Source organism: Anopheles arabiensis, chromosome 2, assembly GCF_016920715.1.
Source record: "Anopheles arabiensis isolate DONGOLA chromosome 2, AaraD3, whole genome shotgun sequence".
NCBI classification, from domain to species: domain Eukaryota; kingdom Metazoa; phylum Arthropoda; class Insecta; order Diptera; family Culicidae; genus Anopheles; species Anopheles arabiensis.
In genome coordinates, this window is record NC_053517.1 from 71,426,201 (window position 1) to 71,568,656 (window position 142,456).

The 142,456-nt window shown below is 42.6% G+C and overlaps 12 protein-coding genes across 27 annotated transcripts; 6 read left to right on the forward strand and 6 right to left on the reverse strand.

The window, feature by feature from the left end:
• Positions 1 to 464: 464 nt before the first annotated feature.
• LOC120897195 (N-acetylgalactosamine kinase-like) lies at positions 465 to 2,926 on the forward strand. The gene is made up of 7 exons (XM_040301868.1): positions 465 to 945; positions 1,055 to 1,222; positions 1,282 to 1,489; positions 1,557 to 1,822; positions 1,882 to 2,138; positions 2,200 to 2,392; positions 2,466 to 2,926. The coding sequence occupies exons 1-7, from the start codon at positions 809 to 811 to the stop codon at positions 2,668 to 2,670; spliced, it is 1,434 nt and encodes a 477-aa protein (XP_040157802.1). The 5' UTR covers positions 465 to 808; the 3' UTR covers positions 2,671 to 2,926.
• Positions 2,927 to 4,914: 1,988 nt separating this feature from the next.
• LOC120896951 (N-acetylgalactosamine kinase-like) lies at positions 4,915 to 7,382 on the reverse strand. The gene is made up of 7 exons (XM_040301490.1): positions 6,882 to 7,382; positions 6,604 to 6,771; positions 6,337 to 6,544; positions 6,004 to 6,269; positions 5,688 to 5,944; positions 5,434 to 5,626; positions 4,915 to 5,360 (listed from the first exon to the last, which is right to left on the reverse strand). Exons 1-7 carry the CDS (start codon positions 7,016 to 7,018, stop codon positions 5,156 to 5,158), a joined length of 1,434 nt encoding a protein of 477 aa, XP_040157424.1. The 5' UTR covers positions 7,019 to 7,382; the 3' UTR covers positions 4,915 to 5,155.
• Positions 7,383 to 8,854: 1,472 nt separating this feature from the next.
• Positions 8,855 to 11,730, forward strand: LOC120902110 (RNA polymerase II-associated protein 3). Of its 2 annotated transcripts, none has more exons than XM_040310621.1 (6): positions 8,855 to 9,070; positions 9,196 to 9,295; positions 9,371 to 10,770; positions 10,834 to 10,995; positions 11,083 to 11,275; positions 11,364 to 11,730. In XM_040310621.1, the coding sequence occupies exons 1-6, from the start codon at positions 8,933 to 8,935 to the stop codon at positions 11,450 to 11,452; spliced, it is 2,082 nt and encodes a 693-aa protein (XP_040166555.1). In that variant the 5' UTR covers positions 8,855 to 8,932; the 3' UTR covers positions 11,453 to 11,730. The 2 variants fall into 2 exon arrangements, with proteins under 2 accessions (XP_040166555.1, XP_040166562.1); XM_040310628.1 differs by having other exon boundaries at positions 9,199 to 9,295.
• A 537-nt stretch (positions 11,731 to 12,267) lies between these two features.
• LOC120902124 (heterogeneous nuclear ribonucleoprotein K homolog) lies at positions 12,268 to 35,928 on the reverse strand. 5 transcript variants are annotated; one of them, XM_040310661.1, is made up of 10 exons: positions 35,775 to 35,928; positions 28,724 to 28,925; positions 28,524 to 28,580; positions 25,940 to 25,983; positions 23,555 to 23,627; positions 22,657 to 22,755; positions 15,617 to 16,050; positions 15,299 to 15,518; positions 15,049 to 15,218; positions 12,268 to 14,444 (listed from the first exon to the last, which is right to left on the reverse strand). In XM_040310661.1, the coding sequence occupies exons 2-10, from the start codon at positions 28,916 to 28,918 to the stop codon at positions 14,393 to 14,395; spliced, it is 1,344 nt and encodes a 447-aa protein (XP_040166595.1). In that variant the 5' UTR covers positions 28,919 to 28,925; positions 35,775 to 35,928; the 3' UTR covers positions 12,268 to 14,392. The 5 variants fall into 5 exon arrangements, with proteins under 5 accessions (XP_040166595.1, XP_040166602.1, XP_040166608.1 ...); XM_040310668.1 differs by lacking the exon at positions 35,775 to 35,928 and adding an exon at positions 30,631 to 30,770; XM_040310674.1 differs by lacking the exon at positions 35,775 to 35,928 and adding an exon at positions 30,614 to 30,770 and having other exon boundaries at positions 15,299 to 15,458.
• Positions 35,929 to 36,309: 381 nt separating this feature from the next.
• On the forward strand, positions 36,310 to 39,052 carry LOC120900839 (protein inturned). The gene has a single exon (XM_040308348.1). The coding sequence runs from the start codon at positions 36,469 to 36,471 to the stop codon at positions 38,848 to 38,850; it is 2,382 nt and encodes a 793-aa protein (XP_040164282.1). The 5' UTR covers positions 36,310 to 36,468; the 3' UTR covers positions 38,851 to 39,052.
• Positions 39,053 to 39,069: 17 nt separating this feature from the next.
• LOC120900847 (lysM and putative peptidoglycan-binding domain-containing protein 3) lies at positions 39,070 to 40,911 on the reverse strand. The gene is made up of 4 exons (XM_040308359.1): positions 40,835 to 40,911; positions 40,219 to 40,484; positions 39,976 to 40,147; positions 39,070 to 39,905 (listed from the first exon to the last, which is right to left on the reverse strand). Exons 2-4 carry the CDS (start codon positions 40,230 to 40,232, stop codon positions 39,294 to 39,296), a joined length of 798 nt encoding a protein of 265 aa, XP_040164293.1. The 5' UTR covers positions 40,233 to 40,484; positions 40,835 to 40,911; the 3' UTR covers positions 39,070 to 39,293.
• On the forward strand, positions 40,660 to 41,456 carry LOC120900857. Its single transcript, XM_040308373.1, has 3 exons — positions 40,660 to 40,781; positions 40,845 to 41,160; positions 41,234 to 41,456. Exons 1-3 carry the CDS (start codon positions 40,708 to 40,710, stop codon positions 41,411 to 41,413), a joined length of 570 nt encoding a protein of 189 aa, XP_040164307.1. The 5' UTR covers positions 40,660 to 40,707; the 3' UTR covers positions 41,414 to 41,456.
• On the reverse strand, positions 41,434 to 68,227 carry LOC120900800 (hillarin). 8 transcript variants are annotated; one of them, XM_040308326.1, is made up of 11 exons: positions 68,133 to 68,227; positions 53,355 to 53,894; positions 45,316 to 45,460; positions 44,312 to 44,505; positions 44,107 to 44,223; positions 43,287 to 44,032; positions 42,769 to 43,127; positions 42,421 to 42,695; positions 42,228 to 42,341; positions 41,989 to 42,152; positions 41,434 to 41,898 (listed from the first exon to the last, which is right to left on the reverse strand). In XM_040308326.1, exons 2-11 carry the CDS (start codon positions 53,541 to 53,543, stop codon positions 41,757 to 41,759), a joined length of 2,445 nt encoding a protein of 814 aa, XP_040164260.1. In that variant the 5' UTR covers positions 53,544 to 53,894; positions 68,133 to 68,227; the 3' UTR covers positions 41,434 to 41,756. The 8 variants fall into 8 exon arrangements, with proteins under 8 accessions (XP_040164260.1, XP_040164269.1, XP_040164212.1 ...); XM_040308335.1 differs by having other exon boundaries at positions 42,769 to 43,109; positions 68,051 to 68,151; XM_040308278.1 differs by having other exon boundaries at positions 68,051 to 68,151.
• Positions 46,108 to 49,821, reverse strand: LOC120900793 (transcription elongation factor SPT5). Its single transcript, XM_040308264.1, has one exon. The coding sequence runs from the start codon at positions 49,630 to 49,632 to the stop codon at positions 46,360 to 46,362; it is 3,273 nt and encodes a 1,090-aa protein (XP_040164198.1). The 5' UTR covers positions 49,633 to 49,821; the 3' UTR covers positions 46,108 to 46,359.
• A 3,545-nt stretch (positions 68,228 to 71,772) lies between the features above and the next one.
• Positions 71,773 to 74,045, forward strand: LOC120896097. Of its 4 annotated transcripts, XM_040299952.1 has the most exons (4): positions 71,773 to 71,973; positions 72,145 to 72,274; positions 72,354 to 73,309; positions 73,346 to 74,045. In XM_040299952.1, the coding sequence occupies exon 3, from the start codon at positions 72,359 to 72,361 to the stop codon at positions 73,268 to 73,270; it is 912 nt and encodes a 303-aa protein (XP_040155886.1). In that variant the 5' UTR covers positions 71,773 to 71,973; positions 72,145 to 72,274; positions 72,354 to 72,358; the 3' UTR covers positions 73,271 to 73,309; positions 73,346 to 74,045. The 4 variants fall into 4 exon arrangements, with proteins under 4 accessions (XP_040155886.1, XP_040155885.1, XP_040155888.1 ...); XM_040299951.1 differs by having other exon boundaries at positions 72,354 to 74,045; XM_040299954.1 differs by having other exon boundaries at positions 72,145 to 72,270; positions 72,354 to 74,045.
• Positions 74,046 to 76,647: 2,602 nt separating this feature from the next.
• LOC120896098 (histone H4) lies at positions 76,648 to 77,128 on the reverse strand. The gene has a single exon (XM_040299955.1). The coding sequence runs from the start codon at positions 77,067 to 77,069 to the stop codon at positions 76,758 to 76,760; it is 312 nt and encodes a 103-aa protein (XP_040155889.1). The 5' UTR covers positions 77,070 to 77,128; the 3' UTR covers positions 76,648 to 76,757.
• A 2,641-nt stretch (positions 77,129 to 79,769) lies between these two features.
• LOC120896310 (histone H3) lies at positions 79,770 to 80,394 on the forward strand. Its single transcript, XM_040300317.1, has one exon. The coding sequence runs from the start codon at positions 79,938 to 79,940 to the stop codon at positions 80,346 to 80,348; it is 411 nt and encodes a 136-aa protein (XP_040156251.1). The 5' UTR covers positions 79,770 to 79,937; the 3' UTR covers positions 80,349 to 80,394.
• The last annotated feature ends 62,062 nt before the right edge of the window (positions 80,395 to 142,456 follow it).

The following is a 142,456-nucleotide window of genomic DNA, read 5'->3' on the forward strand; positions in this document are numbered from 1 at the left end:
TGATTATGAAGAGCCCGTCGGAAGTAATATTATCTAGTTAAAGGGGAGGGTATGTAAATCATGACTCAATACGACATTTATCAAGCAAAAATATATAAAAAGTAAAATTTATCGATTATTCCACTTTTTACATAAGCCATTTAAATCGACCGATTGGTACCTTAAACTGGCAAGTGACCAGCAATATCTTCGACAGACGTCTGTTAACTGCAAACCATTATCAAATTGCCATGCAATTTTTTAAATTACGTGCGATTTCCGTTGATAAGTTGTATCACAACCCAATAAAAATAACAACGCACAATCTCCCTGTGCTCATACCACGCTTCAATTGTGCTCTAATTCTTTGGCTTGATCACTCCCTTCGCACACACACACCCATAATCGCGTACAGCTGGCAGGCATACCATATGATAACGCTCTCATAACTACGTGTCAGTTCAGCTTGCTTTGGCCCTACTCCAGAGCACAGTCGTACGCATCCGAGGCAGCAGCAAGGTACAACTCCTACCGGAGCTCCCGAGCGTCGGTCATTGTGCGGGTAAACAAGCCGAGAAACAGCTGACGTGATACAGTGAGGTGCAGTGAGCCGCTTCCGCCGACGCAGCTTACATTTACACCGGCCGGTACTTTACGCAAAACCCGTTTGCACTTGTCGCGCGTTTGCGGAAAGTGCGAGCATTGTTTTGTTTACATCTCGCAGCGCCCTCGATTGCTTGGCCCTGTGCGTGCGTGTTGAAGTGGTGTTAGTGAGCTCGAACAGCGCGCTGTGTGGTTGATTGCTTGGTGGTTCGTGCACGTGCTAGCAATGGCCAACGATCGAAGCGACCTCTGCGTGCAAGTACTCGAAGCGGCGCCCGACTGCAGGCGGCTGTCCCGGGTGTTGGAATGTTTTTCCACCGAATTTGCTCGCCGCCCTAGCTTCGTTGTGCGGTGCAGTGGAAGGTAGTGAAAATGGCCACAATTTCTCGATGTAGAATCTTAATTTTTTGCAGGATTCTTTTGTGCAACAGGATAGTATTCATAAGAAATACTTTGATCTTTGTATCCACAGGGTGAATATTATCGGTGAGCATGTCGACTACTGTGGGTATCCCGTGTTTCCGATGGCGATCGAGCAGACGATCTTGCTGGCAGTTGCTCCATCGGACGACAACCTCCTGCATATTAAAAATGCTGACAACAGCTTCAAGTCGTACAAGTGCAATGTGCTCACCTTTAGGTAATCGCTAACCCACCCATCCAATAACAGACAAATTAAACGTGTACTTCCTTTCCCAGCATCGATGTTCCGAGCGTTGGCGGGCCTAACTGGTATCAGTACGTACTGTGTGGCGTGAAAGGCATACTAGACAACAGCACCATACAGCACGACCCAGCCCGTGGCATGATGATCATGCTTTCCGGCAACATTCCACCAGCGTCCGGTCTATCCAGCTCGAGTGCGATCGTGAGTGCTACGGTTCTAGCCACAGCATACATGCACAATGTAAGACAAAGCGCAGTATCGAGTAACGAACTTTTAACCAACTAAAAGCCACTTAACTTTTTCGCAGGCCACATTGAACAAGCAAACACTTGCCACCATTTCGGCCGAGTGTGAAAAGTTCATCGGTACGCAAGGAGGTGGCATGGACCAGGCCATTGCATACCTAGCGCAGGAAGGATGCGCCCAGTTGATCGAGTGGAATCCGTTGCGAGCCACACCGATTCAGCTGCCAGCGAATGCGGTGTTTGTAATTGCCAATAGTCTATCCGAGGCAAACAAGGCGGCCACGTCCGACTTTAACCAGCGGGTTGTGGAGTGTAGACTTGCCAGCAGGTACTGTGGAACCATTTCTGACCGCAAGGTATCGCTTTCTAACTAGTGCGGTCTTACAGATTGTTGGCGAAGCAGATGAAGCTGAACTGGCGTGAGCTAAATCGTTTCGCTGATCTGCAGAAGGCGCTTGCCTATTCGCTAGAGCAGATGGATGCGCTGGTGCAGGCCAACTTGAGCCTGAATGTGTACACCAGGACCGATCTGCTAAAGCTGCTGGAAGTAACCGAAGAGGACTTTACGGACAATCTGTTAACGCCAAACACGCGCAACTCGCAAACTTTCAAGCTAAAGCAGCGAGCGTTACATGTGTTCCAAGGTAATTACCAACCCCAGTACTTTGCAATATTGCAGAAATAACATATGAATTGTGCTTACAGAGGCTCTACGCGTGCAGCAATTTATAGAAACGGCAAAGTCCACGCCGGAGGACTGCATTTCGCGTATGAAAGCTCTGATGAAGCAGTCGCACGAATCGTTGCGCACGCTGTACGAATGCTCTCACGAAAATCTGGATCAGATCGTTACCATTTCCGATCGGCTGGGCGTCGGAACACGTCTCACTGGAGCTGGGTCAGTTTGGGCATGCATTCAGTATTGAGGAAATGTCATACTCTAACGCTATACTTTCCGCTTTCTTTTGTAGGTGGGGTGGATGCACTGTGGCACTGTGCGACGGTGTAGAGGAAAGCAAGCGATTTGTCGAAACGCTAAAAGTGGAGTTTTACGCCAACATTCCTAAGGCACAGGCAAGCGATATTGGCAGTCTGTGCTTTACCACCAGCCCGCAAAGAGGAGCGGAAATATATTTGATCGAAAAGCAACTAAACAACATTCTTCCTACGCCATAGTTGTTGTCAGAGGTTCTTGTAATATTCGACACACCTTCGGATTTCGTTTTGGTTGGTGAACAGGTTTAGTATGGAGAATGTTTTTTAAGTGCCTTTTTAAACAATTTAGTTCACAAATTTTTATTCCTAATTACAAACACATTGTTTAATTAGTATGATTTACATGATAGAAACCTAGTAGATGTAGTAGCTATTTTTAATAAGTGAAACAATTACAAAACTAACATATATCAAAATGTTAAGGTAAATGAATGAATAATAAATAAATTACGAAAAGGTGAATTAAATATGTTTATTTAAATTTTCAACCACCTACAAGAAGTGAAAAATACGGAAGAATTTACCTGAACATACTTTTGTTATTTCTCTGTCAAATCTTATTTGCAACATAATAACCTTGTTTGAAACATAATTCCTGTTTTTATTTACAATCAATGCTTCATATTTGTTGCCCCTCTTTCTTTCGGCGCAGCGTTTGGCAAACTGATATCGATCTGAAATACACGTGTACAAATCAGATATCTTTCCAATAGATACAGATTTCTGTCCAAGTCAATACAGTGGAAACTCACATAGCCAATTTAATCCGTTTCAGTGACTAACTTGTTGTGCGAAAAGCCACTATTTTTTACAACTTGAAAGACATACAAAATATTTATTTTTACAGCTAAAAGATGATTTTATTATCAATTTAAAAATGCAGTGGAATCTTACTAAATCCATCAAACAATTAAACATATCTCAAGAAAGCATTTTTAGTTAGTCGTTGTAAATTTAAATATTTGAAAGGAATATTTGTAGAGCTATTAGATTTGCTCATTATACAAATAACATTCAAAGATTATGAGAGTGACAGCTGTATTGTTGTTCAACTGTTTTTTTTATATGTATATAACAAAAATATTACATAAAATATTGACTAAATTATTTGATTGTTCAATTTTCAAGTCAGGGTTTCCAAGTCACTTCCTAATGTGCACACAATTGTTCACCGTCTCCAAGATGTTTTTCAACAGCTGTCAAAAGGTGTATTTGTTTCATAATGAAATTTCAGTTTTTACACATGATTCCAACTCAATCCAGCTTGAGACGTGTTGAAAATTATGTGAAATAATTGAAATATTATTGTGATGCAAATGGAAATTTTGACAGCTGTTGAAAAACTTCTCACAAACAATGGAAAAAAATTGTTGACATTGGAAATTGACTCGGAAAACCCTGTGTAACCCAGAGTTAACGAACAATGTGGGTCATTGAACTCTCTTGATTGTCGACACATAAATCCTAGCGTTTTGTTTGCTTTGTCTAAAAAATCAATATATCAACATTAAACCTGCTAGGAATCTAGTTTGCGGTCCAGGGTCCCTAAATCCCTAACCGTATTGCACCTTGGTGTCCCTGATACGCTATAATGATAGCTTATCGGACTAGCTATTCTAACTAGATCAGTTTGGGATGGTGGTAGTTGCGCAAAGTACAGTAGCGCATCCTACATGGCTCTAAACACTTAGTACCCGAGCGTACTAAGTAGTGCAAACGGCAGACATGTGGAACGCAGTAGTATAGGATCTTGTTTGATCCTCAATTCAATTTTTGTTTCGATTAGGATTACGTAATTAAACTTAGTATGCACCACACAGAAACTAAGACGATAATTAGTGTCAGGGATAGGTTGACCGACCTGAACGCGGTAGTAGAGGATCGCATTCGATCCAAGTAAAATTTAATTTTTGACTCGCCCTGTTAAGAATATTTTTTATATGTGTAATTGTTTGATGGATAAAGTACACGTTGCCAAATCACCCCTTTCCTAACCGAAATTATATAATCTTCGAAAGTTCACTGATCAGCCAATGGATCTCCCCAGCAGCTGACACCAGTAAGCAAAAAGGCATAGTCAAACCTAGCTGTCGCTGTGAAGCGCAAATGTTTGCTAAAGGGATCTGGAGTATGCGAGGTCCCACTGTATTATTGGAGAGATTATCGATTACTGCTCGTCTATACTGTGGATCCTGCCACCAGCTACCTTCACGGCTGGTCGGCGCGACGGAGAAGAGTGCCAAATAAAAATTGCAGCAAGTGATTTATCTATTATGCCTTTAATGACCCTTCATTAAAATACAGGAAATTGTTTTACTCGGTAAGAAAAGACACAATCGTCTTCAATGCGACTTTTCCCAAATGAAACGCTTACGATTGTATTTTTTCGTTAACACGAATAATAAACCAAAATAATTAGGTTGCAAACGTTAATTTTTATTGCATTCGTTTTTTGTAGCTGTTTATGAACAATAGCTATTACATCTACTAGGTTTCTATCATGTAAATCATACTAATTAAACAATGTGTTTGTAATTAGGAATAAAAATTTGTGAACTAAATTGTTTAAAAAGCCACTTAAAAAACGTTCTCCATTCTAAACCTGTTCACTAATCAAAACGAAATCCGAAAATGCGTCGAACATTACAAGAACCGCTGACAACAACTATGGCGTAGGAAGAATGTTGTTTTGTTGCTTTTCGATCAAATATATCTCCGCTCCTCTTTGCGGGCTGGTGGTGAAGCACAGACTGCCAATATCGCTTGCCTGTGCCTTAGGAATGTTGGCGTAAAACTCCGCTTTTAGCGTTTCGACAAATCGCTTGCTTTCCTCTACACCGTCGCACAGTGCCACAGTGCATCCACCCCACCTACAAATGAAAGCGGAAAGTATAGCGTTAGAGTATGACATTTCCTCAATACTGAATGCATGCCCAAACTGACCCAGCTCCAGTGAGACGTGTTCCGACGCCCAGCCGATCGGAAATGGTAACGATCTGATCCAGATTTTCGTGAGAGCATTCGTACAGCGTGCGCAACGATTCGTGCGACTGCTTCATCAGAGCTTTCATACGCGAAATGCAGTCCTCCGGCGTGGACTTTGCCGTTTCTATAAATTGCTGCACGCGTAGAGCCTCTGTAAGCACAATTCATATGTTATTTCTGCAATATTGCAATGTACTGGGGTTGGTAATTACCTTGGAACACATGTAACGCTCGCTGCTTTAGCTTGAAAGTTTGCGAGTTGCGCGTGTTTGGCGTTAACAGATTGTCCGTAAAGTCCTCTTCGGTTACTTCCAGCAGCTTTAGCAGATCGGTCCTGGTGTACACATTCAGGCTCAAGTTGGCCTGCACCAGCGCATCCATCTGCTCTAGCGAATAGGCAAGCGCCTTCTGCAGATCAGCGAAACGATTTAGCTCACGCCAGTTCAGCTTCATCTGCTTCGCCAACAATCTGTAAGACCGCACTAGTTAGAAAGCGATACCTTGCGGTCAGAAATGGTTCCACAGTACCTGCTGGCAAGTCTACACTCCACAACCCGCTGGTTAAAGTCGGACGTGGCCGCCTTGTTTGCCTCGGATAGACTATTGGCAATTACAAACACCGCATTCGCTGGCAGCTGAATCGGTGTGGCTCGCAGCGGATTCCACTCGATCAACTGGGCGCATCCTTCCTGCGCTAGGTATGCAATGGCCTGGTCCATGCCACCTCCTTGCGTACCGATGAACTTTTCACACTCGGCCGAAATGGTGGCAAGTGTTTGCTTGTTCAATGTGGCCTGCGAAAAAGTTAAGTGGCTTTTAGTTGGTTAAAAGTTCGTTACTCGATACTGCGCTTTGTCTTACATTGTGCATGTATGCTGTGGCTAGAACCGTAGCACTCACGATCGCACTCGAGCTGGATAGACCGGACGCTGGTGGAATGTTGCCGGAAAGCATGATCATCATGCCACGGGCTGGGTCGTGCTGTATGGTGCTGTTGTCTAGTATGCCTTTCACGCCACACAGTACGTACTGATACCAGTTAGGCCCGCCAACGCTCGGAACATCGATGCTGGGAAAGGAAGTACACGTTTAATTTGTCTGTTATTGGATGGGTGGGTTAGCGATTACCTAAAGGTGAGCACATTGCACTTGTACGACTTGAAGCTGTTGTCAGCATTTTTAATATGCAGGAGGTTGTCGTCCGATGGAGCAACTGCCAGCAAGATCGTCTGCTCAATCGCCATCGGAAACACGGGATACCCACAGTAGTCGACATGCTCACCGATAATATTCACCCTGTGGATACAAAGATCAAAGTATTTCTTATGAATACTATCCTGTTGCACAAAAAGAATCCTGCAAAAAATTAAGATTCTACATCGAGAAATTGTGGCCATTTTCACTACCTTCCACTGCACCGCACAACGAAGCTAGGGCGGCGAGCAAATTCGGTGGAAAAACATTCCAACACCCGGGACAGCCGCCTGCAGTCGGTCGCCGCTTCGAGTACTTGCACGCAGAGGTCGCTCCGATCGTTGGCCATTGCTAGCACGTGCACGAACCACCAAGCAATCAACCACACAGCGCGCTGTTCGAGCTCACTAACACCACTTCAACACGCACGCACAGGGCCAAGCAATCGAGGGCGCTGCGAGATGTAAACAAAACAATGCTCGCACTTTCCGCAAACGCGCGACAAGTGCAAACGGGTTTTGCGTAAAGTACCGGCCGGCGTAAATGTAAGCTGCGTCGGCGGAAGCGGCTCACTGCACCTCACTGTATCACGTCAGCTGTTTCTCGGCTTGTTTACCCGCACAATGACCGACGCTCGGGAGCTCCGGGAGGAGTTGTACCTTGCTGCTGCCTCGGATGCGTACGACTGTGCTCTGGAGTACGGCCAAAGCAAGCTGAACTGACACGTAGTTATGAGAGCGTTATCATATGGTATACTTGCCAGCTGTACGCGATTATGGGTGTATTGGTGTATGCGAACTGTAGAATTGGGACCCCCTTTAGCATGTTATTTGCAGATTAGTTTAACGTTTGAATTGCAAGATAAAGTGAATTGCAATCAAATCACGATAACAGCAAATGGAGTAATTTTGCACAAGCGCATTACTTAATACAGTGGCCCCTATTTGGTTGAACTTCTATTGTCTGGCAACTATTGCTTTGTGCTTTGTAGTTGTCACGATTTTCCATACAAAAAATCCAATATGTTCCTTAATTTTTCTTGAACCGGGTTATCCACACAAACGTATGATTTTTAATTGAAGTGTCAGTCCACTATTGAGCGTCCAATTAAAAAGCATGTCAACTTAAAATTGTTCAACTGATGAATTCCGATATATTCCGATAATTGGGGATAAAATTCGATAAAATAGGTACTAAAAAAGTTATGTTAAGCATTTCACATAAATCGTAAAAAATACGCATTCGTGAAGCGCGTTGTCGTTGGCTCCTTACCCAAGCGCCACAGAATAAGCTTAAACGACTGGAAAATTGAATATCCATAGAAAAAATTAAAGCTCCACAGCTTCATTGGTTTGATCAATAGATGGCGTATTAAAACTGATTATTATTTGCTATCCTTTTCTTGCAATGTGTTTCGGCAAGTTTCATCTTATCATGACCTATATAGCCTTCTAACTTTCCGAGCAAAATCTATATGAATGGTCGTGTGGTCAGATACGTGGGTATCAACACCAACCACCATTACTCAAATCTCACTTGCTTCAGTGCTGGTGATTATCGTTGGAGTTTAGTATTTAAATAATCGTATCGCCGTTTTAGTTCTAGCGATGCATAACTTCAATGCGAAACCATACAACAGTACAGAGGGAATGAGAAAGCTCTCCAAGCGAGGAAGCTCCCACTGGTTGGGTATCCCACAAACAGAAGTCAGCTTCAGCGTTTTTTGCTATTTTAGAATGCATGAGTCGTTTGCCGTCTGCTAAACGAAGTCTTTCTATATTCCGTTTAGGTTGAGAGCATGAGTCATTTAGAACCCGTTTAGTGGTCGTTTAGTGGATTTGTGGCACTTGGGAGTCCGGCAATCTTCATGAGAATGGATTTTTTACAAGTAATTTTTGAATTTTTGCGTTTATCGATACGTATTATGATTGGATCCAAACGCCTATTTTTATAGCGATGCTGAAACTGGCCGAAATCGATTCCGACAAAATCCTCATTTTTACCATCACTACTCTGCACAGCAAAGTTATTTTCGAGTAATTGTTACTCTGCCTGGTTTTCTGTTGAAAAAATAACGACCAGTTCATAATTCAAAAGAATGCTGGCAAAACGTCTATCCCGTTTATACCAGCACGAATCGCTTGACAACCCAACCCGCCCGGACTCTACTGTGTTTGATGTCTCCATAAACAAAGATTGCAAAAGTGTACATCGTTTCCAGCAACCAGGCGCAGTGCGATTTTTGTGAAATTCTGCTGCTAAAATGGACACCATAGAATCCCAACTGGCGGTGCGAAACAAATGCGAACAGATGCAGAAATCTATTAAAGAGCTGTACGAATGGGAAGAGCAAATGAAAAGCGCCAACACCGCTAAAGTGCAGCCAGCTGATAATAGTGAGGTTAGTTAATGGAACTGCAAGCAGGTTTTTTTGTTGTTGTTAAGTCATATTTATCAATTAAAATGTTAGTACACAGTTTGTCAGCGTCGCTTTAATGATTTTTCTGTTGTATTTCTTTCGCACAGAAGAAAGCTCTACCCCCGGTGCGAAGCGACGTGAAGGCAATGAGCAAATTTTCCGAGGACGTTGCGTCGCTGGAAAAACAAGATGAAGCGGAGAGCGAATGTATGTAATTAGGGATGAATATGTAATTCATTTTAAGCGTGTGTTTTAAACCATCTCTTGAATGTGACTTTACAGCAGCGAAGAAAAAAATGATGGCCGATGCGGAAATTCTGAAGGAGAGGGGTAATAAGCAGTGCAAGCTTGGCAACTACCAGGAAGCCATTGAGCTCTACACGCAGGCCATCGACACGTACGGCGATAATGCGGCCTACTACAGCAACCGTGCGCTGTGTTATATGAATATGGATCTTTTTGACGAGTGTCTGGCCGACTGTAGCACCTCGATCGAAAAGGATCCCAAATACGTTAAGGCGTACTACCGCCGGATGCAGGCTTACGAGCGGTTGGGTGAGAGCGAAAAGGCGGCTGCCGAATGCCGACAAATACTGCAATTGTCGCAGGATGAAAGTGAGCTGAACGCGACCAAGCGAGATTTAGCCAGAATAGAGAAGCGCCTCAGCGATGCCAACAGTCAGAAGGGAGCTTCCTCGCCGGGCAAGGAAAAGCCACCAAAGGGGGCCAAGATGGATCCAATGCTGGCATTGGTGAAGCAGGAAGCGGACAAGTACAAGGAGCTGGGCAACAAGCATCTCGCTCGCAAAGACTTTGAAAAGGCGGAACGAAGCTACAGCAAAGCAATCTCCCTGTTTGGCGACGAGGCCATTTACTATACGAATCGCAGTCTCTGCTACTGGAATCTGAAAGATTACGACAAATGTTTGGCCGACTGCAACAAGGCAATACAGCTGGACGAAAGCTACTTCCGGCCGTACTACCGCCGCATGCAGGTGCGTGAACTTCGCGGCGCTTACCAGAGTGCGGTCGAAGACTGTCGTAAGTTTATCGAGCTCACCAAGGACGATAAACAGAAGCAGACGGCCGAGAAGGACCTGCAGCGGCTGGAGAGGCTGGTCAAGAGCGAGCAACCCGCCAAACAGGCGTTCGTTTGGAGTGAAATCAAGAAAAATGCCAAACTGATCAAGTTCATTCAGAAGCCACCGCACCTTCGATCGAAAAAGCCACTCACCCGGATACCCATCAAGGACGTCATTCCGTGTCCGATTGCGATTGATAGTCGGGTTCTTCCTCCCCCTTCGCAGCGCAAAAGCATCCCGGATGCTGCGATCGATAAAATGTTCAACAACAACACGGGCGAACGGTTGGTCGAACCAAAAGAGGAGATCAACCTCGAGCATCTGTTTCCGGCACATTCGAACAAACTGCGCAACCTGTTCTCTCCCCCAACCACACCGACCGAACAGAGAAAACCAATTACTGCACCAGCAGCACCGGCAGCAGCGGTCGTATCACCTCCAAACAAAACCACCCCTCCCGTGCCCGTAGCAACAGCGGTAACAAAGGAGGCTACAAATGCGAACTCGAAAGCAAAAGAGGGCAAATCGGCAAGCACAGCTCAACCGGCACAGTCAACGCAAAATAAAATAGAAAAGAATAAGATCAACCAAGGAAATCAGGTGAGTATTGAACTATCCTAATACCATTACAAACGCAACGTTTGACCTTCTAAATATTTGCAGGATACAAACGAAAAACGCCCCAAAAAGGTTGCTACTTCTGATGATGCTGCACAACCATCACCGATGCGCCCCACAACCATTCCCGGAGCTCCCAAGTCAAGCGCACAGTTTTACACCACATGGAGCGGGCTGGACGAGGATCTGCGATATCAGTACTTAAAGGTAACGGAATGCAACGTGTGAAATGCGTAGCGGTGAGAGAACGTCTTACCACGGTCCAATGTGTCCTTCCCCTTTTCCCTCTTACAGTCACTGAGTGGCAAGCCGATGAACACACTGCTCGGTGCTAGCTTGTCCAACGAAATGCTTAGCGAACTGTTACACATCCTACATAAACGCTTCATTCCTGATCGCGCAGAGGTGAGCCACGTGTTGAAGGAGATCGTGCAAAATGAATCGATCGGCATACTGTCGCTGATGATGAACAAAACGGATCGAGACGGTAAGCGTAGCGCCGCACTGGGCTTTGGGCATTCGAGCCTCTGTCGTTCTGGTGTATTCTAGTTTCCTTTTTTTCTTTTATCATGCAGCTGTGGCAGCATTGCTCAAGTATATGGAAGCAAATAATAGTGCAACGAAGGAGGACTTGGACCGCATCCGGCACAAACTGATCTCATGAAATAGAACGTAAACGATACCACAGTAAAGCTAATACCAGGTACAATGAAGGATGTTTAATGGAATTATAATGGAATATTGAATTAAATTCAACTGAATTGAGAAAGAAACACAATATCGTCGTCTAGTTTGCTATTATCCTACCCGCAAGCTGGTGGCCTGCGTGCGTGTTCACCAAAATCCATTTCAAATATATAACCACATACATCATGTAATTAGTCGGCATTAAGGTTACTACTAAAGCAAATAAATTGATTTTAATGTTGAAGTATTAGCACACTCTTATCAGCGTAATAAAAAAGTACGGAAAAGAACTATAATCTGGATACGATTGTTGTTTGAGAAAAAAAATCTAGCGATGTTAAGCATCAACGGAATACATGGGTTTTCAGATGCTCTGTACTATATGAATGGTCGTGTGGTCAGATACATTCAGATGTTCTAATGTGACATTTTCCTGACTCACCCTTTTGAACAAGCAAATTTTAAATTCCAATTAGACTCCCAATAAGCCTGTACAAAAAGGGTGCTAATACGAAAGAAGTCAAGAAAGTGTCACAAAATTACGAGAAACTCTTTAAGCTTCTGTTTAAGTTGTTATTTTTAAATACACACACTTCATTAACTAATACACATTCACACTTCATCAAACAATATATCGTGTTTTATTCACTTTAGTTCCACTGTATTTTTACTAGAAAGTACATTTCTAGCAGTTTGAAGGAACCTTTTCTATATTTGAGATTCAAATTTAGTCATTATTCTCACATTATCCTTTCGAATCATGCACCCATACAAGAAAACAGATAAAAAAGATTGAACAACAAGATGATCTCCTCTATTTATATATTTTTAATACTACACAATTCGTGTTTTTGCGTCCACACTTCTTAGTCTGTCGGTTTCAAAACAATGGTTCATGTATGTAGATGACTTGGCGCAATGTAAAGCGCGCGCGCACACACACACGCTCTCTTTTCGCGAGTTTGTGTGTTCTTCCTTTTCTCATGCTCTCATTTCTCATTTCAAACTTTTCAATAATACACCATTCTCCTGTGTCCAGAACCTCATAAAAGACCACGTTTGCTTCTTATTACCCCGTCTAATATATATATTTTCTTGCATTACGGTTTTGTTTTTGTTCTATCGCTAATAACAGCGCATAGAGTTTTAGAGCACTTTCAATACATTTGGTATGCTTGGTTGGGTGAGAGAGAGAGAGTGAGAGTTGTATGTATTCAACTACAATTGAATGTAACTGTGTAATGGCGCGATTTTTTATTTTATTTTATTTTCGCTGTATTGCCTATGCTTTCCTAATCTCACACACTGACTGACACGCGGCGACACATACACTCACACGCACACACAAAGACGTTGTTTTAAGAGATGAAATCGTACTGGTTATTATTAAAAGAACACACACACATACTCTTCCCAAGCCCCCGAGAACGGAGCCTGGAAAATAGGTAAATGTGTGTAATATTTTGTGAGTAGTTAAGTGTGCATTTGTCGAGTGTGTGAGAGCCGCTGTTTTGGTTCATTGGATGGCTGGTTGGATGGTTGATTATACGGTTAAGTTCATCATCTCTTATCGTAAATGGAAGTAGAACATACTGTGGTCAAAAAATGCACTCGGGGATTGGGGTCGTAACTGCCCCCCCTTCACTTCATCTCGTTACATCTATTCTACACACTGGACATATGATGCACGTACTATATTTGGGAGCAGAAAGAGGGAGCAAATCGGTAGAAAATGCGGTTTTGGCTTCCTACTAACTCTTGTTAGCGAGTTGTTGTTTAGATGTATTGAATAGGGTCGGAGGATTAGCGTAATCTTGAAGGCCTACACGACTTAATTGCAGCGATTGCGCTTTTTATTTCGATTTTATTTAATTCATGAGATTACTGGGAATTTCGCTGGTTCAAAAAAGACACTTGGCGTACCTGTGTGTATGTGTGTTTAGTTTTTGTATGTTTCAGAGGACAAAAATGTTTCCTTTTCATGGATTCACAAATATCCATCATCCAGCGCGCTCGCTGAGCATTACTGGGAGGAATAGTAAGTAACAGTAAAATTCTCTCCTTCTCTCTCTTTCTCTCTATTCCATTCTGACTGCAAAAGACGACGCTGAAACTAAGGATGAACGTAAAGACTAAACTATATTACCCTGCCGGTTTTTAAACTGCCGATGCGATGCACTAATCTGTAAGAAAATGCCCGTATTATCAATAATGCGCGGAACCAGTGTAATGGTTCGCTAGTGATGCACTAGGTAAAATCATATTTCCTATGGTCGTCCCACTCCCCACACAACCTACAAGCACATCAGCATCCTAGCAAAAGCGCGACATATAATAGCATTGTCACGATAGGGACATGATTAAGAAATAGTGAAATAGTGAAGCCGAATGGTGGCTGACTGTAGTTATTGAAAAGAACTGTTTTTTGCCATGATAACAGTGATCTTCTCTGCTTTCCGTTAAGTAAAAAGTGTAGCGGAAGGACATCAAAGGCAAATGAAATGCTTATACTACACCGTAGAATGACCGTACCGTACCGTACACAGTTATCAAATGTAAAAATGCTCTTATTTAGGGGATTTTCGCGCCTGTTTGCCGCTGCTACTGCTGCTATTGAGATAAAATCTATTGTAGTTAAACAGTAAAAGCATACACTTCTTGTAGTAGTTCTACCCTCCATGCTGTTTTCTTTCTGTTGCTGACAAAACACGCGCGCCCCCGCTTAGGAGAAGAAGACTAGGCTTGCTTAATGTTCTTTTCCAACCTCTGTCCTAAACCATGTCTAAAAGTTCGCAATATTTCTTACGTACTTAAAACAATGTTACATTCTTCAACATGCTGGCGGGAACGCGGACGAGCGCTCGAGCTGGATTACGCGCGCACATGCACACACTGTTCAGATTGCACCACCATTTATTTAGTTGCGATTGAAACCACCTGATCCAGCGCCACTCAAGTTTTCGCGAACGCTACAAAAAGAGAAAAACAAAGAAAAAGGAAAGGGTTGTTATACTAAAATTCTCTCTTTCTGAACAAAGCATGCACATTAAGACAATTTGGTAATGATTTAAGTATATATGGCACAGCGCGTCACACAACACACATTCAGTCAAACAAGCACAACCCGTGCGAATGAGACCAATCCATGAGAGTGGTGTTAGTAATAAGAGTCAGATGAACGGTTATATTCGGTAGCGAGGGGCAAACTTTGTAGAAAGACGAGAGATTTATTGTTAGTATCATAAGCCAAACAACAAAATCACTAGTCTTCCATACAATGTTTTGCCATGGCAGCAGAGGATGTTCGAGATGCGGTCCCAGTTGACGATGGCGCGATGGGGTTAAAACAAGCGATAACACACACATAGGAGGCTAATGAAGATGATGTTTTTTGGTTATAACTGATGTGTGATAGCTATCTCCGTTGTCTTGGGGTTTCATGTCTTAATCGTTTTTTTTTTTCATATTAAAAGCACCAACTTAACATTATTCGTGCAAAAACACCGATACACACCCTTAAAAATACATGTACGAATGAGCGAGTAGTAGAAGGCGATTGTGTTCTCTATTTACCTTTGCTGTAGCATATATTGCGCCGCCTGAATTTCCTTCGGTGTGCCGGTAATCGTGATGATCCGATCGTTCGACCCGGGCAAGGCTTCGTCGATCTGGATGAAAGCGTTCGACTCATTCCGAATGCGACGTATTCGGCCACCTCCCTTGCCGATAATGGCACCAGCAAGCTGCGAATGTACACAGGAGATAATAATGACATTAAAGCTTGTCCTAATACCAACCCCATCTCCCATCCTGCCTCACTTACATCTTTGGGTATTGTGACCTGCGTTGAGGTTTTGTTATCCATAGCACCGTTGTTGCCGCCGCCGAAGCTTCCCAGGCTGCCGTTGCCGAGGTTGCCGCCCGCGCCGCCCAGATTCAAGCTGCCGAGATTGCTGAGCGCTAGACTGTTGCCACCGCCAAAGCTGCCACCCATATTATTGCCGTTGATGGGATTAGCCCACGGGTTAATGTAATCCCTGTCCCTAGGGAAGGGAAAGAAAGGGCAGAGGGCAAAACATAAACCAGCTGCACTCTCACGCACACACCCCCACCGCACCGCGCGCCACTAGCAACACCCTACCTCATCCCGCCGCCGCCGCCTCCGCCCACACCGGCCCCGGCACCACGGTTCGCCCGATCGTTGCCGCGATCGTAGCCGCCACCGCGGTTGGCGCGGCCACGATCTTCGTACCGATCGCCCCCACCGCCGCCGCGCCGATCGTAACCGCTGCCGGGTGCCGCACCGCCAGCATTGCGGCCACCGTTACGGAAGGCACCGCTGCCACCGCCGCCGCCCCCACCGACACCGTAGCCGCCGTACTCGTCCGCGTACATGTCGTCGTAGTTGTGCGGATCATAGTTATGCACCGGGCCCTTGATCGGTGTGCCCTTGATCAGTTTGATGATCTCGTTCAGCGTTTTCAGACACTGCTCCTCGCTGCCTATCACCTGGGCAATGCGGTCTGTGCTTTGCGGTGGTATGTTAGAGAAGATTTTCAACCGGCAGCCGATTTCCTGTAAAGAAATGAAATAAAAGAAATAAACAAACATATAATTAGCGAGGAAGTTTTAAACTGAAGATGGATGGAAATGGTTTGTTTTCCTCATACAATATGATAAGAATGCAAAATAATGCTTAAACGATAATTCATTTTAATTGTTCAATAGAAAATTGTACGGGAAATTGTTGTTTACGTTCGCCACAAGTTCATTTAGCTCAACGATGCGTTGTTCGTAAACGATAGAACACACCAAACTTCTATTGAGAAAGCCAATTAGCTGACCAAAGAAGATATTGAACATCTGTTTCTTCATGGAACAAAGAACATGCCCATTCTACCCTCATTTCCCCCTGACAGTTGTAAACTCCCCCCCCCCCTTTTTTTGGTTGGTTTTCTTGTCTATTTGGTGTATTTGGCACAAGGATACGTAATAAGAAAACACCTTCAGGGCGAAGAAGCAGCAACGCGAAAAAGACGCAAATACACCACGATGAATAATTTCCAACTGGTTCCCCTGATCACACGACACGATCAGGATCCATTCCCTCTACCCATTTGCATTTCCCCTTCCAACGCATGCTGCCAGGCAGCATTGTGTTTTGGACTTTGGGCTTACAAAGGACGAATTGCGCGCGCAAATTGCCACGGTTTTCGCACTTATGCCAAATGCGCTTCCTCCTCTCATGCAACCGGTCTGTTCATCAGCGCACCAGCTTCAACGAATGCAAATCCATTTTTAATTCCTTTTTCCCCCAATAATGAGAGAGCGATGGCACCATTACAGCCAGTCGTAGAGCACCATGCTTCTCCTTTCTACCGTTGTTTCGAACTATTTCCTGTGTGCGTATCGTGTCGACGACGTCGTCGTCGTCGTCGTGTGGTGAACGGCATCGTCAGGAAACGCGTTTGCACCATCTGCGCGCCTATGTGGCGCGCAGCAGCAATTTAGCTCTCCGAATTAACAACTGAACACGAAGCAGAAGGAAGAATGATTTAAAAAAAACAGAAATGGTTCGCTGCCGTTCCCGTACAGGAAGTGCAAGAATGCGATGAAGAAAAGAGTCAGACGTAAAACTAACGGATGTGGCATAGCAGAGACACGGAACAGAGAAGAAAGGGAAAGAAGCAAAAAGGATAACAGAAACAACAAAAAACCGAGCGCGCTCAGCAGCTGTACCGGGATGTAACGTTAAGAAAACAACATGCTAGCAAAAATGGAAAGAAAAGAACAAAATAATAATTATTTCAGACACACACACCTTGGTCGGCTATTCGAGCCACGAACCCTGGGGATCGAACCCTAGGCTTCTATTTGACTGACAGATCAAACACATTCATGGGCAACAAGCAAGGGAACGAAATGGCAGACATTAAATTCATTAGAATTTTCACCACTTTACACACCTTCGTTTCGGCATTTCTTGTGCCGTGTCGTAGTGCGAACTGAAGATTCTTACACATTCTCCGTACGAATCTGTTGTAGTTCCCTTGCATCATTGATAGAAGGAAAGGAAAAAGATGCGGGCGAACTAGATATTAAATGATGTGTTGTACTACGTGGGAAAGGAAGGGAAGAAAAGAACGGAAAAAGGTGACATTACACGCAACAGGGGACAACCGAAACACACTAAAATTACGATCCCGCTGCTGAAAACACCGTGACGATGACGAGGCAGATGTGAACCTGAGAAGGATGAACAAAATTTAATGCTCCACATAGCCACACAAACACACACACACATACAAAGGTGCTACCGAGTCCGTAAGAAAAAGGAGAAAGAACACACACATAAAAAACCCGTGTTCATTGCTTACTCCAAAAAAGACAGCTGGTAACCAAAACCGACAGTATCAGCCGCTCGCAGAGAAAAAGGTTTCATCAGCCCTTCTTTTTTGTGGATGCTTTTCTTTTCCAATACTCTATTTTTCCTGTATTATCTTTATCCTTCCATTTTGGCCTATTCTCGCCTAATACAGGCACCCAAAAGGCGCCCTCAGCAGTATGAGAAATGCCGATAGCTTAAACCGTAACAGAGCCTTTCGAAAGCCAGTTAAAATGATTTTAAAATTCTTCCCAAACGAGATCTCGATCGAACCCCCTCGCGGAGTGATTTAAATGTCATCAAACAATCGTTTTGTAATTTACCATCCTCGTCCCCACCGGAGAGCCGAGAAATAAATCGACCACCGAGAGCCTCCCCACCCCCCGGTTGTGAGCATCATTACAAGTGCCGCTCGTACACGTTTTGTGTTGTGAGTGGGATAGTGGACGATTTGAAGCCCCCTCCCCACTACGACCACCCAAATTTGGTGCACCGTGCACAGAGCCGGAAACACAACTAAGGATTCGGGCGGATTTAACACTTTTTATCGATCTAATGTCTCTTCTTCTGCTGCTTTCCATACACACACGCACACACCACATACACACCAGAGACAATGTGGGGTAGAGTGTGTGTGTGAAAATATTTGTATGTGTTTGTGTGCGTTGCAGAAGGGCCGGAGCCGTGAGGGTTTGCTAAGGGGGGAGGAATTAATACAAATCCTCTTCTAATCCTTCTTCGGACAAGGATCGAGGTTTAAGCAGAAACATCCTGGTCACACCGTTCGCGTACCATACGTTGTACCAAAGGGCGGTAAAGTGAAAAGCAGCTACTGTAGGTATTTCAATTGTTTGACCATTACCATTAGATAAGATTTGTATTGAAAATCGGGCTTACCACCATCGTGTTGAGCTGTTACTACTGACGGACAGCAGTACAGGCCGAAGAAGTGAGTGTTTCCTGCTCGCCTTTTTCCTTCTGTGCGGCGCATCGCTTCCCTTCGGCACAGTGAAACACGACGGTGCTGCTACTGCCGACTCTCCAACGGGGAACATCATTTGCTTGCTCTCCGACGAGACAAATTGAAATATTTCTTTGTTCAATACACCGCAACAGGAAGTACCGAAAACAAAGCACCACCTAGGTGACCCACAACCGAGGCAGTCACAGTCAGACAGGACAATCCAGCGAAGGGAAAGCGCGCGCGCACTCACACATACACACGCACAACGCACTCTAGGAACCTTCCGCCGCAGTTTAGTGTGGACGGTCGCGAATTACTCTTCATCAAATTTAGTTAACAAACTTAAATTGGATAGAACAACCATCCTGTGCAGCTTGTCAAACCGTTCATTTGCTTTCTATGCGGCACAGTTTAATATTCTCGCTCGTGCGATTGCTACCGATTACTTGCCGAGCACCACGAGGAAGTGAGCACCACGGGGACTTCTTTTCCACGAAATGTCAACTAAAACTTTTGCCCTATCGCTGGCTAGCCACTGCACACACACAGTACGACTAAGGATATTTTGACGAAACAGAAAAAAAGAACTTCACCACCATCAACGGAGGGAGGAGGGAAGGCAGAAGCGGTATGCAGGACGAGAAATCAATCGGGAGAAGCCGGGCCAAACTTCGTAGTTCCTCGAACGGCAACTGTTCGGTGCCAACTGAATGACGAGAAACGTGTCCACTGAGCAGAAAGCTGTTGCGCATGCCTTAACACTCCTCTCGTTTGCGTCTCCCAATCATCCCTATCCGTGCGTAGTAGGCCACTCTCTCTCTCTAACACTCACACACTCTCTTTATCTACCTTTGCTTGTTCCTCGCGAGCATCTGGTTCCAAAAGCAGGGAATGCAGTGTCCTTTTCCAATCTACTTTTCGTCTTCACCCGTCAGAGCACTCCAGCTGCCACGCACCGTAGCGCATATGCACACACACACGCCTGCACACATACAAAGATTCTCTTTTTTCTATCGATGTTGGTTGCGCTCTTCTCTGACTGACTGTATATCTTGCCAAAGATTGCCGCTCTCGCGCGCTCCCAAAAAACGTGGTTTTTCATCCACGTACACGTGCACGCATACAGAGGCAGGCACGTGACAGCGTACATCATCATCCTACCCGCCGCCGTCTTGGTAGATGCTTTCTGCCCCTTTCTCAGAAGATCCTTTTTGCCTTCTTCTTTGTGTAGAAATACTGCCTCACCCCGCGGCCCGGTCGTCTCTCCCCCGTCATACCTTCCCAAAAACCTCGTCACTCTCGCTGACAATGAACCCATGGTGGTACAACGAACAACTGCCGCTGCGACGACCTCGGCCGTGTCCGCGTTCAAAAACCAACATACGCTTCTTCCCGCCGTTCTTCTCGGTGCGGTCTGTAACGCTTCCTTACAGTACGATTCCTCCCGGTGTACCTGGTGCGATGATGGTGCAGCTGGCACACCCGTAACTTCTTCCCGCTGCTGCTGTTGCTGTTGCTTTTGCCGGACCTTAGGGCTCATTTTCTACAATCAATCAATAGACGACCTCTCACTCTCTTTCACTTGCGTTCGCTCTCTTTCTCTCGCTGTTCAGGAGGATTGTATTTTTGTACACGTTTGTGGCTAGCACCTGCCTGCAGCACATACCCTGCTACAACCGTGCGCTTCCATATGGTAGCAAGAAATTAATACAAAAAGATCCTTTGCCAGCCGTCTTTGCATGCCTTGCCTGCTTGCTTTCCAGAGAACGGACCAACTGCTCAGATATTCAGTACCAAAGTGTAAAAATTTCACAAATTTTGTTGAATCAAACAGAAAAAAATGAAATAAACCATTCTTCTAAATCATCATACCAAATAAAATGCACTCCATCGCCTTTGGAACGGTGCTTTAAACATATTTGACGATTTGCTACCACATACGTACACGTGGATATTTCTCCGCACACGTTACAATTTACCTAAACGAATGTAATACAAGTTAAAATAGAAAATGGAAAACAGTTTGCCGCCACGCAGACCACATACAATCGTTCATTACTCCCCACATCAACTCCACATGACATCGGGAAAACCGCAAGACAAGGACATACGGACAAGCAGTGTGTGCGGCGAGTAGTATATGTCGCCTGAAAACGGTACAATAATTACCCTACATTTCAGATCTACAGGCCCCTTTTCCCATTTGGTTGCTCCCCCGATGTGGACACCAAAAGAACTTGAAACACACACACACAGCATGGGAGTGAAGCAAATGTGCACTGCTCTCATTATAACCAGTGGTTAGGAGTCATAATTATTTCCATGAAACGCTCAAAATAGTTTCCAGCTTGCATGCGTGCGCGAGGAGCAAAGGGGTAAAGAAGGCAACGAACGAAGGTAATGGAGGAGTGACGCACAGCTAAAGCAGGTCATAGCCCAACCACTAGTAGGCGCCTTCTGGTAGCCGTGGTTAACCGAGTCTGCAACTTCCCTACGATCTCCAGTTGCGTGCCCGCGCGCAAGGATATGTCGGGCGCGGTTATGAGTACCACATACACAAACACACACACGCAAGGCCGGGAAAAGGGTCCCGGTACGTGAAGAGAGTGTGCGTGTGCGTGGCGGTGCAACGTTTACTACTACATGCAATCGCCGATTACGCCCCGCACAACACATCCCAACAATGCTGCCCGCCCGCCTGCGTCACGGTTCCGTGCGTATCTTAATAACGATTTGCTTTTGTCATCTGTTCTGCCACAGGATTACACGTACCGACCCCGTCGCCTGGGCACGCTACGAAACGGCGAACCGACCGAACCCTCCCCTCCGGGCCTCTGCTGCCGCTGCTGCTGCTGCTAGTTTGTGGCCAAAGCAGCATTACGCAGCTAACCAACACATACTGCTGGCGCCATTAAATGCGCTCACTGCAGACAGAAATATCTCCCCGCTCCTTCACCATCGCACCACCGGTCGGTCCAACCGCTGCTCGCTGTCGATCATTTCGAGCGCTCTCGCCAGGCGAACGCTTTTCCGACCAGCGATTTCTTTTCCCCGGTGTAAAATCTTACCACCGTGGCACCTCGGTGGCGCGCATAACCCTGCATCGAACACGCGACGTACGGTGGTGTGCCGACGATGACGCGGATGTGATGATGGCTACAATTTCCCAATTCCTAGAGATATATTTTCGCCAAACTGTGCGCATTGGAAGGACTTCTCTTTCCTTGTGTGCGTGTGTTTTTTTTTCTTGCTCATGTGTGTTCAACGTTTTAGCGCAATGAATGCGAGCACTGCGATGCACTGACGTCATATTGGTATGGAAATTGGCTTACACGCAACTATAGCGACACCCCATACATTTGCTTCCCAAAGCAAAAGATGCAGCGAAGTTAAACCTAGGTGTAGTGTACCAAAAGGATTCCGAGCTGAGTACACACACACACAAACAATTATGCAAACATGGAACCCATTTTAGCATCACCGAATAAACGGCAAGAAAAAGAAGAAGAAAAAAACAGATCACGGTTGGCAAACTACCGCAACTAAGACACTGGCGTAACAAAGCAATGATAACTGTCACCACTGTGGCACAGGGGCACACAGGAGAGCGCGAGGAGTAAACACAGCACACATTCGACGGTGCTTAAACTGTTGACTTAGAATTCATAATTTATCCTACGCTGGATGATAAATTATGCAGGCGGTTCGCGACATGCGCCACATTTTAAGAGGCGGTAAAGTGCGCCCAGGATGAACGTACTGCACGAGCGGGCGCGTACGAGTTCGACATTTAATTTTGCTTTAATTTTTAATGCTGGTGTGGTGTACTTACATCCTTGATCTCCTTTATTTTGCTTCCACCGCGGCCGATGACGCATCCTGCCAGGCTGAGATGAATCAGTATTCTCAACTCGTACTCATTATCGCCGGCCTAGTTCGATCGGGGTGCGATCGAGGACATGGAAAATGGGACAAGAAAAAGGATAACACGAATTAGAAAAATATTAAGAAGAAATGTAAAAAATCATTCTTAGACTACATCGAGGAAAAAAAAACCTATTCGTTGTGCTGTATTTGTAAAAAACAAGACTGATATGCTTTGGTGCATACACAATGTTAACCTATTATCAACGACTGGCGCCGATTAACCAGCCAATGTCCGGCACGAGTACTCTAAAAGGACTTCACAACTCGCCACATCGTGGTAAGAGAAACCAAAGGCTGAAAAACACACCAGCTCTTCTGCGCCAGCTTCTGGCGTGAAAAACGTAGACATCAGTATCAAAAGCGTACAGTCAAAACGTACAACAAAAAAAACGCACTACTTGCCACAAACAAATCAACAACACGAACCAAATGAGTGTAAATACAGGGTACGGCTGGACCCGTCTACCACGTATAGACAATCCGACGCCATGCACTTTATGAAAATTTAAACTTGTAATTACGGACAACACGCGATACCAATTGGACGAACCGCACGTTGGTATATATACTCGGGGCGGCTGTGGTTTAGTTAAAACGATAAAGTTGAATTCGAAAAAAAGGTTATACATTTCCTTTCACTCTAGAATGTGACACGAATAGAAGGCGCATTATACAGTTACACTCTTGTCACAACTATACAATGCATTAACGACCAAACCCGTTTTCTCCTGTTCTCGGACTTTCTAATAGGAATACGTATGTTTTATTCTTATAGGAGTTCTTATACAGGTAGGTTTACTCACCCGATCAAGATGCTTCATCACATCCTTCACTACTTTCGTCACCGTCTCCATATCGCCACCAATGGTAAGCACACTGTAAATACAACGACCGAGAAAGATAAAAAGCCACAATTCATTAAACATAAATGCATTCACATTGCAGCTGGTATGGATAGGAGAGTATACAAGTACAATAGGTTTGCGTTAGCAACATGTACAACAACAATAATCACGATCACAATATGTCGCAAAGGTACATTAGTGTATAGTTGTATGGAAACAAACAAATTATGCTGCGTCTTGACCGGCAAGAAGGTTCATGTGTAGCATCATTGCGCATTTCATAAGAAAACATGTTACAAATTTTACGAAAAAAACTATCCTGACATCATGTCATTTTTTTAAGTATGCAAAAAAAAGAAAAAGATTTTATAATTGTGTGTATTTCATTTTTAAATTGTATCCCACCTTGCTAAGGCTACAATGTTTTCAATCATTTAAGGAAGCTTACTTGGCTCAAACTTTACAACATGAGTGTGTGTGTGTGATAGGGAACTCTTGCGGGAATTTGCGTTCCTCGAACGGATTTCAAGGCAACAGAAAAGTGGGGATAGTGATGATGAGAGATATTTTTTTTTAATAAACGTCAGTTAATTTTAATACATTAAACACATATCACCTATACGCGCAACCAAACAATTATGATTGGTGGTTTTAGAAAGGAATTCGGACACGTGATGTCTGTTACTTTTGTGTATGCAAATTTGGGAAGGTCTTTGGATAGTATAAGCTATAAATTTGTTAATATGAAGATGTTGGCATTTAACTGGGAATTAGTACATGAAGTGTGGGAGGAGTCTTTCTTTTAATTACTGACCAAGAAAAAACAATCATTACGATTTAATGTATCCACAAAAACAAGCAATAATTATATTATTTTCAAAAACAACGTAAGCCGCTGTGGTAGAGGTGGTAACATAACAACGATACACTCATACTAAGATGTGACTCTCTTTATTAACTCTCATTAACAATTAACAGGATATGGATTCGAAGGTTATTGTCTTCCAGCAGCGATCGAGAGGATACATAAGATAAAACGAAAGTAGCAAACACAGAAAGGGAAACAAAAGGAAAAACAAACGAACACTCACACACACACACACGTAAGATATTGCAGGTACGATATATGTTCAACAAGGATGGGTGTGTTTAGAACGTATGATCAACAGAACGCTAGAAACAGGTGAAAGAATCGTGATCCAAGAATCGGTTTCTATAGTGGGAGGTAGTTTTAAGCTATTTCACGATAATCGATTCGGGAAACCTTTTTGAGCGGGAGACACAATTCGAAACGGGTACGAAGAAGGATTGTGGAATAATAGTTGTTACTTCTTATTTTGAGAAGGATTTCTACCAGAGCGTTGATGGTGAATCTTCAAACACGTAGAACACAAACAGATTAAAATTTTGGGTATTAGATACTGGGCGGGGAGGAAGGGAGGAACACATACATTCTAGGGTCTCTTCTCTCTCTACCATCCACATTGCAACAGTCGATTAGAGGAGATACGTTTATCTTACAAAAAGGGACACATATGCTGAGCAGAATAATATCTACAATTTTTTGTTATCAAGTTCCGATTGCAAGCACTACCATTTGAAGGTCGGAGAAAGGAATCAAAATGTAGTCCAGTGATCGACAACATAAGCTCCCTTACAAATCGTACTCGATCGTAGGCGACTGCACACCATGTCTTTGTGTACACAGCACTCTCATTCCATAAGACGGCAGATGCATGGTGTGGCAGGTGCATTTATTCCTAATTAATGGTGACGGAGGAATACTTCCCCTCTATATGGAAAAAGAGTAACTAATGCTTTCATCTTTCCTTTTTACCGTTATCAACAGATGCAGAGTTGTTGTAGTTACTGTAACACGTAACACACCCGGTGCATCAATTAGGAATGGTCGGAGAGCTGTTCATCTTCTTTTTTTTTTGAAATTCTTGTCACCTTTCCAAATGGGAGTGCTTTTCTCGAAGGTGGCGTTTGAAAATTGTATTACATTTGATTACCATTTTAGTACAACAATTACAAACAGAACATATTATCTCGACAGATGTACAAAAGGATGATGCTAATTTGTAAAACCAAAAGGTGGATGGTGGAGAGGCGGATGAGAGATTTACACATTTACAAACGATTGCAAACGAAAAGGGATACCAGATACTGATACAACAACAACACTCTTCGGCATGGGCGGGTGGTGGTATGGGGTATGGGTAAAAAAAGATGTCTGTGGATCATGTTGTTGATTTTCTTGGATAGTTATTTGTAATAGATCAGTGGTTCAGTTTGCTTAGAGAATATATAAAGAGAAAAATAAAAGAAAGAGGTCTTTACCGTTCGGGGCCAGTACAGTCGCCTACATTCACTTGGGCTTGATACTGCGCATTTGGGGGGATGATGTGCGCACAAAGGACACGCAGCCGCACAGAAGAAGATTGTGTATGTGTGTGCGTGTATTTTTTTTAATTGGTTTGTTTGATTTAAGTGACACAGGCACATATACACACGACAGACACGAGTTTGTAGAGTCGTAGAGTGTTTATGGTTTGGCACACATTAGTTTTGGCAATATGCACACACACACACGATTGGTGTTTTTTTGTTTGTTTTTGGTTTCGATTCGATTTGTTTTGGGGGTTTGATCGATCAAACGATGTTGGGAATGCGGTGCGCCGTTCGTGAAACACACACATGGCCAGCGATGCATGTGTGTAAAGAAACACCATTGGAAAAGAGAGAAAGAGAGAGAGAGAGAGAGAGAGAGAGAGAGAGAGAGAGAGTAGAAATTTATATTATTTTCCAGAAGAGATGATCCGAGTCAGGTCAGGCACGAACGGATGAACGAGTAAGCGGGCGGGCAGGCGGGCAATCAGACGAGTAAGTCAGGCGCACATCGGGTGAGCGATCATCACGGGGGCAGGACATATGGAACAACAGGGTCGGTTTTATCGTGACGTTGTTTGGTGGTGGTAGCAGTAGCAGATGGTAATGGTAGTAGTGGTAGCAGAAATGGTAATAATAGCAATAACATTCGGTCGGTAGCGAAGGTGCACATTTTCCGCAACAAAGCCAGAGTGTGAGGACGTTGATGATCCAACAGTGAAGTTGTCAAGACGGTGGATGATCGTCACCATCATCGACATCGTACGATCGGGAGTTATTACATTGGGGTTCCACATTTCGTTGATTACCACGCGCAATCATGGTTACGATCCATAGCGATCGTTGACCATTTCACCAAACCGTGGGCAATGATCGTGAATTCGTTAACGTTGGCGGGGTTAGAATGGGAGATTCGATCGTTTTGGTTGGTGGTTGCCATATTGATTATGGAGTCACGATTTGAGTCCCATGCGTTTGACATGCCGGGCGATCGGGAATACCAAGAGGGCAGTTGGTGGTAGGCGAGGCAAGTAAGTGAGCATATCGAGTTCGATTTTGGGATCAGTTCGTTTAGTTGCCAGCATAGAGTTTTGTACAGACACACGCCAGAGAGACCGGAGACACCCCGTGGTGATTGTGATTAGCAATGTTGGCACAAGGTAATCGGGCAGGCGCAGTCAGCAAGGGTTGAGCCATGACGGTACAGATGATATACGTAATATAGTGGTGGAACCGACGGGTTATAAACGAATACATTGCCAAGTGTTATCCAGAAGCGAATTTATGTAGCACCACATTACACAAGCCGTCCACCATCGAGATAGGGTATATCATTGTTCACGCCATTAGACGGTGCGCGCGTGTTTGGTGTGAGGAACGTTATTGTCGATTGGTACCCGACAAAAAAGTAGTGTTCGTGTGTTTTTTTTTTTTTGTGTGTAATGTGCACAACGGATATTTCACCAGGAGACAGAAGACACCACCGTAATCGCCATCGGTTGGGACATCAATTTCGGGTTTCCGGGCATCGCAGGTTGGCAGGGGTATGGTTTTTAGAGCGTTTCGATTTGTTAATATCAGCGGGCGTTCAAATGTATTGATGTTTTTTCCCCCAAGATATAGTAGTGGTGGTAGTAGTAGTAGGGCCAGTGTGTGGTATTTGGTTGGTGGCGGTAATATAGCAGTAGATGAACATGGGTAGTCATTTTTTAATTCAATTACACGGTACCAACGGTTTAACACACCCGAGAATCGATAGATTACGGAATACATATGAGAAGGGGGGAAAGGAGAAAGAAGAAAAAATCATATTTAGATACAGGCTTACGTTGCAAACCAACCATTCATTATTAACATCAATAAAGGACACGAAACGAATCAGAAGAATGTCGATCGAGGCAAACTAATAACGGTATAAAACACAATCGTCCAAACCAAAGCTGATGGATCGTTTACAGAAGACGATTGAACTAACCAAACGTTACTCGACACTAACACGAGAAGCGTCCTGCACCCAACTGAACTGCATACTGACAATTTATCGAGGACTTGGACTATCAAAAACGACAAGAGACCAGAATGAAATAGTTACAGTTCTTATAATCCCTGGTGGTAGATATGCTGACAGAACCGGAAAATAGTATAATACTCGGTTAGTATGTAATGTGTACAATAGATCATCTACAGTGGGATTTACGCAGCTAATACAAAAGACCTGCAGAGAATTTTGCTATTTATATTCTGTTAACACTAGATTCGCTCATTCTGTCATGGAAATAGTGCATCATCATTTCGTTTGTCCCATACAAGAAATAACGTTTTAGTACCGAAAATTTTACGTAATTATTACATTCTGCAACAGACAATTGAGATGGGGAGTAAGATTTGGTTAACTAATAATCGCACCGTTGTCGAAAGCAGTGTAACAAGAGGAAAACAAAATGAAGTTCAACGAGTAAACAAAACTAAACAAATTAGATATACGCATTAGTTTTTAGAAAATATATAAAACAAACATAATCGTCAGTAACTATACCTCTGTCCGTAGCTTTTGGATGTTGTGGCCTCCTTTTCCTATGATAGCTCCAGCCATCTTGATTATCAGGACAACGGTTCGATGGCAAGGCACAGAGATGCAAGCGGACAAAACAAGAAAAATAGAGATGAGAAGTGAATTAATTTGCTTGTCAGTCTTAAAAACACAAAACTTTGTCTACAATACTTCAGATCACTTACCTTGCTCGGAATCAGCAACCGAACCTCCTGCTCCTCGGAGCGCATCCGCTTCACAGACGACTTGCTGCTCGAATCAGACGAATCTTCAGCGTGAGCATTGTTTTTGGAACTCTGTTCATCGTTGGATCCGTCCTGTTCTGTGGACACTTGCTCCTCATTTGCGCCGTCGCAGGCATCTTCGTTTCCACGCTTCATTTTATGGCTGCAATAAAATGGAATAAAACAAAACCACGCACGCAGACGCAACTTTAGTTACACTCTTTGCTTTGATTATGGTAATTAGCGCTCTGCCGCCTTGTTTGTTGTTGCTCAAGACCTAGCAATCAAAACCTAGAGTACGCGTTAACAATCACAACTAGCTTCAGGGCTGTGAGTGGGATTGTTGAAAATTTAAATCTAAACCAGATTTCACTGCGACTCGCACCCTACACCAGTGGGGCTGTGGGGGTTAAGTTTGTGTGGGCCACGTGTGGATTACATCAGGACAATCAATGTTTAGAGGCATCAACTTATAAGGAAACGTGATCAACCCCAACAGCAGTCAGCTTCTGCGTTATACTTGTTACGAGCGAAATGGGGATTTATCACCAACACCTTTAAATAATTCTTGGTAACTGCTTATAAATTTGTTCAACATGTTTGAAACTAAGATTGGTGAGATCAATATCCCCACCACCGGCAGACTTATAAGCAATCCAGCATCTTAGATCCTCTCTAATTCTTAAAAATTATCAAATGCTACGGACAATTCGTAACGTTTTCGAAGATCATATATAACTCATGGATTATAACTTTATAGGTGGCAAAAACAATAACAATTCAATCAGCCACACAGACGATGATTGTAAAGGAGATGGATTTTCAGCATATATGTACCTCATTCGTATTTTCCATAACCGTGACCGATCTATAGAACTGATTCAGATGGATCATGTGATCATCTGATACTAAAACAACATTTCCTCACAAACAACCTTACACAGTGCCATCACACTAGCAACACAGGAGTTCACTGTACACCTGCACTGATACGGTATCTGCTATTTGTGCTCACTGAGAGCTACACAAAAGGACAACTAACACAGAACCTTTCACATTGTGAGGATCCCAGACCCCAGGAACCATTTAGATGCACCGGAAATGTAAGACTGACCATGCTGCTAGCAATGGACCCATATTTATTGATAAAAATTTCTAAGCCCGCGGAAGATATGCTGCAAACGGCTAATATCATCCCGTACACCAGCCACGGAGGGGAAGTTCGTTCACCATTTACTAGGACTATCAAATCGAAGGGACATATTTACTAGGTAGACATCGCACTGGCCACATCATTGGTACACGTAAGTGTCTATATCTATTTTCTCCACCTCTCATCCATCCATCTCATCTCCATCCGTTCCACGCGGTTCTACCCCTTTTACATGGACAAATGAGACGGGGGAGAGGGCAGCCCTAGAATACTACGGCGATTTTCCCCCTTGCGGACAGAACTTAATCATTACACATGCCACGAAACTATTACCACATAGAGCCGCGCCACCACGATGTCCATCGTCGATCCGCCGCGCAGACACAACTTCGAAACTGGTAATTTATTTTTCTTTTTCTTTTTTCACTACACCATATCGCCGTACGTCGCCTAATAGCGTTGCGCGGGTGCTAGTGGTGGTGCTTGTGCATGGAATATTATTTTTCAATACCAATGCTCACGACATCGGCAATAAATAGGGCACAATGCAAACACATGGCGCGCCTTAGGAGTGGGTTAATGTTTAAAATTTCTTTTAAACAACAGTTTTTCCGTTATACTTTTTTTCCTTCAAAACAAACATCACACACCTCGGACAACAATTATGAAAATAAAATGAAGAGCTTAACGTTACATACTTCCTATAAATCATTACCGAATACACCTTGTGTGCCGGGGCAACCTGCTCCAATTGTTGCTGGTGTGCGCTTTAGCGAAAAGACGATACACGAACGAAATTCTAACTTCCGCACGATCGAGAGTGATCTTACGTACTACTTGACCCACTGAAACTGACTGAAAAATCCATCGTCGCCTTCAGAGACGTGTGTCTGCGTATTCCGGCGACAAACAAACAAAACAACCAAACAAGATCGTAAAACCGCTGCCCACGCCAATCTCGTTGAGATCAGCGTGCGTTTCACTGTACCACCACGTCCACCACGAGACGGTGGTCGGAGCGCTCAGCAGAGCGCAAGGGGTAACACAGTGGGAAGGCCGGAAGAGTGGGGCATTCGTTTACTTTCCACTTCTATACGGGATCACAAATTCCAACGGTACAGGTGTAGGTCGCAGCAGCCGCAAGATAGGTGTGCTTACGCAGCACTTTACGAACACGGCCGCGATTTGTCGACCCACCACCGCAGCCGCCGCCGCTGCCGACGACACAGCTGATGCGATGCTTTAATGGAATGGTGCTTTTGGTGGTGGTGTTGGTGGTAATGTTCGCCAACCACAAGGATCGTAGTAATACCCCTTAGTAAAGCGTGGTGACGATCATTCGACAATCAAGCCGGTCGACTGTAAACCTCGCCATAGCGCGCGCGGAAGAAGAATGTAGATCTCCTTCAGTTAATAAGTTTGATGTTAAATTGTGACTGTGAGTATGCATTCTGAATCTCGCATAACACGTTTCGTTGCATAACTCATGCGCAATGGATTTATCTTTAATTTAAATAAAATCATATACAGTCACTGATATACAGTCCATGTGCGTTACAAAACCATGTGCAATACATTTCAGAGCCAATTCAGGCCGAATTCCAGTGACCAGATAACAAATAACTTGCGTAATTCAACGAATTTGATATATTAAACTATATTCTATTTTATATTCATCATTTAAATCTGTAATAGACTTCTATTTTTAGCTCATTACATACATTACAGGTATTCCCCGATACACCCCATACTCGATAAACGCGATTTTCTAAATTTTACATTTCTTTGAGCAAATTGCACTAACTAGACACATCATATGTCTCATCATCAGATCAAAAACTAATTTAGTGGTTAAAACCTACAACCTACAAAAAAAATTACACAAAAAAAGCTATAATTTGAGTGAAAACTTCGCAATTCGACATACGTATCAAAATCGTACATCGGGGATACATGTATTACGTTTATTGGGGATACATGTGCTATTTTTTAATAAACTTTCGCAGTAATATTTCATACATAATCCCTAGCATAGCTCGAATAGATTTTACTATTTCCTAAGAAAGTAGATGTACTGCAAAACACCATTACAACGAGCAAATCAATAACCAAACGGTATGTGGTTGTCTGTTTAGGTTTTGCAAAGTAGGAAGGTTTTAAAATATGCATTGCCAGCTGCAAAGTTTCATCGTTATTCTCAATGCAAATCGTGGGTGAATAATGTATGCTATAGGAGCAGCGGAAATTCGCAACGTTCTTCATTCAGCGCGTGCAAAGAAAAAGGGCTTTTAAAGAATGGACACAAAAGGCAAAGGAAATTTACACAAAAAAAGTAGAACATCACGCTATTAGACAATGTTCTAAAAAAAAGGTTTTTACATTAAATTTTCATAATTACTAGGATACTAACAGACATCGTAATGGCCAGATAATTTGGATCTTAGGCATTGGCACAGAACATTAGTTACTTCTAACAGTATAATGAATAATACGAGCATGATAAATTGTATTATTTTACTTTCTTGCTGATGATGATGATATTTGCACCAACAAAATTGGAAAGCAATCAAAATGCGTGATAAAGAAAGCATTCTATCTTGCTCTTGATAAAAATCCAAGAAATTTGTACATTTGTGAAATTGTGTAATAATCATTATTTAATATCCCTCGATTGCCTGTTGTCCTACCGTACAGTTCCACCCTTCGGACGAATGCACAGCACACAATTAGCGTAATATGTGCCTCTTTCGGAATGATTTGCATCGATAAAGCAAAAGCAATACTATCTCCTCCTTCTCCGCAGGCCTATGTAGCCACGAACATCAATCGAAGACAAATGATAGAATACCCTCCCCCCTCACCCTGGTCACCACCCCTCACTCCTTCCATCTTTCCCCTTTCCCTCTCACCATTCCATAATGATCTTCTCCAGTCTGGCTGACCCAACACTTTACTTCCTTCCCTGACATTATGTTCTAATACATAGAAAGAAAGTTACCATCCACGGCCCTGCCGCCATGATACCCGGTGGATCGAACCACCGAACCAGAGCATCTCACACGGTCTCCCCCCCACACACCGCCACCGAGGAGTGGTGCGCGTGTGGAGTGGGTGATGGTGGTGCTTTCATCAAACTATTGCAAGCGCCAACCCAACCCATTCACGCTGGTGTCTATTATGTATGTAATAGCCTAAATTGATGGGACATATGCCGCCAGCCTGTCCGAGCGCGCCGCAACAGTCTTTGGCAGCAAAAGCGCCGCACAACGCGCCACCAGGGGGTAGTTATCTTTTTTACACGCCGGCTAATGTTTGATATTTCTCCTCCGATGTCAAAACAAATCGGTTTCCATGGTGCCCAGCGACAATGCTTTCGCTGCAGCTTTTCGTCATTTTTCCGTTCACCCACCCCTCACCACCCCAGCAAGCTCAATTCCCATCCAAGCCCCGATTAAGGGGAATCGAAAACCGATGTTCTCCGCGTGTGGGTAATGGGCCTTTTCAGTTTGGCCGCAAGCAGAACTCTACCCCCTCCAAGCCATGCTTGTAGCTAGTTATCTCTGTGTTTTTTTTTCCGGTAGTGGGCATATTAGAGGTGGTCTTGGCCGTAACAAAAAAAACACACAGTATGTACCATTGGTGGACACACTCATTGCCGTCAGTTTTTCTTTTCCTTTTTTCACACGCTTCATGTAACTGTCATGTAAAACGTCTACCCATACATCCTCGCTTTTTAATCGGTTATTGATTTGTATCTGGCCAAAGATTTTATTTTCGTCACCGTTAAGAACCGATCTCATGGGTTAGGAGGATCCATCATCTCAAGATACCGATGGCCGTTTTGAAGTCCAGATTTTTTAGCGACGACTGAGACGTTTGCTTTTGTAATACAGAAAACGCGAGCAGTCATGAACATGTAAAGAACACGTTAAAAAATGTGTTAAAGAGGCCACTTAAAGACCCCATATCCCGAACATTTCAATTCTTACTTTTAAAATTTATATATTTTTATAGAAATAAATAAAAAATATAATTCTATTAACGTCCTCAACAGCGCCGTTTTAATACACGTTCGTTACTACTTCTTGCAAAACAGACGCCACAATCCATTCTATCGATAACATTCACAAATGGCTTTCAGACGTACATAGAAAAAAGGCATCGCTACCCATTCGTAGAAGGCCGTGAGGGCATTTTCTTATCAGCCGTTCTTACACAAGCAACAACGAAATGGAATGGCATCCTCCCAACTGAATTGGTTCGTCTAATTCGCTTGCAAACAAAAAAATCCCCAATAAAACCATAAACAAATCAAGTATTTCTACGTTCACAACGAACGATTTTCTTTGCATATCGTGCACTGGAGAGAAAATCGATTCGTAATAATTCCTTGCCTGTCGTGGTCTTTTCTACGCGTTACTGAAATACGGCTGGCCGCTCTCGCGCTCTTACCATCTCTGTTTGCCCACATACACGCACATATTTTTCCGGAAGTCGGCTCTATAAAACTCCGCAAAGTGTGTGAGTCATTGCCTCGACACGCATCTTTGCACATTTTGTGCCTTTTTTGGGTGAAGGGGCACCTCCAAAATTTTGACACTTATTTCTATTCGTCCGCACGCTGTTTCCTCAATTGACTCGGGATATTCGGGTGCCATTTCTCACCGTCGCACTCTTAAAGCGGCATAATGAACAAAGGAGCAGGAACTTGCCGCCCCATCCCCATAGGCAGCATTGTTGTTGTTCGACAAGAAACAGCGACGACACGCGTAAATATTTGATCGTCATTTACATATTCGCTCGGGACGGGGGCCAAGAGCGATGAGGGATCGTGACCAATTTTACCAAAAGGCGAAATTTGACCCACTAAAAAGCTGAAAAAATAAACAACGTACGCTCACACGCACGCACGGCAGTCTCTGGAAGAGAGTACGTACGCTCGGTACCGTTATAAGCCGGTAGATTCTGATGATCCGAGCGATTTTTAAGCAACGTACTACCCGATCATTATTGACCACATTCCCACTTGCTGTCAATCCCACAGTTCCTGTTTTTTTCGTAATGCCTCTCTGCTCCCGAACCATCAGCACGCGCTTGGTCCAAATTCTAGCACGGAGCGTTACATAACCTTTTTTCGGGAGCATCGAAATCGAGAAGAGTCCGCATAATGGCCATTCACATCGTTCTTCCCGCAGACAAATTTTTTCATCGAGAAAATAGATGAATCGGCTACAAGTTCTGCGTTCCGTCCGGATGGGCGTGCGTGGCTTGTAGAATAGTCGCGCACATTTCGCCATTTTCCTTCGGCCTGGGGGCTGACCGTTTCGTCGCGAGAAAGCACCGTGGTGTCCGGAAGAAAACTTTCTCCGTATTACCACGGAGCACGCCCGGTTTGAAGGAATAACAACAAGAGCATAATGTTCTCTTTCCACCCGGGAGGCACGTCGTTGCATAACGTGGACAAATTCGGCCGACAAACCCCGACCCCGACACTGCCTGTTTTCGATTCGTCCCGACAGACCTTGACGCCGTTCATGGACCACCCCATGGTGCCCGCTCCGGCTTAAGAAACCGGTTCCCAGTGACCTTCAAGTGCACGTTTTCCTTCACGCTTGGGGAAAGGACATTGGTGCGGCGCCAGCAAAGAAACGGTCCGTGGAGCACCTCTTGCGCGTTATTCGCAGTGCCATTGCTACGGCGTGCACAACCCGGTAGACAACCACACACATATGCACACATGCACGAACACATACACACCCGCACACTTTCCCGGTCCCGGTTGGAACATTTTCCGCTTATCATTTAGTGGCACGGCGGCGGCAAGGCACACACCCTTTCTATTCGTGAATTGACACTTACCCTTGTTGAGAATCGAATCACACCAACGATTGCACGGCTATTTTGTTTATGGCTGTTACTTTTCTCCAAAAAATTACTTTCCCGCAAAGCTTGGCGTGGCTTGCAAACACAATGAACTGCCTGCCTATTTCGAGGAAGAAAATGGAGCAAGCACAGCAGCACAGTCGAACCCACAGCAGTGCTCTGTACCGCTTTATGACGTCATCGTAGCAGCACCGTTCGGAGCCGCTTTCGAGAACGAGATGCCTAGAGCGGCAACGAATGAAGCTTTGCTTGACAGTATGGGGTTGGACTATGCACACTGTACGGTTGCTAGAGAATGGTTTCATTTTCCCTTTTTTATAGCATAAATCTCAGTAAAAATGACGAAAATACATTTTTTTGCAATGAAAAACCAAGATGAAAAATCTCTGATTTAGTAGTTGTATCTTAACAACTATTTATATTCATATTTGATACCAATTAGTTCCGTTTCAGCTTTGCTTGTAAGAACCTTGACACGCTGCTACTTTTTTGTCAACAATTACGATGTCAACAAATTTGTTAACTCAAACTGTGCTCGCAAGATCGGACTTCCGATTAGTTTTGTTTTATTTTTTATGTGTTTATCAACAATTGTGTTCAATGCACCGATAAATGCATTATCTTTTTTTTTTGGTAATTCGCAGTATACGAAAACTGTCCACTCAGTGCAATGAACGAAGATCCGCAAGTTTGGACGGACGATCAGTCGAACGCATCGTCCGACTGTAGCGACAGTAGCTGCGATTCGCGATCGCACGAATGGGGTCAGTACATCGTAAACAACTCCCTGTTTTTCGTCAAATTTGATCTCGTTTGCCACGCGAAGCCCGCCGCCTTCGACGATGATCTGTTCTTCCGCAACGAGTATCGGCGCCTGTCGATCCGCAAGAAGGAGAGCATTCTGTCCCGGTTCGGGCAAAAGGATAAGGGCAAACACAAGCTCTTCCGGGTGAGCGTCATCGATACGTCGAAAAAGGAGCAAATCAATGGCATCCAGAAGGACGTCATCATCAGTATTGCGCCGAAGAAAAATGTTCCGCTGAAGGAAGTGTTGCCGCTGACCGAAACCATACTTGGGCTGACGACGAGCCTGTTCCCGGACGGCCGGAAGCTGATGGTGGATAAGATCAAAGACTATTCGGTGTTTGCCAAAGGCAAGCTGGTCAAGTCGAAGGACTGGATAAAGTCCATCGATGCCGAGCAGGTTACGGTGGACAACTTCGAATCGCTGCTGGAAGGTTCGACCAAGATACCGACGATTATTAAAATTAGCTTTTTTGAAATGATCGAGCCAGACATTAGCAACGCGATCGAGATCAAGATTACGAACTTTATGGATTTGATCCAGAGCCAGGAGACGCTGTTCGACAAGGAGGACATCCAGTCGATGAGCAACAACGATCTGATCTTCAGCATGATCTTCATCTCGAAGGAGTACACGCAGAACGATGAGCTAGATGTGAAGTTTTGCTATCCCACGCGCGAGAACAACTACCTGTTCAACTCCCGGGGCAGCTTCGTGACGCTGCATTCGATTTTCAACCAATCGTTTAATCAACAGTCCATAATGACGAATTTGAAGATCAAAAACGTCCTGTACTACACGACGTACACCGTGCTCGAGGACGGGATTTTGCTGCTCGGCTTCAGCTCCAAGTACTCGTCGGTGTTTGCGGTGAAGCAGAAGAGTGAACAGATCTGTCGCTTCTTAAACGCACTGTATCGCTGCGGTACAGCCGTGTTTAATAGACCGATTGAGCAGCAAACCGAGCTGATGCAGCTGTGCGAAATGATACGCCACTCGATCAAGGCTAACCGGAACTGGGACAAGTTCGAGAAAACGTTCCCCCAGGCACACTTTGTCCCACTTCCCAAGGAGATACAGCTGCGCATCGACGATGCACTAGGCGAGCTGGAAGCGATGGACTATCGCAACTGGAATGACGATTTTGTCGATCTGTTCTGTCTGCTGACCGTCATCGGTTGTGCGCTGTACTACAAGCAGCATCTGGTCTGTACGCATCTGAACGGCGAGTACATGATGGACATTGAGACGGTGTTGAAAAATTTGGGCGTGTTCGAAATTCTTACCACCACCGACGTGAAGAACATGGCCATCTGGCGCAAGTTTTACCCGAAGCAGTACTGTGCGGACGGGTTCCACGAGAAGAACGACGCCTACCTGATGCTCGTGTCGATCGGCAACCTGCTGATGGTGGTGGTGCTGGAAGTGCCGATCGACACGACGCACAGCAAATCGTTTTCCCGCTACGTCGACGAGATACAGGACATGCTGAGCTACTTCAAATCGACCGGCATCGAAAATCTCATCCGCATCTGGATCGACTCGAACCGGCGCCCGCAGTGCATACCGACGAACGTGGGCAAACAGCAGCCGGGCGACCAAGCGCCGCACGAGGACCGTGCGCAGGTGCGCAGCCATGACGAGGAATCGAACGCTTCCAGCTCGATAAAAAATCAAGCGATTCGCGAGGATCAAAATCCTGAACCGGACGATGACGACAATTCCGACTGGGGCCAAAGCATGGACAGCAGCCAGCGGAGCAGCAGCTTCGACATTACGGATCTGTCCGAGAACCGGTGCAAGGAATTTTCGGAGCTCATCCCGACGCAGCTAACGACCGGGCTGGAAAATCTGCTATTTTACTACGTCCAGCTCGAGGTGGGCGATGGATACTTTCTGGCACCGACGGTTAGCGGCGCCAACGTGAAAAATGATATCATCATGAATCTGTTCCGCAAAACGTGCACCTTGATACACGCGACGTTTGAAAACACGAAAAAGTTTCGCAACCTTCTGTCGCGCGAGTCGAGCAAATTGAACACGCAACGATCGCTGGTAGCCATCAAGGAGCAGGGCATGCTGCTGTCCGTTCCGAAAGATCATGGATCGGGCGAACGGGTCGAGTTTTGGGTCGTCGGACGCCTGTTTCACAGCCCCGCCAAGGAGCTGTACGTTTGTCATCGAGCGGATGCGCCTCAAAATATGGTAGAGTTAGCGTTCCGTATCTGTCTAACTTGTGCTGGATAGACGGGAATTAGGTATTTATAGAGAGACACGCAGCAAAACACTCAACAATCCGAGCCCTTCCATCTCATGCAACGAAAATGGAGACTGATTTTTGCATTTAAAAACTTTTACAAGACCTAGTTTGTAAGGCATAAAATGTCCAATGTTGTACTAATTTATTGTGTATGATCATGACAAAGCTAATAAAACGCAACAGGAAGTATTTGAACGGGTATCAGATTGGTTTGCCGGAGAAAATATCATTTTATTTAAAGAGCTAATCAACAGATGTAAAAGGCACTCTTTTTACAGATGTTTGACACCGCTCGCCGCTCATAATCCTTCAGTTAGTCGCCGTACCTCCACGAAAAACGTAATACAGAATACAGTTTACGGAAAAGGACACTAACATAACAAGTGTATGTAAATATATATATAATCGTTACACAATGCCTTCCCCGTGGTCACAGTTTCGCGCTGTGGTTAACATTAAAACTATCGTGATGATATTTTTCTATGTGTTCCGCCACATACACTACATAAATAAGTGGAATTGCGAAGCAAAGCGCCAGGATAAAGACGAGCAAACAAATCCAGGATATATCACAATCGCTCCCATTGCATGAAAAGTCATTTGCCGGCAGCCGCAGTGGCCGCGGCTGCGGAAAGCTATCGTCATACTCGCCGCTCAGCAGCAGCGGCTCGCTTAATCCCGCATCCTCGTCGCCGTGCAGATCGTCGAGCGCGATTTCACTCGACCGGTCGGCACGGTCCCTGTGTTTTCCGGAAGACTTTCTAGGAAACTGTGTGGCAGCGCTGCTGCTCGGCTGAATCGAGGCGTTGCTTACAGCGGCAAGAATCAGCTTCTCGTCCAGGGAGGCTTTCGCTTCCACCGCAACATGGCTTACACTCGGCGGTGTGGTTGTGATGTTTTTGGGGCTGCTGTTCCCGCTCGTGTGCACGCGCGGTAGGGTTTCCAGCAGGATTGAGTGTTGGGTCACCGGAACGCGAATCACGTTACGTGCATAGATTTCGTTGTCCTTGTCTATTTTGTTCAACTTCTTCAATTGAGGTATCTACAAAGATTTGAAAGAAAAAAAACATATCAATACATTTGCCCACCTCAGTAGAGACAAGGAAGCCTACCGAACAGTTGAATCTCAGCGCGATCGCTTGCAGCGTATCACCCGGAAGGATTTGCGCCTCCAGCCATCGCTCTATGGGTGCCGCTTTGTGTTGAGCCAGTGGGAATTCATATCCCTCACTCATGTACGGTTCCTCCACGTAAACATGACTGCTGCTCGGTTCAGCTTTGACCCTGAAATTGTTTGAGTTGAAACCGAATGAGTAACGAGGCAGCCGCACGATCACACACTGCGCCCTCCTTACCGCTGTCGTTTCATTTTGCGAATATTGGTGCGGCCTGATGCTGGGGCAGGACTTTCATTTTCGCCTTATTTCCGATTCCGGGAGGATCGCGGACGTGTTACAGCTGCGATAATACAAACAAACTTTCCAAAAGCAAATTTCTTTTTCTTTTCGTGCGGTATCAACAATACTCGTCAGCGCGCAAATGTCAACATGGGCTGCTCTGCCCAAGGTGTAGAAAGCCTGTACCAAATTTTATTGCTCGAAGGCAGAACGTAAAATGATAGCTAAACGAATGATACGATAAAAATGAGGAAAGATATTGTAATACATATTCCAATAAATAGAATTAGTTTAATTTTTAATTTTGTAAAAATCAGAAAATGTTGTAACCGTTGTTTATATTACGCTTTTCAACCCGCGAGCGTAAACTATCGTTACTTTGACAGCACGGCTGGCCTTTGACAGCCGTTAAATGCGCGGATCGCATTCAAACGGTTTTGTGTAGAAATGGCTGAGGCAAACAAAATAACCGCAAGGCAACAATTTCTCGATTCGTACACTGCTTTAGTAAATGGAATTAGGTAAGTTGTCGTTTGTTCCACACCTACAATACAATAAAATGAACGTAACTTACTTTATTGCAGTACCGCACGGTTCGACGAGTTTAAGGATTTCTTTGCCAACGAAAATGATTTTGAGGTGGCGGTGCAGGAATTCCGCGACGGATTGCAGCAAGAACTGGTGGCGAAAGTGAACAGATTGTGGAATGAATGCGACATCGATACCAATGTGGAGATTTTGGAAAGCTTAAAGAGCAAAGCGGCAGGCAGCTCGAACAAAATGTGGCGCCCCACGGGCAAAAGTGTCAGCGAGCAGGTTCGTCCGCTGGTGGTGAACAAACTGAAGACGTCGCTGAAGTTTTACCAATTGCAGCTTGGATTTCAAAAGGAGCGTACCGAGGTAAGTGTTCCATGGTCCATGAAGTCTGCCGTTTGTGCTACGATGAACGACCGATGTGATGAAATCGTTGCAGGAACTAATCTACTCCATTGAAACAATGCGAGCGAAATATCGAGCAATGCAGACCAGACGAAACCATTTGCTGCAACAGATCACCAACGAACAGAAGACGTTTGACTCCATCCGGGCCCATCACAAAGAGCTCGAACAGAAGGTGAACGTTGACCTGCTAAATGGCCCAAATCGAAAATAAATATCCCACGTGTGATTCAGTTTCAGGTAGGATGAATTTGTAACAAGTTTATTATTTAAAAGAAAACACATTTTTTAAACTAAAAGTACACTTCTCGTTCATGTTACGGTAAACATACAACAGATTCTTCTTCGTTAGCACGTTCGGATCATTTGCGCTTTGTTTCTCGACTCCGGGAGGGGTTAGGGAGTGGAAGTTAATGAGGGGTTCTGTGACTGATGTTGTCCATATGTACAGCGTGTTTAGAGGATAAAAAAGGCCACTAGTATTAAACGGTGCACATTTTTTTCGAAGCTGCTTGTTAGTGTCGCGGTTGCGTTGTTTCTCCGTATCGTAAAAACCTTTAGTTCCGCTTGGATGAATTGATCAGATATTTGCAGCAGTGAGTGAGTAGGTGCTTTTCGGTTGAGGAATTATTGTTGTGCGAAACTGATCCCACCTCGCGGGTGTAAATGTCTAGCCCGTACTGTCCTTCCTCTGGAAAGCTGCGAACGAAGATGGGAGGCAAATTAATTTCCCCACGCTCAAGCCTCACTGCATTTCGGGTCGGGCGCAAATGCCTCGCCGCAACCTACCTTATGTTGAATGTGATCATATCCTCAAGGATCGCCTGCTGCACATACTTCGAGAGTTTCTTCTCCTCGATGCCATTCTTGTGCAGTGTGGCCATAAAGTCCGTCAGCGGTCTTGACATACGGAATTGCAGTTCGATCGCTCGTCCGGCAAAGATGAGTGGTTCCTGAAACAATATGCACCGTGAAACCGGAAAAAGATGGTCAGATCGGTGTCGTAGATGAGAAGAAGCGCTTTTTACCGGATGTGTAATTGGTATGAGTCCGAACAGACGCGTCGCTTTTGTGGGACCCCATTCGCCGCTGGCACAATCCGGCAAAGGCACCATCACGGTCTGCAACTCTTCACAGCAAATCTGAAAACCAGAAGCAAAGCATGGTGATACATTCTGGACCACCCAGACCATCCCAGTGTGTTGAAGGAAAGCTACGCACCTTAAATTTGCATACACTTTTGAACTTCATCGGTTCCCCCGTAAGGTACTCCTGCGGTGTGACGGCGTTGGCAAAGATATCGAGCAAGAACGCACCGGAACAGGGTGCATGTACCCGGAAGGCGACCACGTTGCTGATGACCGACTGCATGACGAACCGCTTGAGCGAGACACCATCGAACGAATCTTCGTCACTGTCATAGAACTTGAGGTTGTAGTGGAAGATCAAACAACCCTGCATGTCGGATGGCATCGCTATCCGCACCGTAGCAGCGCCTGCGTCGAAACAAAAGGTTCGTAAAATTTAAATATTTTCCCACACTAACGTCCCATCCTCTGACGGCTTTACCTGTGTCGTCCGTGTAGACAACGGCCCCGTAACCATCGTCGGCAAAGTGCAGTCCGTAGCGGAAGAACAGCGATCGCACGAAGGGCAAGTTTTCAAACTCCGTCAGCGTAATCGGTCGCTTCAGCAGCTGCCACTCCTCTTGCAGCGGGAAGAACTCGTAGATAAACTCGCGCGGATCGGTCAGGAAGTAGTGATCGTCGTACTCGTATCGCAAGCTGTCGTTCTTACCCTTGCCCGTCTTGGGCGCCTCCTTCGCGTTGACCAAATGTCGGGCGCCCCAATTGCACTGCACGAATCGCCACGCTCCCGCCACGTAGACCGCGTTCCACGAGTTGCGGAATCTGGAATTTTTCGGATGACTGAAGAGCGCAAAAACGAAAAGGGTAACGAGTTAAAACCGAAGAGTGTCATATCAACTCCGTTTTTGTGTGAGGGCACCCGGCTTCATCACCACATCATCACCACCACCACCTACCACCACAAGAGCACAAGGTCGACATATCTGGTGCATATCTTACCTTGAGTCCTGGAACTTCACGCCCGGCTGGTAACCAGCGCTCTTGGAGTAACCCTTAATCACCACGCAGTGCAGGCCGGCGTAGCTGCACAGCCGCTTGAACAGCACGTGGTAGCTCTCCGTGCCGTACTTGATGCCGCGCAGCAGTCCCATCGGTGTGTCGCCCCGCAGATTGTCGTCGAACGTCATCGTGTTCAAGTTCTTCACCGTTATCCACCGGAAGATGGTGCGCGCCTTCTCGATGTCGGAGGTGCAGCGGCCCACCAGCTGCCGCACCAGGTCTGTGAACGTTTTCTGATCCTCCTGGGCAACGGTGATGGCGATCTGATCCACGTCCTGAAACTCGACCGGATCGTTGTACACCTGGAACTTGCTCAGGGCGGGCGGTGCCGGTTTCGGTGCGACCAGCGGGTACTCCATCGCCACCACCGTCTCGTTGATGTCGTCGTCCAGGAATATGCTCTCGCTCTGCATGTACTCGCTTCGCCGTACACTGATCAGCTCCAGCATTTCGCTCGACTGCCGGTCGACCAGGGCGGCCGTCTCGGAGCGCTCGTGCTCGAGCAGCTTTCTCGTGAGGCTTTCCTTCTTTTTCGTCTTCCGGATGGTCATGTTCTTCTCCAGGTCTTCCTTCTGCTGCTCGTGCTTCAGCGTCAGGATGTTCTGATCCTCGCGCGATCGTCTGCTGGTGGTGAGCTCCTTCTCGAACTTGTGCGCTAACCGCTGCAGCTCGCGCTCCCATTCGTCCTGTGTTCAGAAAAGGAAAGGCAAGCATTGTTGGAGTGTTTTTTATGGAACTGTCGAAGGAGGGCAACACAAACCTGAATTTCACTCTGCATCCGTCGATCTTCCTCTTCTCTTTTGCGGGCAAACTTTCTGTAAAGATCATCTTCCTCCTTTCGATGTTTCATCTCCAGCTTAGCTTGTTCATCGCGCGCCTTTGAAAGATTAAGAGGATGTTGTTAAATAAGCTAATAAAAATGAAACAAATACTAAACGCAAATAGCCATCACAAATATCACTTACCAGATAGTAATCGATCGGCTTTTCGCGCGGCTTGTCGTACGCTTTTTGAATCTCTGTCTGCTTTAGGGCATGAGCTATGTGTAGGGCGCTTGCATCGAACCGGCCGTACTTGTAGTCCGGATCATTTTGAGGTGGCGTATTTCCTTCCCTGCCACCATTATTGTACCCATTCGGTGTTCCAAGTCGCTGTTGGCCTGGAGTAGAAGAGAGAGAGACAGACAGACAGAGAACACATAAACCATTGGACGGAACATATGCTCCATTCGGGGCTGTTGGCACGGGTACGAGCTTTTATTTAATTAGTGAATGTCCGGAACGAAACGATCGAACATTCGAGCAGCCAACGAATAACCGTGGTTCATCGTTTTGATGAGCTTTTGATGCATTGGCGAGAAAGTATGCATCAATCATCAGTGGTAAACGCCGTCCGCTGATCTTTGGCCATCTACTAAACGAAGAGAATTGGATGAGAAGATTGTACAAGCAGGCCTAAGATGAACCAAAGACGCGCATCAATGCATAAACCCGATCAACTCGGACCGTTGTGCTTCCGTTTGAGTCTATTCGCTGGAGCATAGTTTAATGTTGCTGTCGTTAATAACAAGCCAACTGAATAACAAAAACACACACAAAAATGCTACTAAAGCGCAGCGAACGGAAGCGCACATTAACCGCGTTAAAATACACTCATCGACTCGCACACAACAGGAAAATAAAATCGGACATGAAAATCGCCGCCGTTGGGCGAAACACGATGTTGGAAAGCTTTCGTTTTCAGCCAATTTTCCGGCTCAATAGTTCTCCAGCGAACCAACCGAAACACCACACGGTGCGGAGCGCCAACGAGCAGGGCGGCCGGTAAGCATACATTTGCCGGAATTGTTCCGTGGCGGTTCCGAAAGGCTTTGATCGGAACTGCGTGCGTCCGTGTTTACATGTTTAAAGGGTGGAGAAAAAAACAACAACCTTGGCCAGCTTCCCCACAACACCCACAAGCGCCTTACCGTCGATGCTGTCGTTCCGATGACCCCGGATTTGTTCGTTCACATAGTTGGTACTCTTCGGTACGTTCAGCGCCTGCCGGATGCCCACCGAGGTTTGGTCGAAATGACCGGGACCACTTTTTGGTACGTGTGAGCAGCAGTAGACCTGCAACGGGATGAGAAAAAAGAGGACAATGTGATGAAACCACTTTTATGCAGATTGAGCTTTATGAATAAGCCCTGATTAGCATAGTCGATCGATCGTCGTTTGCGCTAATCACGTCGGCTGTACGGTAACGATGAGTGTGTCGTAAGGCATTTATGACCCACTGCAAAGCAGCACACCCGAGGACGACGGTGAAGCTTCCGTAAACGGCGCAATGTTATGCTACCGGTCACGAAAAGCTCTCCCCATGCCCGACCCGCATGCAACCAAGTCGTTGCACCGTTGCAGCCAGGGGTAAATGCACTACCCTACGTTGGAGTTAGAGCTTCCTCAAGAGAATGTTTTGAAGTGAACGAACACAGGAAGCGATTATAAGCAATTAAAACCAATTGGGTGAGCTAATTAATTAGTGCAAGGGACAGAGCTGCATTACATAAGTTATGCAATATCACAGGGCGCCGGGTTGATTGATCGTGCGCCCACATTTTGTGTCACGGGTGTTCAGAGTTTGTGTTCCTGATGTAATAAGCCAAATCCATATGCCATATGTTTATCCTAATCTCCCATACTTTTAAATTCAAATAACAATATTTCTACATTTCGGAATGTTTTGTTTTAACATGTATTACAGGACTAGCATTGTATAATTCTTGTTTGTTTAGTTATTTCTTTATTTGAGATAAGCAATATGTCCATTCGGGTGGCCCATGGGTGCGCGGGAGCAAATACAGTAGTTGTCACTTAAAAAGGTTGTTTGAATCAGTGTGAAAAGGGATGAACATAATGAAAAAAGCAGTTACTGTTACGGTCCATCACCGAGCATTTGATCGAACGTGTCTTCCCCTGCTCAAACCCCATTCGCTTCACCGTTACTATCGCGCTTAACATCAACACTACGTTTAGTTCTTCGTTGGCTCCCGATAGCGAGCCATATAGTTCATCGGGATAAGCGTAGATTGGCCGTTGATCATGACAACCGCCTCGTTACTGCCGGACATGTCGATAAACTCGCCCACCGTCTCACGGTCCTCGCCCACGATGACCTTAAACTTCTCGCCCGGTTCCGGCAGCACGGGCTGCAGGTTGGACAGTGGCACCGTTACGCAGTGGTCCTCCTCCGGCAGAAACACCACACAGTCCCCATTGTTCACCGTGCGGATGATGCCGGTCTGCCCGCTGAGGTCCGAATCGCCGTGGCTGCGAATCGTCACCTCGATGTCCGTCGTGAACCAATCGCCCAGCTGCGGGTCAAGCCCAGCCCCGGGCGTCTGCGGATTGTAGGGAGAGGCCGGCGCACCGGGCGTCGCTGGCGAGTACGCACTCGGCGACGGCGTGCCAATGTAGCCACCGACCTGGTACGGCGACGGGCTCGGATTCGGGCTGGCCTGGTACGGGCTGTAGTTGTCCGCATTGAACATGTTGCCGGGCGTGTGCGGTGCGTACGGTGTGTTGATCTGATAGCCCGGCGTGCTCGGATTGTAGCCCGGCGAAGGGGACGGTTCCTCCATGAAGTCGAAATCGTTCGACCTGGCGGGCGTGTTCGATACCGTCGGATCCCAGGCGCCGTGGCGTGGCGTCATCGAGCCGTCGTGCGAAGGCGTCATCGAACCGTACGGCGTGCGGCTGCCCGGATCGTACTGCGGCGTCTGCGAGCCGTGCAGTGGCGTCTTCGAGCCAGAGTAGACCGGCGTCTGGGCGCCGTAGCTGCCGGCCGGTGTGCGGCTCGGCGTACGCATGTACGACGAGACGCTGCCCGCCTTGGTAGCGCCCCCATCGACGATCGCGATGTGGTTCCGATCGACCGAGATGGTCTGGCAGGACGAGTGCAGCTCCACGCGGGCCGTCGTCTCCGTCGCATCCTTCACAATACCAACCGCACCCTTGTACGGTCCGCCGGTGATACGAATCGTTCGGCCCAAAATTTCCCGATCGCGAGAAACGCGTGCCCCACCACGCCCGCCGCCCCGTCCGCCACGTGTCGGTCCGCCGCCACCGCCACCCCGCCCCCCAGACGGATGCATCGGCGAATGGATGCGGGGTGACATGATACCCCCGCCGAACGGTGACATCATGGGGTTGCTGTTTTGCATCGGATTTTTGTTGCCACCGGCGAGCTGCAAATGGCGCGTTTTCACCACAAAGATGCCCCCGTTCTCGGTGTACATGCGCGAGTGCAGGAAGGCAAGGTTGCGATACAGATGCTTGATTTCGCCGTCCCGGCCCGTGTGCGGACCCTCCATCACCTTGACGATGTCCTTCCGGCGGATCTGGTTTTGATCCCAGTCCAGCGCGATTGTGTTGCGGTTTTCGCGCCGTTTTTGCAGCGCGGTCGGCTTGCACTCGATCACCTTGCCGTGCATGCCGAGCACGTGGAAATTCTCGCGCTCCAAGCGCACAATTACGCCGACCGTTTGCGCATCGAGCTGCACCAGATCGCCCCACTGGTAGATGCCGAGCGAATCCACACCCGTCGCCATATCCGTGCAGAGCTGCAGATCGCGCGGCAAAACCTCCAGCTCGTGCATGGTCAGATCGGACACCAGCACGATGCGCGACGGTTCCACGCGCACGATCAGACCCGTCTCGCCCTCGTACCGTCCGGCAAGCACCTTCACGTGGTCGCCGGTTTTGAAGTACTTGCGCAGTTCTGCCGCCTTGAAGATGAGCGGATCGCGTAGCTCCTCGTGCTTCGGCATCACGGTGATCAGCGATCCATCGATGGCAATGATCTTTGCCTGCAGGTTCATCAGATCACCCACGCACACCTCCACGTTGTCGCCCATCGAGAAGGAGTGGGCCGTCACCGGGTCCTCCTTGGACGAAACGGCCAGCTCAATGTTAATCTCCTCGGGCTGCTCCTCAAAGCGCTCCAGCTCGGCCAGCGTCGGCTTCACACCGTCCGCCAGCACGGCCGACATGGTGAACGCTTTGTACAGGAAGCCCTTGCGCGAATACCGATTGCCTTCGAAGATCAAGAAGTCACCATCGGACGTCAGCTCGCCGCCGATGGCACGAATCGCTTCCGGATCGAACGATTTGGCCGCCGGCCGGCGCTTCTTGCGCTTCGCATCGCTGCTTTCCTCCGTCTGGGTGGCGCGCAGCGCTCCGCGCAGACGCGTGTAGTCGATACGCGGCAGCAGCTTCAGGTGTACCTGGTTCTGGGCCAAATCGACGTAGTCTACCTGCGCGATGTCGTCCTTGTATATGCCGCGCTTCAGCCGGACCCACTGTTTCGGCTTCAGTCCCGTCTGCTCCTTCACCACCTTCAGGATGTCCGTCATGTCCTTGATCGGGACCATCTCCTGCTTCCAGATACCGACACGCAGATTGCCCACATTGTTGATGGCGGACTTGACGTGCGCCTGCTTGTACGCCTCGATGTAAATGTAGCCCTTGACGCTTTCCGGTGCAACGACCGACTTGATCTGCATCGGCTGGTCCGTGTTCTGATAGGTGAGGAACTTGCGCATCAACAGCAAAGCGGTGGCCTTCTCCTCGCCAATGCGGCATTTCACCATCCACAGATTCGGGTCCTTGATGCCGGGCAGCAGCGTCTGCTGTGTGATCTCGTCCGACATTTCCTCCCCACCGTCGCCAAACTGCCGCCGGGCCACGGAGGCATCCGCGTACTTGCGCTTCAGATACTCGGCCAGCTCATCCTCCTTGTGCGAGTCCCACAGGTTCGTTCCGCGGCGTCTGTTTTCGATTTCGCGCGCCGTTTGGCCCACCTCCTCGATCTCATTGCTCACGATGCCCATTTCCTGCGCCCCATCCTCCCACTCATCATCCTCGTCCACCTCGTCGTCTACTTCGGCTTCGTCGATGATGAAACCACCGAAGCGTTCCTGCTTCTTCTTCTTCTTGCGCCCTCCGCGCCGGTCGTCGTCTTCCTCCTCCTCGTCATACTCCTCCGAATCGAGATCCTCACCCTCCGGCTCCTGCTCATCCTCCGCCTCCTCCTCGTCGTCATCGTCTTCGTCGTCCAGACGGCGGCGGTCCTTGCGCTGCTTCTTCCGCGGCCGCTCATTGTCCGACTGCGATGTCGAGGGCGAACGGGAGCGCTGGGGCGACCGGGACACTGACCGTGACACCGAGCGATTCGAGCCACCACTTTTGCGAGAACGATTCGATGCCACACTGTCAGCATCAGAGCCGCTGCCGCTGTCCGACATGTTTCCGCCGAACGATTGCGCACTACCAACGATGAACGATATGTACTGGGTTGTGATCAGCGATTTGCTTACGTTTTACTTCACTATTTTCACTGTTTTCAGCTAAATTTTACATCATTTGTACCGTGTTGATGTTGCGTTGTTTTCTTCACTCCATTTTGGTGACGTACGCCCCGACTTTGAAGGAGAATGCGCACCATGACGGAATGATTCCCATCCGCTCTCTCGGATTACACGTTCCCAAGAAGCAAAGTTGTAGGGATGGGCCAGCAGCTTTTTAAATGTACAGTTGGAAGGCGAGAGCAAAACATTGAATTGGACAGTTTTGAGAGAGACATTTTTTACAGGGTTTACCTAGCCAATCCGGCATCGTCAAAGCATTATCGGTCGCCGTAAATACTTTTTCGGGTGACGTATACGCCATACTCGGCCATTTAGTTATACGCGATATTCTAAATTACAGTTCTTTGAATTGTACTAATGATCGGTTTTCAAATGCAAATATTCCATTATGGTTGAATAAAAATAGGTTAACATTGCAGTTATTTTCAGTAACCTATAAGCTGAATTAAACAATTGTCCTCATATATAGCGTATTAGGGAATACCGTAGTTCAATATATATGTAAATGGTTATCAATATATGTGTCTAATTGATAAGTTTACTCGTCAACTCGAACGACTCAATAACACCGATGGGTTAATTGACTATCCGGCTACGTGCTAATGAATTAAGTTTAAAATAATGTCCGCGTAGGACGTTACGCCAAGTAATATACAAATACACAATATAGATATTCAAGATAGGGTTTTCTTTGACAATTCTTTGAGCAAACTGATTTGACACATCAATTTCGAAAAATAATTTCCGTTTTGATCGAATGTTCAAAACTCAGGTTTAAAATTATATTCAGTCAATCATATCCTGTAAAATCTAAAATATTAGTGATATGCTGAAATCACGAGATTAATTCGATATAGGGGTAACCGTATCTCGGGGACCGCCTGTACATTTGATTTAACTTTTCTACAATAATAAAATGTCAAATAACGTAAATTTCTTCTGTTGGTGATATGCTCGGCTGATCGTGTGTTGAAAGCGTCAAGATTTGGTGTGATCGTAGTTGTAAAGCTAATTTTATGTGACGTTATTCTATAAATGGGTATTATTTAAGTATAAAAACATGACCAACTATAACAATAGAAACATCATGAATCAAAAAACAAGTAAATTGATTTTCTTTTCTAAATTCTAAACGTGAAGTTTAAGTGAAAAGGCTCAAAAATTGCTCGTTCCCATTAGCTATAAATGTCAGTTGGGTTGTTTATATCTCTAGACCATCTCTACTTTTTAATTCACAAGGCGCAAGGCCACGAGAGTGACAAAATGCTGACAAATTTTCCAAATTTTCCAAGTGAAGTGTCAAGTTGTCAAATTTCGTCTAATAAAGTCAAGATTAATTCAAGAGTTGTGAATGGTTGATTTACAGTTTTATCCGGGCTTTTGACCTGGGCGAATACATTGTGGGGAAATTTCTTATTTTTGCACTAACTTCATGCTTACCACATTATATTATGACAATGTGCTCACCGCCAATATTCCTCATAACCCCGAACCATTTCTACAGATAGCCCCCGGAAGAGATTAAAATAAGTTATAAAAACACTTTTTAAAAATCGTTCAAAAATGTATTTCTTTAAAACCTTCGTAGAATATGTTATTTAAATTGTTGAACGATTTTTAAATGCGTTAGTTAGCACATGAAACTTATTTTTTGAAGTATCTTTATAGTGATGGTACGACCATAAATTTGTTTTTTCGTCATAAGTCGTGCAAAAATGTGTTGAAAAAATTTGAAAAAAATATACAAAGATGTGAAATAGTATTCTGCACAACTCATACACTCACTGTTAATATCTATCTCTTATGAATTTTCCGCAAATCGCGAAAACGACTGTCCATATAGTTGTGGTAGGCGCTGTAGTGAGCTAGCCCGGGCATGTGATGTCAATGCGGCCAGCGATGACTTTTTAATGGTTAAAAAACAAATATTTGAATTAATTTGACTTTTTTAAATGAGATTTTATCTTTTACTTTTCTTAGACGAAAATCAAGATTAAGTAATACGAACCTGTACGAGTCTCGTTAGAGTCTTGTTATAAAAACGAGCTTTAACGTTTACCTATTAGTTCAAAGTAACGTGAAATGGCCCTCAACATAGTTATTTTCGAAGCAATGTGGCCAGTGAGCTGAAAAGTTTGGAGACCGCTGGTTTAGAGGGGGGGGGGGGGGGTGGTTTTCTGGTAATTTACAACACCACAACGTGAATAAACTAAACGTGTGTAAACCAAAGATCGTTCTTTTTTTAAACTGAAAATGGTTACCAAACTGTGACAAAAAAGCAAACAAAAATAAACTATACTTGCATAGCTGATCATAATTTAGAAAATTCTTCTGTATATTTTAAAATTGATAACAAGAAACTTAATTGAGGTTAAAATAAAGTAATTCTGTTGTATAACATAACTTATGTATGCCCCGGTTTAGGTTTTCATGTCGTCTTTAGTAAAATTATGTTTGTTTTGCTACGATTTAAAAAGTTTTATCTATTTAAATTACGGCATACTGTAAGCAATTGTTACGGTCCCATTTATGGCCTCGTTTACTCCGAATTAAAAAAAAAAAAAAAAATTAGGCAACTGTCTACATAACAGAGCCTTATACAAGATGGTAAAGTATAATTGAACTGAACTCCTGATCATTTCAGAATTTCATACATCTTCAATTAAACATATTTTAAAAGAAAGCAATTCATGTTGAACAATATCCAAAAATGATTCCGTTATTGAAAAACATATAGAAATAAAAATCTATTTTATAGAAAAAGAGCTATTAAAGACCCTGACTCTAATTCCCTTCACCTAGCCTCTAATTGAGGTGTCTGTGATTAAGCGTTTACATAAAATGTTCTACTTAGGATTTGTAACACTCCCAAGCGATTAAGCCATCTATATAGTTAGTTTTTGCTGTGAGAGGATGTTCCAAATGGAATCCGAACTGGTTTTATCGAATGTTTGTATTAGCAAAGATCAGAATCATAAGCACTGCCAAATGTGCAACAAATATGAGTCGATTTAGATTGCAACAGTTGTGTAAAAAACTCCATATAAAATTATAAGGCCAGACTCTTTTTGTCAATCTGTGCTCTAAAGCACCTAGTAATATGACTTCTTTTTGAGAATTCTTGTAATATGAATATCCAACCGATTTTACACAAGGAAAAATATCTACTACTTATGTACCGATTTGGTTTGGTTGAATGTACTGTCAAACCAACGCCCAAAAGATGGGCGAAGCAAAATGGAATTTGTGTAGCGCTGCATTTGCAACGTGTATGAGGCATCGAAACGAAACGAATTTACCATATCCAACATCTTGCACGCGGTGGAAAAACGATGCATTCACTAGCGGCCCCGGAGCTATTAGCGAGTACATTTAATGCGGTAACTGCTCAAATAGGCCCATCATACCCGGTAGCCATTTAATTCATTTCCTTGTTTTAATCTTCCCCCGATCGGGGCACACCAATGCTACGATTGCCCCACCGGCCGCCCTGCGATCATCGTTTCCCCCCTTTTCGGCTGCCTGGTGCCGCTGCTTGGGCCGCTGCTGAGCGAAAAGCGGCCGATGGCGCGAAAGTAAGATCGGTCCGATTGACTTACCTCTTTATCATCCTGATTGTGCTGGTTGTTGTAGTACGTCTTGAGCGTCAGCTTGGTTCCGCACCGTTTGCACTTGAAGCAGCCGGAGTGGAAGAAAGTAAAATCTTTCAGCGGGCCCACCCTATCCACCTGGTAAACGATTTCGCTGCACCGGAGGCACGTTGATTCGTAGAAATTCGGTCGGTACATGATGCTGCCGTCGTTGGTGCTCCCTTGATGGATGAATTAATCCACCAGCGAACGGTCGCCTCGGTTCGATGTGCTCGGGTCGCGGAATGGGGCTTACGGGGTTGCACTTGTTGGTGGTTTTTTGTTTTGTCGGACTTTTCTTGCCTGCTGCACTCACTGACACTTTACTGTCTTGGAAGGCACAAACATCACATGTACACACACACACTCAATCACACACACTCACAAAAAGCGGTCGTCGGTGCACCAAATTTGATCTCACTCCTGCACCGCGAGCGAGTCTTTCTGTTTTTCCTTAATTCTTTATGGGTTTTGTTTTGTTCACTCACACGATCGTTGATCCACTTCTTACTTTTCCGGTGCAACCAAATACAGGAAGAAAACAGTCACCAAAAAAAAAAACAAGAGGGGAAATTAACTTAAATTAAACAACAAGAAATTATGATCTATTTTCTTCTTCCTCGTTCCTCTCCGTCACAAGTTTGGCATGTCGGCTGCCACAATGAAAGTGGAGTCAAAGCCACTTGTTTCGTACCCACTTTCGCGAAGTGATGGGATTTTAATCGCAACGGTCACTGATCCAACCGTCACCGTTAAAATCCGCAATGTTTCTTCGTCTATGTCTTTCGCTTTTTTTGTTTGTACATTTTCCACCTTGGCCACACCTTCGCGCTCGATTGTTCTTTGGCGCGGAGAAGGCCTAGTTTCCGCGTATCTTTTTTTCGACTCAATCAATAATTGGAAACACTTTGAATACTTGCGATCGGTCGAACACAACACAACCAAATACCGAATTGCTGCAAGCTACGATAATGTTTTTTCCGGTTTTGTGATGCACTTCACAGGTGGTACAAAACCGCAACACCACTACAAACAAGGCAATTGCACTGTTACAACCGTTAATGCTATGCACACCGTGGTACGGATGATGATGGACGTTCTATCCATCACACCATCCTCACCACCGGTGCACGGTGTTGTGCAGCACTACATAAATTATCCAATCTGCAGCACCACGCTAAAGATATCTGCTGATGCACGGAGTCGGGGGCAAGAAAAAGACGGCAGAAGACGCATTTTGTTTGTTAGCTAGTCGTTGTTTTGGTTGCTGCTGCTGCGGTGGTTATGGTTGTGCAGTGTGCCGATCGCGGCACAATAGGGGCACGCGCACGCCGTACTACACAGTTCTCCTCTTCTTGGATTTTCACGCTCTGGAAAACTCTAGCGCATTGCCGCCACCGTCCCCATCATCATCATCATCATCGTACGCGTTGATTCGGGAACTGATCCCGCCCGGAGGATCGTACCGAATCGAATCAATCTGTACACCCAACCACGCCCCTCCCCTCTCCAACCATCCCGCTTGGGCAGAGAGTCGATCGTTAGCGACGAAGATCGGATGTACGCAATTGCCGGGCACCGGGGTTTTCGGAAAGCGAATCGGCGTAGAAAATGGCCACCCTTGTAGAGGCGGAATTATAGTAATACTGGCGGTGCGATTGCTTTTCCACCGAACGAGTGGACACATAAAAACACAACGCTCAACGTTCGACATTCGCTCGGATCGTTTGCAGTGCAGCGATCGTAGTTTTGTGAATGCGAGGAAAGGGAATGCGCGAGCCGAAAGGGTTTTGTTAGCTAAGCCACGGAACTGGCGTTAGGATGATGGACAGTGGAGTGCCAGTGGATTGGAATATGTCCCAGCACTGTGTGATCGGAAAAGAAAAAGCCTAAAATTGAGGTGGAGAAATAGGAAATAAACAACGATCGGAGAGGAGAACGATTGAGCGATTAGGGTAAAAGCAGCACTACTGCCGGCTACACTGTCCGTTGTTGAAGTTCACAAGGGGGATTAGAGGAATTTTATGGACCTTCTCTCGCTGGACATTATTTTCAATATTTCCGCTCTTCTCATCACGCCATTCAATACACTTACTCGATACAGGGTACCACATAAACAGCCTCATGTTTAATACGCGCGCCGTTGCTTCTTTCTGCACGCTGTTTTTTGGGGGCTATGATGAGCACTGGAATTCGCGAATCTCGAGTTTTCGCGAACCGTACCCTCCTCTCCCCCGCTGGGCGCACATACAAGCAGTAATCGCAACCGACCGGACGTGACGGACCTGCGCCAGGTTGTGGCCGGCGAAAGAGAGCGAGAAATTGGGGAGGAAGTTAATTTAAAGTTTCACTTTAAATCGTGTCACACAACCGGCAGGGCATTGCTGTTTTTTCCATTAAAAAGCGGTTAGTTTTATGCTTTCGTACACTTTCTCACACACTGCACCCCATGTACGGCCACCGCACTACCTCCTTTCCCGCACACGCTGTTCACACACCACGGTTTTGCTAGCAGCAGATCGCGGTTCGGGTGGCCAGTTACAGATTTTTTGGGCGCTGGCGCTAGATGATTCCACCGCCGATTTCGGTCCGCCAGAGCCCAGGATAGGTCCGAACTTCTCGAAGCTGCCGTTTTATTACACCCCGCCGTCTCACTTTTCTCGCTCTCTTTTTTTTCACTTTCGCACGTACTTTCTTTCCCTTTCGCTCGCGCGATCGTGGCTCGGGTTTGGCTCGGCCGTTCGCGGCGGGTTTTGTTCGATACTACTTGTTGCTGCGGTACATAATGATTGAAAAACTCGTTTCACTCCATTCCATTTTTCCGCCGGAGCGCTGGAGCCGGAGCAAGAGTTTCTTCGCGAAAAGCAACCCCTCCAAGCCCACCCCAACCCAAACACGGTCGAACGGGACTGCTCGGGAGGGCTGCACGCGGTGGCAGAGCGGCGTCCCACGGGCACTGGACACACTCTGTGGCAAGTGGGCACAAATAAGCGGCGTGTATGTGTGTGTGTGTAAGCGTAAGCGTGTTGTATGTGTGCGCACGTGCACGAGCAGTGCCAGAACATGTATGGCTATTCTGGGGCTTGTGTGGAGCTTCGAACGGTCGGAGCACCGAGCTGTGTGCCTGATTCGGATGACGCTACGCGACTACTACTGGCCGAGCTTTCTGCACACGCTGCTCCAACCCTTTGGGCGGATCACTCCCCGTTTAGCTTTTTCTTGTACTGCCGTTTGCTCGCGGGCACAGCTAGCTTCCATTGAACGCACTCTCGCACAGCTCCAGCGAACCGAATGCCGGGGTGGAATGCCTTTCTCTGTGCCTTTCGCTCCGTCCGGAGCTCTCCGCACTTACGAGTTGGGATGCTCGCATTAATTTATCACTCCCTGTTTCGGGCGGCCCTTTTCTCTCGGCTGCCTGTGTGCGCCCGAATGGAGAAAGTTTAGCTGCACCGGTTATCTCTCTTTCTTCGCATAGCTCGGGGTTTGCTTTTTTACCCCTTTCGATCTCCCCACTTGTGCAATGCCCACTGATCGGGCGAGCAAACCCTGGCGTTGCGTGAACTCTGACACCCTTTTTGCTTGAATGTGTCGTCTTTCTTTACCTTCGTTACATTTTTATTGCAATTAAAAGAATTTGCTGCAAATTTCATGCCTGTATAACTACATCCGCTCTATGTATTGTTCAATTAACAGCGGCTGGCCGACAAATCTGTCCATCATATCACCAGCGAATGAACGCATGGAAAGTAAGAGTTGTCTTCCGCAAATACCGGGGAAGGCCATCGCACCATTCCGGCGATCCTCATGCCCCCCATCCCCAAGAAGCGACTGGTTATGCGCCATTCCATTTTCGATGCGTCCACCAAGAAACCAAGAAACAGGAAGCGTTGCCATGCAACTGTGACGTACTTTCCCAGGCCCAAACAACCGTAAGCTGCATACCGGCTGTGAGTGGTAGGTTCACATTTTGACCACTTGACACGTGTGGCGGCCCCCCTGCTTTGTGGCGGTATCAAGTTTGGTCAGGTCGGGTGTCGATCATTCGCTTGCGGGGAATGATGATTGTTAATAGATTTCGATTATCGTGTCTCGATAGGCGATCACGTAGACATATTTTTTTCAAACCATAAACCGATTACAGCCATTCGACTGCAAGCCTTTTGTGCAATTTTGGGGTGTGAAATAGGAAATCGATTTGAATTATTGAAAGATTTATTTCAATTAACGTCTGTCATGCAGCTTTGATAACATAAAGAAGAAACCAAAAAGCAACCAACAAATCAGGCATTAATGAATAAATAATTTATGCGTGATACAAACTATACTCTATATACTTTTAAAGAGTGCAAGCTCCAGGATAAAGTGTGTAGAGCCTCATGAACTGCAAAAATGATTTATGTTATAGGTCAGGTATATATTTCATTGAAATTTCACACATTTTTATTCTTGGCTTATCTATTTGGCTCTTCACATGGAACTCTACGAACATTTGTATAGAGTTCTTTCGGTCGCATAGTTTCCCCATCCCTGTTATAGGTTGATCCCATAAAAATGATTACTTGTTAAAACGTGTCATCGACATTTCGTTCGATAAGTTGCAGCCGTCCGATAATTTGTGTTTCCAAAACTTGTTTTAATTAAAGTTTTTGATTGACATTAAAAATAATATACAAGTTCATTTAATTGTATTTGTATATAAATTTAATTATACACTTTATTTAAAATGCCCGCTGGCTATTATAAATTGCTGTAACAATCAGATCTTTCAATGCCAAAAAAACATTTCCTATGCCTTTTACACTTAAACATGTTCAAATAAGTGACATATGTACTAAGTGACATGTGTAGTTTATGAGTGTACTGAACCACATAGTTTTAACATGTCCTTTGAAGATGCGTAACAGTCTTAAAGATGTAAAACCTTTAAAACGTTATGAACACGCTTATAAGTCTGTTAAAACTGAAATTGGAGTTTTGATATCTGGCTTTAAACAACCTTTAAACGTATTCTTAAGAACGTTTTAAGACTTATTATTTGAGACTATGGCATCAAGATCAACTGATTTTTTTTATTCGGGAGGGACGATCAACTGATTTTATTAAATTCAAATTAAGTCTTTGATGAACAGAACATGTAACAGACTGTACAGGCAGTACCTGAGATACTCTATTAACACAAACTTGCTAAATCCAAGTATGTATAATTTCCGCGTAAGTTGTATTTCGTGGTTTCCAGCCATAATATATTTAATTTTCTTTTCCCTTGCTTGCAATGGGTAGATTTATTCCATGCATAGATTATTATATACCATTCCGAGATTCACAAAAAAAATTAGTCTGCACAAGTGCTTCCCAAAGATATTAATTATTTGCTTAAAAATACCTTAGCCACACCGATTGCACAACAAATCGTTTGAACATGTGATTAGAAAACTTTTTCTGATCCGAAGTCAATGGAATTCATTTTTATTAATATAATTATTGACTTGTGTGTTAGCCATGTTGTTATTTTGATAAAAACAATCATATTTTACATGCCAATATAAAAAAGGAAGTTTCCAAAACCCAAGGAAAATTGTGAGTGTTTGAAACAAATCTAAATTTTTTATTTTTTTTAAGTAAAAATTTGCATATTATTGAGACACATTGATATTTTTGAAATGCTTGATGAAGTATTTCGACAGTGAAATTTTCTCGGCATGGTTTACTACTCATACGCGAGCGATTTGATCAGAAAAAATATCAAGACAACATTTGGCAAATAATTTTCAATCTTTACAAGGTTTTTCAAGTCACTTTCAAATGTGCACATAATTATTCACGACATTCAAGATGTTTTTCAACAGCTGTCAAATGGTGTATTTATTTCAAAATGAAATTTCAGTTTTTATACATGATTTTCAACTCATCACAAAGAACTGTCAAACTCAATCCAGCTTGATGCGTGTTGAAAATCATGCAGATGAAATAGAAAATTATTTTGATGGAAATGAAATGTCAGATTGATGTGGATTAACATCTTGCACGCGATCTATAATAATATTTACATTTGAAAGTGACTTGGAAAATCCTCAAACAAAAACAAAAAATCTCAAGAACATATCCATAGCAAGAATTTGTAATTTTGATAATTTATTGGCGCTTCACTTCTTAAAAGTCTAGAAATGGTTTTAACTAGTACGTTTAACAGAGTGCTGTAGATGGGCCCTTTCAGTCTTAAAACAGTTTTATTATAGTCTTATTTGGCCACACAAGACATTCAAATGGAAAAGGAAGACTTAGAGAAATAATCGTAACAGTATCGTTCACACTTTGATAATAATTAAAAATTTCCTTGGGATGAATGTATCGAAAAATTAAAAAATTTCATCGTGAAAAAAAGTTGTAACAAAATAATTATTTTAACTTTTTAATCATAACTGAGCTAAAATCTGAGTTAACAAACAGTGTAGTATAATTTGCGTTAAGTATAGCATATAATTGTAACAATATTGACGTACCGAGTGTAGCAGTGCATGAGATAGCTATAGTTCGGTGCATTTGTTTGCAGTAAGGTGGTATGTATTTCTATTTCATTTGTGCCAGGCTCGATAGGTAAAATTCCCACATCTTGAACCAATTGGCTTAAATATCAACAGTATTTCCATCGGCGTCAGTAATCAATGCATGAGCTAAAACAAAATGCGATCGTCACCCAGTTGTAGCAGTTATTGGGGTGGCGGGTGTGATGAATGAACCCCCTCCACCAAACCCAAAGTTTACCAACATCTCAGGTTGCACAATAGATAGAGATAGAGAAGAAGAAAAACAAACAAGTTGTGCCACGCAAACAATGCAAGCGCAACACCGAAATGGAAAGAGTCAAAGAAAGGGACGGCGAGCAAATCAGTGCAGCAGTGAAGTTTTAGTTTTAGTGGGCATCGCGGTTTTATCTTCACTAATCATTTTACGCGCAGATGATTTTTATTGACCAGTGGCCATCATCCCACTAACGTGGGTACACGCCGGCCGTGGTTGCTGTAAATTTCCAAACGCCGCTATCAGATCTGTGCTCGAACAGCCCGCAATCGTAATTGCTATGCAAAACGTTGCAATATTACGGCAGCCGGCTGCTGATGATGATGAGCCTGATGGTGGCTATAATCGGGTTGTTATTGGGCCTGGTGATAATAGGCGTGCGCCGATAACAGCGTGTCAATAAAACCATTTTAGAGCGTTTGAAGCGGTGCGTAATTTGACCGCAAGTTTGCACAATCGAACCACATCGAGCCCATCAGAGCTCAGTGGCCGGGAAAACGAACCCACCAATCAACGATCGACCGATGGTCAATTCGTTTGCGTCGGAGGACGGTGGGATGGTGCGGGATTACATTACAAATACCGCGAAAAGAAAAAGAAATCACATCGTACATCGCTGCAAAATAGTTTCGATCATTCTCACTTTCGTTTGCATTGGTGGCCGCGGGGTTCGTTGGCCAGTGGTGGTCGCGCCCGCTAATCGAGCGTTGGAAAATGTTAATCAACTCGCGCGAACGACCACCAGTTCGGCCGATCGCCAAGCGAGAGTGGAAAGAAACGGCTTTTCAACCGGGCTGAAAGGGGATGTATTTTTGTAAGGTGAATAAAATCGAATCTTGCATGATGGGCTTGCCAAAAAAAAACAGCGCATACACATACCCATTCGCTGCGTACACAAAAACCAGACGCGCAAATAACAGCAATCATCGCTTTCACCTACGCCGTCGATTTGGCTTGAAATTGAATCCGCCAATCGATAGCGACCGTAAGAAACGCGCGTGTCATAGTGTTTTACATCCCCTTCCTTCCCACTTTCCCTCCTCACCCCTGCCAAAGTATCCTAGGGGTGGGTATGTAAACGAAGCATTATCAGGCGCAATTTCGTGGGCTCCACAGTACGGTACCGGTACGGTTTTTGCTATGCCAATAACCATGTCCGTTTCCATTCGAATGGTTGGAATGGCGCGCGGTGAAGGTGCTGTCTATTTGATGAAGTTCAAAAACAAGCTTTGCACCGAAGTGAACGTGATGCACCTTGAAACGCACGGAAGTTGATGAGCGCATTACGAAATCGTGATCGATAAGGTACGATGGTGTATGGTGCGTTGATCGGATTGCTTTTTCTTGCTTTTGTGTTTGCACGAGCAAACGGGTGTGTTGATCAAGGCCACGCTTTATCGTGGCAATGAATTGGAAAATTAGCTGAATGCACACTGTACGGGGAAATTTAATTTAAATTAGAAATGCTGAAGGTTGATCTAATTTCCAAAGCATTTTTGTAATTATCTCATTTGTTTCACTTTTAGTAGCATTTTTAAAAGAGTACTAGGACCAGGAAGAAGATTTAGGTCAAAATGAAATTAAAAACAAACAGAGGCTAAATCCATCAATGATGATGATGGTGATGATGATGATGTTGCACCCGTTCTCCTGCATAGGGTCGAGATGGACGAGATTTTCGTGCGATTATATAGATATTTGGAGTATTATCATTGAAAGATTAAATGTCTGGGGACTTAATTCTGACAAGTGCCTCAAGCTATCGATAAGCTCACAGTACATCAATAATGGAATAACATTCAAATTTAGCTACATTTAAGTACATTATCCTTATCTTTTTTTGAAAATGTTATATTGTGTTTGCCAGTTAGTTTAAATATTAACGCAACCAAACAAATTTTTTCGAAATATGGTATGAGTCTAAGATATTCTGGTGTGTATCTAAGTTTTCGTATTAAATTCTGTGTGTTCTTTGTTTATTGTAAGCAGTCCTCTCTAACCTTTTAAGTGGACCCACACTTATTGAGGGGGACTTATATGTTTATCCCCTCATTACTGCAGCTCATAGAAAATACATTGTTTGTTTATCCTACAAATTCATTTAAATTGAGAAAAAAACAAGAATCCTTCAATTTCACATCAACATTTCCAAAACATGCAATCAAACAGTTGACATACATATTCATTCTCATCCTATTTTTTATTTTTCTTGAAAAACTATAAACTTTGAAAATTTTCGACTAAAATTATTTGTACTGGTTTTTAGACTTTGTCTAAAGCTTCTTTATCAAATTTGTTTGAATATTTTGCTATACGTGCCTGTTGTATGTATTTTTCTTATTGTGGACAACACAATCAGTACAATATGTCCATGTAATGTAATATAAATAGCTTTTCTTCGATTCTTCGAAAAATCGATTATTTAGCGGATCACGTCTAATTTAACCACTGTTACAAAGAACTATTTTGCGATGTGGGCCATCTTCTATGGTCCTGCGTGGAGTACGAAACTGCGAAACCCAATAGGCTCCCTAGTACACCTATACGTGACATGTTTGCCTGCAGGGATCTGATCTTTATGAGGCTTATTTACGGTTTCGCTAAAAACAACGATCTTATCCTATGACTCCCATCCTTACTTCACTTTTTCCCATCCTCCCATTCCCAACGTTAACAACATTGATTTTGTAAATCTTTAGTTGATATGCCCAAAAACAGTCCAACGCAGACTTGGTCGGTAAAATGCATCCAGAGCATCAACATCGCCGCAAAAGGAAGACAGAATGCCTTATTGAAGTGGAATACTTTGTGTATTGTATAGAATACAATACAGTATGTGTTGTTTCAGGTACAGCCAGACAATGACTAATTCAGGAAGTAATGCGTCAAAATGAGCAAAAGGCAAGGTGATGACGCCAAATTTATTCGACGTGATGCTGTCGTCCAAACACCTCCCATTTAACATAACTCCATAGCATTCGAAGGAAGCCAACTCCATAGACCTGAACCTAATCCATCGCTACAAAAGACAAAATACACAGAAACAAACGATGTACATTCACGAAGATCAATCAAGATGTAACATTCACGAGGAAGACATGTTCAGGCATATAATCGACTCTTTCAGCGAGATATAGAATTGTTCGGAGGTAGGTGTAGACATGTTCAGAGATTCTGTAGAGCTGTCACTTTCGTACCCCTTGGACTGCAAGTTGGATCATTCTCATCAGAAGGTAAACAAAGTTTTTTCAACTAATTTATGTATTAAACAGCTTGGAGAATGATTATTTGCTACTTTTAGGACTTTGTATGCATGGTATGAGGTATTCTATATCTGAAAAATATGCCTGAAATCTACAACTCTTGAGAAGAAGTATATAGCCTTGAGAAGAATATTAGCCATAAGCACAAGAAGTGTCAACAGTACGGCTAGTAAAACGCCGTTACAATCAATTCATACTGTAATCCTCAATTAACCATGAAAGTTAACTTTGGATGATCAAGCAAGTAAGCGCATATCTTTCCAAGTAACCATGGTTGATTAGTAAAGGTTTTTTCCAAACATGTGTTAATAAATATAAGGAACTGCCTTACGATGGATACTTATGTCAATTATCTATGAAAAGGACATTACAACATTAAAAACATACTGTTCAAAGTAAATTTTGAGCGAGGAAATAGACGACATCCAATGCAGCAGCACTATCCTCACCGCTTGCGATACCGTATTTAACATGTCTTCATTCACCAACCAGCACCCAAGGTAGAGTTCACCACCGGCGGACCGGAATTAAGAACCATTGCCATCCTGGTGTTACGGATGCTTTTTTAGCCACCCCCTCAGTGGCGTCTATGTTTGGAGTGGATGTCCGGATTCCAATGAATTATACGATCGCACCGTCACCGTAATCGTCATCGCCACCGCACAAGAAAGCAGAGGCGTATGTGGTTAGAACACCGTCAATAAACATCACCGACGGAGTACGATGCTAACCAACAAAAAAAATGCGACCAGCAGAACAGATGTGGAGCCTGAGTGCGCAAAGGGTGAATGAAAGCTGAGTGGAAAAAAGGAAACACATACACACCGCCCATGCCTGAACGCAAATCTTGTGCCGCCAAAGAAACGCCAGCACACGGAGGTCCACGGCCATTGCCATGGTTGAGAGAACGGCTCGCCAATGGCAAAGACATACGGCAGAACATGTGTGGCAGAACCGTCGCCATCATCGGTGCCGTCGACGTCATCGTCGTCACCGAGTCGATAGAGGTTGTTTCTATTCATTCATCTTTTCTCGCAACAATGCAACGCAGCTTATTGGTTCCGAAAGTGGACAGGAAACACGACCGAGACCTTTAGTGTCGCACGAGGATATAAACACACACACACGCACACACCCACTAATCAATGAATGCAATTAAAAATGTATTATATTCCGGTACCGGGTGGACGGAATAGCTCGAAGGAATTTGCTGTCACGAGCTAGGTGCAAGGCGAAGTGAACCTTTTTTCATTCCTTCGTTGCCTTAATTTAGAGGTCACTGTACACTGGAATGCAATCGATAGAAAGGCGTTTCGCAATTTCGATGTTGCAGATACCGAAGATGTTTATCACTCATTCGCCCCTGCGTTCCAGTGTGTAATGATCGGTGGCATTGAAACCAAACCGCGTGCATGGGCAACAATCGGAAGGAAACATATGTTTTTGAGTGTGTGTGTGTGTGTGTGTGTGTGTGTGGTTGCTTTCCGCACGAGCACATTCGCGCAACACCCGGCAATGGCAATAGATTTCGCTGATCACTGAACTAAATCGATTAAGCTACGGGTGGTTTGTTACTCCCTTTTTACGCTCCTCTCAAATCGATTCAATTTGTGCGTGCCTTTTCGGCGAACAAAAGCAACAACAAAAAAAACTGTTAAAACACAGACACAAGGCTGATGGCCCTGCGAGAAATGCGTGAGTGAGATCGTTTTGTACGATTTTTACATTTCTGTGCCTGGGCTGGCCCCGATTCCCCGATACGACAAACTTGTGTGACGATCGTTAAGAGGTGTTTGATGAAGCACAGCATATTTTTGGATCAATATTTGTCCACACACACGCACGGAAGGCACGGTACGCGGTGGTACGCGGGGGTGTATGAATTTTGAAATGATTTCTTATTTCCTTTTATGCTACATGCGTGCTCATGCGATACACGGTGGGCTGTGTTTTATTTCACAGCTTAACGGTGCGCTGTAAAAGCATCGATCGTGTGACAATCTTGTGGGTAATTTATTCATTTTTTTTGTCGTTAGACGACATTGTGGAAAGGTATCGGCAGTGATCCAGATGGTCTCCTGTCAAAACATTCAATTTAACCGCTGCACAGCACTGTGTGATGAGGCTTCCCATACAATACTTTTTATCATTTTGTTAAACATTAATATCATACGAGCTGGGTTCACACATTGCCGAATTGGTTAAAATGCTAACAATGCGTACGAAGGGGTTTGTCTAACAACCTTAAAACTCGTTTTCTTAACAGCGTGTAAAATGGTGCACAACCATTTCTTTACTTTTGTTTTGCCTTCGCTTCCCAAAATTACGCACCATAATAAGCGGCATGTCTCAATCGCATGCACCGGCCGAGCGTGTGCCCTTATTACCACATAACCATAATTTCCCTCCAACAGGCAACATTAGCAAACGGCCAACAACAGTCTTGCCATCGACCATCGGAGAGCAAAGCGGCCTAGCAACACAACATAGATGCTAGAGAAATGAAGGAGAAGCCGAAGAAGAAACCACACATTGCAGTGCACCGTATCTACCAGCATCGAAGTCGCTCTTGAACCTTGCGGCAGCACTACGACAGCATTCCCGGGCTCTTTCGCGGGGTTCGTCGCCTGCTGCCGTCTTGCAGTCTTTCGTTCGTAGCCGCTCCAGCGAAACCGGTGCACAAACACCGGGATTGCGCAGAACGAAATAGTTTTCAAACGCCACCACCATCATCATCATCATCATCATCGTGCTTCCCAAAAGAGGTACGGATTTTTCATTTTCACAACAAACCCAAAGTTTCCATTGTGCGGTACTATTGTGGCGATTGTTGCCGCTCACTCACTCACGCTCATTTTGCGCTCATACCGCGCCTGCTCGTTCCCTGTCCCTGTTCAACCTGTGAGCATTAGCATTTTTCTCACCTGCTTGCAGAGGCTTTTGTCTGCGGTAACCTAAAAATAAAAGCTAAACAGCGGGAAAACTCGTAGAGGAAAAACAAGTCAACAACCATTCAGCGTGGAGAGAAGAGTAGAGGCTCAGCGGCACATGGGCCAAAAGGCGATCGATGGATTTTTCATTCCTTCTCTCTCTCCCTTTCTCTCTCTTTCTCTTTATCTCTCACTCTCTCTCTCTCTTTTTCATTCCTATTCGTAAGCACTACACAGATAAACAGACACACAGTTACATCTCCCGTGCCAGGCAAAACGCAAAACTCACACAAACACAGATACACGAAAACACGGCGCAGCTCACAATTACACTCAACACGGTGTTGATTCACAGTCGCAATAAGCAATCTTGTCCGCAAGGGAATGTGTGATGATGATGACGACGATGATGATCATGATGATGATGTTGTTCTGTGTATTATATTGCTTTCTCTGTGAAGATTTTCTACTCCATGAGAGCAATTTCTACCACTGTCACGCAGATGAGCTCCTCTGGATGATTGATTTTCGCTTTGCAGATGATCTCATCCTCCCGATCTACCCCTTGTGTGGCAGATCATCTTCCGAGTGTTTCCGAGGTACATTCGAGATTCGAGCATGCATTTGCACCATTTGAGCCTGACTGTTTGTTGAGCTAGTGGAGGGGAACAAATGTGCCCAGCTCCACCGGTACGATTCCCTTAACATACACTGTTTGCGCTTACAAACACCACGACAAAGTCTGATGAAGAATGCTGTACAATAATTTTGTGTGTTCGTTTTGTATTGTTTTCAGCAACGTTAAAATTGATGAAAACATCAAATACAGTATTTCATTCCTTTCACAGTCACACTCTTTTCCTACCACCCAGCTATGGGTAGCAAACACATTGAAAGCTTTTCTCGATCACGCACGTACGATGATGTAACGAAGATGTTCAAAGATCAAGTACAAAAGGGGACTGAACGCGTTGTATCGCAGTCTTTAAATCATCTTTTTCTTTCTTTTACACCAACTGTCACCGTCCCCCCAAAACGAATTCGTTCATTAACCACCGTTATTGTTTCGGGTTGGTGCGAAAAAAGCGATGCGATTCACTGATGAAGAACTAGGCCGAAAACAAAACGACGTTTGAACTTTGCTGGATCGTGTGGTGGTAGCAAATAATAAAAAAATACACACACAAAACCCACCCCAAAACACTGCCTCTTTCATTTGCTGACACTTGGATAGAGTGTCTAATTAGCTTTTCTCCTATATCTGCTGCTGCTGCTGCTGCTATTACTGCTGCTGTTCCGGTCCTATAATCTGTGGCACCGCCAGCCAGCTTTTGGTTCCGCTTTGGCGTTTATTTGTTGCACTGCTGCACGAACACGGCTAAACGAAGGCACGGAACGAACAGAACCAATTTCCGCAAACAGCCATAGCACCCCTTTCTCGGTAAAAGAACTCTTCCTTCCGAACATGCAGCGACGAAACAGAGGGTTCGAAGTAATGGCGAAACAACATTTTTGCACAAACAACAACAACAACAAGAACAATAACAACTACTACAACAAAATAAAGCACATCTTCATGTAACACCACACACCCAGCACACACTCACAGCCAATCTTGCTACACTCGGTTCATTCACATATAGACAGTCTGCTTTCTCACCAGGGCAGAACGTACATTCGAATCTCTCATCCACAGCAACTTCCATCCGACGCGTGTACTCGCTGGAAACTGATCTACGACTGAGTTAAAGCTTCACCTCAACTATAAACAGTTCACTGTACGCAATCCGACGACGACCGCCGGTGTTACTCTTGCTTTCGTGGTACTGCTGCGCGATCTATCTCGTGCGAGTCAAGCACCATGAAAGCTCATTTTAGACCCGTCACGATCAAAAGAGAATCGCGGAAGCGCGCACGGTCAGAGATAAACGGGAGAGAAGAGATCGGGAGCGTGAGGCTGGTTTCGGCCGATCAATGTGATCATCCCCGCCTCGAGCACTGTGCACGGTGGAATGTCGCTGGGTAATGGAACAGGTTAGTTGAGTACCCGTGAAGAAGATTTTTTGGCGAATTGAAATTGATAACCCTAAATTTTAAGCAACAATTGCAGTAAACATGCCGATGGCATCAGAAGTCTCCTAAGCCACACATCGGCAAATTAGCATAAGGGAATGGTCTATGTACCAGGACCTATTTTTAGGTGAAAATTTATGGACCACATCAAAGGACACGAAATACGACATAACTTGAAACAACTTAACACATTCAATACCCGAGCAGATGCTCCACGCTCACTGCAATGTTTCGTCTCTACGCCATACTAACGTTCCCGGTCTCTAAATTACGGTCGATACGGATAGCATCAAATGTACAGCCGGCTCGCTTAAGTTTCTGACGCATATGTTGTTTGTGTTTGTATGTGTGGAAAATAAATCTATATAATAGTTGATTTTCTGTTTAATAACTCGTGTATATATGTATCTGAAATTAAATCATGTGAATGTGTTTCAAATCTCCAATATTGCTTAATCCAGCGGTGCACAAACTTTGCGACCAAAAGATACAAACTTGCCAATTTCTATAAAAATGTTCGAGAAGTTCCACGTGAAGAGCCAATTAGATAAACTAAAAGTAAAAACGTGTGAAAGTTCTATAAAACAAATTAAAGATTAGGAGACACCACCTCGTAATCAAAGAGCCGCATGCGGCTCGCAAGCCGTACTTTGCCGATCGCTGGCTTAAACAATCCTGGAACACTTCCATGCAAAATGTAGGGTTACACCATTTGTGGCTTTGAAAGTGAGAGGCAAAATCGTTATTTTCTTAAATAATCGTGTAAATCATTTGGTAAAAAAGTCTTTCAAGTCTACAATAAAATATAATCACACTGTACGACGAAATAAACCAAAGTGGCTGATTTTTTTTTCTAAATCATTATAGGTTTGATTCAATCATTTATAACCATTTTATATGAAAATTATCATGAATCATATGATAAATCATGCTATAATAAATTAAATAATTTAACACAAATAAATAAACACAATTAAAAATTTACATCCTCCAGTAGATTTTTTTATTATCCATGATTATGCTTTTTTTATTTGTTGTTCAGTAAGTAGTCAATAAATATGCATTATCTATTTGAATACATAATAACCCTTTGAATGTTTAAAAAAAATAAAATAAAAAAAAATAAAAATACATAGTAACCCTTTCAATGTTTTCCTCTAGGATAATAGTAGTTACAATCATGATCTACACTGTTTGTTATAGCGCCAAACTCAACATACTGACAGCAAACCAAAAGAAAACTTACTGTAACGTATAAACTTTAAAACAGTTTTAAAATTAGAACACTTTGCTGAAACCACCCTACCCGCAAATTCCCGTTAAATGCCTTCTAATCACCTTGTAATAGCCGGCAAATTGAAGGCGATTAGTAGTGCATTTAGCAGTAATTAAATGCCTTTAAAATATGTCAATGAAAAATTTCGCTTTGATTTTGATATTTGAATTTTCAACAGCCAAAAGAAAACCTCACAAGCGTCTTCAACAGTTCACTGTTGTAGTGTTCCCAGATATGAGCGTGAGATTCGATACGACGATTTAGGCAGCGATCAGAACTTCGCCGCATACGATTTTGCCGAAAGCTTTTGTATGGGATTTGACGTTTATGACAGCCGCTGCGATTTTGCCGCATGCGGCGTTGCGGCAAAATCAAAATCATTTGATATTGCCGCATCGCCGCATGCGATTTTATTTCAGATGTCAAGTGTCTGAAATCATATCAAGTAATGATTATCTTTATAAAGAAACAACAAAATATCATTATACAGTCTGTTCCCGAGTTACGCGGTTTCTGCGTTCCCGACGAATCCGCGTAACTCGAATATCCGCGTATGTCGAATTTCACATTTTTTGACTAAAATACTATTGATTACTCGGAGTTTTTGATTTAATTTAGTTCTTTTATACATTTTATCATTTATTTGAGATAATTCGTGCAGAAAATTCTAATATTTCTGGCTTTTAATGGCGGTTTCAATTTGTTAGCCAAAATGCCATTTATACCTAACTTGAAGCAAATTGTACTGATTTGACATTTAATCTGTCAAATTTAGAAAACCGCGTATCTCCAAATCCGCGTAAGTCGAGAACCGTGTAACTCGAGAACAGACTGTAATACTTTGAAAAGCTAGAAAATTGAGAAAACTCTTTTCTTGCCGCATGCAGCAAAATCGCATGCGGCGAAGTTCTAACCGCTGCCTTACGTGTTATGATCGGTTGCGTTAAATCCTGAGCTATTTCACTTGATTGAAAATGATCTTCATTACTCAGTTCTTAAATACCAACCCGTTGAAAGGTGTTAATATATCAAACTCATTTCGATAACTCGAATAAAAGGAGAAAAATTAAATAAATGAAATACATATTTCTCCCATCCTGATAATGAAGGGTGAATGTAGTGAAACTGTAATGTTTTTTTAAAGGTATAATTTTAATTTTGCTTCTCAATAAAAAATTTTTATACTATTTATAGCAAGAAATTATAATTTGAATAGAAATAAACACAAAAAAAAATCGGGGTTTGAACACACGCTTTCTCGGTTCGGAACCAAAAAACATTGTCACTGCTCAAAAAGTTTAAAGTTTTCGAAGAGAACCCGTTACAGCCGTGAAAGTTTCGGTTGAAATTTTTGTTCGCCTTGTAAGGCGACTAAGGCCTTAAATGCCTTCTAAATGCCTTCAAAGCCGTTTAATGCTGGTAGGGTATTCTAGATTAAGGATGGATATTCTCGTGATAACTTTCGTTTTGCTCATTAGCAACCCCTCCAACCCCCCCCCCCCCTGCCCCCGCTTAACGCTTCTTTTTAACTGAGTTTCGAGTTTTAACCTACCGAAAACTATCCAAGCGACAAAATCAACTTACTTTCTCACTCTCTCAGGTTTACCCATCTATTGGGTAGAACCAAGGACTGTGTAGGAACGAGGTCAAGTAATGTAGAACGATTTGACAAGTAGCCAAAAGTTCGTTACACCAGGTTGACATCTGAAAGACCTTTTTGATTTTAGTTTTAATTATGATTGTAATGATGAATCGGGCTGGTAAACGCAAGAAAATTGTTAAAACTTTCATAAATTTTACAGGAATAGTATGTATGCCTTTAGTAAATCTATATGTTCGTAGGTTTGATTAATTTTCAAGGGCTTTCTGCTGTCAAATGACATCCAAGATGGCCAAACCAATTTTGGCTAATATTTACCTCGTTCCTACACAGTCCTTGAGGTAGAACGAAAAAGCATGTCGATTTTGTTAGTTGGGTACAGATAAAATTTTGACGCTCCTACCAAAATCTGCCAAAATAATCTGGCCACACTGTTGTCAAGGCGGCAAAACATAGAAACATTATTTACAAAACACACCAATCCTTCGTTTTTCTCGGTTTCATGGTGTTTATTTTGCCTTTTGCAATAAGTAATTAAGAATATTGTTCCGATTTCAATGCTTCGTAACACCGTGAAAGACTATATTCTTGAGAGCTGTCGTTTGATTCCATGAATATCCTTCGTATGGCGGTATGTACATCGTTGCAGGTATGGTTGTATTGCATGAATTTGTCTAAAGTTTGTATGTTTATTCAATATATTTGTCCGCCAATTCTGGCTGAACAAACATTAAGACCAACATAAAAAACGAGTTAGTCTTAAGGAAGGGAATAGAGAAGATACGAAGATACAGCTATACTAAATATATGAATGTTACAGGACTATCGAAACTAGTGGCACTACGGCAACCGCAAGTAGAGCATCCTCTTTGCAGTCCTGATTTCTACCACAACAAGCAAGTCCCAGTTCACACCAGTTGGAATCAGTTTGAAGTGTGGTGAAGAAATAGGTAAACCTCAAGTTAGGATGTATCTAACTCATTTAATACTCTTGCTCAACCACTCTAACCTAACCATTGCATCTTCCAGCCATCATGGACACCAGCTCGAGATCTGTGCAAAAGATAACTTTGGTAACACCCCGCCGAGTGTTGAAAACTACCAGTGACAAGGATCGAAGGCGCATAATATCGGCCTTTGAAAAGGGTGTCTCGGCACCAGCCATCAGTAAAATACTAAACATAAAGCAAGGCACGGTGTATGGAATCATAAAAAATTATAAGGAACGTTTGCAGATTGATTCTAAGAAGCGCGGGGGACAAAACCCCAAATTGTTGACACCAGAAGCAATAGATAGTATACATCGCTGGGTAGACGAAAATGAGTCCGTCACGCTAAGGGTACTGACGGAGCGAGTGTTTAAGGATCACGGTCTGCGCGTAAGCTCTACCACGGTAGCGCGGGAAGTCAGAGCGTACAAAAATCCGACAAAGATGCCAAAAATTCAGTACAGATGCGATCGATGCACCTTAAACCACCAAACCGAGGAATGTCCGTTTGACGATGAAGTAATTGAAGGCTTGAAATGTTCCACCTGCAATGAACCACATGGTGCAAATGATTCGCAGTGCCCTACGCGCAAAGACCCGTTCGCGACGAGTCCACTCCCAAGCGAGGAAATTGAGCATGAGGAAAGTTCGACACAATCTTCGCTGGACGCATTGTCACCGCTGAAAGCTGAACCGTCCTGGCCATCGTCCGCGACTCAAAGCCCTGCACGGGAAACTAGCATTGTGACTGCAACGCCGTTAAGTTTTCAAAACGACGTTTCTCACATTATCATCGAAGAAGCGGACGCACTGTCTACTTCCACCGATGCAAATTCCCTGCACGATCCTGAAACGCTGTTGACCATTTTCAAAGAGATGAGCGCCAAACTCAGGGCCTGCCGTACTAAGGCGGATCAAATCCAAGTACTGGGAGAGATCATTATTCGTTACGGATAGGTTGAGTGATAGTGACCGGTTTGCAACGCTATGCATGGGCTATATACACTGTTGATTGCCATTGCTATCACTATTCAGTGCCAGGGCAATGAAATACCAACGTTAGTAAAGCGTTGGACATTAGGACCACTTGCAACAGTGAACGTTTTCAGTTGACTTCGGTTTGCAAACAGCATGGGATATCATCATCATCATTGGAGAACCGAAATATTCAAAGTAAAATGGAAATCCTCGTTTCTGGTTGACGTGGCTCGAATGGATGTTAGCGATTTGCGTCTCGTCAGCGTTAGTAAATTTATGCGAATATGCGAATCAATAAGACGTTAGTAACAACTTGTACAGAAAAGTTTGCACTTCGCAGGACACTTTCAATGATGCTTGGCGGATTTCTATGTCTGAGAATTATCGGTATCCTATATCCTATAATCCTATCACTAAAATGTAACCTGTGCTAATAATCCTTGGGGCTATCAGATCGATTGGGCTCTTCGCGAATATCAGCAAAATGGAAAATGGAACAAAGAGCAAAAAAAAAATTCAACAACAGAGAAAACAAAACACAAGCAAAGTGTTGCAAACCTTCTAGCATAAATCTAGAAGTTTATATAATTTTCGACTAAACCACAGCGTATCTAGTTGATGTGTTAAACTAAGTGAGGCGACTGTACATATTAATATCTTATTCTTAGAATAATTATTGTTTCCGTGATTCTTCCCAATCTCTTGTAATGCAAATAAATGCAAATGCAGATAAAAGTATTTAGTTTTTAAATTACACATGGGTTTCTTTTCTTCAAAGGGCACCTTTATCCTATTCAAACAAATCCTATTCTAGCAACTGTGTTACCAGCTTTAGCTAATATTTTGTCTTTATTTAACTTACTTTGGGATGATCTATTTTTCGTTAGTTAATTATAGCAAAAAACTCATTGCTTACTCATTGTTTTCTCTCTTATTTGAATGTGGCTATAATTGTTGCTTAGTATTAACAAGAATAAGACAATCTTCAACGAGGTACACTTTTTTGGAATTTGCTTTCAAACACAGTTTAACTTTACTCACCTATAGGCGATTTGCATCTCGTCAACATTAATCTTATTCATATAATTTAAATACTATGGACTAGTGAATTTATGCGAAGTTGCAAAGTACTAAGGATAAGTTTGCAACCCGCAGCAGCATCCTTGTCTAAGTCTTACTTTTCCCTTACATCCTTTGGTTAAAAGGAAATATATATTTTAAACGCAATTACTCGTAAATTTATGAAACTGTAAGAACAAAATCGTCACAGTACCATTGCTATCGTCTGCAGATCTGCAACATGTCGTAATTATAAGCGATTATTTTTACATTTTGTATAGGGTAACTGTACCAGTATTCGGCAGTGTAACTGTTTGCGGCAGGGAAACTAAAAACGTGTAATTACGAAAAAACGCGTGGTCTCCACACATATTTGTTTTAATAGAGATATGCTTATTTGTTATTCATATACGAAGTATCACATCATTTCCTTGCATATTTTTCAAAATATCAAACAAAATGTGCGGAGTTCACAATTTTTCGGCAGATTTGCTGTCAGCCAATAGTTAGGCAGGTTTCATTACTAAGAGAACCAGAGCACTAACACAATTAAAGTGTGGTTTTTATGAAAGATTTTATGGTTGCAGATTTTATACTAGCCCGCTTGGAATTTTAAAATCACTATAAACAAGTAATTATTCACTTTAAATGCTGCCGAAAAAAGGTACATGGTAAATGTTGATATTTGACATTTCAATGCTTTGGGCTCCTGCCGAAACTTGAAACAATAACACATGTTTGATTTGGCTGAATATTCATTTATAACTTGAACAGAACACTACAACGCGTTTGTCGACAAATAAAACGACATTTCTTGTATCAAATTTCACCAATTTCACTGTAAATAATCTAATAACTTGAGAGAAAAATAATAATTTGTGAGCCAGTCGGAGCCGTACTCTATAGCCGTCATGCAGTCTCATTTCTCCAATGCCTACTTTGATTGTAACTCTCATCAAAGTGCCTGTAAAAATTGCGAGCAAAATGCCCAAAATGGGCAACATAAAATTAATAATTTAAGTTCTTTTCAACACCAAGCATAGAAAAGTGAGAGTGTAAAACTGTTTTAAACATTTTTGTCTATCTGTTGGCATTGATTAAAACATTTACCGACCCGTATTCGCGTTGCCGAAAATAGGAGCACAGCCTGCCGAAAATAGGAACAAAAACAGTGTTTGCATTTTCACGAATATCTCTAAAAAAATACATTTAAATCGGCAAAAAAATAGCAAAACATAATACGATAGTTTATCGTTCAAACTAATGTCACTTTCATGAAAAGTAATACAAAATGTAAGTGTATGAGCAGTTTTTAAGAAACTGGTGCACTAACCTGTCCAATACTGGTACATTTACCCTATTGTTGAAAAACCCCAATATTGTAAAATTGTTTCAGATCACAAAATTATTCCCTACGATGCTACAATAGTTTTAACAATTAGCCCATAACATTTACAAAGGAATACCTCCACATAGCGTCATGTGAAAGTTCGTTATTTTCATTTCTTTCTTCCCCTCTTCGCTGATATGGCCGTTACCAGCATAGAGGTAGGCAAAAAGGGACTGGCTTGGGTACAGGGAACTAGAACTGCAGCCTTTACACATTACCATGATGCGCCTTTCAGCGCACTTTTACCTCGCCAAACCAGTTTAGGGATTGGCGAAACATCTACCGTTTTTGGGATTCCAGCAGCTGCGAGAAGTCCGCCAAACGGAAGCGTTTTGTAATTTACGCTCATTCTGGTGTGTTCAATGGAGAATGGAACATGGTTACTGGATGTAAAACCAAATAATGTAGGGAACGAAACATTGAGAACATAAGAGCAACCTTATGAAATAAAAATATGAACAAATGTGTCATGGAATTCATGCGTCAATCAATCCAGTAGGCCTAAAAGCGTGAAAACTGTTGCATAAAAAATACGGCTCTCTTAGCTACATCTACAGCTATATTATTTCAAAGCAAGCGTCATGAATTTACGCGCTCAAACGTGGCGTAGGTTTGCAATTGATGGTGCCTGAAAACCATGGCGACGCAACACACTCCTGAAATATGAGCATTACTTTCAGCGAACAAACATCGACCCCTAGCTAGAAATGGCTAAAAATCCTAGAATTTAGCCAAGATGATGACACAATTTCCCAAAATTACGCATCATCTGTAAAAGCGTATCAACGACCCCTGCCACCCCTGCAGCTTAGCTACTTCATTCCTTTCAGAAAATATTGCGCATCGCAAGCGGCTCTGAAGAGACGCGCTTTCTTTTACAATGAATTCATAACCTCAAACACTCGAATGAATCAATCCAAGATAGCTCTTTTTCGCATAGAAAATTGATGGTGGCCCTGAAAAGGGCCGTTTTGTGTCGATGGCGGTGCTACAGCACGTTTATCAGCGGGAGAAAATTTAACCTCCGAAACCGTACAGTGTGCGGCCCTGGCGCTTCAGCGCGTAGACAACATCCATAGCGGTGACGGTCTTGCGCTTGGCGTGCTCGGTGTACGTCACGGCATCACGGATCACGTTCTCCAGGAACACCTTCAGTACGCCACGCGTCTCCTCGTAGATCAGGCCAGAGATACGCTTCACTCCACCACGGCGAGCCAGACGTCGGATGGCCGGCTTGGTGATGCCCTGGATGTTATCACGCAGAACCTTGCGGTGACGCTTCGCTCCGCCTTTGCCCAGTCCTTTTCCTCCCTTGCCGCGGCCGGTCATGATAAAAGATGAAATTAACGAGGTGTATGGTCAAAGAAAGACTAATATTTTAACGAAATGGCCGAAAACCCACTGTTTATATACTGTTCTTCTCAATCACCCGTACAGTGTATACACACACGTTCAAGAGTGTGTGTGAGACGATAGATTTGCTCAAATTTGCTCTATTGTGGTCGACAAGGGAATTAGGTACAGCCATGACAAATCTTCGCCGCCATATTGAAAATGGTGCTGTGTACCAGGGGCTGGCAACCTACAAGCATTTGATATGATAGCGTTAAAGTCTACATTTTCGAGCAGTTTTTCGTACACTTGATAATAACACGGTAAATAAGTAAGGATAATGTTTTGAAATATTCGCTGTGTGATATTCGCTTTTGAATGCCTGCAGTGGTTCGTGCAAATTCATGCAATATCCTTCAATATTTATTTTCTTGTGGTTAATTAAAACAAAAACGTCATACTTGTATGCACTATGGGAACATCTACTTGAGCTGATATTGTAGCTAAAACACATAAGGCTTTTCGGGCGTATATTAAAAATACATTTTTTTAGACTACAATCAAGCCGATTATGGTTCCTTCACATTCAGAGAGCGGTACAAACAATTCTATTTCAAAGTGTGAAAGACTGGTGCCATCAAACATCTCATTGCTGCTGCACAAGTTAGATAAGTTAAATGAAGAGGGAATATTGAGTGAAGCGATTGTGATTTTTTAGTTAACTATGTGAGATTATGTGAAATTCAAGAGCTTTTAAAGTTTTTCAATAAACATGCACATAAAAAACACAAATCGTGTTGTTTATTTCATTGATGACGCCTTGCTTGAAAATAAAACGCAACGAAAAATAATCCCTGGCACCGTGGAATAAGGAAGCTGCGTCTTTTAAGTGATTGAAAACTTTTGAAAGAATTGCAGATTATTTTTCATTTGAGAATTGATGGAGATAATTTGTACTGATTTGACAAATGAACTGTCAAAAATACAAATTCGCGCAATTCAAGTGTCGCATAACTCGAAGAAAGATTGTTTGTTCGTAGATCCCAGTAAAATGTTATGAACTTTTTATTTGTTCAATAAAAATATTTGAATTCTGCCTACAATTTTAATGTTTGTTTGTTGGTACAATGTGGTACAATGTACCACTGTTGGTACAATGTTGGTACAATGTACAATGTACAACTGCACCAGTTTAAGGGAATTTAGAAAAAATCCTTTAAAATACACTGGGATAAGGATTTTCGTTGTTTTCTCTTATATTGGCTCGGAAATTATGTTTCCTATCTTTATAGTTGGTCATGTAGTCGTTTTGTATTTAAATAATACCGATTTTTTATAAAATAATGTCATAAAACATAAGCCTTTGATTTTAATCAAAAACATATTTTATGTAATTCCATATCATATTTTTATAAAATGAGCTCCACGGCATCGTCCATCGATAGAATACAGTCTAATTTACGAACTCACTTAATCTTAGCGCTTTCAACACACTTGATCACACACAAGTCCACAATTTCAGGGGTATCGAGTACTAATCGAACAGTTATGGAAAAACAATTTCGTGCAAATGTCATATGGGACTGTATGTCTCATCCGTAATGACAGAACGCCTCTGATTATGATAGAAATGTCGTAGAAGGATAAATGTAGTCATATAACAGAAGACGATGAAAAATATATGGCCGAAGTAAGAATGCAAAAAACAAATTTTACAGTTAACAATTGTTTACAGTCTTTCCACAAGTTACGCGAGTAATGCGTTCCGGAAACATTCGTGTAACTCGGATAATCGCATAAGTCGAAATCATGCTTTACAGCCTTGTACTATATACTTGATTTATTACTTGAAAATATTATATTATTTTTATTACTTGAAAATATACTTGATTTATTATTGATTTTAGTTAATTTATGTGATTTATTACTTATTTATTGCAAATTATGTAGAAAAATCTGTTATTTCTGTATGTTTAGAATTTTTGAAAACATTTCAATTTATTTTTCACTTGAAAATTCGTGAATAAAATTGTACGAATTTGACATCTGAACTGTCAAAAATAATTATTCATTTAGTTCGAATTCACGGAATTCAAGAGTCGCGTAACTCGGGGAAAGACTGTAGCAGGAAAAAGTAAGAAATGGTTTCTTATTTTACATACCTCGAGCATAATCCTAAAAAGGAATGTTGTAAATGCAATCATAATTGGTGTGGTAGTTTTTGAACATCTTGTCAGCCCGTCAAAATTGCTCACGTTTGAAATTGCACTAAAATTGTATAGTAAAATAAACTTGAAAAGCGAATGCATTTTGGACGGAACGGACAGGAGAAAATTCTGTTACAATTCATTCGGGGGGTTGACTTGAATGCTAGCTCGAAAACTGCCCGAATTTATATCACTAGAATTAAAATGCTATGGAGCTGTGACCGTACCTTCTCTTTACCTTTCACATGATCCTACCTCTTCGTCAGCAAGAGCAACAATTTATTCAGTGAGTTTTTCATTCCAACACGAAACACAACCATCACGAAATAGCAGAAATGTATAGTGATGAAAGGTATTTCGTTTAATTTGTTGTTATATTGTGTTATTTAAGGCAATTTAGCTGTTTTGCTATCCCTCGTATGGGAATTTGCCGCAAGTCCGCCAAAATTTCAGTTCAGTGGCATACCTCCGCAAGTTGAGAGTGTGTTGCGCTTGTAGCTCAATTTGTGGTGAAGTGTGCGCAGCTTACGTTAGTGTGCGTGTGTTGGAAAGGTATAAAAAGAGCGACTTATTCAGCCTATCACTTTCAAAATTTTCCTGCTTCAAGGCGTGTAGACGTGTGTTACATTCAACGCGAAAACCAAGTTTCTTATCAAAGATGGCCCGTACCAAGCAAACTGCTCGTAAGTCAACTGGTGGCAAGGCACCACGTAAGCAGCTGGCCACCAAGGCCGCCCGCAAGAGCGCTCCGGCAACCGGTGGTGTGAAGAAGCCGCATCGTTATCGTCCGGGAACGGTCGCCCTGCGTGAGATCCGTCGCTACCAGAAGTCGACTGAGCTGTTGATCCGCAAGCTGCCTTTCCAGCGGCTGGTGCGTGAAATCGCTCAGGACTTCAAGACGGACCTCCGCTTCCAGAGCTCGGCCGTGATGGCTTTGCAGGAAGCGAGCGAGGCGTACCTGGTCGGACTGTTCGAAGATACGAACCTGTGCGCCATCCACGCCAAGCGTGTGACGATCATGCCGAAGGACATCCAGCTGGCTCGTCGCATCCGTGGCGAGCGTGCCTAAGCGGGCTACGTCTGCCACCCCCTCCTACAAACGGCCCTTTTCAGGGCCACCAATTGTGTTGAAAAGAACTTATTTTATCGATGATTTATCCGAATGCGTATCCCTGGGCCGATAAGTGAGGTTATGGTGTTATAGAAGGGGAATATATTGGTCCGCTTGCTGTGATGCGCCTTAAGCTAATTGCTGTGCATTTTCGGCTTGGTGCAGGGTTTCTGCGTCTCACTTTTTTCAATCGTAAAGATTTTGATTCCACACAGCAAGCCATAAATTCCAAGCGAAAAAGTAATAAGGCCAGCGAAATTACACGAATGAGATCGGTCAGTTGAATTCTTGTCTTATTTCACTTTTCGTTTTTTTGGCTTTGGTGGTGTGAAGCGCATTGTCGGTATACGTCTATTGTGAAGAGACAGCCAGAAGTCTACCCAAGCCACTTTTTGGCGCGTTTTGTGTGTCGCACCCAAGCAGTTCTGTTAGAACTGTTCCCCAGCGTCTAGTAAGTGTGTGTATTATTCTATTGTATGCGCTTCAGTTAGGAAATTTCCATGCTCCCGAACTACGCTTTGCCAATAGTGAAAATCGATAATATTCTGCGAATTTGAAAAGTGCAGAACTACCTAATGCTCGTGGTATTTAAAATACTCATTTACGGGTGTTATCTTTAATTTTTATAGCTTGCACCGAAAATGGTAGGTACGAATAATTAGTTAAAAGCTTAATTTGTGCAAAAAATATGGATGGATCAATTAGTTGATTTTTTTATTTTTTCCGACTGTAGCCCAGTGCGTTTCAATCCACAATAATTCGCCATTTTCTGATCATTCCTGTTCGAACAATCGAAGTGTGAACCTCGCGTAAGGCTCGTGCTCATCGTTCAACGACGGTTCCTTTGTGTGCGTGTGGCAAACAGTAGGACGGGCACGTACGTTTCCTCGAACCAAGCGAAACAAAAGAAATCCACCGGACGCGCAACGCAGTGCTGCTTAGTTGTGTATTTTTGAACAGTGAGTGTTTCATTGATTCATACTGTACTCCGCTTTTCTGCTAACCCATTTACATTTAATTTTCTATACTTATTGGTATAAAATTTGTATAATTTATTTCTATAAGTAATATTGATTATTTTCATGGTAAAAAATTCATTTTATTACTTTTATTGCCTTTACATATACATTTAGTATGTTGTATAGTGTGTGTTGGTTGTGATTTTTAGCTCAAAGTTAGTCATCTTTTTTTATGAAAAATTATCAACTTCTTTTTATTTCATACAAAAGATTGAATACATATGGTGTCGCATATAACAAATTTTATTTTTTTTTGATTTCCTGCTGCTTGCATTTTTAAAACAATAACTGGATGTAAGAAATCCAATTTAAATGGAACCTAATTACGAATTTGTCTTTCTTCTGAACGCATGGATTATATACAGTCAGTCCAAAAAGTATTCGTCTAGCTCAAAATTTTGCAGAAAAAGGCGAATTATGGCCGCAATAGGCATGGCGTGGTAAAAGTACTCATGGGGTTTGATAAAGGGACTATCAATACACACGTACTGCTAAAAATAAGCATTAAAATAGTGCAATAACAACTAAATTATTTAAAAAACTAAAAAAAAGTCGTTTGATGGGCGCATAATATATATTTGGCATAATATGCGTATGAAAGCAAAGGTTATGAAATCAAAAAATGTCCTGATCTTGTTTCTTATTGCATTTATAACTATTGGTGACTACTTACACAATGCAAGAACTCATTTGAACCTTTAAAAAGGCGTATTTTTGATCCACTCATCCTACAAGACTTGTTCCAATTATTCTCTGGTAGAAATATTGCATTTCCGGACAACGTGGCCAAGTTCCATTGAAAAAATGGCAACTGATATCAAATCGAGAGTCTACTAAATCATTTTCATCCGTTTGGTTTCAGCTGGTTTGGCGTTTTGGCCAAATGACAATGATCTGTATGTTCTCTAGCTCGACTGTTTTTGAAACTTGTGATACATTTTAAGTGCATTTTCTCAGAACTGGGACTCAAAGTACTTAAAAACTGCATTATTATGTTTCCCCATCTCGTCTCCTATCATTTTGAATCTTTTTTCTAGCTCACCTTACCTCACTGAACCCTAGTATCATGACTCCATGATGCTACCGTTGCAAGAGATTTTGATGCTGCATCTTAGTAGACTGTTTTCGCTATACTAGACGGCGACCGTTTGACCTTGGTGAGTTAAACATGTTTTAATATGTTAGTAGAGCCTAGTTTGAAATGATTTTTTGAATTGATCTTGCTTACCAGATTTGGCCACTTTCTGCGAGTGGGATTATTAAAAAAAACATGTATGTAACAACTCACTCATTCAAGCTATTGCATGACCAGATACGATGAAATGCAGCATGACCCATCAACCAAATGTGACCCATTTCTTTTCCTGATCTTATTGGCCATCACAAAATGCACTGATTCCTTGGCAAAATTTGATTTTTTGGACATTAAACCGCTTCTTTTGTTAGATAAACCGTCAAGAATGGTAGTTTGTCACACAATTAGTGTAAGAAAAATGGCCACACTCTGATCAAATGAAGGATCGAGGCCTCCCACACATTTTGTAACCTTCAAAAATGGGTAGGATAGGTTATGCATAAGTTAAAGATACGATTTTTGCCATCATGCTCCAATCATTTAACTCCCCCGCCTTTAGTGCCTCTCTGACCACTTGAAGTGCAATTGAAACAACAGAAATGCATTATTTTAGAAGGAAGTCACCAGTAGATTGATAATCATAAATTTAATTCATGTCTACGTAGTGTTTGTCCAGCGTAAATAATTAAAAAGCTAGATGGACGAATACTTTTTGCGCACCCTTCAAACGACTTTTTTTAGTTTTTAAGTATTTTGGTTGCTATTGCATTATTTAAATGCTTATTTTTTAGCAAAACGTGTGTATTGATGGTCCCTTTATCAAACCTCATCATTACTTTTATCGCCCCATACGTATTGCGGCCATAATTCGCCTTTTTCCGTAAAATATTCAGCTAGACGAAACCCTTTTGGAATGACTGTTACTGCAGAGCATAGATCTCATTGTTCAGGAAATTATAGTCCTATGTCATACGCGTACTACCAATTAAAACCTAATTTGAACTTCATTGTGAACCTAGATCTAACCTTAACTTTATGTTTTTAATTCAATTATTTACATATGCACATGGCATTTTTATTAACCTATTAAAAACGTTTAGTTGAATAAGCTATTTATGTTTGCCATGCTGGATGCCAGAGAAATAGTTCTAAGTCTTGTATAATCTGTCTCTATTTGATCTTTAATGTAAGGTGTTTCGGGTAACTGATGCAGCTGGATGGTGTGGTATTGCATCGGAAGACCATGAATGATTTTCAAAAACTATGCCGTATGCCGTATGCCGTAAGGTCAGAGTACTAGCGACAAGGGCCCCCGGAAGGATGGACGATGATCGTAGGGCCCCTGACGGCATTTCAAGTTTACTGTTCATTCTCCCAACAGCCAGTTTAGTGCCGCTACCAACCCCCCCCCCGCCCCGTACAATTTACAGGGGGTCTCAACTCGTCTAACAGCCTAGGGCCCCCGATACCCTTAATCCGCCACTGCCCGGACCTTTGAGTAAAGGATAGAGCTTCTTCAAGTAACTTAAGGTTTTGTTGCTTATATGGTCAATGTGGGATTTATATCTAAGCCGTCAATCAATCATCACACCAAGATACCATATGACTGAGCACCAGGGTATTTCTTCATTCGATATTTGTATCGGATCTATTTTGCGTCGAAGGGGGGAGTCGTTCGACTCCGGACGATTCCGGAAGACTCCGGACGACTGTTGTTCGCGATTCAGCTTCGCACAATTCAAATGGAACCACCTGTCACAGTCATCGCATTGAACCATATTATGCATGCGCTATTCTTTTTTTTCTACAAAAAAACGTCTTCCTTGTCGCCATGTTCGACAGCAAACAAATTCCTCCTCTCGTCGTTATTCGAAAAAAATTACGAATGTTTGTTCTCTCCTCATTGCATTCTATTCTTAATGGCAATCTTGGCCGGAAGGACTTAAGGAAGAAAGTAGATTTCTAACATTTGCTAAATTAACAAACAATTTAGTTAAGGGGAAAAATACAATTGAAATTGAAAACCCCTTGGCTGAATACAAGACATAAATTAATTTTCACTGCTTATGCATGAGAAGAAAAAAAATATTTTCCGCTTGTTTTAAGCATTTTAGTGAGGGTCATAATTCTTTCATTATAAAGGACTTGGGCCTTAAGCTATGTTTATAACTAATGTCTAATGCAGCTGTTGTAAACACGGGTCAAAACCATCCATTCGCTTGCAAGGCTCGACGAGAAGTGCCGGGTTTTATTACTCATTTCTCTCCTCACAGTTATATGATATAATATGCTATAATATAAGTTGCTATAATCTAATTTTAAATCTACAATAATGGATATAACAGCAGCAATGTCAAACATTCGACTCATTTGGTAGCAAGGGCCGCAACATAGTTTTTATAAAAAATTATATGAAACATAAATCGGATCGCTAACCTATCCTTTCATTTCATATTGGGATAACAGTTAAGTAACATCACTAAAAAACTTAGTGCAAAATTTATTTTATTAAATCTAAGAAACGTTTTACTAAAGAATGTTTATGGGAGTTAATTTGCAGCTGGCCTCACTCTTTCTCTTGTTGGCCTGCTCAAGATAGAGCACGTCGATGTGACATGGCCCGGTCAGCAATAATTCTCCAGGATGCTCGGTCCCTTGCTGCAGTCTTCCATCCATGCAGACACCCGATTTTCGACAGGTCTCGCTTCACCTCCCCTGCGCCATATGCCGAACTGGGGATCGCTGTCGAACACCTTCTTGGTGGGGCATGAGTCTGGCATCCTCATGACATGATTCTCGTATCCCCAGACATCGATGACATCCCCAGCCATCGTATCCTGCATCCTTCGCTCGGATGGTCCAGGATCGTTTCCGTAGAGGACCACCGGGCAGCATACCAAGGAGCAAAGCACTTCTTTTTACTAAACAAGCTGTATATCCTTGTTCATCGCCGATATAGCTTGAACACCCGCAACACAATGGCAGGGTTTAAACAGATTATTCTTCCTGCTACAACATATGGTCTTGTACTATATGATAAAGCAGCGCGATTAAAAACATAAAAAATGTACAAGTGGGGCTGAATAGATTCTTCTGGCTTATAGTGAATGCTCCTCAGCAAATGAGACCGGTACGAAATCCTTGTGGGAGAGCTTTTATATTTTTTTATTGCTTATTTTGTCGATCAGCCTTAAACTCTTCTATTGTCTCCTGACAGAACAATGTTACAACCTTGCCTCCTGGTAATATCATCTAAAAAGCGCAGAAAAGCTAGATATATAAAACCCGCACTTAAAATTTATAAATCCCAAGCTAAGAAATATCCACAAACAAAGAATTTCTTCTTAAAAAAATTGCATGAGCTACAGAACAAAAACCAAAAATGTGCATTTTTCCATTGAATAGATCTCGTTTCTATGAATAAAATGTATTATTAATTTAAAATTATTTTTAGGGCAATTTTAAAAGAAACAGCTAACGTTTTAGCTTCAAACACATCAAACATTGTAAAATAAAAAAAACTAAAACAATCACTTTTCCTTCAATTTTAAGCAAGCAATCCGGATACTTGGTGACCAAAGAGCATATTCTGTAAGACTTAAAAAAATAACAAAATTGCTCAGGTCTATGGTCATTTGAAATCCAGCAGACTTCGAGCCCGTACATTCTCTTCAAGAGATTCTGGATGTATCATGTTTTGACGTTTAAGTGTTCTTTAACTGAACATCACTCCAGTTAGCGAACCTCCAGTTGAAAAGCACTCCAGTTAAAACACATCCAGTTAGCGGTCACCTACTGTATCGCACATTGATTATCAGCATTGATTATCAATGTGCGATATATGTCACATTTTGTGCGGGCTCGAAGTCTTCTGGATTCCAAATGATCATAGACCTGAGCAATTTTGTTATTTTTTCAAAGCCTTACAGAATATGCTCTTTTGGTCACAAAGTATCCGGATTGATTGCTTAAAATTGAAGGAAAAGTGATTGTTTTATTTTACAATGTTTGATGTGTTTGAAGCTAAAACGTTAGCTGTTTCTTTAAAAATTGCCCTAAAAATAATTTTAAATTAATAATACATTTTATTCATAGAAACGAGATCTATTCAATGGAAAATGCACATTTTGGTTTCTGTAGCTCATGGCCCCTGAAGAAGAAATTCTTTGTTTGTGGATATTTCTTAGCTTGGGATTTATAAATTTTAAGTGCGGGTTATATCTAGCTTTTCTGCGCTTTTAGATGATATTACCAGGAGGCAGGGTTGTAACATTGTTCTGTCAGGAGACAATAGAAGAGTTTAAGCAAAAGCTCTCCCACAAGGATTTCGTACCGGTCTCATTTGCTGAGGAGCATTCACTATAAGCCAGAAGAATCTATTCAGCCCCACTTGTACATTTTTTATGTTTTTAATCGCGCTGCTTTATCATATAGTACAAGACCATATGTTGTAGCAGGAAGGATAATCTGTTTAAACACTGTGTTGTGTTCTGCATTTGACTATTTTATTAACACTTATACAACATATAAAATAAATTATAAAACACAATACACAATACACTTTAAATTATAAAAGTACGGTGACCGCGCATCAGCCGCACCGAGCGCCCCTGCTGAGAGCTCCTGCTCGATCGGCTCGCTAACACACTCTAATCGTGCGCTCGGCACACACTAAGCCTTGCGCTGCTTAGTGTGTGCGACAGTGTGCATGACACACTGTCATCCTCCTGGACGTTGACCGGTGGCAGCGCAACTGCAACGGCAAGTCCAGGGGTCGGCACGGCTTCCCACAACATCTCCCCCTTTTAATACCGAAGGGCTCGAATCGACGCGGGGGTATTCCACTAAGGGAATACCGGCGTGGTGACACCATTCCGGCTGATGCTGCTGAGAATTGGGGACCTCGATGTTGTCGCGCTGAGCAGCGGTTGCTACTGCTCTTGGCCCTCACCGCGATGGCGATAACGCAGCGGTGATGATGATGCTACTGTGCCGCTCCCTGGGACGGCGACGATGGTGTGACGACGATGATGATGGCGATGATGATGACGGCGATGATGATGATGATGATGATGATGATGCCGCGATGATGCTTGCCCCAGGGCAGCAGCGATGTATTTCTGCGATGACGGGCGGCAGAGATGAAATATCCGGGCGTCATGGTTCCTCGCCCTCCTGAGATACTTTGGTTGCAGCTGGGGAAAAATGTGTATCCCGTTGGAACGGGGCTGCAGCCAGGGCGGCATGGCCTATCGCCCTCTGTTTATGCTGTGGCTGCAGTCGGGGTGCAATTGGCGACGCCTGTTCGACTGCAGCCGGGACGGCATGCTACCTCGTCCCCTCTGGATACTGTGGCTGTAGCCAAGGCGCAATTGACGACGCCTGTTCGACCACAGCCAGGGCGATATATTATCTCACCCTACCGAAAATCTACTGCAGCCAGGGTGACATGTGTCCTCACCCATCTGGAAACGGTGGCTGAAGCTGGGGCGGCATGGCACCTTGCTCGTCCGGTTACTTACTGAGCTGCTACTGCTGCAGCTGGCGGAATGCGTTCGCGCCGATGTGGGGCTGCTGTGTTGCAGCCGATGCAACTTGTGCGTTGCCGATCCTTTATTCTACTGCTGAGACGGAATGGTACGTCTCCGAGATGCGAGGCAGGGCTCGAGCCGTGGCGGAAATTGTGCCTCGCCGATGATGTGCTGAGTTCGAGCCGGGCGGAATTGCTCGTCGGAAATGGATCCTTGCCGTGCAGCTGCTGCAGCTGGGCGGAATGCGTCCTCGCCCGATGAAGCTGGTGCTGCAGCATGGGCGGATGTGACCTTACCGACTAGAACAGAAGTGAGGTGAGGGAAAGCTCCGAGGGTTACCAAAAAATGGTCCTTGTCAGGCTGAGCTGTCCCCCAAATCGCTGTATCAATCCTCTGGGTTACCTGACGCTGTATGCAGGACAAGAGTCCCCACGCAGACATTCCCCGATCAATCCCCGGGCCTATGGTCTGCGCCCACACGTACGGTCCAAAACAGCCGAAGTCATACAAAATCATGAAAAAGTCTGCGCCCTTTTGTTCCGGCGTCCTCGTGAAGTTTACCGAGCCGAACCGAACAGTTGTGTTCGATAAATATGTATGCGTATCAGGTAGCAGCATTTGTACTGCTTACCTGCCGTATGCCGCTGTGATACCGAGCGAGACGCATAGACAAGGCATCAAAAGGACATGTGTAGCCGTGAGGAAATTTTTCTTTGTCTCTTTTGCCTTGTCCTTGCCTTTAGATCCTGATGAGTGAAGCATGCATACCATTCGGGTACGTTCAAGGTATAAGCTCTGTCCCTCTCATGTTAATGGTGAAGATAGAATCGTATGTCATCGGCTCTGCATTCGGGCGTGGGCAGGCCCGTGGACGCCGTTTGTTCGCAGGCATGGAACCCGCCACTCTCCTCACCATTGCCCCCCTCCAGCTAGGGTTACAGCGGACCAAGTAGTCGAATCTACCCCATAAGTGGGTGAACTGTGAGGTAGTTCCGGCCTTTCAACTAAGGAGACGGGCAGACTACGTTTCCATAGTCAAATTCGTCGCCTAGTTTGAATAAATTAATTCCTCTCTTTTATGGTGTAAGTATATTCTTAAATTTCTTTGTGCAGGTTTGTTAAGTGTAAAATTTTATCATTTTTGCTAGTCCCTTTTTGTTAGGAGCGAGCATTTCGTCTAGGTTGTGAACTAATTGGCAGGTTGTCCTATGTTGGTCGTAGGCGAGGCATTCTATTAATAAGTGACGCACTGTGATGGTAACGCCACAGTACTCGCAGAGTGGTGGGGGAGCATTGTCTAATAGGTGTGCGTTTGGTAGTCTGGTATGACCTATCCTCAGCCCAGAAATGATCCTTTGATCACTAGGAGAGGAAAGATCGTACCATGCTGCTGTGGATTTTTGATTTGTCTAAGAAATCGGTCTATCTCTTTGTCCCATAGGGCCTGCCAGGTGCTCCATAGTGCCGTTTCGCAAAACTTCACAGCATCTCTTCTTGAGATGGGACTGTGGTTTTCGTTCGTATCCCGCCGACCTTCATTTGCCAATGAATCGGCTATTTCATTGCCACGTATGCCTAGGTGGCTTGGCACCCAGCAAAAGGTAATGTTGTTAATGTTTGGTGACTGTTCTATGGCTTGTCTGTGGGGATCATTACTTTTGCCTAGTTCCAATGCCTTTAGCACGCTAGCACTGTCCGTTAGTATGATGTTGTGCTGCCCGGCTATTGCTGCTTCATCGGCTGCAAGGCTTATAGCTATGGCTTCTGCCGAGAATATGGAACTGAAGTTTGGTAGTTTAATGGCGCACTTGGTTGTGGAAGAGTAGATGCCACTTCCGGCTGTGTTGTTTGCAACAGAACCGTCTGTGTAGATGGCATGGGAGTTTGGATATTTAGTGTTTAGTAGCTCTGTGAGCATTTGAAAACATTGTATGCTGTTTAGTTGGTTCTTGTTATTGAAAAGTTTAACTAACTATTTTAACCGATGGTGTCATCCATGGCCTATCTTTGGTGGTGATTAGTTTTTGAATGGTCGGTAACAGGTTGGCTGATAAGTCCCCGGTCTGACACATAGATGGCGCCGCTAGTATTAAATGCATATTATTTTTATATAGTACCAATCTTCAAATGATTCGTGTTAAAATTTGACGTCTGTATGTCAATTAGTTTGTGAGACAGAGCGTCTTTTGTCAAGCAACTTTTGTTATTTTGTTGTTCCACCAAGACAACGCACCGTGCCACAAGTCATTGAGAACGATGGCAAACATTCATGAATTGGGCTTCGAATTGCTTCCCCACCCACCGTATTCTCCAGATCTGGCCCCCAGGGACTTTTTCTTGTTCTCAGACCTCAAAAGGATCGCAGGGAAAAAAATTGGCTGCAATGAAGAGGTGGTCGCCAAGCTTTAGAAATTCTAAAATTTCATCATTTTTTCTCAAGAAACAATCAATCAATTTTTTATGAGTTGTGGAATAACAATTGTTAAAAATCTGCTTAAATACCTTGTAAAATTGTCATTATTCCTACAAGAGTCAAAAATTGATGACTTACAGACAAAAATAGGTGCGTTAGAGGCAAAAATTCATGCGCACTGTCAAAAATTGATGCCTTAGAGCCAAAATTTGGTGGCAACGACTGTATAATGGTTTGCATTGTACTTATTTTTTTTTTGTTGCAATTTAGTGTGTATGATGCTCCCGATTCTAAGGTGTTTCTGATGGTGGCTCTGTATATATTAAGACTTTTTCCGGATTTAAATTGTTGTGTCTGGCCCATACTATTTTTAGAAGATTTAGGCGGTTAGTGGCTTTGTTTCTCAAGTTTTCTACATGTTTTTGGAACTTTAGTTGATTATCTATTATGGTACCAAGATATTTGTATATCTTTGTATTTTCTATATTTGTGTTCCTAATTGTTAAGCGTACATTGTTGTCTTTTTTTCCAAAGATAATGTATTTAGTTTTTGCTATATTTATGGTAGTTTTAGCGATTCCACATTTTTGGTAAAAGCGTTTAGTGCCTTTTGTAGATTTGTTTGTAACTCCCGTTCATTTTTTCCATTGCTGAGGATGACAAAGTCGTCTGCATATTGTATGATTGTGTTACTTGGGTGAGTTTCGTGTATGGTTTTGTGTATTTCTTTGGTGTATATATTAAATAGTGTAGGTGACATGACATCTCCTTGTGGTAGGCCATCCGTTATTAACATATTTTGTGATTTGTCATTACTGGTTATTTGTAGATTCTTTGGAAGGCGTAAGTCCATATAATGATTTGTGGGGGGATGTTGGATATGCTCATTATGTCTATAAGTGTTTGTGTATGTACATGGTTATAGGCCTGTTCTAAATCTATGAATACTGCTCCACATATTTGGTTTTTTCTTTGGTTGTGTTTAATGTGGTTGTTGAGATAATTGATACATTGGGCCTCATCGCGAACGAAAGTCGATAACGGAGTGGATAATTTAGCCGATCGGTTAGCAAAATTCCAATGTTATCCAATTGCGTTTTCTCAATCAGAATCTTCGCTAACCGATCGGTTTGGCGGTGGAGTGGAATGGTGTTTGCCGCCATAGCAACGTGGTTAAAAAGTCGAGCAGTGGGATATGCAGTTGAAAACTTCATATAAAAAAAAACCATTTCAGTCGGATAGCCATATCTACTGCTCCACCCCAGTTGATATAACAGTGGAAAACTAAATAATATTAAAAACCATGTTTCACAGCTCGCAAAAAAGGATGTTTTATCGCTATTTGAGTTATTTAAGATGTTTTATCACTCGATTTAGTTAAAATATTATTTTTTAGAAAATATAAATTTACCTGTTTTTTTTAAATAAATAATCAAAACACATAAATTTAGGTTTATAACAGGTACACCGGTGGACAAAAAGATAGGAAAAAAATTGTTGTGTGTTTTTTTGCGTGCAATAGGTGTGTCATCGCCAACAGTTGTTGTTGTTGTTAGTATGGTTTAGAGAGGCTTTGGCTCCTGCGGAGTTTGTTGGCCTCTTATCGCCAACAGATCGAGGCGTATGTTGTTGTTAGTATGGTTTAGAGAGGCTTTGGCTCCTGCGGAGTTCTTTCGCCTAACGTTCGAGGCGTACTGAATTTGCAATCGCTGTTTGTTTGCCTTTTATACTCGCATTTGTGGTGCGCTACTTATCTGAGTTTTGAGTAACGGCAGCGTTTTTCGGTAGTATAAAAAGAGATCCAAACCGTGTTGCGCTTCATTCTTCATTCAGTGGTAAAGGTGAAAGTTTGCGATTTGAAAATTCCACAAGTTCATCATGGGTCGCGGAAAGCACTGCACTCCAGAGGAGCGGAAACATATTCAGGGTTTGTATCGTGAGAACGTGCCTATCAAAACCATCTGCAAGGCGTTCGGCCGAAACCACGAAAGGTTCGTAAGCTAATGCCGCACCACGTAGAAGCGCGCATTCGGTTTGCCGAAGAGCATTTAGCTGCATCCATCTTTTGGTGGAGCAAAATAATTTTTTCGGATGAGTCCAGAATCAATCTGGATGGTTCGGACGGCACTAAATACGTCTGGCGCCTTCCTAAACAGGCGTATCATCCAAAAAATACGATAAAAACCCTAAAGCACGGAGGCGGTCACGTAATGGTGTGGGGTTGCTTCTCCTGGCACGGCCCGGGTCCTTTGTTCCGTATCAAAGGGACACTGAACTTGGAAGGGTATAGAAACATACTACGTCGTAAGATGTTGCCACACGCCCGACAACAATTCGGAGACGAAGAGCATTACATCTTTCAGCACGATAACGACTCAAAGCATACATCGCGATTAGTTAAATGTTTTTTGGCAAACGAGGATGTGCAAGTTCTACCGTGGCCTGCGTTGAGTCCAGACCTCAACCCGATTGAGAATCTGTGGTCAACTCTCAAGCGTCAGCTTAAGAACAAGCATGCACGTTCTGCCGATTTGCTATGGAGACGCTGCAAGGCTATGTGGAAACGCAAAGACAGAAGCGAATGCCGTAACCTCATCGGCGATATGGCCAAACGCTGTCAGGAAGTGATAGCGAATAACGGTCAACACATTGACCGTTAGAATATGTTTCCGCTCTGTGGAACACCGCAACACCACCTCCCAACAACCACTTAAACAGTCATTTTCAGGGCTACCAAATATTTCCGACAAGAACTATGTTTTTCGGTCACAGAAAAAAGTTCCTATTTTTATGTCCACCAGTGTATCTAGTTTTTATAGTCAAGCTAAGAAATAAGAAACCAAAAAAAAAAATCCTGTTCTGCTAATCCTTCTCTTTTATCCAACCTTATGTTATGGCCTTATGGCATGTGAGAATCGGTTCCGACACGTAAATGCAACGAGATTGGGAAGACCAGTATTATCACTAGGTACAAGAAATTATAAGCAACTCATATCCGTTGGAGCGGCGAGTTCCGGTCGGAATCGTTTGCGTTGTTTTGCACCTATCGAAAGTGTTGTGCTTACTTGTACCTTCCGGACTATCCCCAAAAACTCAGGGTCGCTTATGGAAGGGTACAGCCCGGGAGTGTTCGGATTGACACACACATCGCTTTGTTCCACGCCTCGTCACAAACGTGTCACCCAATGAATTTTTTTGTTCATACAATTAAACGAATATGTACACTTGAATAGCTTCTCTTCTGAATCACATACATTACAATTTTAACGTAGTTATTTTATTTTTATCAAATCTGACGCAATCATCATCGTACGTGTGGAAGCACACTCATTGTCGTATCAAGCTCCGCCAGCCTTCAGTGGACGGTCCTTGTTCAAGGCATGGAAACGATCGTCCCAGGTGTTGTGCAGGGAGAGGGGGTGGGGGGAGATTTCATCTCTTGGCTTTGAATCAAATACACTTTAATTTTTTTCTTGGGGGAGTGGGGGTATTGGTCGGAATCCCTCATATATGGGCCTGTAGTCTTTGAGTCTCTTCGTCCATGGAGCCTCTATCGTTCATGGAGGTCCACGATGAGACTACTGTACACACCATATATGCTGGACTTTATATCAACGGAGCCTCCTGCGGCCAATCAGTCCGCTTACGGTTAAATCCGCAATTGCGGAGAGGGCGTAGTAGGTTTAAATTTGAGTGGCCAGATGACTTGGAGGCGTCAGTCATTAAGGCCAGGATAATGGACTGGCGAGGGCGAGAGACCGTGAGCGGTTTCGGACACTCCTTATTGCACGGAATAAGTGTACCGCGTTGTTTCAATATATTTTTGCACGGGCGTAAAATACGGACGTTCACGGATCCAACGTTCGCGGTGGCTGGACAAGCGTCAGTGAAGGTGGCAAGCTCAGAAAGGATTCAAACCTCGTCCTCCAGTTCATACGATTTTGTTTCAACTAGACTTGTTCAGCCTACAACCCGTTTTACACTTTACCCGGATTGTTTGAATAGGCCTTCAGTCAGTACTGTCTAAGGCCTGGGGTAGATTTTTCACTAGATGATCCGTAAATAAGCAAAATTTACTTTTTTATTCATTCCGCAAAACAACACCTCTAAATGTGTGATTGACAGATAGGCAAAATCAATGGCTACTCGAATCGGAAAGAGTTATCCACCGGTGGAGAAATTATCCACCGGTGGAGAAAATTATCCACCGGTGGAAAATAAATTCCACCGGTGGATTCGAACAAATTAACCGATCGGATATATTTTATCGACTTTCGTTCGCGATGAGGCCCAATGATTGATTGTTCTTTTTTTCCTAAAACCAAAAGATTGTTCTGGTAGTGTGTCGTTTTCTTCTATGTGTTTAGTTTTAGGAGTACCGCCGTATTTAAGATTTTTGTTATTGTAGGTATTAGTGCTTTGTTTGGTTTATGAATGGCTATAATTTTTATTGTTTTTAGTTCTTTGGTTATTTTTCCTTCTTGACACATTTTATTTCCATCAGCAATGATTGTGTTTCTAGTATAGTCATTTATGTTTTTTAGCATTTCATATGTTATCTTATCGATGCCTGGAGTAGTGTTTTTTTTCTTGTTTAGGATTTGATTCCATAATGTTCAACAATTCATCTTCAGCAGTAAAGTTTGGGTCTATTTCAATTCTGAATTTGGAGTTTTTGTTTTTAATGAAATTTCTATTCATGATTTTTTTTTGCGCTATTCTGTTCGTTGTGAATTATGTTAGATTCTTTTGGATTTGTGTTATTATAAGTTATTTTTCCAAAAAGTTTCCAAAGCTCAGTATTATTTGTGTTTGTGTTAATCTTATCCATGGATATTTCTGTTTGTTTTTCTCTTGCCATTTTACTGTTTAATCTAAAGATCGCTGTGGCTTTTCTAAATTCTATCGCATTTTCTATACTTCTGGTTACATTAAATATTTTTCTTGCTTTGTTTTTTTTCATAAGCCTCTTTGATCTCCTTGCTCCACCATGATTTAAGGGTAAAATGGATTTTGTGTTTGCTGTTGTTGATTATTTTTGTTGTTTGTTGTTGTCGGTGGGAATACAAGTATATTTATTATTTTATAGAATAATTAGGTTTGATCCATTTATTTGTTCAATTATTATTTCTCCTTTTCTGTCTGATTGTGAATCACCCCAAAAAGTGTGATGGGAGTTAAAATCTCCTGCTATTATGATTTTTTTGTGGTTGCGAGTGTTTTGGAGTATTTTTGTTATAGTGTTTTTTAGTGTTATTGTGGGGGTTTGGGGGGCGATATATATTGATACCAGAATAGTATTTGTGGAAAGTAGTAATATTGCTGTTGTTTGAATGTTTTCTTCTGTTTCGTCTGTTAATTTTTTGTAATTTATTTGTTTTTTTTGTATCCTTTTATCGTCATTTTTTTCGTTTTTTAGCCATGTTTCTTGTAGACAAGCAATGTCGTAATTGTTTTCTTTTAGAATATGAATTAATTCTTCCCTATTTTTTTTTAATGCTTTGGATGTTTGCTTGAATTAAATTTAGTTTGTACATTTAATTTGTTTTTTGTTTAATTTATGTGTATACTTGCTAATTTATATTATTAAGGGGATATTTCCCTACCTGTTTCTTCTGTTCTTTGAATATCTGTGTCGCTAAGGTATATTGGAGTATCGTTGTGTTCTGTGTTTATTTCGTTTACTTTTTGTGTATTTTGATTTAATTTTTTATTAAGTTCATCGGTGATTTCTTCTGTTTCATCTGTGTGAGTTGTTTTGTTTTGAATATTAAGGCGGTTGTTTTCGTTTATTTTTTTTGTAATGTTATCTTCTTCGCTAGTTACATCTAATCTCCTTTTTTCCGTGATTATGGGGTTTGGAGTATTGTCGGATATTATTTTTGAATAATTGATTGTGGTGTAGATTCGAGGTACTATTGGCGCTACTTCTCTTCTTATTCTGCGAGCTTCTCTGATCGTGATTCTTTTTTCCGTTTGTATTTTTTTTATTTCAACCTCATCTTTCCAAATTGGGCATTCTTTATCAAGTGATGAATGGTTTTCACCACATGCTGTGCATTTTAATGGGTTGTTGCAGACTTCATGATATAAATCGCCGCATCGCCCTCGGCCGCAACACTGGTATTATGATTTGTTGATACACCATTTTTTGGTGACTAATGATAGTCCCGGACCTTTGAGTAAAGAATAGAGTTTCTTCAAGTAACTTAAGGTTTTGTTGCTTATATGGTCAATGTGGGATTTACATCTAAGTTTCGCAAGATATTCCTACATTCGATAGTATCCAATTCTACTTCCTTGTGGTCTATCTGGCCGCGCCTGTAAATGAACACTATTGCTTGGGTTTTATTTGGATGCACCCTAATTTTCCAATCGTTAAGATACCTGTTGGGATAACTCAAGTGATAACACTGGGTTTTTTTGCTGTTGAAAAATGTAGAGTTCTTTATTCGCTGCTACTGTATCGCCATGTGGTTTTTGACACCCGCTTCCCGTTTCGCCGTCTGTGCGCAAAATGACACTTGTGTTGTTGTGTTTACAAACGGGTTGAGTTCTTATCATTCGCGTTGCGCGAACATTCGCGTTGCGCGAACATTCGCGTTGCGCGAACATACTGGCCCCTTCAGACGTTAGTTCTGAACCATTGAAGTTACTGGTAGAAGACACAACTTCGCAATTGGCCGAGTGTATTGCAGAAGTGTCTTCAATGTCAACTGTGCTACTCCATCATCGCCTGGGTGTGTTTTGATGATGCGTCCTAGCGGCCGATGCAATGGGGTAGTTGACTCGTCCTTGACCAAAACAAGTTGGCCAACGTCTATTTTTACTGGTGGTTTGAGCCACTTGCTCCTAGGCTGAAGAGTTGCCAAATATTTTGCGCTCCATCTTGTCCAAATCTGCTGTAGAAGCTTTTGTACCAGTTGGTAATGTTTAAGACGATTGGATGGAATATCCTCTAATTTGTTATCAGGAACTGCCTTTAGATTACTTCCGACCAGAAAATGGCCTGGTGTTAGTGGCTCTAAGTCTTCTGTTAGTGGATTTCTAAGGATCGTCACTGAGAGGAACCAGTGGACGTGAGTTGAGGCAGCATTCAATTTGACAAAGCAACGTTTCCATGTCATCTTGAGGCAGAGTTGTTTTGCCAAGAACCCTGAAAAAATGGTTCTGAGCAGAATGAATTGCTGACTCCCATAGCCCACCAAAGTGTGACGCTTTCGGTGGATTGAAATGCCAGCGCATTCCTTGTGACGTGCATTCTTGGATGATTTCAATTCGATGTTGGCAGTTTGCTAGTTCTTGGAGGTGCCTAGGAAGTTTCGTCCGTTGTCGCTGTGAATGTCACTGCATAACCCACGACGAGCAACGAAACGACGAAATGCTTGGATGAATTTGGCTGTGGTAAGGTTTGCGACGAGCTCGAGATGAACAGCCTTTGTAGCGAAACAGATAAAGACAGCTACAAATGCTTTACCAGATGATGCACGGCGTTGAATGGGTGATAGACCGATGGGACCCCAATAATCCACTCCCACTATTGAGAATGGTTGGCTTGGTGTTACGCGTGAAGTTGGTAGTTTTGCCATAATTGTTCTAGCAGCCGAGGACGAGCACGACAACAAGGTACGCATTCATGGCAAATGCGTTTAGCAGGATCAGAGCCCCTATGACCCAAACTTTTGACGAAGGATGGTGATCAATAGTTGCGGTGCGGCATGATGATGGTTTTTATGCAAGTGTCTAATCAGCATTTCTGCCAGAGGATGTCCTGCTGACAACAATATTTGATGTTTGCTTTCAAATGGTTGATTAGATTTTGATAAACGTCCACGTTCATTCTTCATTCAGTGGTAAAGGTGAAAGTTTGCGATTTGAAAATTCCACAAGTTCATCATGGGTCGCGGAAAGCACTGCACTCCAGAGGAGCGGAAACATATTCAGGGTTTGTATCGTGAGAACGTGCCTATCAAAACCATCTGCAAGGCGTTCGGCCGAAACCACGAAAGGTTCGTAAGCTAATGCCGCACCACGTAGAAGCGCGCATTCGGTTTGCCGAAGAGCATTTAGCTGCATCCATCTTTTGGTGGAGCAAAATAATTTTTTCGGATGAGTCCAGAATCAATCTGGATGGTTCGGACGGCACTAAATACGTCTGGCGCCTTCCTAAACAGGCGTATCATCCAAAAAATACGATAAAAACCCTAAAGCACGGAGGCGGTCACGTAATGGTGTGGGGTTGCTTCTCCTGGCACGGCCCGGGTCCTTTGTTCCGTATCAAAGGGACACTGAACTTGGAAGGGTATAGAAACATACTACGTCGTAAGATGTTGCCACACGCCCGACAACAATTCGGAGACGAAGAGCATTACATCTTTCAGCACGATAACGACTCAAAGCATACATCGCGATTAGTTAAATGTTTTTTGGCAAACGAGGATGTGCAAGTTCTACCGTGGCCTGCGTTGAGTCCAGACCTCAACCCGATTGAGAATCTGTGGTCAACTCTCAAGCGTCAGCTTAAGAACAAGCATGCACGTTCTGCCGATTTGCTATGGAGACGCTGCAAGGCTATGTGGAAACGCAAAGACAGAAGCGAATGCCGTAACCTCATCGGCGATATGGCCAAACGCTGTCAGGAAGTGATAGCGAATAACGGTCAACACATTGACCGTTAGAATATGTTTCCGCTCTGTGGAACACCGCAACACCACCTCCCAACAACCACTTAAACAGTCATTTTCAGGGCTACCAAATATTTCCGACAAGAACTATGTTTTTCGGTCACAGAAAAAGTTCCTATTTTGCTGTCCACCAGTGTTTGTTTTTATAGCAAGGGAAGAAAAAAAAAATCCTGTTCTGCTAATCCTTCTCTTTTATCCAACCTTATGTTATGGCCTTATGGCATGTGAGAATCGGTTCCGACACGTAAATGCAACGAGATTGGGAAGACCAGTATTATCACTAGGTACAAGAAATTATAAGCAACTCATATCCGTTGGAGCGGCGAGTTCCGGTCGGAATCGTTTGCGTTGTTTTGCACCTATCGAAAGTGTTGTGCTTACTTGTACCTTCCGGACTATCCCCAAAAACTCAGGGTCGCTTATGGAAGGGTACAGCCCGGGAGTGTTGATTGACACACACATCGTTTGTTCACCTCGTCACAAACGTGTCACCCAATGAATTTTTTTGTTCATACAATTAAACGAATATGTACACTTGAATAGCTTCTCTTCTGAATCACATACATTACAATTTTAACGTAGTTATTTTATTTTTATCAAATCTGACGCAATCATCATCGTACGTGTGGAAGCACACTCATTGTCGTATCAAGCTCCGCCAGCCTTCAGTGGACGGTCCTTGTTCAAGGCATGGAAACGATCGTCCCAGGTGTTGTGCAGGAGAGGGGTGGGGAGTTTCATCTCTTGTTTGAATCAAATACACTTTAATTTTTTTCTTGGGGGAGTGGGGGGTATTGGTCGGAATCCCTCATATATGGGCCTGTAGTCTTTGAGTCTCTTCGTCCATGGAGCCTCTATCGTTCATGGAGGTCCACGATGAGACTACTGTACACACCATATATGCTGGACTTTATATCAACGGAGCCTCCTGCGGCCAATCAGTCCGCTTACGGTTAAATCCGCAATTGCGGAGAGGGCGTAGTAGGTTCAATTTAGCAGATGAGGCGTCACATTAAGGCCGGATTTTGGCTTCACCGTAGCGGTAAGGACACTCCTTATTGCACGGAATAAGTGTACCGCGTTGTTTCAATATATTTTTGCACGGGCGTAAAATACGGACGTTCACGGATCCAACGTTCGCGGTGGCTGGACAAGCGTCAGTGAAGGTGGCAAGCTCAGAAAGGATTCAAACCTCGTCCTCCAGTTCATACGATTTTGTTTCAACTAGACTTGTTCAGCCTACAACCCGTTTTACACTTTACCCGGATTGTTTGAATAGGCCTTCAGTCAGTACTGTCTAAGGCCTGGGGTAGATTTTTCACTAGATGATCCGTAAATAAGCAAAATTTACTTTTTTATTCATTCCGCAAAACAACACCTCTAAATGTGTGATTGACAGATAGGCAAAATCAATGGCTACTCGAATCGGAAGAGTTATCCACCGGTGGAGAAATTATCCACCGGTGTTATCCACCGGTGGAAAATAAATTCCACCGGTGGATTCGAAATAACCGATCGGATATATTTTATCGACTTTCGTTCGCGATGAGGCCCAATGATTGATTGTTCTTTTTTTCCTAAAACCAAAAGATTGTTCTGGTAGTGTGTCGTTTTCTTGTGTTTAGTTATAGTACCGAATTTAAGATTTTTGTTATTGTAGTATTAGTCTTTGTTTCTTTATAGGCTATAATTTTTATTGTTTTTCCTTCTTGACACATTTTATTTCCATCAGCAATGATTGTGTTTCTAGTATAGTCATTTATGTTTTTAGCATTTCATATGTTATCTTATCGAATGGCTAAAGTGTTTTTTCTTGTTTAGGATTTGATTCCATAATGTTCAACAATTCATCTTCAGCAGTAAAGTTTGGGTCTATTTCAATTCTGAATTTGGAGTTTTTGTTTTTCATGTTCTATTCATGCTTTTTTGCGTATTCTGTTCGTTGTGAATTATGTTAGAGTTTGTTTTTTATTATTTTCCAAAAAGTTTCCAAAGCTCAGTATTATTTGTGTTTGTGTTAATCTTATCCATGGATATTTCTGTTTGTTTTTCTCTTGCCATTTTACTGTTTAATCTAAAGATCGCTGTGGCTTTTCTAAATTCTATCGCATTTTCTATACTTCTGGTTACATTAAATATTTTTCTTGCTTTGTTTTTTTCATAAGCCTCTTTGATCTCCTTGCTCCACCATGATTTAAGGGTAAAATGGATTTTGTGTTTGCTGTTGTTGATTATTTTTGTTGTTTGTTGTTGTCGGTGGGAATACAAGTATATTTATTATTTTATAGAATAATTAGGTTTGATCCATTTATTTGTTCAATTATTATTTCTCCTTTTCTGTCTGATTGTGAATCACCCCAAAAAGTGTGATGGGAGTTAAAATCTCCTGCTATTATGATTTTTTTGTGGTTGCGAGTGTTTTGGAGTATTTTTGTTATAGTGTTTTTTAGTGTTATTGTGGGGGTTTGGGGGGCGATATATATTGATACCAGAATAGTATTTGTGGAAAGTAGTAATATTGCTGTTGTTTGAATGTTTTCTTCTGTTTCGTCTGTTAATTTTTTGTAATTTATTTGTTTTTTTTTGTATCCTTTTATCGTCATTTTTTTCGTTTTTTAGCCATGTTTCTTGTAGACAAGCAATGTCGTAATTGTTTTCTTTTAGAATATGAATTAATTCTTCCCTATTTTTTTTTAATGCTTTGGATGTTTGCTTGAATTAAATTTAGTTTGTACATTTAATTTGTTTTTTGTTTAATTTATGTGTATACTTGCTAATTTATATTATTAAGGGGATATTTCCCTACCTGTTTCTTCTGTTCTTTGAATATCTGTGTCGCTAAGGTATATTGGAGTATCGTTGTGTTCTGTGTTTATTTCGTTTACTTTTTGTGTATTTTGATTTAATTTTTTATTAAGTTCATCGGTGATTTCTTCTGTTTCATCTGTGTGAGTTGTTTTGTTTTGAATATTAAGGCGGTTGTTTTCGTTTATTTTTTTTGTAATGTTATCTTCTTCGCTAGTTACATCTAATCTCCTTTTTTCCGTGATTATGGGGTTTGGAGTATTGTCGGATATTATTTTTGAATAATTGATTGTGGTGTAGATTCGAGGTACTATTGGCGCTACTTCTCTTCTTATTCTGCGAGCTTCTCTGATCGTGATTCTTTTTTCCGTTTGTATTTTTTTTATTTCAACCTCATCTTTCCAAATTGGGCATTCTTTATCAAGTGATGAATGGTTTTCACCACATGCTGTGCATTTTAATGGGTTGTTGCAGACTTCATGATATAAATCGCCGCATCGCCCTCGGCCGCAACACTGGTATTATGATTTGTTGATACACCATTTTTTGGTGACTAATGATAGTCCCGGACCTTTGAGTAAAGAATAGAGTTTCTTCAAGTAACTTAAGGTTTTGTTGCTTATATGGTCAATGTGGGATTTACATCTAAGCCATCGATCAATGATCACTCCAAGATATATTACGACCGAGCACCAGGGTATTTCTACATTCGATATTTGTATCGGATCTATTTTGCGCCGCAGTGCGTCATCTGGCATGTTTCGCCTGTAAATGAACACTATTGCTTGGGTTTTATTTGGATGCACCCTAATTTTCCAATCGTTAAGATACCTGTTGGGATAACTCAAGTGATAACACTGGGTTTTTTTGCTGTTGAAAAATGTAGAGTTCTTTATTCGCTGCTACTGTATCGCCATGTGGTTTTTGACACCCGCTTCCCGTTTCGCCGTCTGTGCGCAAAATGACACTTGTGTTGTTGTGTTTACAAACGGGTTGAGTTCTTATCATTCGCGTTGCGCGAACATTCGCGTTGCGCGAACATACTGGCCCCTTCAGACGTTAGTTCTGAACCATTGAAGTTACTGGTAGAAGACACAACTTCGCAATTGGCCGAGTGTATTCGCCAGAAGCTGTCTTCAATGTCACAACTCGTGCTACTCCATCATCGCCTGGGTGTGTTTTGATGATGCGTCCTAGCGGCCGATGCAATGGGGTAGTTGACTCGTCCTTGACCAAAACAAGTTGGCCAACGTCTATTTTTACTGGTGGTTTGAGCCACTTGCTCCTAGGCTGAAGAGTTGCCAAATATTTTGCGCTCCATCTTGTCCAAATCTGCTGTAGAAGCTTTTGTACCAGTTGGTAATGTTTAAGACGATTGGATGGAATATCCTCTAATTTGTTATCAGGAACTGCCTTTAGATTACTTCCGACCAGAAAATGGCCTGGTGTTAGTGGCTCTAAGTCTTCTGTTAGTGGATTTCTAAGGATCGTCACTGAGAGGAACCAGTGGACGTGAGTTGAGGCAGCATTCAATTTGACAAAGCAACGTTTCCATGTCATCTTGAGGCAGAGTTGTTTTGCCAAGAACCCTGAAAAAATGGTTCTGAGCAGAATGAATTGCTGACTCCCATAGCCCACCAAAGTGTGACGCTTTCGGTGGATTGAAATGCCAGCGCATTCCTTGTGACGTGCATTCTTGGATGATTTCAATTCGATGTTGTTTGCTCGTCACCAATGCTCGCAGTTCTCTGGAGGTGCCTAGGAAGTTTCGTCCGTTGTCGCTGTGAATGTCACTGCATAACCCACGACGAGCAACGAAACGACGAAATGCTTGGATGAATTTGGCTGTGGTAAGGTTTGCGACGAGCTCGAGATGAACAGCCTTTGTAGCGAAACAGATAAAGACAGCTACAGATGCTTTACCAGATGATGCACGGCGTTGAATGGGTGATAGACCGATGGGACCCCAATAATCCACTCCCACTATTGAGAATGGTTGGCTTGGTGTTACGCGTGAAGTTGGTAGTTTTGCCATAATTGTTCTAGCAGCCGAGGACGAGCACGACAACAAGGTACGCATTCATGGCAAATGCGTTTAGCTAGGGATCTGGCCCCTATGACCCAATACTTTTGACGAAGGATGGTGATCAATAGTTGCGGTGCGGCATGATGATGGTTTTTATGCAAGTGTCTAATCAGCATTTCTGCCAGAGGATGTCCTGCTGACAACAATATTTGATGTTTGCTTTCAAATGGTTGATTAGATTTTGATAAACGTCCACCAATGCGGATAAGATTATCATCGCAAAGAAACGGATGGAACCATTTTAGTCTGGATTTGTTGGAAACAGGACTGTTTTGACGGAGCTGAGTCTATTATTTTTCAAAGATATCTCTTTGAACCACTTGCAAGATTCTGATTTCAGCTTTCCATAATTCGTCTGTGCTAATAACGACAGTTTCTTGCGAAGAATCACGTTTAGTTCTCATTCGAAAGCAATATGCAATTGCTCGTAGCAATTTGTGGTAGTCAGAAAACTTGGATAGCAACTCGTTTACCAACAGTATTGCATCGCATGGGGGACTTTTGGTTGCAGCAGCTGTAGTAGTGATCGACCGACCTTCTATTGAAACCTCTGATGGTAGTTGAGATGACAGTTGGGGTTTGGGCCATTGCTCTTGATCTAGTTGGAGCCATGGCGGGCCATTCCACCAAAGGTCACAGTTGACGAGTTCGCTTGCAGTTAATCCCCGTGAAACATGATCTGCAGGATTTTCTTGGCCGTTTATGTGGCTCCATGTACAACTGCTAGTGGCTTGTTGTATTTTGGACACACGATTGCCAACAAAGGTGTTCCATTTCGACGATGATGCTTGAATCCAGTAAAGAGCGACTGTACTGTCAAGCCAAAAATAGATATCGGCGTCTAGCTACATAGCTTGCTGGATAGATTTGTATAGCTCACTTGCTACGAGGGCGCTGCATAGTTCTAGTCTTGGAATGCTTTGTGATTTAAGAGGCGCTACCCGCGATCGAGATGCTACTAGTGATGTTTTGATTTGGCCTGCTTTGTTAGTTGAGCGCAAGTAGGCACAAGCGCCGTATGCTGTTTGGGATGCGTCGGCAAAAATGTGTAATTGGACGCTAGTAGCTTCATTTAGCAGAACGCATCGTTGTAATTGTATTGTGTTAAGTAAGTTGAGCTCATTTTTAAATGATAGCCATTGTTTCTGGAGCTGCTCTGGAAGCTCAGTATCCGAGTTCCATATCGAGCCATCGCTAGCCTTAAGTGTCCAGAGAGATTGCATGAATATTTTTGCCTTCGTGACTACTGGTCCGATAAGGCCGATTGGATCGAATAATCGTGCAATTCCCGACAACGTTGAGCGTTTTGTGATCAGTTTTTCTTCAACTGGTTTGATGCGATACGTCATGGAGTCATTCAATGGATGCCAATGCAAACCGAGAGTTTTGATAATCTGGTCGCGATCGAAACAAAATGACTCGTCTTCTGAAAGTTTGTCTTTTGAGATGGTTTGGCGAACTTGTTCAACATTCGTGGCCCATTTACGTAGAGTAAAACCACCTTTGGAAACAAGCACAGTTAGTTGTGTGATTACTTCGGAAGCTTCGGCTGCGGTGGAAGTGCCGGTAAGTAAATCATCGACGTAAAAATCTTTTTTCAATACCTTGGCTGCAATAGGATAGCTACTGCCTTCGTCATCGGCAAGTTGTGACAATACTCGTGTTGCTAAATAGGGTGCACTAGCTGTACCGTATGTGACGGTTTGTATGTTTGCAGTGATTCGGACGGTGTTGGCTTCCATACGATGAGTTGTAACGATGTATCACGATCATCTACTAGCACTTGATCATCATTTTAATATCAGCGACTATCATGATCGAATGTGTACGTGCTCTCATGATGATTGATCGGATATCGTCCTGAATAATTGGCCCTACCATCAAAACATCATTCAACGATATGCCGCTAGATGTCTTGCTGGAGGCGTCAAAGACAACGCGCATCTTGGTTGTTAGTGATTCTTGACGCGTCACCGCATGGTGTGGAAGGTAATAATGATTTTGGTTTGTGTTGTTATATTCTTCCTCCGAAATGCGCTTCATGTGCCCCAGTTCAGCGTATTCATCGATAAATGAGCTGTAGCTGTTTCTAAATTCATTGTTAGAACTGAGCCGGAATTGCAAAAAATGAAATCTACGAACTGCTGCCTTGCGATTGTCAACTAGTTTTGTGAGAAGATGTTCTTTCAGTGGAAGACGCACGACGTAGCGTCCGGAAGAATTTAGTGAAACGGTGCGACGAAAGTGCTCTTCGCACGTTGCATGTTCATTAGATTGTGCGTTGACTATTTCACCTTCTTCTATTGCCCAGAACCGTTCCATAAGTTTATGAACATCTTGAACCGTTGTAGATGCATGGTTGACTGTAATAGAAGAAGCTTGTGAAGTAGGTGTGAGTGTACTTACGGCTGGCCCCGATACGATCCATCCGAGCTCCGAGTTGACAAGGACTGGTTGATCCTTCCCGAGAAGTATTCGTCCAGCTGGTCTCATGATGTCGAAAAAGACTTCCGCGCCGATCAAGACATCAATTCGGCCGATGCAATCGAAGTGAGGGTCCGCAAGAAAGATGTTGTCAGGCAGGTTCCATCCCGTGGTGTCAATCGATGACGATGGAAGATTCCCCGTGACTCTTGGTAGTATGAAGAACTGTAGGTTGGCAAAGTATCGCCCAACCCGCGAGCGAAGTGTCGCTCGGATGCTCTGCTTTGTGGTTGTGTTGGTGGAACTGATTCTTGAGATGCATAGATTGCTTCTCTCTCTTGTTGATTTCATTTGCTGGGCTAGATTTTCAGTGATAAAACAACTCTCACTTCCTGAATCTAGCAGCACTCGTGCGTTGTGTTTGTGGCCTTCATCGACAACGATTATGACAGTGGCAGTGGCCAGGAGGACTGTCTTATGTTGACCTGCTGAAGCACATGTGATCGACTCGACGACCGATGTTGATGCTAACGTGGTCGGAGGATCTCGTTGATCTTCTTCTGATGACGGTACAGTAGGCGAGGGTTGTGGTAAAGAACACAATTGTGTATGATGGCGCTTGTGACAACTCTTACAGGTGCTGGCAGATTTGCAGTCACGTAGATGATGACCAGGACGAAGACAATTATAACATAATTTGTGCTGTGTGATTACCTTTTGCTTTGCATTTAAGGATAGTTTTTTTAACTCATCGCACTTGTACACAGGATGGTCTCTGTTGCAACAAGCACAACCCTTGGTGTTGTTGTTCGGCATTGTGATTGTTGCAAATACACGTTGCTTGGGCGGTTTACCTGATGACGTTGATGGCAACACTTCTAACACTCCTACTCGACGGTACACAAACGCAACCAAATCACTATACGAATCGATTTTCTATTCAGCCGAATGTTCTTTCCAGCTTCGTAGTGTTGACGGATCGTTGCACATTCCTTTTTCAGCGCAGCATCTTCAAATAATGCTTCCACATGCAACTGCTTCAATCTCTTTGGGTGGTTGTAGTGATTGAGCAACAGATTCCATGCAACGGAATAGTTTTCTTCGCTGATTGGAACTCTTTGTATTAGCTGGAGATCGAATGAAAGCTAGACCAATTTTGTGGCTTGCCATCGAAGACGGGAAGCTTCACGTCCGGTAGCTTGATGTTAGATGCTGGCACACATAGTTTTTTGTCATTTGCTTCAACAGCACTAGCTAAATTAGCTTCAGCATCATAGTATGCTGATTCCACGGTTTGTCGAAGCGCAAGATTCTCCTCTTCACTGCCTTCATCTAGGGGCAACAGTTCATCTTGCAGGTCAATGAATTTTGCATATTATTTTTGTAAGTTTTGTTTGCGAATAATTGCCTCTGCTCTTTGCGTTTCTTTGTTATAAGACTTGGAAAATGTATGAACTGCCTGTATAGAGAGTTGCGTGGCCGTTTGATGGATACGCAGCGACTTTACCTTACGTGCCTCTGCCATTTCTTTTGTTTACACTCTCCGAATGACCACAATTCGTTGCTTGAAGAACCAAATGATGATCAATCGTCGATCCGCGATTCGAAGGGCCAAAATGTTGGGATAACTCAAGTGATAACACTGGGTTTTTTTGCTGTTGAAAAATGTAGAGTTCTTTATTCGCTGCTACTGTATCGCCATGTGGTTTTTGACACCCGCTTCCCGTTTCGCCGTCTGTGCGCAAAATGACACTTGTGTTGTTGTGTTTACAAACGGGTTGAGTTCTTATCATTCGCGTTGCGCGAACATTCGCGTTGCGCAAACAATACCCGATATAGGTATCCAGCGCTCTTTGAAGCCCACCATGAAGAAAGCTGTAGTACTTGCTGCTATATAGAATAGCCGTGTCTTCGGCGTACAGGGAAAGGGAGGTATGATTCCTTAGTGTGGGTAAGTCTGAAGTGTACAAATTATAGAGTAGTGGACCCAACACAGTTCCCTGTGGAACGCCGGTACAATTGGAATATGTGGTAGAAACAATATTGCCAATAACTACTTTGGAAGTTCTTTGCCAAAGGTAGCTGGCAATCAACTTAACTAGATAGGATGGAAATTGTAGTCCAAGCAGTTTAAAAACGAGGCCATCATGCCAAACGTTGTCAAACGCTTTTTCTATGTCAAGCAGTGCCATCGCTGTGGACATTCCTCTGGTATTGGCGTTGTTAACAATATTAACTACACGTTGCAGCTGATGAGCCGTGGAATGACCTCTCCTGAATCCAAATTTTACGTCAGTTAAAGCGTTTGATTCCTCATAATACTCTAGCATTCTGCAGTAGATTACTTTCTCGAATATTTTGCTCAACGCACTCAGTAGTGAGCCCTATGAAGCATGTAACCAAGCAAAGGTCTTTTGGTCTTTTGGAATGGATGTTCTAACCATGCCTTCAAAGGGACTTTCCAAGCTCTCAGCTAACCTGTGAGCTGCCGTGAATTGTTCTGCTAAGCCCGCTACTTTTTCTTCTGGGGTGAAAAGCACTATGTCATCGTCTTTAAGAGGAGGAATCAGTTTTGGCCTTGGTCTAAATATTTTTGTCATCTTCCAGAAGGGGTACGACGCTTTAGGCATGGCTCGAAGCCTATCTCTGAATTGTTGGTTTCTAAAAACCTCTAACCTGGTTTGAACTAACTTGGCAAGATTTCGAAATTCCCTGTAAAGACTTTTATCTCTCGATCATTGATATCGTTTTCTTACCAGATTTTGTAGGAGATGAGCCGGATGGTGTCGGCATCTAGCTTCAGCAGATGAGACCGAAGCTCAACAACTGGAACTGCACGGTGGACCGCTTCTTCGATGGTAGTGTTAAGCCCTCTCAACGCAGCATCGATATCGTCTGGAGTGTTCAGGGGTACATCCGGGTTTAGATTCTCGTTCAGAGTAGCGTCAAACAAACGCCAGTCAGTTTCGCGGAAGTTCGTCCTTCTACGCCAAGTCTCTTGCATGTTGTCATTGATGGTCACGACAACCGGTAGGTGATCCGATGTCAGAGCAGTTGTTACGATCGGCATTTACACTTAATTTTCTCTACTTATGTATAACTAATTTTGGTTATTTTCATGGTACAAAATTCATTTTATTATTTTTACTGCCTTTAAATAGAAATTTAGTGTGTCGTTTAGTGTTGCATAGCGTGTGTTAGTTGTGATTTTTAGCTCAAAGTTAGTTAACTCTTGCTGTTGCTACACATATAGCCTGTTAATATTGTTGAATATTCGTAATTTATCTTTATTATTGGCTAATTTAACCTATTCTTAATTCTATTATTTACAAAAGCAACAAATGGGTTAAGAATTTGCATTTTTGTTCCGGGTCAGACAGCCAAGCCGACTGCGGAGGTTGCAGTCGTTCTGGAGCTCTTGGTAACCCGTCTGCTGCCACGGAATAGAACGTCCCGGGTAAAGGGGTTCGGGAGCGTCGACGGTCCAACTCTCCTGATGGTTTTTGCCATAGGTTTAAGCCATTCATTGAGATCTTTCAAATTAACTATTTGGTCGCCGTTCTCTTGGTTATATTCTGACCATTGGTACTGGAATATTATAGGCAGTTTTTCAACGATCTCGTTAACCAAACGCGGATCGTTCAAATATTCGTAATGGTTTAAACTAGTTATGTTAATTACCAGATTTTCCACGGATTCCGGAATCTGCAAATGCCTGTTAACTAGAACTTTCAAAATGTCCTTTAACAAATCCTTGTATACAAGATCTGTATCGTATGCTTCGCTCGGCTTCTCCTTTCACATATTGTTGAATTCTTCGCAAATTCTCGAAATTCGAAAATTTTGCATCCTTAGTTGTCCCGTCTAATATTTTCTTGAATAGAGGCAAATCCTTTAATTGGCCATCAAAATAGGGTAATGGAACCAGCGTATCACGCCGTATCGCAGAGTTCGTGGTCTCGTCCGTAATTTTTGGTTCTTCAGTCTTAATAGTCATTCCCTGCAGTACATTTATTAGCTCCTGAATCAGCGATTTTTCGGCTGTATCGGATGTTTTCGATGATGGTTCAGGAACATTTCTCGAGGAACATTTGATGCAGAGCCATCATTGATCTGGTCCCGGTTCGCGATTCAGCTTCGCACAATTCAAATGGAACCACCTGTCACAGTCATCGCATTGAACCATATTATCCGTCGGATCTGGTTCATTGCACAATCTAATCTGCATGCGCCATTCTTACTTTCTACAAAAAACTTCTTCCTTGTCGCCATGTTTGACAGCAAACAAATTCTATCTCGTCGTTATTCGAAAAAATTACGAATGTTTGTTCTCTCCTCATTGCATTCTATTCTTAATGGCAATCTTGGCCGGAAGGACTTAAGGAAGAAAGTAGATTTCTAACATTTGCTAAATTAACGAACAATTGAGTTAAGGGGAAAAATACAATTGAAATTGAAACCCCCTTGGCTGAATACAAGACATAAATTAATTTTCACTGCTTATGAATGAGAAGAAAAAAGATTATTTTCCGCTTGTTTTAAGCATTTTACTGAGGGACATAATTCTTTCATTATAAAGGACTTGGGCCTTAAGCTATGTTTATAACTAATGTCTAATGCAGCTGTTGTAAACACGGGTCAAAACCATCCATTCGCTTGCAAGGCTCGACGAGAAGTGCCGGGTTTTATTACTCATTTCTCTCCTCACAGTTATATGATATAATATGCTATAATATAAGTTGCTATAATCTAATTTTAAATCTACAATAATGGATATAACAGCAGCAATGTCAAACATTCGACTCATTTGGTAGCAAGGGCCGCAACATAGTTTTTATAAAAAATTATATGAAACATAAATCGGATCGCTAACCTATCCTTTCATTTCATATTGGGATAACAGTTAAGTAACATCACTAAAAACTTAGTGCAAAATTTATTTTATTAAATCTAAGAAACGTTTTACTAAAGAATGTTTATGGGAGTTAATTTGCAGCTGGCCTCACTCTTTCTCTTGTTGGCCTGCTCAAGATAGAGCACGTCGATGTGACATGGCCCGGTCAGCAATAATTCTCCAGGATGCTCGGTCCCTTGCTGCAGTCTTCCATCCATGCAGACACCCGATTTTCGACAGGTCTCGCTTCACCTCCCCTGCGCCATATGCCGAACTGGGGATCGCTGTCGAACACCTTCTTGGTGGGGCATGAGTCTGGCATCCTCATGACATGATTCTCGTATCCCCAGACATCGATGACATCCCCAGCCATCGTATCCTGCCAGCCTTCACCACCGTCAGGATGCTCGGTTCGCCGTACAGCTCAGCAAAGATGGTTCGGAGGGTGCGTCGCTCAAACACGCCCAGAGCGTTAAAAAATAAAATAAGGAAATAATAAAAAAAATGTTAAAAAATTGAAAAAAAATATACGAAGATGTGAAATAGTATTCCGCACAACTCATACATTCACTGTTTTTATCTATCTCTTATGGATTTTCCGCAAATCGCGAAAAACGACTGTCCATATAGTTGTGGCAGGCGCTGTATTGCCAGGAGGCAGGGTTGTAACATTGTTCTGTCAGGAGACAATAGAAGAGTTTAAGGCTGATCGACAAAATAAGCAATAAAAAAATATAAAAGCTCTCCCACAAGGATTTCGTACCGGTCTCATTTGCTGAGGAGCATTCACTATAAGCCAGAAGAATCTATTCAGCCCCACTTGTACATTTTTTATGTTTTTAATCGCGCTCGTTTGTCTACTACGAGACCATATGTTGTAAGAATAATCTGTTTAAACACTGTGTTGTGTTCTGCATTTGACTATTTTATTAACACTTATACAACATACAAAATAAATAATAAAACATAATACACAATACACTTTAAAATATAAAATTACGGTGGCCGCGCACCAGCCGCACCGAGCGCCCCTGCCGAAAGCTCCTGCTCGATCGCCTCGCTAACACACTCTAATCGTGCGCTCGGCACACACTAAGCCTTGCGCTGCTTAGTGTGTGTGACAGTGTGCGTGACACACTGTCATACTCCTGGACGTTGACCGGTGGCAGCGCAACTGCCTCGGCAAGTCCAGGGGTCGGCACGGCTGCCCACAACATACTGCCATTTTGTTGCGGGTGTTCAAGCTATATCGGCGATGAACAAGGGTATACAGCTTATCTAGCAAAAAGAAGTGCTTTGCAGTCAGCTCCTTGGTATGCTGATGGAAGAAGGTTTTTTTTGAAGAGGGAAGAGGGAGTTGTGAATGAACATAGTTGAGTTGTGAAGTAAATCTGCCTTTTGAACTATTGAGGTAGCAGACTACTGGCCACCATCTCCCCTTACCGGCTAGAACAGAAGTGAGATGAGGGAAAGATCTGAGGGTTACCAAAAAATGGTCCTTGTCAGGCTGCGCTGTCCTCCCCTCAATCTCTGTATCAATCCTCTGGGTGACCTGACGCTATATGCAGGACAAGAGTCCCCACGCAGACATTCCCCGACAATTCCTCCGACTAGTATTACAGCGGACCATGTAATCGAATTTACCCCATAAGTGGGTGAACTGCTTTTAACTAATACCTGGCATTTATGGATACAATGGTTTACGTGATCTCGAAAGTTTATGTTTTGATTAAAGATAACACCAACGTATGTTGCAGTACGAGACCAGTTAATAGTGCTGCCTACAATATTGATTCTATGACTGCCGGAAGGGCTCAATAGTTATCTACGCATTCTGTGTAGAATGATTATTGCCTGTGTTTTAGCCTGATTTATTTTAAGTTTCCAAGCATGTAAATGCTCAACGATGATGTCGACGCATTTTTGAGCTCTAAAACGTAGTTCATCAGGTTTGCGTCCCTTAACGGCTACAGCTGTGTCATCCGCAAAGAGTAACAGTTCACACTCTTGTGGTAGCGAAGGTATGTCAGCCAGGAAGATACAGCATAGAAGTGGCCTCAGTATACTTCCTTGCGGAACTCTCACTGAGATGCCGATACTATCTGATATTGTGGATCCTAAAGCGACACAGAATGATCGATCCTGAAGGTAATTCCGAATCAACTTGATGAGAAACTTAGGTATCCCTTTGATTGACATCTTGTGCAGCAGGCCATCATGCCACACGTTGTCAAACGCCTTTTCAAAGTCCAGCATGACAACGGCTGTTGTGACAACAGCGTTTGTTATGGTTCTGGGGAACACCACAAAGGTAGAGAGGAAACTGTTGTAGAGTTCCACTGCTCGACAGGAGAAAACTCCATCGCGATTGAACCGCGATGGCGGGAGGTGGTGAGAGGATAAAAGGGCCGGAGGACAGACTCCCGGTCTCTTTTCGCGTCAGTTACTCGGAGAATAAAAAACTAATTTTGTGATTTTTCGCAACGAAGAAATATCTACGAAACTTTCTTTTGAGTACCTTTTCGCAACAACGGCTGTTGACTTCGATAGACGTTTATTGTTCGAGATGGTATTATGCAGTCTCAACAGCTGATTGGTAGCAGAGTGTCCAGCGCGGAATCCAAATTAGTCAGGTGGCAAGATATTGAGCTCAAAGACAGCATCACGCAACCTCCAGTAAATTACCTTCTCAAATAGCTTACCCAACGCTGCAAGAAGGCTGATAGGTCTGAAGCTTGCTGGAAGTGTCGGGTCCTTCCCAGGTTTGAGAACGGGAATGACCTTGGCACACTTCCAACATGACGGAAAGTAGCCTAACTCAAAGCACTTTGAGAAGATGTTGGCGAGTAGTTGAAGTGCTCGAGAGCGCTATCGTTTCAACAGCAGATTGAGTATCGCATCGAAGCCTGGTGCTTTCATGTTGGCCAAGGTGGTCAAGGCACCTGTTACCAAATCACTCGAAACACGAGCTTCGGATGATGTTGTTGGGGGGTGGTGAATGAGTTGGTGTACGGAGGCTGCTACATCATTTTCATGAGGGCTGGATCCGAGTAGATGGGCCTGGACGAACTGATTCGCAAGTGCAGATGATTTTTCCGGGGCTGTGATAACAACATCATCGTTAAATTTGAGAGGATGAACAGGTCTGGGTTTCTTTCTCAGAATCTTGGCGAGCTTCCAGAATGGATTTGCCCTCGGGTCTTTTGACCATGTTTGCGAAGTTAATATCGCGAATCATATCGACGCGATCTGCAATAATTCTTCCCACCATGGAAGAGCGTTGTTTCAGGGCGGGATTATCAGTTCTTTGATGTTGACGCCTCAGCATGTCCCTCTCGGCGATTAGTCCCTTAGTCAGTGGGTCCAGGGTGATCACAGCTGTCTTGATTGTCACCAAAGGGACGCATTCAGCTTCAGCAGCTTTGATAGCATCTTCCAGGTTGTGAATGGCAACATCAATATCATTTGCAGTGTCAATATCTGTGTGAAGTATTTGGAGATCGTTAATTTGGCCGTAACTATCCCAGTTGACGAGCTTATAGTTCCGTCGTGTGGAGGTAGGTAGACGTGGAGAGTTAAACTCGATTTCCGTAATTACATGAAAATGATCGGAGTGTAAACCGTCAGTTGTTACTGGTTTACTAATAGGGGTGGTCCAAAACAAGTCCAGCGTTGATGGAATGCCGTTATGGGATATAAACGTTGCTTGGTCAGGAAATTCAAAGGTGATAAGTGTACTGCAAGATGGAGACCGTTGGTGTTGTTACGATGATTGCCCCACATCTGGGTAACTGGTATTCAACGGTAACTCCTCCGGCTTGGAGCGTCGGACGGAGGACGAAGAAGGGTATTGATTTCATCACAATTGGTGGGGTTCGTCCTTTGGACGTGGGGTGACGGTTTACTGCCGAAGATGTGGTAGGAGCTGTGGAAGCAGCTGTTGAGAGGCCAGGAGCAGCACAATTTAAATCTGCTGCAGAAACTTTCTTGGAGGATTTTCCCCCCGTACTTCGATGAAACTATCATCCATGTTCTTTTCATTACCATCCATGTTATTTTCGCTGAGTGAGCGAGAGGTTTTGCGACGAAATACGTCGGGAGGTGTACGAGAGCGGCTACGGCCTCTATCTCTTTTGCTACCACGTACGGACATTACCGCACGCAGCAGGCACTACAAAAACTGATCACGCACGTGTAAAATACAATAATCACAAAACAAACGCATCCGTCACGATCAAGCGGCACATTGAGACTCTTCTGGGAAATTCCGCGAAACTTCGTGGTTTATATACACGCGCATTTACGCACCGGTCGTACAACCCATGAGTTCAGGAGCTCAGAAAGAAAAGAAAGTTGCAGCCGGTAGAACAATCTTTTTATATTCCGATATTTTGTTCTTTTGTTGAAGCTTGGATATTGATGTATATAGCGAGTATGACCTATTCTTGATTTTGTTAAGATTTTTTGGATTCTGCTGGATTTTTGGTCAATCCAAGGTTCAGTGTTGGTTTTGATTTTTCTAAGGAATGATTGGTTAATCCAATGTCGGTTCCAATGACGTTTGGTTTATCAGAGCTTAGGTTTTCATTAACAGCTTTTTTCAAAGCAGTAGTTTCTGCAAAGAAAATAGATGTATTATTCGGCAGTTTGGTCGCACAGCTATTTTTGTTGGAAAAAATTCCACATCCTGCTTTTTCATTCTTCTCAGATCCATCTGTTTATACATGGTTGTAGATTGTATATTTCTTGTTTATCATTTCATAGAAGACTCTACGTGCAAAACGTTTGTTTATTTTTGAGGATATGTTTGTATGTAGCTCCCAATCTATTTTAGGCGGTTTTTGGTGCCAGGGGCCATTTCTAGAAAAGCGGAAAATAGTGGGAAATTGATGATTGGTTATTTTGAGGAATTCTTGCGTAACTCTTACAATAACAAAATTTGCTGGAATGTCTTTTTCAATAAATCTGGCAGCAGTGGCAGTTAGTTTTTTAAGCAGATGAAACTCAAATGGGAGGTGCCCACTCTCGCAGAGAGTGGAATTTGTGGGACTTGATTTAAATGCTCCAGTAGCGTATTTTAGAGCGGTGTTATATATTGTTGACATTTGTTTTTTGCTATTGATGCCAGTTCAGTTCCGTATAGCAGCTTTGGAAGGAGCCAAGATGTTAGTATGCGTATTAGTGTGGTACGGGAAGCTGTAGAGTTAGGGCAACCAAGCATACGGAATAAGTTTATTCGGGAATTTGTAGATTGTTTTATTGAGGTAAAATGTTTTGAGAAAGTCAGTTTGGAGTCAACAATGACTCCTGAAATTTTGGCATAGTTAACATTTGGAATATCCGTATTATTTAGTTTTAATTTATCTTGGGGATATTTTATAGTTATGTTGTTGTTTTGGTTTGGTATGTGTAAGATTTTGCATTTAGTTGGTGATATTTGAAAGCCTGTCCATCGATTCCATTGTTGTATTTTTAAAAGACTTTCTTGGAGTTTTTTCCTAGATTTTATTGGTGTTTTATTGGATGAAATTATTATAATGTACCCTGCCGCTAAGGTAAGAATTGCGGCAATCGGCACACATCCAAAGCAAGTGGATATCGGCGCATGTGTATGTACTGTCGGAAATAGTTTTGGGAGCTCGGAAATAAATTTGGATTTTTGCGGTTATCAATACGTAGTATGATTGGACCCAAACGCCTATTTTTATGGCAATGCCGAAACTGACTCCATTTGGTAGCCGATTCTAATTTATGAGCCATTTCCGACTTCGATTCCGAGACTTCGATTCGATCGAGAGCCGACTTCGATTCCGGAATCGATTCCGGAATCGATTCCGATTCCAGATCCGATTCCAGAGTCGATTCCGGAACCGATTCCGATTCCGGAGCCGATTCCGGAATTCAATCTGGAGCCGATTCCGGTGTCGATTCCGCAACTAATTCCGATTCCGAAGCCAATTCCGAAATCAATTCTGGAGCCGATTCCGATTCTGGAGTCGATTCCGGAACCAATTTTGGAGTTGATTCCGATTCCGGAGCCGATTCCGGAATCGATTCCGGAAACTGATTCTGGGTCTACTATCCGGAATCGATTCCAGAAAACTGCGGAGCTAGCCGGAATCGATTCCGACAAAAACTTCATTTTTCCCATCACTAGTCGGAAACTGTAACCGGTAGCGAGCAGGAGCTGCAAATTGAATTCATCACGCCGATGAAAACAGTTGCCGATGAAAACAAACGGTAAGCGAGGGTTGTCGAGATGGCACTACGGGATGGTAAAGCGGCACTCTATTGAGCGATCATAGGAAAATCCGAAATAAACAATCGAATCGCGACAAAATCGGAGCAAAAATCGCGGAGCGTCGTTTTTAGGCAGCCGAACAGTTTGAGGTTTTACCGCACCTGTGTATATATTTTTTATTATAAATTCATCCTTTATTAGCTTTCTTATGAGGTAATGCAAAGGACCCGCTCCTACCAGCGGGGGGCTACCACTAACGGATTCCATCCCCTCCCCCTCCCCCCGGAAGTTCCGCCCGTTTGGACCTTTCTCTTTATTAAAGCCATAATTCGTTTTATGGTCCTTTCGTAATCCCCTTCGTAGAAAGGGAAAGTTCAAATATTATTTCCTAAATAAGGGTGCCATTTGCCGTTTGCATTAACGATTTTCCAGATCACTTATTTCGTTCTTTCAACGGTCAAAAACGCCGCTGGCTCTGCATCCGTGAGACCGGATCTGCTCTCCGCAAGCTCGGAGCTGGGCAGCTCGTCCCACGGAGAGGCTGTCTCCGCTCCCTGCTGTTGCGATGCCTATTCAACCGCCACCATTCCCGTCCTGCAGCAGAAGGCTGTTGTTTGGACGTAATTCCGCCGCACTCGCCGCATCTCCAACGTCCTGGAAGAGAGAGGCAATCCCTGGCTGCGCGGGGGGATTGGTGGTTCGATGGGACCAGCCGCCTCGGCCTCGACCTCTCCTGCTGGTTGGGCTGCGTCATTGGCCGTTGCGCGTGTCAAGAGTGCTGGGCGCCGGGCAGTTTGCTGGTTGCGGTCCCAGGTCTCCGCACTCTCCAGCAAACGGATTCCCAAGTTGTCCTCGGTGACGTCATGGAGCAGCTCCGAGCCAACTCTACCGACCCTGCGCACCTGAGACCTGGAAGAGAGGTAAAATCTACCTCCCCATGCTTTCGTCCTGTCCACAGGCGCACGTCTGGAATTAGATGGTGGGAGCAACGTATGTATCGGCTGCTGGTTGTGACAGCCGTATCGTCCCACTGGAGTTGTCACTGCAGCTGCGACTCCTCATGTTCGTCCTGACGAATAATCTGTCGGCTGCTGTCCGGACTAGCCTTCAGACGATGGTAGCAGCGGGCGTCTTCTTTTATCAGCAAGTGGTAGGGCAGTTCCTCGGACAGTACTACCGCTACCTCGCAGCTCGTAGAGTGAAAGCGCTCGTGATGCCCTGTGGCAGGGGTCGCTGGACGCGATCCAATATCAGCCTGCACCACTGGCGGTCCGTGGCTTCCGCTCAGACGAGTGTGCCGTAGCGGATTATGGACGTTGTTACCGCGGCTAGCAACTTCCGCTTCCTCAATTGGGGGCTGCTGAGGATGCGCATCACGCCGCGCAACGCTCGCACTACACGGAAGGCCTTGTCCCCGAGCATATCAACGTGTGGGAAATCTGGTGCAGCTCCATCCAGCGGCTCACCGCCGCCACTGCTTCATCCGCCAGCGCTGCTGCGTGCTCCAGGGTAGTCCCCGCTGCCAGGATGGTCAGATCATCGGCGAATCCCAGGCGCCTTCAGGGAGTTCTACGGCTAACACACCGTCGTACATAATGTTCCACAGTTATGGGCCCAAAATGGACCCCTGTAGAACACCTGCCGTTTACGAGCTCCCTGTCGGCGAAGTAGTCCTGCAGTATGCGGCGCAACTGCAATGGGACTTCCTTCCTCTGAAGCGTCTCGGCCAAGTTTATTAAACTCTATACAGATTACGACAGCGCTCTTGAACGGCTCACCATTTTGAATATCTTGTTTACAATTTGTTTGTCAAAATCGACGCCAATCAGCTGATGCTTAGCATCAACAACGGAGAGACAGAATAGAAAACTTTTGCGTACTTTTTTAATAAACTAATACATATCCCACCGTTAATATAATATTATGTTTTAGCTCAGGATAGCCGATTATAGAGACCCTTACAGCTCGGACCCTTCGATCCTTACAGCTTTGCCGTAATTCTCCGTTCACAACAATCACCTGCTAAGGCGACTGTGATAATTATTGCAGCGGGCAGAGTTTTCAAACGCGTATGCTGGTTCTACAAAGTGAATATAGATTTTCAATGAATGGGCACGATCGAACCATTAGCGTCGATTCTATAACATCACATAGTTATCTGAGGGGCAACGAATGAGGGCAGGAGCAAGTGCGGAAAGCCACGTAAAGCCACTATGTTTATCGTACCGGGCGGGCAGTGAATCGGCTGATCGGACGATGGATTAAGCACACATTGACAGCAGCAGATCGGTCGGCCGATGTCCGGACTGGCCATATATAGCTCCGGACTGATAATATAGCTGACTCTGGCCAGTTCAGGACTTGATGGGGAATCAGGTGGGTATCAGGTGTGCATTCAACCCAATGTTTACAAGTCAATCTGTCATCTAGACATATTGATGTAACCGTGCTGAGCGCCCAATCGGACACTTGTTGGTTTTAATCATTTGGGCAAAAATGGTGCTTAGCTCATGAGGCACGTAATAAACATGATGTAGGAAGTGACCAAGAAGTGTGATATGTTGCTTCACACAGTGAAGGTTTTAGGGTGCCGGGAGCCTTAAGCGGTAACAAGTCCGATTATCGTTAAAGCTGCAACTACCTTCACAATGTTTGTTGGCACGATATAGACCACATGCGTTCTAGACAGAAGTAATGTTTGTAAACATCGATCTGTCAACAGCAGATCGACCTAACTCCCACTTTACCCATCAGATGGCGTACTAAATACATAGAAAGGGACGACAGGGTTAGCTTGTGCGACAACTAGTTCTCCCAGAATAGGACCAATCAGGAAGCGGTTCAACTAGGGTCAAGTTCGCACAGCTGATCGAGAACAGGGTGCCATCGCTAAACGCAAAATTTGTTGCAAATTAGATCACGGAAAGAAAGCACCAATTTTAAAACTGCTTGAAATTTGCTTGAAATCTGCGTGAATAAACAACAGTTTGTAAAATTATCTTTACCGTTTGCGACTCACTTAATCGAGTGCTACACACGTAGCAACAATGTTGATTGATATCGTATTTCGACATGCAAGCTCTACGCGTGTGTGCAAATTCAATTGTAATTATGCAATTAATATTTGCATTCTTCTTTGTAGGCCTGGTAAGCGAGTCCTGAGGACAATAAGAGGATTCCGAGTGATCTCCAGATTGGTTGGTCTGGTTACACATCGCACATAACACATACTAAGAGATTCCCGGTATATGATGCCTTTTGTTCCACTTGGTCCAGTCTACTTGAACATAGCCAATTTAACTATTTGCATGAAGCTAAATTTAAAAAATGTTGCGAGTAACCATTCAAAATAAATGCAACGGAAGATCACTTGTGTTTGCCATTGCTGTTAGACGTGTAGTGTAAATATTTTATTACATTATATTCCAAACTATCACTCACAGTCATTGATCTTCAAACTAAAATTTTACTCACAAAAGAAGATGAGTAAAAATAATGCCAGTACAAGCTCATATAAAAATTTAGCTTTAAACCTTATTTGTTCGAAAAAATTTAGTTCAATCCTATACAGTGGCCGTTATGGCAGGGGCCCTAAAGTGCATGCTTACAAGTTTCTTGCAATTTCTTTCTTGTACCGCTGGGGGACCCCGGTATCGCTAAGACATCATTGATTCCATACTTAATAAACAAATATTATGTAGGTGGACGGATTTTAATAAATTCCATTTGAGTATCCCTTCGTTATTGAATAATTGTTGGTGAAGGATTAATATGTTTGTCGTATTTTTCTCCTATAGGTTGCTGACGTGTAACAAACATATTCGTCCGCATGAAAATTCATGGAATCGCTCAGCACATTGACTTAAATCAAATCAAGTTTATTTAAATTTCATTGAAATTTATAACAATCCGATCCGATTTATTTTAAAATTGTATCTGTTTACATATGTTAATAAAAAACAAGGTATTTTGACTAAGTGGATGGTTATTCATCAATCCACCCTTGTAATTGCATTGGAATACAGGAATCTGAGGTATATCAAACAGAGAATAATATATAAAACAAAAGTATATAAGTATATAAAATACTATTAACTTAATTATAAAATTGTTTCTGAAGATTTAGCTATTGTCTAACTTTTATTTTTTTAATTTTTTGTCTCTTTGGTGTTATGCTGTGTGGACTTTCTTTTTTTTCGTTCCAGCTGTTCAGCCGCTGCTTTTAAATTTAAGTATCGCATGCCCACAATCACTTTTTGCTTAGCAAAAGAGCGAATTATATCTAGAGGAAGTTAATTTACGTGTTTTATAATCTTTGTAGCTAGTATTTCTGTTATACGTTCACCGCCCACAATTTTTCCTTCTGGATTCATTTTCAAAAATACTTTTTTCCTTTTTTTCCCTAGTCTCAAAAATGTAGGGGAAGGTAGGTAAAGACGGACACGTTAAGGGAAATGTTAAAAATCTAGGGATATATAAGTGCAACGACCATGAAAATGTGCATACATTATCTTACACTCATGTTTTATCAGAAAATGTGTTAAAACTTTTAAGTTTCCATCGTTTTTGCGTTTTTTTCATGAATGAAAAACTTTTTTTTTTCGTGCAGTTTTGAAATGTTCGGGTAAGACGGACACCTGATATAGGAAAGATGGACACCATGAAGGGTAAGATGGACACCTGTAGAAAAGGTTAGAAAGTGAAGAGTTTTACAGTATTTTAACAAATTCTATCGCTTTCCACGTCCTGGTACGTTTATAAACCAATTCTTGGCCTATTGCAACGGCGATTCATTCAGCCATTAATTTAGGAATTGTAAACGGCGCTTGTAATATATCGTAGAATGCAGCATCTAAAGCATTATTGACATATCGTGAAGCTAACGTTGCTCCAGCTTACAGAACAACAGCCTAGAACTTCCTTTTAGGAAATTACTCCACAAAAAGTCCACGACCTCAGTATTTATGAGGGACTTGTTAATAGTTTAATCCATTTTCCACCATGTCAAAATTTAACATTGGATTTTTGTAATCCCATAGAATTTCTCATCTATTCCTGAACAATGTCGTATAAATGCCTCATCTTTTTATTGCTTAAAGGTGTCCAAGTCGTGAGAAGATATTGGATTTCATGAAGCGCCTCATCAGCGTCGAGCGTGTAATAGCATAACGAGTGGCTACTATTTTGACCAGTGTTTCATTTCTCGCTTATTCCAATACTTTCTCTAATTGCTGATTGGTTTATTGCTTCGGAATACCCTTATTTAAGGAGTTTGAAGAGATATATTCATCACCAATTGATATAAGAAGTAAAAACATCAATAAATTCGGTGTCCATCTTTCCCTACAACAAGGTGTCCGTCTTTCCCGCTTTGGTGTCAGAATGTTTAAACCACCAGAAAACAAGATTTTGTATTGCTTTTATCCTCGTTCTTTCGCCAGTTTTTTCATTAATGATTACGACAGCCCATTCATGAAATAAAACTTCCCGAAATATAAACAATACAAGTTGTAGAGCTTAAGATCGGCAGTAGTCAAATTAGATCCACAAGGGTGCACATGATTGAAAATTTGTTTTGTTCGTGGATTTAACCAATTTTATATATATTATGCCAAAAATGTTCTCAAATGTGTTGTTTTACCTTTAGTTTGGATTCTACATTGTTGAATTACTCGAAAATTACCTTTTTCATGCATTTATGAAAAGTGTCCGTCTTACCCGCAGTGTCCGTCTTTACCTACCTTCCCCTATCAGATGGGTCCAATTAACCCACCACATGACAAATGATGAACAAAAGATGGAGGCTGACTGTAGCTGTGCTCATCTTTTTTTTCTTAAATGTGTGTTCGTCGAGATTTAGGATTGAAAACTTAGCTTTATATTTTTTTGCTAACCATCAAATAATATATGATAATCCGTCGGCTTCTTGCGTAGACAATTCTAAACTAGTAACACTGACGGAACTAAGTGAACTAGCATCTTGAAGCAAACAATTATTTGCTTTTTCCATAGCTCTCTTATCTAGTAAATGGGAATCGATTTTGGCTTGATCAAACATGGTAGCTGATACGAAAAATTCGTTATTCTTAGGATGAGCTACAGCGCTTTCTGTTGTTATAGTATGGTAAAATAAATTAAATTAATAAATTAAATAAATTATCAAAGTATGGTGTTCACACAAATGTTGTTGAGTGGTTAAGAAGTTATTTAACTGATCGTTGCATTAACGTTAAGATAGGAACTAGTTTATCTGCCACATTCCATAATTTATCTGGTGTTCCTCAAGGAAGTATATTAGGACCTTTACTATTTATTATATTTATTAACGATGTCGTGTTTGCTATTCCTCATGTTAAATTGTTATTATATGCTGACGATCTAAAAATGTTCCTACCTGTTAAATATTCTGACGACTGTGAAATGTTACAAGACTCGTTAAACTATTTTTCTGCATGGTGTTTTAATAATGAAATGTTACTTAATGTTAGCAAATGTAGTTGTATAACATTCTGAAAGAAAAAAAATCCTATTATTTATAACTACAAAATCAATGAAGACAGCGTTCCACGTTTTTCTCAGGTTCGGGACTTAGGAGTTATTTTAGACAGTAAGCTTAGTTTATATAGCCATTATCAAACTATCGTCACTAAAGCTCTTAAACTGTTAGGATTTGTCTTACGTGTCTCGGCCGACTTTAAAGATCCTTTCAGTTTAAAAACATTATACTGTTCTTTAGTCCGTCCCATCCTGGAATTTGCCAGTGTAGTTTGGTGTCCTCATCAAATCACATACATAGATAAAATTGAAAAAATTCAGAAAAATATCACACGTGTTATGTTTCATCGTCTTCCCTGGTCAAACCAAATTCCACGTCCTTCGTATAATGTTCGGTGTTTACTATTTGGCTTAGAGACTTTACAGCATAGGAGAACTACGGCTCAGATAACTTTTATGCATAAATTATTAATTGGAGATTTTGATGCACCTGACATTTTAAATTTTATTTGCTTTTCTACTCCCTCTAGAGGTCTTAGAAGTAGGGAGCTACTAAGAAGCCCTTTTAGATCGACTGGTTTTGGTGCCAATGATCCACTGCTCAAAATGATTGATGTGTATAATAGGTTAGGGTTATCAGCAGATTTCAATCAATCCGTTAGTCAGCTGCGTCAGCATATTCAAGTTAGTTCTAGGGCCATAATTTAAACTTGTACTCTGTAAGCATTAAGTTATTTAGGCATACTGCCCAATAACTTTGATTTAAATAAATAAATAAATAAATAAATAAATAATAAATAAATATACTCATTGTGCTCACTATTCATAGTCTCAACTGTTGTGGTTTGGTTATGCAAAATACTAGATGTTTTCCCCAAAATAATTGTGCGTATTCGATAGACACAGTAGAGAAGGATGGTCATAGGCTCCTCCCATTTGCCTTATTTGCGAAAATAAATTCTCTAATACGTCCTGGTTTAACAAAAAAAAACTTTACTATGTACAAAACTCAAAATACTAAATTATTGCTTACTTTATGTGTGCAGATGAATTTTATATCATGTTTTTTCATATCGGCAAAAACCATTTGCAAAGACGTGATTTGCATCTTAATTGATCGTTGGAATACTTGCAAACTTGACTTTCCTAGTATGACCAGTTGATACAGTTTCAAACATATCTCTCAAGGCGTCAATTTGATCTTCACTCGTTTTGAAGGTTTTTTATAGTATTACTTTGCAAACGGCGTGTAAGAATTTGACACACTAAACCATAAATCAACCTTTTCAATAAAATCAGCTTAAAACTTTAGCGTTTTCACCGTAAGGGTAATACGTTCGAAGAGCTACAGCGGTAGGGCGAGACAGCAATTCTGCAGCTCGACGAACATTTTGAAGCTGTTGGGGGTCATATCTATGTGTGCCATAGTAAGCTTAAACAAAGGAGTCATTTCGGACTTCATTCTTTGAGCTACCATACGTAAAAGGTTGCTGGTTTCTATGTGTTTGCCGTTATGTTCAATAACCCCATGATCCAATAACCAGTTCCTCGACAATTTTAGAAGATGCGATTTCATTTACATATTACATATACATTTTTGTTTGTCGTAGGATGTAAAAAATATGATTTTTAATGTCATTCCTAGCACCTAACTTCTTCCAACATTTTATATTTGCTTGGCAATTATCGCTAACTATCGCTACAACATTTATCATCTTATCACTGAGTCTTGTTATTATGTCAATCAAAATTTCCTTAGTCATTTTTTTATCAAAAGCGATAAGAATTGGTTGCTTCCATTGTTTAAGAAGCCATCATTACTACTTATAAGAAGTCAAAAGGATCTTCTACTTCATTCGCCGATGGATCGTATTCCTACATACGAGACACCTTCATCTAATCGAACGACAAGACACATTCCCTATCCATAGGACTCAATGTTTGTGCAAAGGACCCAATGAATGTTAAACTATCCTTCTAAAATGCCTTGTTTAAGGTCAATCCTGCTTGCATAACGTTGAAATGTTCTTATGGATGGCAGAGGAAGTTTTAAATTAATAATTATATATTTATAAGCCCTTTGACTGTAATATTTTAATGTTAATGCTGCTAAAAGTTCTTGCATTGACCATCTTACTGTTTTCTTGATTTCTAAAATGAGATCAATTTGGTTGATTGATAAAATGCCTTTCAGTGCCTCTTTCATATTTTCTATAATTTTTTTCTGTGGTCATTCTTCCTTAATTTTGTTATTTGCTTTTTGAAGTGTTTGTATTTGCTTAATATGAGCTTTTTCATTTTCATCAAATATTTTCAATTTTTCGCTTCAATTTACATCAGCTAACCGCTCGTTCCTAGCAATACGGCCTTTTTGGACCGTTACTGATTTAAGTTTAGATTCTAGATCACATATTTTCTTTTCATATTCTTTACACTTGGAACACACAATCACATCTTTTTCATTTATTTCAACAGTAAAATTGCCTGCACTTTGTTCAATGTTATGTTTATCACCAAACGAAGAACCAGCTGAAATCATTTTGATTTGCATATTCGTATAGCTAAAAGTAATACTAACACACAATTTCGTAACAACTTACATTCCGGCAGGGGACAATCGGTTCTTCCTTCGTTTGTGTTTTGGATATTCGTATTGTTATCTAAGTGCAATAATAATAATGCAATATCACTATCGATTTCTAACGGAGATAAAACTGACGGAATGGCTGTAAACACAACTTAAAAGTGTTAACAAAATCGAAAATAGAATTATCATCAGGATTTATAACATCTCACCTTGAGGTTTTAACCAATTAGATCCTCGCTTAATTTCCTGCACGTTTCTTAATTGATAATCAGATGGTACAAAATGTTCCGAGCATACAACATTATTTGGAGAAGGCATCCAAGGATTATCCCTTCCACAAAATGCAATCCATTTTTGCTTCGTTGCTAAACACTCTGGGAACTTATGGAAGTATATTTTGGCTCCCATTTTCTTCACATTGTACCTATTGTTTTTACAAGAGGCTACAGAGCACTTATAGTCATAGTAATTTTATGACATATTCTCATGATAAGTATTTTAATGTAATATATTGAAAATGATAAAAGTTGTTGAAATACACTCTGGAAATAACGATGGCTTTTCGACTGACCGATTGTAAACAAACCGTTCGAATTGTAAACAAACCTTTCCAATTAGTCTGTAAAAAAAATTTCATTCTTTTTTTTAATGGAGATCGGCCAAAAAGGGTTTTTATCATAACCCTTATAGAGTCTAATAACCTTGGCCTAGGCGATGCTCTGCCAGCTGGTCGTGTTAAATGCGTTACGGAGGCAACAACCAGGAGGCAGCGCCGGTCACGATTGTTAGTCCTTCCGAATTACTTCGCCTGGTGTCCCATGTCCACGACCTGCTGAATGGTCTGCAGAGTAGATCGCCCTCGCGGGAATCCGAACTGCTGCTCAGACAGTAGCGGACGTTCTGGATCCTCGATGACTTTGTTGAGCCGGTTCAACAACAGTCGCTTCAAAGCCTTGCCGGTGTTATCGAGCAGGCTAATCGGGCGATAGGACGACGGATCCGGGAATCGAGTTAGGCCATGGTTGCCGGCTCGGTGATTTGTCTGGCTTTGGCAGGAGCACCAGTTGCTGCTTCTTCCACGGCTGTGGAAAGCACGACGTGTCCAGGCACTCCTGAAACAGCCGACGGAAGGGCTCCGGGCATCTGTGTGTATCTCATATCATGTATCTGTGTAATAGTCGAATCGACCTGATGGAAGTGTGAAATCTCCCGAGGGTGGGTATTCACGATCGTGTCCACCTGGCGACATCCATGTTCATTGAAGACCAAAAGAATCGTTCTGCGATAAATTTTCGTGTTGCATGAATGCTAGAATGAGATAAATTATGTAAGCTTTTGTAAGCACATTACTCCGGAATGTAAATAAGATTTTTACCTGTTGATGCTCCGAATCCTACATCATGATCCCATGAACATGTTGATAGTTTTATGATCAAGTAAAATTTTGTTTTTTTCGTCTCACAAGGTACTCGACAAGGTGTCAGCAACGATGTTACTATTTCCGTTATTATATAGGATATCCGATGTATACTGTGAGATGAAAAGGCCAATTTTGTGACTCAATTGTTAGAGAAAAAGTCCAGGGTGGCCACTCAACCGGGAAAACCGGGAAAACCGGGAATATTAGCCGGTAATTTTATTTTTCCGGGAAAAACCGGAAAAAACGAAATAGTCAAAAAAAACGAGAAATTATCACAATCTTTTGCTATCTGTTTACTATTGTACTGATTGCATTTTCAATTAATGGGATGTTATGTATGTTGTTCCCAACTTACCACAGGCCAGCAACATCACAGCAATGTGTAAGGACAACATTTTCCTTTTCTCACATATGGTACGCAATGTATGTACTATACTTCTCATTCGCACTGGTGCAATACTTACGTTCACCGATATCGGTTCTTGCACATTTCGGGTATGGTGTGCTATTCGCTCTACCTTGCACTTGTCTGTCACCGCTCGTGAAGTTGCAGTCGTGTCGAATTTAACGGTCAATTTAGTAAGCGATCCTAATGTATGCTTTCTCCAGTGGCTGGTTGGTCCATGACTTCCGGTTACCCTTTTTTAAGGTTGTGTGATGACATCTGTTAAACAACAATCGATAGCAGATGAAAACTATCCTTGCCACGGGCTAAAGTCTTTACACGTTAGTGTCATGAAGCTAAACCACCAAAAAGCAATATTTGTAAAGCTTTTTTTGTCGTTTTTTCATCAGTTGTTAGCTCATATAAAACTTCCGAAAATACAAAAAATGCATATTTAAATAGCTTAAGATCCATAGTAGCCAAATCAGATCTACAAACGAGCGCACGATTGAAAATTTGTTTGTACAAATTTGATAGAAATCATGCCAAAAATGGTTCTCAAATTTGTTGTCACACCTCAAGATTGGATACTATACAGGTGTCCCCCGAGATGCGATTGTATTTGGGACCGAAAAAATGTCCCAAAGCAAAGCGTAAGTCGAAAAAGTCGTATGTCGAATATCTATGAATATTAAGTTTATAACCGAAGTTGAAGAGTTGGAATTTATGATATTGTGTATTTTATTTAAAATAATGTTTGATAATGTAATAATTATATTTTAAAAACCGTACACAATATAGATATTCAAGATAGGGTAGTTGTGGAATCTTTGGAAATGTGTGTATAACGGTTATCAGCCCAGATATTCAAAAAATACATCAATTTCTTGTCAATGAGGCTGGAAATAGACGAACCGAGATCATCGCGGTACCGCGAAAATCGCGTATGACTTGAGCTGCCAATTAAGTTATAAAATCTGACAGATAGGCGAGATAATCGCGGTTCGTGTATGGAACCATCCGAGGTCTGGTGACGATTGAATGTGCCTAGAACAGGGGTCTCCAAACTTTTCAGTTCGCGGGCCACATTGCTTCACAATTAACGTTGTTGAGGGCCATTTTGACACTACTTTTACAATAGGTGAAATTTCAAATCTCGTTTTAATTAGAAAATATAAATTGAGTGTATCAAATTTCTACAGCTTTCTTTTATTCAAATCTAATTTTAGACTTTCAGAAGTAAATTTGAATTTTGATGAATTAGTCAATAAAATAAGCTATTTATTTTAACATTTACAAAGTCATCGCGGGCCGCATTTCAAACCCTTGAGGGCCGCATGCGGCCCGCGGGCCGTAGTTTGGAGACCCCTGGCCTAGAAGAAATATTTTTCTATCAATTTGCGAATCAAATTATTTATTTCACATAGTTTATGCAAAATAAAATACAAAACTCATTTCTCGACACGAGTTTTCACACAAATCCGCCAGAAAAAGTAAAAATAATCGGTTCGCGCTACCGCGAAAATCTCAGCAATACCGAAGTTGGGTATCTCTGCGAAACAGCAGGCGCGATTGGAGGCGCGGAAGATTTGACAGCTCAACTGTTCTACAACTGTTATAAACAAGGCGCGAATTTCGCGGTACCGCGACAATCTCGGTTCGTCTATTTCCAGCCTGACAACTTTTAGCTGTCAAAATCAAAATCGTCGTATCTGCGAATCGTCGTAACTCGAGGGGGTCGTAACTCGGGGGACGCCTGTATTGTTGAATAATTCCCTAATAACTTTTATCCAGTTTTTATGACAAGTGTCCATCTTTCCCGTAATGCCCGTGTTTACTTACCATCCTCTAGATATCGATTTTTGAAAACCTATGATATAATAATTTGGATTTGAAGTATCAATAAAATCGGCACACGAAGCATAGTTAACCGGGAAAACTCCAAAAAATCCGGGAAAAAACGGGAATTTAAAATCTTGATTCGAGTGACCACCCTGAAAAGTGTAAAAAATGCAGATTTGGTGTTTAGATGCGAGTTTTTAACACATTGATTTATTTCTTGTTTAAAAATTTCAACTGGACAAAGGATTTTGTCATACATTTGGATTACCTGACTCAAACGGGGACCTGTTTTTGTCAAACAGCTTTTCGTCAGATCAGAGCGACGGAATGTGTTCTATTTTACGGTTTACTATTAATATAACTAATTTCAACCACGCTCATTGCAAGTAATCCTTACACAACGAGTTAAGTCCGTGCCAGTGCCATGCTCAGTATGCGGGAGACTATTCCATATTATTTGTATGAAAAGTGAAAGATAAGAAACACTCGTAATATACACTTGTCCATAATTATTCGACACTTCTCCTTCTTCTTCTTCTTCTTCTTTGGCACAACAACCGCTGTCAGTCAAGGCCTGCCTGTACCCACTAGTGAAGTGAGCTTGGCTTTCAGTGACTTATTGTTACCATAGCAGGATAGTCAGTCCTACGTATGGGAGCACGGTCTATTCGGGGCTTGAACCCATGACGGGCATGTTGTTAGGTCGTACGAGTTGACGGCTGTACCACCAGACCGGCCCAAACTTCACCCACCGACTTCTCCTCCTAGTCATATTTTTTATATTATACGATTCATAGTATCGAACCTCTAGTTTACTGGAGAGATAATCAATATTAAAGAAATGCTCATGTTAACAATTGTGAACTTGATCGACCCATCGACCGGGAAAAATGTATCACAAACACAAACCATATTGCTTGTCATTCGAGATTTTAGTCGTTAAAAGAGCTATTTATTGAGCGTTAAGATTTGCTTGTTATGCACAAAACTGGTAATAAGAGGTAATCGATTTGAGGGGTTACTCTACAGCACCTACCACAACCATATGGACAGTCGTTTTTCGCGATTTGCGGAAAATCCTAATTTATGGTCGTACCATAACTATAAAGACACTTCGAAAAACAGGTTTTATGTGCTAACTAATGCATTTAAAAATCGTTCAAAAATATAAATAACATATTCTACAAAGGTTTTAAAGAAATATACTTTTGACGATTTTAAAAGTGTTTTTATAACTTTTTTTAAGATTTTATAAGTTTTATAAGAGTAATTATCAAAATATATTTTTTAAATATAAAAAATTCACAAAAAAATTTTTCGCCTGTAATTATTGTTTTGAAAATGCAAACCAAAGTATGTAAAAGATTTGCAAAATTATTTTGAAACTGCCATGAGAACCTTATCAATTTCGTGAACAACGGTTTAAAACAGATCCGATCAACTAAAAGCGACACAAACCCCTCACAAACGATTTTTTAGCAGAATCTAAATATTTGCTGTTGTTACATACATAGTTAAGGAATGTAATCCTAGTCTGATATTTTTTTCTTCCCACCACCCACTTCACCATCGATGTTCTCATAGACCGCTATAAAGGCGCCCACAAATGTTTTAGAGGAAGTGCTCGACGAAAACGATATTCAATTGCAATGGGCCTACCATAATACTCTTTACACATATTCTCACCGGTATTACAAATACTTATCTAATACATGTAAATACCACATTACTAATTCAGCCAGTCCTTATTTAAGCTCATAAACTACCTAACTAATTCACGACTAAACTCTACAAGCAGACGGCTACCGGCGACTTTGTGGCGGTCTATGAGAACATCGATGGTGAAGTGGGTGGTGGGAGGAAAAAAATATCAGACTAGGATTATATTCCTTAACTATGTATGTAACAACAGCAAATATTTAGATTCTGCTAAAAAATCGTTTGTGAGGGGTTTGTGTCGCTTTTAGTTGATCGGATCTGTTTTAAACCGTTGTTCACGAAATTGATAAGGTTCTCATGGCAGTTTCAAAATAATTTTTGCAAATCTTTTTACATACTTTGGTTTGCATTTTCAAAACAATAATTACAGGCGAAAATTTTTTTTGTGAATTTTTTTATATTTAAAAAAATATATTTTGATAATTACTCTTATAAAACTTATAAAATCTTAAAAAAATTATAAAAACACTTTTTAAAAATCGTCAAAAGTATATTTCTTTAAAACCTTTGTAGAATATGTTATTTATATTTTTGAACGATTTTTAAATGCGTTAGTTAGCACATAAAACCTGTTTTTCGAAGTGTCTTTATAGTTATGGTACGACCATAAATTAGGATTTTCCGCAAATCACGAAAAACGACTGTCCATATAGTTGTGGTAGGTGCTGTAGAGTAACCCCTCAAATCGATTACCTCTTATTACCAGTTTTGTGCATAACAAGCAAATCTTAACGCTCAATAAATAGCTCTTTTAACGACTAAAATCTCGAATGACAAGCAATATGGTTTGTGTTTGTGATACATTTTCCCGGTCGATGGGTCGATCAAGTTCACAATTGTTAACATGAGCATTTCTTTAATATTGATTATCTCTCCAGTAAACTAGAGGTTCGATACTATGAATCGTATAATATAAAAAATATGACTAGGAGGAGAAGTCGGTGGGTGAAGTTTGGGCCGGTCTGGTGGTACAGCCGTCAACTCGTACGACCTAACAACATGCCCGTCATGGGTTCAAGCCCCGAATAGACCGTGCTCCCATACGTAGGACTGACCATCCTGCTATGGTAACAATAAGTCACTGAAAGCCAAGCTCACTTCACTAGTGGGTACAGACAGGCCTTGACCGACAGCGGTTGTTGTGCCAAAGAAGAAGAAGAAGAAGGAGGAGAAGTGTCGAATAATTATGGACAAGTGTATATTACAAGTGTTTCTTATCTTTGACAACTAATACTTTATCAACGTATAATCTGCCAACTACTACCACTTATACTAGCTCATGATCATGGATACAATTAGTTCACTTTTCATACAAATAATATGGAAAAGTCTCCCGCATACTGAGACATGGCACTGGCACGGATTAAATTCGTTGTGTAGGGTTCCATTGGATTTTATTAAAAGGGACCTTTTTTCCATTACAGCACTAGTTTTACAAATCTTTCCTGAAGTGACACTGTTTTATAATGTTCCTACACCTCTTGTGCATTTTGTTATTACTACAATGTTTACTGTAATAGATGATAATTATTCAATGACCGTGATTGAAATTAGTTACATTAATAGAAAACCGTAAAATAGAACACATTCCGTCGTTCTGATCTGACGGAAAGCTGGTTGACAAAAACAGGTCCCCGTTTGAGTCAGGTAATGCAAATGTATGACATAATCCTTTGTGCAGTTGAAAATTTCAAACAAGAGACAGTCAATAGTGTCGATTATGTGACTCAACTGCTTGAGAAAAAGTATCAAAAATGCTCATTTTGTATTATGATCCGTGTTAGAGCACTCGATTTGTCTCTGGTTTGATATATCAAATTGAACGAAGGTCTTTTGCATTATCTGAATCAAACGGAGACCGTTTTTTGTCCAACAGCTTTCCGTCAGGTTAAAGGTACGGAAAGCGTTTTGTTTTACGGTTTAACTACTAAATGCATATATTTAAACCGCACGAATTGCATGTTGTTTGCGCCTATGAGTGGGCAATCCGCTAGACGGATCTAAAACGTGTATATATTGGTGATAGACTTAGGATTAGAATAGGATTAAGGTGTTAGTGAATTGTAAATATGTATAATAAATTAGTCTTAACGTAACCACCGCGATGTTTAGAAGTGAACCGATCGATCCGAAAGTAAATTAGTTGTGAGCTAGAGAACATTTGGTCTTATCGAACCGGATCTGGAAATTGTGTTAAGTACAGTCACAATTTATAAAGCGTGGGTGAAAAGTTTCAGTAGAAAATCGTTCGGCTGTTCTGTGATTCACTAAAACATGTTGATGGTGCGGTGACCCTTGTCAAACAGGGATAAAGGAAAGTTAAGGCCAACGGGGGACAAGAGCGGACTAAAGAAAAAAGGAAAAAAAATCAATTGCAAAGACGTTAAAACGGACTGTAAGACGAGTAATATTGTAATATTGTACGAGTTTCATTCTGTGCACCTTATATGAAATTGCACGAACTACAGCTTGGCTTAGTCGGTCATTGACCAGGAGTTTTAGGAACAGCCATCGCGATTAGAGAAGTGAGTGCGCAAAGTGGTAGCATTTGTGTTTGTGTGAGTGCTGGTGAACTGTGTAGTGCGTTGAGTGAAAGTGCGCACGCAGCGGTTTGGCTTGATAGGTCATTGCCATTGTAGGAGTTTAGAAGTAGCCATCGAGATTCGCGTAAACTGATAGCGTTCTTAGATTAATAATAAAGTGGTTTAAATAAAGCAAAATGCCTGCGGACAAAAAGGTTACGAAACTAACAAAAGTGTATAAGGACCGCCGTACGTGGATGGAGGAATTTTTTGGATTTTGTGGATAATTATAAAGATTCTGAACAGCGGGTAGAACTGCAAAGTCAATTGAAAGCGTTAGAAGGAGCGAAGGATGTGTACGAAGAGGCGAGGGAAAATTTGCTTATTGAAGATGAAGAAGCAGATGAAGTGCAGATGAGAACTGATAGATGGGATTTCTTTAAAAAGTTTCACCGTGTGAGAGGGTTTATAATGGATATGTTGAAGACTGATGAAAGTGTGCAGCCGATCGCAAATAGCACGATGGCGAATACGATTACCGCGAGTGTTAAAATGCGTTTACCAAAACTCGAGCTTCCGACGTTTGACGGTAACATTACAAAGTGGGTAACGTATAAAGATCGTTTTGTGTCATTAGTGAATGATGTGGCTGTGCTACCGGATGTAGCCAAACTTCAGTACCTTTTAGCTTCGCTGAAGGGAGAAGCTGCACTACAGTTTGAGCATGTGCCGCTGGAGGAGAAAAGCTACGCGTCATCCTGGGACACCCTGTTGCAGAGATACGACAACAATAAGCAGCTGCGAAGGGAATATTTTAAAGCACTTGTTCAGCTGGAACCGATGAGTGCCGCAACGTCATCTGAATTAACCAGAATTGTTAACGAAACACGACGACTGGTTCAAGGAATGAAACGGCTGGAAGAACCAACGCAACATGCACTTTGGCAACGGGAAGGGTTGGCGAAGAAACACAATTTATGTTTTAGCTGCTTGAAGGTGAACCATCAAATAAGATTTTGTCAGAACGAGAGCAAATGCAGTCATTGTAACGGTGTAGTGATATTAAAACTTCAAACTACCAAAAATGTATGACTTGAGGTTTTTGTAGTTGCTTAGAGTTTTATTGGTCGATGTTCACTTGGGCAGCGTTTCCTCTTAGATCGGACTTCCTAATGATCCTAAACCTCAACTTATCTTTAATTTATATTCACTCGTTCGCGCCAAAATTCCTTAATCCTAATTCCTTAACATAACACGTTGTTTAGTAAACGACAGGAAGCGATCCATGTGGCAGCACAGGCATCACAGGTAGAGCAGCTTACATCCAATGGAGAAGAAACGACAACGATTAATGCGACAACCAGAGTATCAGGTAGAACTAGAAACATGGTGTGGTTGTCAACAGCACTAGTGTGGATACGCGGAAGTGATAATGAAGAGTTACCAGCTAGGGCGTTGCTAGACCAAGGATCGCAGTCTAACTTTATTACTGAACGACTGGCACAACAACCAAAATTGAAGAGATTGCGAATGTCCAGACCGTTATCAGGAATTGGTGCAGTGGCAGTTACTGCAACCAGTATGGTTTCTACCAGCATTAGATCGCGTGTTTCCGATTTCCAAGCAGGATTGTAATTTTTGGTGTTACCGAAGGTTACATCCGACTATCCGAGTTAAATGGTTGAAGTCAATCGATGGAACATACCATCAGGTATAGCCTTGGCAGATCCAACGTTCAACAAGCCAGAGCGAATTGATATTCTAATAGGAGCCGGCTTGTTTGCAGAGTTGCTGGGTGAAGGAAAAATAAGGTTGGCGTCATATCTTCCTCGATTGCTCGAAACAAAGTTAGGCTGGATTGTCAGCGGGAAAATGACAGGCTATTGAGGACAATTTCAACGAAAGCATTGCGGGATGTGCAATAGATGATGGTTTTAATGCTGCAATGGAAAGGCTAGTAAGATTGGAAGATATTCCTGTGGAGAAGATTTTGTCAACAGAGGAGCAACTATGTGAAGAATGGTATGATAAAATAACACGACGAAATGAAAATGGGAGAAATATAGTACAGTTGCCAAAGAAGGACAACTATAAAAGGGAAATAGGAGAATCATATGAAATTTCTCTAAAACGATTCGGAGCAGTAGAGCGGCGAATGAAGAGGGGTACATGCTTGAGCGAAGAATATCATAAGTTTATGGATGAATATCTTCAATTAAGTCACATGACAAAGGTAACCGATGAGAGGAACAAACAGAGTATACAATACTATTTACCTCATCTTGCCGTATGGAAGCTAGACAGCACAACTACCAAGTGCTGGGTCGTGTTTGATGCTTCGTGCAAAACAGACAGTGGAAGGTCTTTGAACGATATTTTGTTGACCGGACCTGAATTGCAAGACGATCTTGTCTCTATTTTTTGCGCTTTCGATTTAACAAAGTTGCAATGGTAGCCGATGTGGAGAAAATGTATGGTCAGTACATTAGGAGTAATATGGGAGCCTAGGACGGATATAATGAGAGTACGAGTTCCTAGCATCATGTTGTCATCCAGTGCTACCAAGCGAAATGTAATGGGTGCGATCTCAAGGATTTACGATCCTCTGGGATTTCAATGGTGGCAAAATGGTGGCAAAAATCTTTATGCAGAAATGATGGAAGCTAAAAATGTTAATGGAATTTCGTGGCCTTGGGATAAAGAGTGGCCGGAAGACTTGAGTCGAGAATGGACAAATTTTGCAACCCAACTTCATGTGCTGCATGATGTAAAGCTTCCACGGTTGGTGTGCTCGAGTGAAACGATTGAGTATCATATATTTTGTGATGCATCTGAGCGTGGATATGGTGCATGTTTGTATGTGCGGAATGTAGACCCTTCAGGAGACAGCGAAGGTGTAGCTGCTGATCTCTCGATCTAGTGTTGCTCCATTGGCAAAGCGTTTGACCATTGCGAGATTAGAGTTGTGTGCAGCGCTGTTAGGAAGCCGTCTATGGGACTTTGCAAGAAAGGGGAGGCTGCGTGGAGGGCCGTGTTTCCTATGGACTGATTCTATGACAACATGGCATTGGATCCAGTCCCCTCATCATGTGTGGAAAACGTTTGTGCGCAATCGCACGGCAAAGATCCAATTGTTGACCGCTGGATGTAATTGGCGACATGTACCGGGAGTAGACAATCCAGCCGATTTAGTGTCGAGAGGACGTGAACCATCGCGATTAATCAATAATGCGCTTAGGTGGTCGGGGCCTACTTGGCTATCAGAAGCTGAAGAAAAATGGCCAACATTGCCTGAAGGAAGAGCAATATCAACAGGCGAAGAACGGAAGGTAGAGTTAATAGCCTCTTCAGTTAATGAAGAGACATTTGTTGACTGGTTGTTCGATCGTTATTCATCTTTCGCTAAGCTTCGGCTAACAGTAGGTTACTGCTTAAGGTACCTACAAGGTGTGCGAATGCGTTCAAAGAGAGAGTCAGAACAGCATGGATCTTCAGTAGTTCAATACGATACGCTAATCCTCACCACAGAAGAACGTTTGCGATCAGAGCGGGTATTGTGTCCACTAGCTCAGAAACAATGTTTTGAAAAGGAATTAAGTTGTCTCATAAGTAAGAAGGAAATTCCCCAGTCATCTCCATTGAGAGGATATAAGCCATTTATCGACGCAGAAGGGATCATTCGGTTAAATGGAAGATTACAAAATGCTCACATGGGTATAGATGCAAAAAATCCAATTGCTGTGCCAAAAAACCATTTGTTGGGAAGAATTTATTTATTTATTTATTTCATATATATAACCGACGGACCATCGTGTCTAATCGGCAACCTTATAATTAAATTAAGGAGCATATAAATAAACCTCTAGTTATAAGCAAACATTTAATGTGACGTAGACGCAATTTCTCCTTGAACGTGGAAGTAGACATACTAAAATCGAACAAATCTAACACTTCATTGAACTCGAGGGACATACGTATAATAGGGTGTCCCTGGCTATGGTTGTTGCGGGTACGCGGTACACGGAGATGGAAATTGGATCTAAGAATCCGACAGGGAGCGAACAAATTGATGCTGGCTAGTAATGCCGGGGAATCGATCTCTCCGTTAAGGAGCCGGAATATGAAAAGGCATTGGGCGTTTTTACGTCGAGAGCAGAGTGGTTCAAGTCCGAGAAGCAAACACCGCTGATGATAGGAGGGCCGAGCGTGGTGGGATTGCCATGGAAGGAGTCGAACCGCGTACCTGGTGAGTCTCCGTTGAATGGCTTCGAGGCGATTGATGGCTGGTTTGAAGAATGCTGGCTGAACATTATCACCTAAAACAATTGCACGCTGGAGTACAAAAAACTCTGATTGCGATCAGACAACGATTCTGGATATTTGGGGCAAGATCGATAGTGAAGAAAGTATGCCACAAATGTATTAGGTGCTTCAAATGTAATCGAAAGGGAGTGGTTCAACCAATGGCCGATCTTCCTGCAAATCGAGTAACAGAAGCAAGACCATTCGCGATATCGGGAGTGGACTATTGCGGGCCTGTATGGATCAAGGCACAACATCGAAGAAGAGCACGGACAAAAGCATTTGTAGCCATTTTTGTTTGTTTTGTAACTCGAGCCGTTCATTTGGAATTAGTATCCGATCTAAGCACTCCAGTCTTCTTGGCTGCACTCAGGAGATTTGTTGCAAGACGAGGGTTGGTGACGGACTGCATTCCGACAATGGAACCAACTTTAAGGGAGCAGCAAACGAGCTACATCAATTATATGAAATCTCGCTAAAGCATAGAGAAGAGGTTTCAGCATGGAGTGCGGAAAATACAATCCAGTGGAAGTTCATCCCACCTCGTGTCCCACACTTTGGTGGATTGTGGGAAGCTGCCGTAAGATCAATGAAATTTCATTTACTAAGAATTTTTGGAAATGCTTCAGCATCGTACGAAGACATGACCACTTTACTTACAGAAATCGAAGCGTGCTTGAATTCGAGGCCCATTACCCTACTGTCAGAAGACCCGTCAGACTTTGAAGCGCTAATACCAGGGCATTTTTTGACGGGATCTCACCTGCAACACGTTATAGAGATCGATATGAAGGACATCCCAGATAACCGTTTAAATCATTGGCGATTAGTCAGAAAACGGTTGCAGCAGTTTTGGGTCAGATGGAAGACTGAATATCTTCAACAGCTCCATGCGAGAACGAAGTGGCATGGATCTGTAATCGCAATCGTGCCCGGTATGTTAGTCTTGTTAGGCGAGGATAATGTACCCCCAACGAAATGGCCCTGGGGTACATTATCCTCGCCTGTGAATTGTACGGTTCAACATATAAACATTGCAATCCGCCTGCGGTTGTTGTGACCACTCACTGTTCAGTCGAACTTTGCGCTATTTTGCGATGGCGTCTGTGATCTGTAAGAAATGTGAAGGTGCTATTAGCAACGATCCAATTCCGTGCTTCGGTATTTGTGAACACTATTACCACGATAAGTGCATTGGACTTTCAACCCCGCTCCTGCGTGATTTTAAAAAGTCACAAAATTTATTCTGGGCTTGCGCGGATTGTGCTCAGCGTTTGCGGGCCGTTGACACTTTACGCTTCTCGCACGGCCTTTCTCGTGACGCTGCCTACCTGTTGGAATCGTTGCAGTCCGATTTCCGCGATTCCTCACGTTCTGTGCAGGCGGCATCAGCTGGCTTGCGACTTGAACTTTCCTCTTCACTGGATTGTTTTAGAAACGAGATAGCTTTGATGAAACAGGAATCAGCATCGTCAATTCGTTCCGTGAAAGATTTCATCGACTCACTTACTGCTTCTCACTCAATGGAACGCAACTACTCACAGGCTCCACTACTCACAACGCTTGATGAAGTTAAGCATGGCATCAAGGAGCTTGATCTCATGCACCGTGAGCTTCTCACTTCCTTCAACTCACTAATGAACAAGCTCAACTCTCATCTTGCCACGCATACCACTACATCGAGTGCTCACCATTCTGCGATTCCTGCTACGCACTCAACGACCACGATTCCAGTTGCGGCCTCTAAGCTCACCCATCAAGCTGTTGGTGAGAATCCTTCTAAACGTCGATTGTTGGATCGCTCTCCCGACCCATCGCCTACCAATACCGTTACACGCGCTATGCTTTCATCGGGTACAGGGTTGTCCTGCAATAATATTACGACCGTTCCTGAACGCCCACCCCGTACTTGGGTCTTTATCTCCCGTATTGCTCCTGATACTCCGATTGAAGCGATCCGTGAAATGGCCTGTTCTAACATAGGGACAGACGACATCTTGGTATATAGCCTTGTACGGCGCGACCGGGATCTTTCTACGCTCTCCTACGTATCTTTTAAAATTGGTGTACCGGATTCGCACCGGGCTATTGCTTTGGCTGCTTCAACCTGGCCTCGCGGGATCTCTTTTAAGGAGTTCATCGACCTTAATCCCCGCTCCGTCAATGTTTGGCGACCCACTACTGCAGCATCCCTTGCACCTTCTGCGCCTATTACTCGTGAATCGGATCATCCTTCATCGCCATCTTCTATCAACCACACGACACAACTGCGAAACGCTGATTTCACTATTTCGCCAGATCATGGCCCTATGAGCTTGCCTTATACGCAGTACTTTCAGCAAGCGTAAACCGGCTGATCCGGCTGAAGATTCTCATGAACTACCGACTTTACCCGAATTGATGGAAGCTAACCCTGCATCTAATACACATAACCCGTCCGACTCTCTTTCGCCGTTAATAACTTGCAGCGAGAGCACTCCCGGCGCATCTCGCTCTCTCATCCCTTCGATCGATCTACTAAACATCTACTATCAAAACGTATGAGGATTGCGCACAAAACTAGACGAGTTACGCCTCTCTGTCTATCTGAACTTGATATGGATGTGTTGGTGTTAACTGAAACATGGCTCGATGGCTCAATTTCGTCCTCTCTTATCTCGGAGGATGCGTATGTCATCTATCGCTGCGACCGAAATTCTCTCAGCAGTAACCGTTGCCGTGGTGGTGGTGTACTCATTGCCTGCTCTTCCGTGCTGAACACGTCAACTTTATCACTGCCGTTCGACACGCTGGAGTCTGTTTGGACAATTGTTAAGCTTCAAAACCTTGCAATCTATATCGGCGCCGTTTACATTCCACCCGATCTGCGTTCTTCCGAAGAAGTCCTTGACGATTTGCATGAGAGTGTTAGTTTCGTTGCTGGCAAACTTAAATCAAATGATCTTATGATGTTACTTGGTGATTTTAATTCACCATCACTCTCCTGGCAACCGTTTGCATCGTGGGTTAATCACTTCATTCCTACTGGTGTATCTCGTGAAAATGTTTCTCTGCTTGATGGAATGTCGGTAAACGGTTTGCTGCAATTATCTGGCATAAAAAATATACGCGAAAGTCAATTGGACAGAAGGTCAATGCTGCCAATGCTATGCTTTCTTGGAGCGCTGCTCCCCCGTCATAGCTTCACCTGTTCCACTCGTCGCGCTAGACAATCATCATCCTGCTCATGAGACAAGTGTGCTCCTTACGCACTCTCGCCCTGCATCCTCTCAACGAATACCTACGGCTCGTATGTTCAATTTTAGGAAACTGGACTACCAAAAGCTTCATCATATTTTAGCCGGTACCGATTGGTCCTTTACTGATGCTGACTGTGACATAAATCAAGCTGTAGCAGCGTTTACTAATGTAATCACTTCCGCCTTCCCTTCCTGCTGTCCTCTCCTATCCTGTCTACCGATCCCGTCTTCGCTCCTTTTCCGTACCATAAACTCCTTCCTACTCCTTCGTGAATAATTGTATACTATAGTCAGTAAGCACTATTGCTGTAACCCAACGTGGCCGAGCAATTAATAAAATAAAAATAAATAAATAAATAAATAAAATAAATGGCCATTAGCAA

Excerpts from the sequence above, each read along its gene's own strand:
- LOC120896310 (XM_040300317.1), top strand. The coding sequence starts at position 79,938 with ATGGCCCGTACCAAGCAAACTGCTCGTAAGTCAACTGGTGGCAAGGCA.
- LOC120900800 (XM_040308326.1), bottom strand. The coding sequence starts at position 53,543 with ATGTACCGACCGAATTTCTACGAATCAACGTGCCTCCGGTGCAGCGAA. Across the intron at positions 43,128-43,286 it reads GTGAAGTTCCAGGACTCAAG|TCATCCGAAAAATTCCAGAT; the intron begins GTAAGATATGCA and ends TGCGCTCTTCAG. Across the intron at positions 42,153-42,227 it reads TCATACCAATTACACATCCG|GAACCACTCATCTTTGCCGG; the intron begins GTAAAAAGCGCT and ends ATATTGTTTCAG.
- LOC120896951 (XM_040301490.1), bottom strand. The coding sequence starts at position 7,018 with ATGGCCAACGATCGGAGCGACCTCTGCGTGCAAGTACTCGAAGCGGCG. Across the intron at positions 6,545-6,603 it reads TGCAATGTGCTCACCTTTAG|CATCGATGTTCCGAGCGTTG; the intron begins GTAATCGCTAAC and ends TTCCTTTCCCAG. Across the intron at positions 5,361-5,433 it reads ACACGTCTCACTGGAGCTGG|GTGGGGTGGATGCACTGTGG; the intron begins GTCAGTTTGGGC and ends TTTCATTTGTAG.
- LOC120900793 (XM_040308264.1), bottom strand. The coding sequence starts at position 49,632 with ATGTCGGACAGCGGCAGCGGCTCTGATGCTGACAGTGTGGCATCGAAT.
- LOC120902124 (XM_040310641.1), bottom strand. Across the intron at positions 15,519-15,616 it reads GGCGGCGGCGGCGGGATGAG|GGACAGGGATTACATTAACC; the intron begins GTAGGGTGTTGC and ends TCCCTTCCCTAG. Across the intron at positions 15,219-15,298 it reads AGGTCACAATACCCAAAGAT|CTTGCTGGTGCCATTATCGG; the intron begins GTAAGTGAGGCA and ends GTACATTCGCAG.
- LOC120896097 (XM_040299951.1), top strand. The coding sequence starts at position 72,359 with ATGGACACCAGCTCGAGATCTGTGCAAAAGATAACTTTGGTAACACCC.
- LOC120897195 (XM_040301868.1), top strand. The coding sequence starts at position 809 with ATGGCCAACGATCGAAGCGACCTCTGCGTGCAAGTACTCGAAGCGGCG. Across the intron at positions 946-1,054 it reads GTTGTGCGGTGCAGTGGAAG|GGTGAATATTATCGGTGAGC; the intron begins GTAGTGAAAATG and ends TTGTATCCACAG. Across the intron at positions 1,490-1,556 it reads CCACAGCATACATGCACAAT|GCCACATTGAACAAGCAAAC; the intron begins GTAAGACAAAGC and ends ACTTTTTCGCAG.
- LOC120902110 (XM_040310621.1), top strand. The coding sequence starts at position 8,933 with ATGGACACCATAGAATCCCAACTGGCGGTGCGAAACAAATGCGAACAG. Across the intron at positions 10,996-11,082 it reads TGCGATATCAGTACTTAAAG|TCACTGAGTGGCAAGCCGAT; the intron begins GTAACGGAATGC and ends TCCCTCTTACAG. Across the intron at positions 11,276-11,363 it reads GAACAAAACGGATCGAGACG|CTGTGGCAGCATTGCTCAAG; the intron begins GTAAGCGTAGCG and ends TTTATCATGCAG.
- LOC120900847 (XM_040308359.1), bottom strand. Across the intron at positions 39,906-39,975 it reads CGCTGAGATTCAACTGTTCG|ATACCTCAATTGAAGAAGTT; the intron begins GTAGGCTTCCTT and ends AAATCTTTGTAG.
- LOC120896098 (XM_040299955.1), bottom strand. The coding sequence starts at position 77,069 with ATGACCGGCCGCGGCAAGGGAGGAAAAGGACTGGGCAAAGGCGGAGCG.
- LOC120900839 (XM_040308348.1), top strand. The coding sequence starts at position 36,469 with ATGAACGAAGATCCGCAAGTTTGGACGGACGATCAGTCGAACGCATCG.
- LOC120900857 (XM_040308373.1), top strand. The coding sequence starts at position 40,708 with ATGGCTGAGGCAAACAAAATAACCGCAAGGCAACAATTTCTCGATTCG. Across the intron at positions 40,782-40,844 it reads GCTTTAGTAAATGGAATTAG|TACCGCACGGTTCGACGAGT; the intron begins GTAAGTTGTCGT and ends ACTTTATTGCAG. Across the intron at positions 41,161-41,233 it reads TTCAAAAGGAGCGTACCGAG|GAACTAATCTACTCCATTGA; the intron begins GTAAGTGTTCCA and ends AAATCGTTGCAG.